The sequence below is a fragment of the Symphalangus syndactylus genome, chromosome 5, assembly GCF_028878055.3.
Source record: "Symphalangus syndactylus isolate Jambi chromosome 5, NHGRI_mSymSyn1-v2.1_pri, whole genome shotgun sequence".
Taxonomy (NCBI): domain Eukaryota; kingdom Metazoa; phylum Chordata; class Mammalia; order Primates; family Hylobatidae; genus Symphalangus; species Symphalangus syndactylus.
The window spans coordinates 57,000,758-57,125,826 of NC_072427.2; the positions used below are offsets into that span (position 1 = coordinate 57,000,758).

The 125,069-nt window shown below is 43.5% G+C and overlaps 1 protein-coding gene and 1 long non-coding RNA gene across 3 annotated transcripts; one reads left to right on the forward strand and one right to left on the reverse strand.

Annotated features, from left to right (window-relative positions):
* Positions 1-44,566: 44,566 nt before the first annotated feature.
* TRPM1 (transient receptor potential cation channel subfamily M member 1) lies at positions 44,567-121,616 on the forward strand. Its single transcript, XM_055278543.2, has 26 exons — positions 44,567-44,646; positions 51,349-51,544; positions 53,469-53,682; positions 54,377-54,501; positions 55,319-55,490; positions 58,594-58,768; positions 59,183-59,306; positions 60,369-60,441; positions 61,240-61,340; positions 71,079-71,252; positions 72,154-72,288; positions 73,707-73,757; positions 74,394-74,534; positions 75,384-75,413; positions 79,371-79,663; positions 81,269-81,497; positions 84,451-84,573; positions 84,775-84,906; positions 86,935-87,063; positions 89,658-89,909; positions 91,486-91,660; positions 93,256-93,276; positions 94,166-94,310; positions 95,525-95,727; positions 96,371-96,503; positions 119,617-121,616. The coding sequence occupies exons 2-26, from the start codon at positions 51,542-51,544 to the stop codon at positions 120,863-120,865; spliced, it is 4,602 nt and encodes a 1,533-aa protein (XP_055134518.2). The 5' UTR covers positions 44,567-44,646; positions 51,349-51,541; the 3' UTR covers positions 120,866-121,616.
* Positions 86,486-96,415, reverse strand: LOC129482555 (uncharacterized). 2 transcript variants are annotated; one of them, XR_008657771.2, is made up of 4 exons: positions 96,310-96,415; positions 95,531-95,677; positions 86,953-87,039; positions 86,486-86,857 (listed from the first exon to the last, which is right to left on the reverse strand). It is a non-coding gene; the product is annotated as an uncharacterized lncRNA (long non-coding RNA). The 2 variants fall into 2 exon arrangements; XR_010121074.1 differs by having other exon boundaries at positions 86,944-87,039.
* Positions 121,617-125,069: the final 3,453 nt, after the last annotated feature.

Here is a 125,069-nt window from a genome sequence, read left to right on the forward strand (position 1 = left end):
CTTTTCTAAGGTGAAAACTTAGATTACTGGTTTTAGATCTTTCTTTTTTTGGGGGATGGAGTCTCACTCTGTGCCCAGGCTGGAGTGTAGTGGCGCATCTTGGTTCACTGCAACCTCTGCCTCCTTGGTCGAAGCAATTCTCTGCCTCAGCATCCCAAGTAGCTGGGATTACAGGCATCCGCCACCACACCTGGCTAATTTTTGTGTTTTTAGTAGAGACGGGGTTTCACTATCTTGGCCAGGCTGGTCTTGAACTTCTGACCCCGTGATCTGCCCACCTTGGCCTCCCAAAGTGCTGGGATTACAGGCGTGAGCCCCTGCACCTAGCAGATCTTTCTTTTTTTCTAATACATACATCCAATACTACAAATTTTTCTCTAAGCACTGCTTTCACTGCATTCCCGCACATTTTGGTAAATTGTGTTTTCATTTTCATTTAGTTCAAAATGTTTTAAAATTTTTCTTTGACTCCTATTATTTAGAAGTGTATTGTTTAGTCTCCAACTGTTTGAGGATTTTCCAGGTATCTTTTGGTTAATTTTTTTTTTTTTGGTCTAATTAATTCCATTGGGGTCTGAGAGCATACTTCATGTGATTTTTATTCTTTTAATTTTGCTGGGGTGTGTTTTATGTCTCAGAACATTGTCTCTCTTGGTGAATGTTTCATGTGAGCTTAAGAAGAATGTGTATTCTGCTGTAGTTGGATGAATTATGCTGTAAATGTCAATTAGATTAAGTTAATAGGTAGTACTGTTAAATGCAATTATACCCTTACTAATTTTCTCTGTGTTGGATCCATAAATTACTGATAGATGTGTTTTGGAGTCTCCAACTACAACAGTGGATTTTTATATTTCTCCTTGCAGTTCTGTAAGTTTTTGCCTTTTGCAAGTTTACATCATTGTTAGACACACACATTAAAAATTCTTACATCTTCTTGGAGAACTGACCCCTTTATTATTATTATGTAATGTCCTATTTATCCCAATAAGTTCCCTTTTTCTGCTTTACCTGGAATTAATATAGCTACTCTAGCTTTCTTTTGACTAATTATAGCATGGTATATCTTTCCCTATATTTTTACTTTAAATTTGCTATGTCTTTATATTTAAAGTGGAGAACATTATAAATGGGAGATAAACAATGAGCAAAAGGCAAAGAAAAAAGGCAAAAAATATGTAAAATAAAGTGGACAACATATAGTTGGGTCTTATTTTTATTATCCACTCTGACAACCTCTGTTTTTTAGTTGGTGTATTTAGGCCATTCACATTTATAGTGATTATTAATATAGTCAGATTAATATCTACCATATTTGTAACCATTTTCTATGTATTACATTTGTCTTTTCTTCCCTTCTTTTTCTGCCTTCTCTAGTTTCAATTGAGCATTTTATATAATTCCACGTTCTCTCTTCTCTTACCATATTAATTATCTTTTTAGTGGTTGCTCTAGAGTTTGCAGTATACATTTAAAACTAACCTAAACCCACCTTCAATTAACACTATATCACTTCATGAGTAGTGCAAGTAGTTTATGGCAGAGTATTCCCAATTTTACACTCCTGCTCCTTATAACATCATCATTTATTTTCCTTATATATAAGTTATAATCACCAAATACATTGTTGTTATTATTTTTGTACAGTTATCTGTTAGATAAATTAAGAAAAAATAAAAGATTTTACTTTACCTTTATTAATTTCTTCTCTAACGCTCTTCATTTATGTAGATTTGAGTTTCTGACCCATATCTTTTCCTTCTCTTGAATAACTTCTTTTAGCATTTTTCACAAAGTAGATGTACTGGTGACGAATTTCCTCGATTCTGTTTGTCTGAAAATATCTTTATCTCTTTTTCACATCTGAAGGATAATTTCTCTGGGTACACAATCTAGGTTGTTGGTTTGTTTCTTTCAACACTTGAAATATTTCATCTCACTTTCTTCTTGCCTTCATGGTTTCTAACAATAATGCTGATATAGGTTTTACCCTTGTTCCTCTATAGATAAGTTTATTTATTTATTTATTTATTTTTGAGATGGATTGTCACTCTTGTTGCCCAGGCTGGAGTGCGATGGTGCAATCTCGGCTCACCGCAACCTCTGCCTCCTGGGTTCAAGCGATTCTCCTGCCTCAGCTTCCCGAGTAGCTGGGATTACAGGCATGGGCCACCATGCCAGGCTAATTTTTTGTATTTTTAGTAGAGACGGGTTTTCTCCATGTTGGTCAGGCTGGTCTCGAACTCCCGACCTCAGGTGATCCGCCCACCTCGGCCTCCCAAAGTGCTGGGATTACAGGCATGAGCCACCGCGCCCGGCAGGTAAGGTATTTTTTAATCTGTCATGCAATGGACTGAAAGCTTGTGTCCCTTCCCCATCAAATTCATGTGTTGAAACCCTAATCCCAATGTGATGGTATTTATTGGTGAGACCTTTGGGAGGTGATTGGGTCGTGAAGATAGAACTCTCGTGAATGGGATTCATGGCCTTATCAGAAAAGACCAGAGAGCCAGCTAGCTTGCTTTCCGCTATGTGAGGATACAATGAGAAGCTGGCAATCAGTCTTCTCAGCTTCTTGGCCTTTTGGGTAAGATCAAGTGAGAAGTTGGCAATCTTCAACCCAGAAGAGAGTCCTAACCCAACCATGGGGCCCCCTGATCTTGGACTTTCAGCCTGAGAACTGTGAGAAATAAATTTCTGTTGCCACTCGTTCTACAGTATTCTCTTATAGCAGCTCAAACTGACTAAGACATCTTGGTATTTTTTTTCGGAAGTTTTCACTTTGGTTTTCTGTAGTTTGAACACGATATGTCCACATATTTTGGTATTTATCATGCTTAATGTTTTTAAACATTTCTGGTTCAGTGGTTTGGTGTCTACCCTTAATTTTGGAAAATTCTCAGACATTGTTACTACAAATACTTCTCCTGCTCCTTTCCCTCTTTCTTCTCCCTCTGGTATTCATATTACATGTACGATACAGCTTTTTATTTATTTATTTTTATTATATAGTTTTTGAGACAGTGTCTGGCTCTGTCACCCAGGCTGGAGTGCAGTGGTGCAATCTCAGCTCATTGCAACCTCTGCCTCCTGGGTTCAAGGGATTCTCATGCCTCAGCTGCCTGAGTAGTGAGATTACAGGCGTGCACCATATCTAGCTATTTTTTTTGTATTTTTAGTAGAGATGGGTTTCACCATGTTGGCCAGGCTGGTCTCGAACTCCTGGCCTCAAGTGATCCTCCCACCTCGGCCTCCCAAAGTGCTGAGATTACAGGCGTGAGCCACTGCGCCCAGCTTGATACAGCTTTTTTAACTGTTCCACAGTCTTTGGATGCTATGTTCCTTCTCTTAATTCTTATTTTAATTTGCGTTCCAGTTTTGGAAGTTTCTATTGATGTCTTCAAACTCATTAATTATTTTCTTGGTAATGTGTAGCCTCTTGATCAATGGCATTTTTATTGCTGTAGGTGTTTTTGATCTTTATAGTTTTTCCTTTTGATTATTTCTTAGAGTTTCTCTTTGATAATATTACACATCTGTTCTTGCATGCTGTCCACTTTATTCATTAGAGCCCTTAGAGAGAGAGAGTGTGTGTGTGTGTGTGTGTGTGTATTTTTTTTTTCTTTGAGACAGAATCTCACTCTGCCATCCAGGCTAGAGTGCAGTGAAGTGATCTCGGCTCACTGCAACCTCTACCTACCAGGTTCAAGTAAGTCTCCTGCCTCAGCCTCCCAGATAGCTGGGACTACAGGCTTGCTCCTCCATGCTCAGCTATTTTTTTTTTTTCTCCTGAGACAGAGTTTCGCTCTTGTTGCCCAGGCTGGAGTACAGCGGCGTGATCTCGGCTCTCTGCAACCTCTGCCTCCTGGGTTCAAGCGATTCTCCTGCCTCAGCATCCTGAGTAGCTGGGATTACAGGCTGGTGCCACCACGCCCAGCTAATTTTTGTATTTTTAGTAGAGATGAGGTTTCTCCATGTTGGTCAGGCTGGTCTCGAACTCCTGACCTCAGGTGATCCACCCACCTTGGCCTCCCAAAGTGCTGGTATTACAGGCATGAGCCACCATGCCCGGCCTAATTTTTGTATTTTTAGTAGAGATGGGGTTTTGCCATGTTGGCCAGGCTGCTCTTGAACTCCTGACCTCAGATGATCCACCCACCTCGGCCTCCCAAAGTGTTGGGATTACAGGCATGAGCCACTGCACCCAGCCAGAGCCCTTAGTATATTAATCGTAGTTATTTAAAATTCCCAGCCTGGTGATTCCAAACTCTCTGCTATATCTGAGTCTAGTTCTCTTGCTTGCTTTCTCTCTTCACACTGCTTTTTCTTGCCTTTTGGCATACCTTGTAATTATTTTATTGAAAGCCAGACATGATGCATTGCATAAGAAGAACTGAGGTAAATAGGCCTTTAATGTGAGGGTTTATGTTTACCTGGCCAGGGATTACACTGTTTACCATAGGTGTGGGTGTTTCTGGCTTCACTTTCCTCCAGCATCTTTTTTTCTCTCTCTCTGTTATCTTTGGGTTCCCTAGGAAATTCTTAAATAGTCTAAGCCTTGCAGTTTTTCAGCTGTGACCCTCTGGAATTATACAGAAGCCTCTGGTGATGGTGGTAAGGTGTGGGAGTAGGGAAGCACTTTATTTATTTATTTATTTATTTATTTATTTATTTATTTCAGATGGAGTTTCGCTCTTGCTGCCCAGGCTGGAGTGCGGTGGCGTGATCTCGGTTCACTGCAGCCTCTGCCTCCTGGGTTCAAGTGATTCTCCTGCCTCCCAAATAGCTGGGATTACAGGCTCATGCCACCACACCCAGCTAATTCTTGTATTTTTAGTAGAGATGGGGTTTCGCCATGTTGGCCAGACCGCTCTCAAACTCGTAGCCTCAGGTGATCCACCTGCCTCAGCCTCCCAAAGTGCTGGGACTGCAGGCATGAGCCACCGTGCCGGGCACTTTAGAATGCTGTAATTAGACTCCAGCCTGTGTTCTTGGGCTGTGGCTTCTACAACTGCTTCTCAGCAGCTTTTCCCCAACTTATGTGAGACAGGAGGGCTGGAGAGAGCTGGAGTGTGGTATTTCCCTTCCAACACTGGGAAGAGTAGAGGGGGCTGGAGTTTGGTATTTTTCCTCCCCCACATTGGTTAGGCTCTGCTATGGTTTCAATGTTTGTGTCCCTGCCAAAATTATTGAAACGCAACCCCAAATGTGATGGTATTGAGAATTGGGGCATTAGGGAGATGATTAGATCAAGAGGCAGAGTCCTCAGGGATGAGATTAGTGCCCTCATAAAAGAGGCCCTGGAGAGCTATCTCGCTCCTTCCACCATGTGAGGACATAGCTAGAAGGTATGTCTATGAAGACACAAGCTCTTACCCGGCCCCAAATCTGCCTACACTTTGATTTTGGACTTCCCAGCCTCCAAACTGTGAGAAATAAATGTTTGTTGTTTATAAGCCAGGCAGCTTATGATATTTTTTGTTTTAGCAGCTTGAATGGACTAAGACAGGCTCTGATAATGTAGTTTCCCTTGATGGCAAGCAGAAGAGAGAGGGCTCTGGGTGTGTCTCAACAGGGTTACTTTTGTCCACTCCCTGCTGGAAACAGGAAGGGATTTTTCTGTGATATTCACTGTGAGAATCTGCTGGAGTGCTTGGAGGTAAAACTCACAAAAGTGTGAGGGGTACCCTAAGATTGGCCATCCCTGGAACCTTTACCATCTAAGCTAGTCCACAGTCAGCCTCCAGAAATTCATCAATTACAGCTTCAGTCCTACCCATTTCTGGCTCTAGCATTTTCTCCACTTCTAGAAGCTGTAATTCTATTTCCCTTTCTCTTCATTTTTCAGAGTGTCAGTTTGCCCCTGTGACCTCAACTGTCTGATTGATCTAAACAGCTTTTTCTTGCTGTGAGAATGAAAGTGATGACTTTTTACACATACAAGTTGAAACCAGAAGTTTTTTTCATTTAATTACAAATCTGTTTTATTTTACTTTTTATCTATTATTATTATTTTTTAGACGGAGTCTTGCTCTGTTGCCCAGGCTGGAATGCAGTGGCGTGATCTTGGCTCACTGACATGGTCGCCTCCTGCGTTCAAACGATTCTACTGCCTCAGCCTCCTGAGTAGCTGGGATGACAGGCACCCGCCACCATGCTCAACTAATTTTTTTTGTATTTTTAGTAGAGACAGGATGTCACCATTTTGGCCAGGCTGGTCTTGAACTCCTAACCTTAGATGATCTGCCTGCCTTGGCCTCCCAAAGTGCTGGGATTACAGGCATGAGCCACCATGCCCAGCCTCAGATCTGTTTTAGCTCCTGCAAGATATTATTGCTATTATGTTATACAACTGGTATCCATTTAGATGTACACGTTTACTATTTTCATTGTTCTTTATTCCTTTTTGTTCCATGCCTTTATTTGTGATATTTTTACTTCTGTCTGAAGAAAGCTCTTTGTAAGTCTATCACTAATTAACTCTCTGTTAGTTTGTCTAAAAATGTCTCCATTTTTCTTTTGTTGTGGAAGAATATTTTTTTCTGGACATAAAATTCTAGGTTGGCAATTAGTTCCTTTTAGCACTCTGAATATATAATTTTGTTGCCTTCTGCCCTTCATTGCTTCTGTTGAGAGGTCAGCTGCCTTTTTAGTAGCTGTCTGCTGTATAGAAGATAATCTTTTTCTTTTGCAATGTCTTGAAATTGTACCTTTGTCTTTGGTTTTCAGCAATTTCACTATTGTTTGACTAGATGTGTATTTCTTTGTGTTTATTATACTTGGAGTTCATTGGGATTCCTAAATTGTGGATTAACATCTTTCATCAAGATATGGAATCAACCTAAATGCCCATCAATAATAGACTGAATAAAACGTGGTACATATACACCATGGAATACTAGGCAGCCATAAAAAAGAACAAGATCATGTCCTTTGCAGGGACATGGATGAAGCTGGAGGACACTATACTTAGCAAATTAACACAAGAACAGAAAACAAAATACCACATGTTCTCACTTATAAAGGGGAGCTAAATGATGAGAACACTTGGACACATAGAGGGGAACAACACACACTGGGGCCTTTTGGAGGATGGACAGTGGGAGGAGAGAAAAGACCAGAAAAAAATAAGGGTACTAGTAAGAGATGAAGCCAGCTGGGCTTCTGTGTCCAGTGGGGACTTGGAGAACTTTTCTGTCTAGCTAGAGGATTGTAAATGCACCAATCAGCATTCTGTAAAAATGGACCAATCAGCACTCTGTGAAATGGACCAATCAGCACTCTGTAAAATGGACCAATCAGCACTCTGTAAAATGGACCAATCAGCAGGACATGGGCGGGGCCAAATAAGGGAATAAAAGCTGGCCACCCTAGTCAACAACGGTAACGCGGTCCGGTACTCTTCTGGCGTGTGGGAACGTAGTTGTTTTGCTCTTCACAATAAAGCTTGCTGCTGCTTGTTCTTTAAGTCTTTGCCAACTTTAAGAGCTGTAACACTCACCAGCATGTCTGAAACTTCACTGTTAAAAGTTTGTGGGACCAAAAACTCACCGGAGTGAAGTAACTCCGGACAGACTAGGCTTAAAACGTGGCGGGGAAGGCGAAGTTGTTGACGAAATAATTTGTAGAGCAAAGTGCTGTGACGCAGTTTACTTGTGTAACAAACGTGCAGTTGTAGGCTGCAACATAGGGGTAAAAAACATTTTAAAAGTACGAAGAGAAATGTGTTCTGGCAGTTTGGAAAATAGTATGTGGTTGAGCCTTGTTATCGCTATTTCTTATGGATTGCACTTATACACGGTCAGAGCTTGTTACTGAATTCGGTGTGCACGCGTGACATTTTAGAGAACTCTTTGCCCATGGGAGGGTCCCTTCTGGCCTTGGGTCTAAGTCTTGCCCACTGGGGGGCATGGAGGCAGCACCCTTCCTGGAGTGTTAGGGGAGAGCAGGTGGAATTGGGGGTCTTATCCTGTCTCTGCCTCCGTTTCGTGCTGATTTGACGGGGAGACTCACTGCTGTGAGATACCATTCCCCAGCTGGAGCAGAGGGGCTGTGGTGAGTTTTGACGGGGATGTTTCAGAGAGAGGACACGTTGGGAGATGATCTTATCTCCCCAAAGCCACGGGAGCAGCCCCGGACGGGTCCTACTGTCAGGAAGCTACTCCAGCCCTCTCAATGGGACTTCGGGAAGCAGATTGCTCTAACACGGAACACTCGCCAGCATTTCAGATGTTTAAACTTGTGTTGATCGAATTTTTCCCAAGTCCTCTGTTGTGATACTTTCATTAGGTGAAATATTAAGAGGTATTTCAGAAGAAAAAAGATCCTAGGGGCAAATGAGTTTGAGGAATGCTGGGTTACATGAAAGAAAAGGGGGTTCTTTGTGGCAGGAGTTCTCAGAGTTTTAATATCCTAATATGCATTGTGAAGCTCCAAAATGAGAATGTAGGAAGCAGAGTTGCCCAAATGTAGTTCACGTGGAATCTTTTTTGTTGAGAATGACTGAGCCATAAGAAGCACAGTTTAGAGAATATCACCCCTGGGCAGATGCAATACTCTAAGAACTATCTCTGAGTCAGGAACCCCTCAAAGTGGACACCACTCCTTTTCATCTCAGCCAATTAAAAAAAAAAAAGGTTTAACTTGCCCCTTGGGAGGAAAGAGCTGGGCGCAATGGGACGGAGAAACGTCTGCTAAGCAAAGCTTCCTAGGACTGGGGAGGGTTTGGGACTAATTGTTAGCAATCCTTAACCAGGGTGTGTGTTTGTTTGCTCAAGAGCCCAGACTGGAGTGCAGTGGTGCGATCTTGGCTCACCACAACCTCCACCTCCCAGGTTCAAGCGATTCTCCTGTTTCACCCTCCTGAGTAGCTGGAATTACAGGCATGCGCCACCATGCGTAGCTAATTTTGTATTTTTAGTAGTGATGGGGTTTCTCCATGTTGGTCAGATTGCTCTCGAACTCCCAACCTCAGGTGATCCACCCACCTCGGCCTCCTAAATGGATTACAGGCATGAGCCATAGCTCCCAGCCACTCGATTTCTGAATCAACCCGGGAAAAAGGAATGAGCTTTAAAAAGTAGAATGCCACATCCCTTCTTCTGTTGCCACACTTTGCAGCACTTGTCTTACTCCTCTAAGCTCTGTGTGCTCACACTCTCTACCTTTCTCTTAGCAGCCTTGCCTTGGCCTGTGTTTCAGACTTTTCCAAAGATTTTTTCAAAAGATTAAAATGCGAAGTCTTTCTGCTTATTTAAACAAAAGATTCGGGTAACAATACTCTATTCCCAGAACAAACGTTTCACTGCGATTTACTAGGTACAGCCGAATTTTTTTTTTGGGGTGGTGCCTTGTTTTGCTTTATGGGTTATTGTAACCAAATGGGGCAAAATTCAGATTTTAGAAGCGACAAAGCGTTACTTAAGGACATGACACTAACAGGAGATCAACTTGAAGACTATTATGGGCTCCCCCGTTCCAAGAGGGCATGAGGACACAGGAGATAGAAATAACGCCCTGGGCGCCAGGTGTTGAAGAGGGGTGCCATGCGTTGAGCTCTTCTACACACTGAGATGTCTTCCCGTGTGGACTGTGAGGAGCCACAGCTGCCTATATGGGGCTCAGGAGCATCATTTTGTCCCCTAAAGATCCTGTTTTTATGCAGTCTGCTGCTATCAACAAAAGAAGCTTGAAGTCAGATTGGGGCAAAATCATTTCTTGCCATTATTCCTGCCCAGATATCTTCTCAGGAACACAGACATCTTGAAGGAAGAAAAGGTCGAATCAACTTTCATATAATTGGACCCACATTTTGGGAGTTTTGCCATCACTCCAGAATGAAGACTTCAGAAGTGTTAGCCATGGTGTTGGGATTTGAAAGTCCTCCGTTAGGTCCCAGCAGAGGGCAGAACGTTACACTCAGACTCTCAGGAATGCCAGCGCAGTGACACACTGGGGCTTCTTACATGCAGTTGGTGGAGTTGCGGATTAATGAGATGTTAGGAGTCTGATGAGAAGGAAAGCCAGCTCAGATAATGCTCTCTCCTTGGAACTTCCGGAAGCTCCAGCTGCAACCTTTCCACATGGCAGGATCCAGGACCAACCAGGTTTACAGCTACAAAGCTGTAACACAATGGATTATCTCCACTACAGAGTCACTGGTTTTATTTTCATCGTTGAGAGTATTCTGAAGATTAAAACAAACAAAAAACCATTAAATGCTTGGCAGGTTTTTTTAACCGTGTGTTTGTTATTCTAGCACACATCATCTGCCAGCACTGCAACACAACCCACTGAGGAGCAGAAAAAGAAGAAGGGAGGGAGGGAAGTGGGGGGAGAGAGAGAGAGAGGAAAGAAAGAGAGAAAAGAAAGAAAAAGAAAGAAAGCGAGAGAGAAAAAAAAGAAAAACAGAAAGGAGAAAAAAATGAAAAGAAGGTTCTTACAGTCAGACAGGAAGTCACTGTCCAATTTCGATCTTCCCACTGATAACTCCATGGCGGGTCCTCATAGGCCTGTGTCCTCCAATGGAGGATGGGGAGCAATAGAGGGGCCTCAGGAGCTCTCACTTCCTGAACCCTGAGCCGTGGAGTGGAGAAGAGTGGTGCAAAAAGACCGCTGCCAACGTTCACCTGTTGACGAGGCTGGGCAGCCTATGGAGAACGGCCAGCATATTTTGGCCAACTTGGATCTTAAGGCTCACCAGGAAGACCCTCTGCCTTCCAGACAAAGAGAGGAGTTTCCAAGGCCCATGTTCCAAATATCTGACGACCTTATTTTCCTCCAAGTGGGGAAACCTACTTTATTTTTTTAGTCAGTCAGTGGTGAAATGGAAGCAGAGTTTACGGTAATCGAAAGTATTGATAGACTTCTACGTCTTTGCCTAATCTAGTTATCCATTTGTTTGTTTTTGTAATTATCTTTTACAACCACACCAAAGATTTTAAATTACTCTCTAGCCTTCTTAATTCATAGAGACATTGTTCAATGACATATAAATTTAATTTACAAATGAAGATTTTTTTAACCTACCACTTTTATTTCTTTATTTCAGAGATTCTGCCAACTGAGAATCAGTAGTACTAAATCAGTAGTAGTAGTACTAACTTATTTTAAATATATGTAAAGAATTCAACAGTATGCAAAGTGGAAGCCCACCTCTGCAGCCAATGCCAGGAGCAATATAATTTTTTGAACCAATATAAGGCTTACTTCAAATAAGACTTTGAAAAGGAAGGTTTTTGGAGCAGGGCTTTCAGATCAGGATTCACAAAACTTTTGCTTGGCCAGTGCTGGCCTGAGCCCTTGGACTCCCATCTTGCCCCACACCTGCCCTCTGTCCCCAGCATTATTGTCCTCTTTCTCTGCCCATCACCTGTCTCCAGCCTGGGAACCAAGCTCCAGCTCACACGATGTTTCCCTGATGCCCTGTCTGCCATCTCCAACTCTAAAGTGCCCCCTTTCCTCAAGTCTGCTGCCAGGACTCCCATCCAAACTATATGCTCAGTTTGAAGCCCCATTACTCCTCTTTTTTTTTTTTTTTTTTAGACAGAGTCTCACTCTGTTGCCCAGGCTGGAGTGCAGTGGCATGATCTTGAGTCACTGCAACATTTGTCTCCCAGGTTCAAGCGATTTTCCTACCTCAGCCTCCATAATAGCTGGGATTACAGGCACCCACCACCACGCCCAGCTAATTTTTTGTATTTTTAGTAGAAATGGGGTTTCATCATATTAGCCAGGCTGATCTCGAACTCCAGACCTCAGGTGATCCACCTGCCTCGGCCTCTCAAAGTACTGGGATTACAGGCGTAAGCCACTGCACCTGGCCTCCTCTTTCTTGTTTTTCCTTTTTTCTTTTCTCTTCCTTTCGTTTCTTTTTCTTTTTCTTTCTTTCTTTTTTTTTTTTTTTTTTTTTTTGAGACAGAGTCTCACTCTGTTGCCCAGGCTGGAGTGCAGTGGCGTGATCTTGGGTCACTGCAACCTCTGCTTCCCAGGTTCAAGTGATTCTCCTGCTTCAGACTCCATAATAGCTGGAATTACAGGCGTGAGCCACCTCACCTGGCCCATTACTCCCTTTTCTTTTGAAAGCTCCCTCTCCCTTTATGCTTTCCTCTTGGGTGTCAAAGCTGATTGCAATGCTTCCTATAGTCTGCCTTGTATTTCAAATGTGTTTATGTGAGCACTGGCTCCCCCATTCGCCTGCAAATCCTCAAAAGTCATCTCTGAGTCATTCCCATATCTCCACACAGCACCAGCAGTGTCTGGAGCATGGGAGAGGTGATCTCAATGATAAATTCAGTTAAATAGACTGTGGATATCAAGGAAGCAAGAAGCCAGGGCAAGTAGGTAAAGTCAAAAGACAAGTGACAAGCTGGAAAAAATATTTGCCACTTTATTACAGTCAAAATTTCACCAAATTTGGTATGTAGGAACAAGCTTTAAAAATAAAGAAAAAAGGCTGGGCATGGTGGCTCATGCCTGTAATATCAGTACTTTGGGAGGCCAAGGCAGATGGATCACCTGAGGTTGGGAGTTCGAGACCAGCCAGACTAACATGGAGAAACCCTGTCTCCACTAAAATATACAAAATTAGCTGAGCGTGGTGGCACATGCCGGTAATCCCAGCTACTCGGGAGGCTGAGGCCAGAGAATCACTTGAACCCGGGACGCAGAGGTTGCAGTGAGCTGAGATCGTGCCATTGCACTCCAGCCTGGGCAACAAGAGCAAAACTCCATCTCAAATAAAATAAAATAAAATAAAGAAAAAGACTCTATAGAAAAATGAGCAAGAGATGTGGAAAGTTCACAGAAACAGAAATACAGATGGCCCTTACACATGAAAAGATGCCAACCTTACTCACAGTAAGATAAATGCAAATTAAAACTACATTGATCTAACAGGCGTCTAAGAGTATACTACACCCAACAACAAAATACACAAAATACACATTCTTATCATGTGCACATGGACCATTCTCTAGGACAGACCATATGCTAGGCCATAAAACAAGCCTTAATAAGTGTAAAAGGATTTTTAAAGCCATGCAAAGTATGTTCTCCAACCACAGTGGAATTAAATTAGAAAACAATAATAGAAAAAAAATTGGACAGGCGTGGTGGCTAACGCCTGTAAACCCAACACTTTGGGAGGCCGAAGTGGGTGGATTACCTGAGGTCAGGAGTTCGAGACCAGCCTGGCCAACATGGTGAAACCCCGTCTCTACTAAAAATACAAAAATTAGCTAGGCATGGGGTCACACACCTATAATCCTAGCTACTTGAGAGGCTGAGGCAGGAGAATCACTTGAACCCGGGAGGCGGAGGTTGCAGTGAGCTGAGATCATGCCACTGCACTCCAGCCTGGGCAACAGAGCAAGACTCAGTCTCAAAAAAAAAAAAAAAAAGAAAAGAAAAGAAATTGACAAATTCAAAAGTAAGTGGACATTAAACTACATACTCCTAAGCAACCAGTGGGCTAAAAAAGTCACAAGAAAAGTTATAAAATATCTTAAGATGAACAAATATGAAAAACTATATTGGATGCAGCTAAAATAGTGCTCAGAGGGAAATTTATAGCTGTAAACACCCATATTAAGAATGAAAGATCTCAAATAAATAACTTGACCTTCAACTTTAGAAAATAGAAAAAGACAAGCAAACTAAACCCAAATCAAGCAGAAGGAAGAAAATAAGACTAGCATGGAAATAATAAAATAAAGCATGGAAAAGCAATAGAAGAAATTAATGAAACCAAAAGTTGATTCCCTGAAAAGGTCAACAAAATTGAAAAACCTTTAGCTAGACTGGCCATCTAAACAACAGAGAAGACTCAAATTGCTAAAATCAGGAATGAAAAAGGGGCATCACTAATGATTTTCTAGACATATTAATACAAAGGATCATAAGGGAATACCATGAATAAGTGGATGTCAACAGATTTTAAAACCTGGATGAAATGGATAAATTCCTGCAAAGACAAATTACTGAAACTGACTCAAGGAGAAACAGAAAAATCTGAACAGACCTATAAAAAGTAAAGACATTGGAGTAGTAATACTCCCATAAAGAAAAACCACAGGCCCAGATGGCTTCACTGGTAAATTCTACCAAACTTGTAAAGAAGAATGAAGACCAATCTTTCACAACCCTTACAGAAAATATGAGAGGCAGGGAGTCATTGCCCAACTCATTCTATGAGGCCGGTTTTACCCAGACATCAAACCAGACAACAACATCCAAAAAAATGAAGACAACTATAGGCCAAAACTATATTGAGAAACCATTTCTTAATAAGATTGGCAAAATTCTGAAAGTTTAACAATGTGTTTTGTTGGTGAGGCTGTGGGAAAACAAGGACTCATAAAATCCCACTGGAATGCAGTGCAAAATGCTACAATCTCTATGAAGCGAAGTTTTGCAATATAAGCAAATTTCATATTTATACCCTTAATCCCAGAAATCTCACTTCTCAGAATCTAGCCTAAAGATTACAGACAAATGCAAAAGGACATGTGGCAAGACTTTTTGTTGCTATTTGTAGAGACCAAGAGCCACTCACGGGCCCATTGACACTGGTCTAGTGGAATCAACTCTCATGCATCCACTCAGGGATTCGGGCCACACAGCTGTCAAAAGAAATGAGGGGCAGCCATGTCCTCTCCAAGAAAGGTGGAGAAGTGAAGTGCCAAAGGCAAAGCAGAGAAAAGTGTGCAAAGTCCTCTACCATCTTTGTGAGAAAGAGGCGGAGAGAAACAATACATATATATTTATACTTAAAAAGTGAAAGGATAAAACAATAATTTTTTTTTAGGTTTACTTGTGGCAGCCAGGCGTGGTGGCTCACACCTGTAATCCCAGCACTTTGGGTGGCCGAGGCGGGTGGATCACCTGAGGTCAGGAGTTCAAGACCAGCCTGACCAACATGGTGAAACTCCGTCTCTACTAAAAATACAAAATTAGCCAGGCATAGTGGCACGTGCCTGTAGTCCCAGCTACTTGGAAGGCTAAGAGAGGAGAATCCCTTGAACTCAGGAGACAGAGGTTGCAGTGAGCTGAGATTGCACCACTGCACTCCAGCCTGGGCAACAAGAGCAAAACTCCATCTCAAAAAAAAAAGAAAAAGAAAAAAGTTCACTTGTGGGGAAAGAAGAATGAGGGAGAAAGACAGATGCCATAGCCAGACTACTCTGAAAGAATCTTGTTTGCAGATTGGACTTTGCCAAAATGCAAATGTTTCACTTAATTATAAAACAGACTTACATTTAAACACCAATTCCTAAAACAATGCATGGAAATCCAATGGAAAATTCAATGAGTGAATCTTACTGGAAATCTGCCTTTAGTGTTAGTGCTATTGTTATTTGCTCAGACAGCTCACTGGACGCATAATTCTCAGACATTGCCAGCATCTCCCCACAGTTCTCGGGTACTGTGTTCCCCGAACTCGCTGTGTATCAAGTGTATAGAATAATCACACAGAGAATAATAACTTTAAGTTCTTGAAAAAATCTAATACGACATATGCAAGGTGAAAAAGAACAACAAAACAATGTTTCATACTGCTTCCAGTACTGTTAACAATACGGGTACGTTACTTGAAACTATATTCAGGATTAAGCAAAAGAGAAAGCTTTTAATGTCATTAAGAATAGGGCTTTTAGCATAAGCAAAAAGAGACACAAACATAAAATCAAGGAAGTTAAGTAAAATCCCTCTGTTTCTAAATTTGAATTGAAAATTATCAGCATACATTCATGATGCGTTTTCTTTACAAATGCGCGCGCACACACACACACACACACAGACACACAGCTTCATAGTTCCGCCTACTGAAAAGGCTCAGAAACAATTCAGTTCAGAAGCAGATCCTAGTTTCTGAATACTGTTTCTCACTCAAAGGAACCAGGGCTCCTTGGAGAAGTGCCTGAGCCTAGATCTGGGGCAAGAAATGTACAAGATGATCCCAAACATCTTTGCATTCCAGATAGCAAAGAAGCTCTCAGAGACTCCTGGGGTGGTGTCAGAAGGATTCAGGAGCCTTTGCGAAACTGGGACCATGCAAACGATAGTAAGAAAAATAACTGCTGTGGATTTAAATGCATCAAATATGTTCAAGTCCATGAATTCATACTGACACTCTGAAGAAAAGGAATGCATTAGTCACATTGGAATGAGGCCAGGGAAGCAACCAATTCCCCTGGAGACGGAAACCTTTTTTCCTGCCTTTCCTCTGCAAGCTGTGCCTCAGGGTGACCAAATCTGCCCAGGGAAAGTTCCTATTTATGGATGAATTCCAGCTAACAAATACAGAAGAGTCGACCTAATTAGAAGATCACCATTTTGCGGCCGGGCATGATGGCTCACGCCTGTAATCCCAGCACTTTGGGAGGCCAGGGTGGGCGGATCATGAGGTCAGGTGATTGAGACCATCCTGGCCAACACGGTGAAACCCAGTCTCTACTAAAAATACAAAAAAATTGGCCGGGTGTGGTGGCAGGTGCCTGTAGTCCCAGCTACTCAGGAGGGTGAGACAGGAGAATGGCGTGAACCCGGGAGGTGGAGCTTGCAGTGAGCCGAGATGGCGTCACTGCACTCCAGCCTGGGCGACAGAGCAAGACTCCGTCTCAAAAAAAAAGGAAGATCACCATTTTGCAAGTCCTAGGGATATCATGGCTCTAGACAGTCATCACCAAAGTCCACCAGCATTGCAAAAGAGATGTCTCCTAACGGAAGGACACACCACCACCAAAAAGTCTTGTCACAAAAGTCCACCTTGAATCTGAACAGGTTTCAAGACGTAACTATTGGTCAGGAAATGCAGGGAACAAAGGAGCATGAGAAACAATATTGCTGTCTCATCTCAGAGTCCAACCAGGACCCTTGGGCCTCCACCTGGGGTGTCCCCTGCCAGCCTGGGGACCTCCCACGACCTCATCAGGGCCCCACACAGGTGAGCATACAGGTCACTGTCCCCACACTCTCACCAACTGTGACCGCCAGCCGACCTCTTATTCCCTCTGAGGAACGTGTCCTCATGGCTCACCCATGACAAGAAGGACCCCACCTCTGCAGCTGGGTGAGGAGTGAGTGTTCAGTATCCACCCTCACGGTGGTGTTCTTGTGTCCTTAGATGGCTCCACAGACACATAATGATTCTTAGACCTTACAGCGTCTCTCCACAGTCCTCACACACTGTGTCCATGCACCAGGTCATCCAAGTGACTTCATGGGGGAGGATGCCTCCGGAGAGTGGACAGTCTGGTGAGAACCCCTTTTCCCCACAGCTGCAGCTCAACACCACCCAACAGAAATACAAGGTGAGCCATAGCTGTGAGCCACAGAGCAGAGGCAATTTTAAATTTTCTCTTTTTTTCTTTTTCTTTCTTTCTTTTTTTTTTTTTTTTTTTTTTTTTTTTGAGACAGAGTCTCACTCTATCACCCAGGCTGGAGTGCAGTGGCGTGATCTCAGCTCACTGCAACCTCCGCCTCCAGGGTTCAAGTGATTCTCCTGCCTCAGCCTCCAAAGTAGCTGGGATTACAGGCACCCACCACCACGCCCAGTTATGTTTTATATTTTTAGTAGAGACGAGGTTTCACCATGTTGGCCAGACTGGTCTCAAACTCCTGACCTCAGGTTATCCACCTGCCTCAGCCTCCCAAAGTGCTGGAATTACAGGCATGAGCTGGGCCAATTTTAAATTTTCTAGTAGTCGGTTTTGAAAAGTAAATAAAAGCAGGTGAAAAAAAATTAATAACATTCTATTCAACCCAATATGTTTTAAATATTTCAATGTGCAATCAATTATTATCACAAGTCTTGGCAATCCCGTGTATATTTTACATTCAGAGCACATCTCAATTCCGACTGGCTCTGTTTCCAGCACTCCATAGCCACGCATGGCTTGTGGCCAGTGTGTGAGACATCTCATCTCCCAGTTGCAGGCCACACTGCATGGACCCTGGGGAGGAGGGGTGTTCTCTTGGGGAAGGTTGGGGCTCCCATTGTTTCCATCTTATCTGAACCTGAAAAAGAGCCTATTTGTCTAGTGAAGGGCCCACTGCCTGGAGAGCCACTGACTGGCAGCCGGTCAGGCTGGCCATTGGCACTGACCACAGAGCCTCCACACCTCCCAGCTGTGGCAGTGCTGGCCATCGGCTCACTTCCCCGTGTGGCCTTTCCCCACCGCTCCCAGACTGATTTCAGATGCCCCAGATTGCCCTGACTGTGCCTTCAGAATTCTGGCCACGTAGCACCTTCCCTCAGCCCCCAGAAGGGCTCCTGCTGAAGCCGTGACTCTCTCAGGCCTCAGGAGCCAACACCAGTTCAAGAAAGAAGACCTAGGAGCCAGGCCAGGGAGGCTGCTGCGGGCACTGCGCGTCCAGGGGCTGTGCGTGCTCCAGCAAAGCACATGGGAGCGCTCACCTGACCCTTTGCACTCTGGGGGGACAGACCCTGAGAGAAACGAATGAAAGCAAAGATAGACCCAGAAAATGGCCTGGCACATGTGCTTCCGTCAGAAGTTCAGAGACTCCCTGAGCTCCAGGCTGTCTGCCAGGCATGGGGTGGGGGAGTGAGCCCAGCCTCCAGCTTCAGGACTCTACATATGGGCAGAACATGACAACCTGGGCACTCCTGCTCCACCCCACCTGCTCTCTGGGCAAGCCACCCTCTCACATGGCTCAGAGTCCTCATCCGTAAAATGGGAACACCCCTAATTGCCCTTACGTCCAACCTGTCTGCCCCTCTGTGAGAAGCGGGAGGCAGACAATGCCCAAGAGCCTCAGATGCTGGGGAAGACCCAGCCCCTCTGCAGAGAGGGATAGTTCAAGGTTTGGGTTTTTTCTTTTCTCCTGGGCTGAGAAAGCTCATGGAAAGCTGGAATAACCATGCATACTGTTACAGCAAATCCATCAGAGCTCCCACTGTGGTGGTTTTCAGGTGACTGTGGATGCCAGGCAGGCAAGCTCCTGGTGAAAGGGAGAGAGTAGGGATTAGAAGCACTCAGAAGGGGCTGAGAGTCATGTGGGGCTCACACTGCATTTGCAGCTGGGTTCACCCTGACCTCAGGCCCAACTTAGAGGAGGAAGGATTAGCAGTAATTAATGCCATGTGCCGCCTTCTCCCGGCTCCCCGGGGCACGAACACTGCCCAACTGATGAGAGGATTCTGAAAGAACCATTATGTCCAATTGTCTCGATTATGCAAACCCTGCTGACATTTCCAGCCAGGGAAGGGCTGGCTGGGTGGGAGGGGGACGTGGCGGGGCCACTTCAAAGGAAAAGCTCTAGCTCCCCTACCTCTCTCACATCCTAAGGCTGCCTTTGTGGGATTCCACATGGAACACCCTGGAAGCCTGGGGCCCTGGCTTCCTTTTCTGGCCTGGGAGCCAGGTCATGGGGCCATCGCTTCACAGGGATCATGAGGGCCCAGGCCCAAGTGCTCACATGCTCCTCATGGGGACTGCTCCTCTTAAAGGGTGGGCCCTCCTCACCCAGCTCCCTGCCCTGGCCAAGGAGGAGGCTGAAAGAGCCTGAGCCGTGCCCTCTCCATTCCACTGCTGTGGCAGGTAAGCTCAGATGCGGGTAAGCGCAGGTGAAGGGAGGTCAGGCGCAGGTATCCTCAGGTGTGGGTAAACTCAAGCGTGGACAAACTCAGGTGCAGATAACCACAGACGCAGTTAAGCCAGGTGCTGGTAACCTCAGGTGCAGGTAGGCTCAGGTGCAAGTAAGGTCAGGTGCAGGCAAGCTCAGGTGTGCTTTCTGGGGCCTGTTGCTCCCCTCCTCTTGAGGCTGGCTGGACAGGACCCTATGGAGCAGCTGGTGAACCTGTGTTCAGCCTGGGTTCCAAGAGGCTCTCTCAGCAGAAGGGACGCACCAGGTTGATTCACAGACGGGATAAGTACTCTGTCAGCTGGTCTCAAAGAGGCTGAAACCCACTGAGCCTCCCTCAGGGCCAGCTTCTAAATCCAGGTGCCAGGGATCTGCTCAGGAGCCCCAGCTCCAGGCCTCGACCTCTTGCCTGTCATTCCTTAGCATCTTACTGTGCTTCAGGGAAAAGGTATACCTTCCTTAGAACCCCAGAAAATGCTGAAGTTCTAGGAGAAACAGGGTTTATACTTGTAAGCCTTTATCAGCTGATATTTCACCTGTGAAAGCCTTGGGGAAGACATTGGTTACACCGAACAGGATCAGGAGGGGAGATTACTACTCCCTCTCACTGCTGGGAGGAGTGCAAACTGGTTTCTGGAAGGCAGTTCAACAACATGCAGCGAAGCCCTGCAAGTCCACACCTAGGAACCCATCCTGAGGAGGGATCCTGAAGGGATGCCAACATTGACACAGCTTCGTGTGCTACTGGGAAGCACAGCGAACAACCCAAATGCCCAGAAGCAGAGGGCTGGACACGTAAATCATGGTCTGTCCATAGGATGAAACATCATGCAGTCACTTTTTAAATGACAGAGAAAAAGGCGTAATAACTGTGCAGAATTATTGTGTTTTTCATTACACACACATGCACCTGTCTAATCTATTCACAGAAAAAGCCTAGAAATACAAGGAAATATCAGTTGTTTTAGGATGGAGGCCTTATGGGTGGTGTTTATTTATTCCTTTGTACATTTCTACATTTTTCGTCTTCTTTAATCATTTTCTATCACAAATTCATTTTCCTTTTTTTCCCAGAAAATATATCTTTTGTACTTTTTATTAGTACATCATAGTTGTGCATATTTTGGGGGTACATGTGATATTTTGGTGCATGTATACAATGTGTATGTTTTTTAAAACCTTAGCAAAAATTAGCAAAAGTAGTGGGGGAGGTAGGGAGGAACGAAAATATTTGCAGGGCCGGGCACGGTGGCTCATGCCTGTAATCCCAGCACTTCGGGAGGCTGAAGCAGACGGATCACAAGGTCAAGAGATAGAGACCATCCTGGCCAACATGGTGAAACCCTGTCTCTACTAAAAATACAAAAATTAGCTGGGCGTGGTAGTGCGCGCCTGTAGTCCCAGCTACTCGGGAGGCTGAGGCAGGAGAATCACCTGAACCCGGAAGGTGGAGGTTGCAGTGAGCTGAGGTTGCACCACTGCGTTCCAGCCTGGGCGACAGAGTGAGACTGCGTCAAAAAAAAAAAAAAGGGAAGGAAAGAAAGAAAGAAGAAAGAAACAAAGAAAGAATATTTGCATAAATTGTGTTTGCATTGACAAGGGATAGGAACTGAGAATGGGGAAGGAAGACAAGACACATTTTCTCTGTCTGAATCAGATATTTAGGGAGGAATTAAGAATGGAGCCCTGCCTCTCTATGAGTGCACTTGATGAATACGGGTTTGATTCTGGGAAAGACTGCCTTTGGTCAGGTTCTCAAAACACCATTGTTTTGAACTATCCAGCAGCAGTTTTAATTCATGGCATTTGCAATTATATTTATAGCATAAATTGGCTATTCTCTGCTGTGTATTTTTTTAGTCCCTCCTCCCCCAGAAAATGTAACTGGGAATATCAACTCATGTTGATTGTGTTTGCTGTACCTGTTTATGTTTTATTAATTATTTTCTGGGAGAAGTTTGGAGTTGTGTTTCGTTTGACTCTGTGCAACCTCATTTATTTGCTCTGTAAAGTTAATAAGCACAAGAAGTGAAATGACACTCAGGCATTTTAAGATGCGAGTCATCTTCATTCTGAACTAAGTGAAAACAAAACAGATTTTCTATCAACCTAAAATCCTCTTACTGGGGGCAGTAGATGTTTTTAGAAAATTGGCTTTGGCTTTGATTGAAAATGTCTGGAAGATGTCCTATAATTTGAGAGTGTATGTGTGTGTGTGTGTGTGTGTCTAGGTGTGTGTATAAATGCTGGACCTGGGAAAATGGAAGCCCTCAGCCAGGAGAATAAGAGGACCCAATGCCCCCAAGCCTTCCATGACCTAGAGATTAAGGGGATTCAACGTCTTAAAACCTCCATTAAGTAGACAGTAGCAAGAGACATGTTGCCCTCAGTGATATGCAAAGGCATAGCTGATGGGTCAGTATCTGCCATCCTCCTGTTTTGCAAGCTCTGAGGTTAGACTCAGCCATGGGTGAAGGAATTACAGCATCCATTGGGAGCAGGCAGAGTCCAGGAAAAAGATTTTTCTGTTACCTCAGATGCCCATCATGCCAGGAGAAATTTTCCCAGCCTCTTGTAGAAAGCACCTATTAGTATCTATCTCACTGCTTTTCAGAAACTGTATCTTCAATTGCTAAGTGGGGAAAAATGCATTTACAATACTAGAGCTGACTTTAAGAAAACAAGTTAACATCAGGCTACAGCACTCCCCTCCCCTGCTGCTGAGACTTTGTTGCTGTGCACCTTGTCCCCTCCCTCACGGCTTCTGGCTCCCACTCCCCCAACCCCTGGCCCCCTGTCTGCCCCCGCCATTAAAGTGGCAAGCACAGGTATCCTCCTCCCTCATCACAACTTATCCATCCTGTGTCTGCTCCCCCAGGGTGGGTAGTGTCTGAAATGCCTTAAGGTAGGGGTAATGCTCATGGCAGGTGGCCCTGGCTCTCCTGGAGACAGGGCACAGGAGTGGGCAAATTCTGCAGGCATGGTGAGGTGGAAAGCTTGCTCCTCAGGAATCATGGCCACAGTGCCCTTTTTTGTTTGTTAATCATTAAAAAGCATAAAACATGAATATATAAAGTTGTAAAACCCCACAGAAGAGTCAACTGAAGTCCTGCTTACACACTCCTCCTGATCCCCACTCTCCCATGCTGTGGACCATGCTTAGTGTTTGATGTGTATTATTCTTTTTTTTTTTTTTTTTGTGACGGAGTCTCGCTCTGTTGCTCAGGCTGGAGTGCAATGGCATGATCTCGGCTCACTGCAACCTCTGCCTCCCCGATTCAAGCGATTCTCCTGCCGAGTATCTGGGATTACAGGCGCCCGCCACCATGCCCAGCTAATTTTGTATTTTTAGTAGAGACAAGGCTTCACCATGTTGATTAGGCTGGTCTCAAACTCCTGACCTCAGGTGATCCGCCCACCTCAGCCTCCCAAAATGCTGGGATTACAGGTGTGAGCCACCACGCCTGGCCTGATGTGTATTATTCTAGACCTCTGCTGCTTAATAGAAATAGCACATACGCCACAGACATAATTTCAAACTGGTAGTAGCCACTTAAAAAGGAAAAGTAAAAACAAATAAGTGAAATTAACTTAATTCTATAATTCATTTAACACAATATATCTAAAATATGATTGTTTCAACATGTAGTCAATACCAAACATGTACTAATGAGGTATTTTATGTCTTTCTTTGTTGTTCTAAGTCTTTGAAATCCTGCCACACACCTTGTTTTCAGCTCTCATGTCACAGTAAACGCTAGCGTGCCATCTCACACTCACAGCATGTTTCCATTCACCCTGGCCACATCTCAGGTGTGCAATAGCCCCAGGTAGCCAGGGTTTACCATGTGGGACAGCTCTGCTCTTGGATATCAGAAAGTTTGTTCTTGTAGAGCTGGATCACACCAGAAATATTTTACTACACTTTTTTTTTCAATTCATAATGGAGACGTTTACACTTTAGAGTGCTATGTTAGTCTTGTTCATGGTTGCATAGTCCATGATTTGGTACATCGTTAATTGGTTTAATCAGTCCCCAAGATAGACTAACAAAAAAGTGGAGGTTTCTAATTTTTCACTTAGTTTAAAATACACTGCAACAAACATCCATACATTGCCTATTTACATGCAAAAGTATTTCCAGATGATCGATCCATGGAAGTGAAAGTGCTGGGTCAAAGACAGGTATGCACCCTTTGCTCTGAGAGGCAACCCAGTTCTCAGCCAAGCCGGCCACCAATTCGCCTTGGGGTTTGGACCTTGTTCCCTTAGAGGTAAAAGCAAAGAGTTGGGCTGGATACCCTCCATAGTTCCTAAATGCTCAGTTCCATGGCCCAAAGGGTGGTGATTCCTGCCAATGCCTTTGGTGGACGTAGTCTTGGGTGGGTGGGTGACAGCTACCTGCTCCCACTGGAGGACAGGCCTGGATTGGGCAGATAAGCAAATCAACCACACACGCCTTGTCTAGATCAGCAGAAAACACTCAGAAAGACCCCAATTCTTTTATTTGTAAAATTGCTCTTTGGCTAATTTTCATGAATGTCGATCATTCATTAAATGTTATCATAGAAAAAGAGCAGAGCAGCAAAGGGGCCCAGCAGTCTGATTCCCGTGCTGGCAGCCTCCACCGTCACGCTGAGCTGTGGTGAATGCCTAGGGTTTCACCCGCCTACTCCTCACTCCTGCTGATGTGCACCCTTTCCCCACCCTGGTGGCCCCAGCAAACATCACAGTCCCTGAGGGCCAGGAGGCTTGGGTCCCCGGATGCCCACACCTCACAGGCCTAGTGCCTGGGCACTCTGGTGAGACACTTCCCTGGACCGTGGGAGCACTGCAAGAGGAAGCTCGAGGGCAGGGACCTGGATAGGTAGCAAAGGACAGAGAACATCTGGAAAGGAGAGGGTACTTAACCTGTGGGAGCCAGGCAGGCACAGGAGGCTGGCCCTGAGCCTCTGCGCGTCTCTCCCGCGGACACTGGCTGCACCTGCCTAGCCTCTGAAACCCAGACCAGGAACTCAGTCAATGAGGGGAGCTCCTTAACACAACACCTTCCCAACTGCTGTGCTCTTTGGAGTGAGCTGGCCAGGTGACATTGGCCAAAGCAGAAAGGGGAGCTGTTGAGGTGCCCCAAGATCCTTGCTGGAATCCTCAGGTTCCCAGACAATCAGGGTAGACCTGGGGATGGAAGAAAGAGATGGGGACACACATGGATCCGAAGCTAAGAGATTCTGCTTCTCTCTCCTCTTTTTGTTTATTCTTTTAAGATATTTTATTGCTAAATAACGCATTTTAAAAAGTGTATAAGATGTCTGCACACAGTTTAGAGAATGATAAAGCAGATCCTTGTGTTTTACCGTGGGGCCCTTTCCCACTGCACTCCTTCCCTCCCAGAGGCAGCACTGCCTGACTTCTGAGGGGCTCATTCCTGCCTTTGCTCTTTCTTTCTTTCTCTCTTTTTCCCTCCCTTCCTTCCTCCCTCCCTTCCTTCCTACTTCCCTTCCCTTCCTTTCCTTCTTTTTCTTTCCTTCCTTCTTTTCTTTTCTTCTCTATTTTTATTTTTTTGAGACAGAGTTTTGCTCTTGTCGCCCAGGCTGAAGTGCAGTGGTGCTATCTCGGCTCACCGCAACCTCCACCTCCCAGGTTCAAGCAATTCTCCTGCCTCAGCCTCCCAAGTAGTTGGGATTACAGGCACCTGCCACCACGCCTGGCTAATTTTTTTGCATTTTTAGTAGCGATGGGGTTTCACCATGTTGGCCAGGCTGGTCTCAAACTCCTGACCTCCAGAGATCCACCCATCTCGGCCTCCTAAAGTGCTGGGATTACAGGTGTGAGCCACTGTGCCTGGCCCCTGGCTTTTCTTTATGTTTCATTTAGTTTAGTTTTGAGGTTTACATATTTTTTATATTTATTTATTTATTTTGAGATGGAGTCTCACTCTGTCGCCCAGGCTGGAGTGCAGTGGCGTGATCTCAGCTCACCGCAACCTCCGCCTCCCGGGTTCAAGCGATTATCCTGCCTCAGTGAGCCTCCCGAGTAGCTGGGATTACAGGCGCCCGTCACCATGCCTGGCTAATTTTTGTATTTTTAGTAGAGATGAGTTTTCACCATGTTGGCCAGGCTGGTCTCGAACTCCTGACCTCAGGTGATCCACCCGCCTCGGCCTCCCAAAGTGCTGGGTTACAGGCATGAGCCACCATGCCCAGCCATATTTTTAAATAATTTATTGAGATGAAACTTGTATCACATAAAATTGACCATTTTCAAGTGATCAATTCAGTGGCATTTAGTACAGTCACAAGGTCATGCAACTACCTTGTCTCTCTGTCCTTACTTCCAACACTATAAAGTAAAACCCCCTATGCATTAAGCAGTTCCTCCCCATTTCCCCTCCCTGTGGCCTTGCCCCTGGAAGCCACTAGTTTGTGCTTTGTCTGTATGGATTTATCTATTCTGGATGTTTCATCTAAATGGAATCATACATATGTCACCTTTTGTGCCTGGCTTCTATCAGTTAGCATCATGTTTCCAAGGTTCATCCATGTGGCATGCTTCAGAACTTCATTCATTTATGTGGCTAAATAATATTCTTTTGTTTGTATAACATATACCACAATTTGTTTATCCATCTATCCACTGATGGACATGTGAACTATTGCCACCATTTGTCTGTTACGAATAGTGCTGCAATGCTACATGTTTATTTGAGTCTCTGTTTTCATTTCTCTTGGGTATATACCTAGAAGTAAAATTGCTGGGTCATATGGTAATTCTACATTTAACTTTCTGAGGAACTGCCAAATCATTTTCCAAAGTGACTGTACCATTTTAGATTTCCACCAGCAATGTCTGAAGGTTCCAATTCCTCCACATCCTTGCAAACACTGGTTACTATTTTTTTATTTTGGGATGTTTTTAATTATAATCATCCTAGTAGGAGTAAAGTGGCACCTCATCATGGTTTTGATTTGCTTTTCCCTAATGTCTGAAGATGTTGAGTATCTTTGCATGTGTTTGTTGGCCATTTGTACATCTTCACTGGAAAATTGTCTATTCAAGTCCTTTGCCCAGTTTTTAATCAGGTTGTCTTTTTGTTGTTGAGTTGGAAGAGTTCTTTCATATATTCTGGATATTAGACCCTTGTCAGATTTTGATTTGCAAATATCGTATTCCATTCTATAGGTTGTGGTTTTTTTTCCTTTCTTAATAATGTTCTTTGATGAATTTGATGAACAGTTTTTTATTTTAATGAAGTTCAATTTACCTGCTTTTTCTTTTGCTGTCATGCTTATGGTATCATATCTATAAATCCATTGATCATGAAGATAATGACAATTCACACATATATTTTCTTTTAAGAGTTTTATGGTTTTAGCTCTTACGGTTTAGTCTGATCCATTTTGAGTTAATTTTTTAGTTTTTTTTTTTTTTTTTTTTTTGAGACGGAGTCTCGCTCTGTCGCCCAGGCTGGAGTGCAGTGGCAAGATCTCGGCTCACTGCAAGCTCCGCCTCCTGGGTTCACGCCATTCTCCTGCCTCAGCCTCCAAAGTAGCTGGGACTACAGGCGCCCGCCACCACACCCGGCTAATTTTTTTGTATTTTTAGTAGAGACGGGGTTTCACCGTGTTAGCCAGGATGGTCTCAATCTCCTGACCTCGTGATCTGCCCGTCTCGGCCTCCCAAAGTGCTGGGATTACAGGCTTGAGCCACCACGCCCAGCCTTGAGTCAATTTTTATAGCTAGTGTGAAGTAGGGGTCCAAATTCATTCTTTTGCATGTGGATATCCAATTTTCCAAGCACTTTTCCCCCATTGAATGGTCTTAGCACCTTTGCTAAAAATCACTTGGACATAGATACATGGACTTATTTCTGAAATCTCAATCTTATTCCATTGGCGTGAATGTCTGTCCTTATGTTAGTACCATACTTCTTTGATTACTGATGCTTTGAAATTCTGAAATCAGAAAATATGAGTCCTCTAACTTTGTTCTTTTTTTCAAGATTGTTTTGTCGGCCATGTGCAGGGATCATGGTTGTAACCCCAGCACTTTGGGAGGCTGAGGCGGGCATATCACTTGAGGTCAAGAGTTGGAGGCCAGCCTGGCCAACATGGTGAAACCCTATCTCTACTAAAAATAAAAAAATTAGCCAGGCATAGTGGCACATGTCTGTAGTCCCAGCTACTCCGGAGGCTGAGGCACAAGAATCACTTGAACCTGGGAGGCAGAGGCTGCAGTGATGCAGTGAGCCGAGATCATGCCACTGCACTCCAGCCTGGGCAACAGAGCAAGACTCCATCTCAAAAAAAAATAAAAAAATAAAAAAATAAAAATAAAAAACAGATTGCTCTGTCCATTTAGCCCATTGCAATTCATGAACACAGGATGTCTTTCCATTTATTTATTTATGCCTTCTTTAATTTCTTTCAGCAAGGTCTTGTCACTTTCAGTGTACAAGGCCTTCACCTCTTTGGTTAAATTTATTTCTAGATACTTTCCGATTTTTGATGTTATTATAAATTGAATTGTTTTTGCTGCATAAAAATACATCCAATTTTTGTATGGTGATCTTTCACCCTCCACTTTTGCTATATTAGTTTATTAGCTCTAGTAGCTTTTTTGTGGATTCTTTGGGAGCTTTTATGTTTTTTTTTTTTTTTTTTTTGGAGACAAAGTCTCACTCTGTCGCCCAGGCTGGAGTGCAGTGGCATAATCTCAGCTTGCTGCAACCTCTGCCTCCCAAGTTAAAGCAATTCTCCTGCCTCAGCCTCCTGAGTAGCTAGGACTACAGGTGTGTGCCACCACACCCAGCTAAATTTTATTTTTAGTAGAGACAGGGTTTCACCATGTTGACCAGGCTGGTCTTGAACTCCTGACCTCAGGTGATCCACCCGCCTCAGCCTCCCAAAGTTCTGGGATTACAGGCGTGAGCCACTGTGCCCAGCCCCTTGTTTTATTTTGAACTTCATCTGTACTTCTAAATAATGCATTGTTGAGCTTCACCTGCTTTTGAACTTTACACAAATGGAATCACACTGTGTGTATCTTTGATGACTCATTTCTTTTCTTCTGTGCCGTGTTTGGAGAGTCACCCATATGGTAGTTGGAGTTTGTCTATTCTCGCTGCTGTGTTATATTCCTGCTGGACTATACGGCAATGTACTTTTACATGCTACCGCGGCTGGGCATCTAGATGGCTCTCTGTGAGTGCTTATGAACAGTGCGGTCTCCTGGAAGATACATACATGCACAAGTATATTTGGAGTAAACCTCAGTGTGGAAGTGCTGGGCTGTGGAGGATATGCCTGCTCCACTTCCTGAGACAATGAGAAATCGTTTTCTGTCCTCCTGAAAGGGGGAGGCTCAAAAGCAAATGCCCATTTTGGAGAAAACATTTTGAATCTGCCAAAGGAGACCCTGAGTAATGAGGGACAGGGCTGGGGGTCCAGGCCCGGCTGCCTGGCTGCGTGGTCGGCCTGGGCTGGCGGCTCCACTCTGACCCTCCATCTCCTCTCTTGGTGCCACTCGCCTCCCAGAGCCCCTAGCAAAACCCTAACTCCTCCATAGCCCCAGTTTCTTCATTCGTAAAACCAGGAGAGCTGGTGGTTTCTGCAGACTTACAACGCACCGACACCACACCTTTATTCTGTGGGACAGTCACGGTGGTCACCACAGTTAAGAAATGAGACCCTGCACTCTGCCTTGCCCCTGCTGTTCCCACTCCCAAGAGCATTTTCCCCAGAGCTCCTGCCTGGACCAATCCTCTCATCCTTCAGGGCTAAGCCAATATCCCACCCCACCCCACCCCTCAAGATCCTCCTCAGTCTTCCAGAAAGGAAAAGTTTCTCCCTCATCCCTGCCCCTCCTAGCCCACTTTATGGGGGCCTGGGCCCACGTGGGAGCTCCGAGGGGCTGAGTCCCCTTGACATATCTGGAGCCAGCAGAGCCCCCCACGTAAAGGGCTTTGCAAGCTAACAGTTGAGCCACATGCATGCTGGGCTTTTTGTGTGACACTCAAAGTGGTCCAGGTTACAAAGGCCCCACTCAACTTTTGAAGGTGTTTTTTTTTGTTTTTGTTTTGTTTTGTTTCCCGTAACCCTCCCAAGTTTTACAAGCTGAGTTGTGAGATGTGTGGGAACGTTCATCTATAAATATATGAGCAGCCCAGACACTGACCATGAATCACTGGTCACCGCAGACCGCACTGGGTCAGGACAGCCCCAGAGGAACACAGAGCACATGTGAACCCCTTTGGGGGATCTCTCCCGCCCTCGCCACCACGTGCCGCTCCCCACCCTTCTCTGTAGGACCACCCCCACCCGGTCGGCCTCCCAGGAGCAACCCCTGCTGCTCCCAAGCCCAGCCCTTCAGGAGTGCCCATCCATGCCCTTCCCTGCCCTTCGGATCTGCCCCATCCTGGGTCTCCATCCCTCAGAGCCGACTGCAGCTAACTGGCCAACCTGCTATACAGGTGGTGCTGAGATCTGACAGGCGCTTACTGAGTTAACATGTGCACGCTGGTCCCCAGCAGCCCCAGAAGTCCATTTAACATGGATGGTGACATTGTCCACAAAGGGCAGAGTGGGCAAATACTTGCAAAAGCCTTGGAAAAACGCAAACCAAGATTTACATCCAACACTGTTAGGGCTGTGAGTTCTGGAGTGAAGGGTCTTTATCTCATTGTGTCCGATCTCCGGGACAGCAGGCGAGGCTCGGGTTTCACCCTCAGCTCTGCCATCCCACTGGCCTGCTGCTTCCTCAGCCATGGATGAGAGAATTGCAGACAATGTCATGAGTCCACCCAACCTACCCAACAGATCCCAGGCATTGAAACAGAAGCAGAACTATTACCCTCGTCGCACTTTTTTTTTTTAAATCAGGTAATGCTTAAGAAACTTGAAAACTGTTTACTGAATACAATCTCGGCTAGACATTGGGCTTGAAGTTTTACACACTTAATCACACTTAATCCTTACAGAAACCATGAAAAATCAGCCTCATTACTCCATGTCATAGACAAGCTAATCAAGACTCAGGAAAGTTAAGTAAGTTGGCCAAGGTCATAAAGATAAGAAATGGTGGATCTGGGAGCTGACTCAGGTACGTCTAAAGCCCAAGTTATCCTTCCACCACACTGTTTACTGTATTTTTTTTTAAAAAGCCACTTTCAAAGCTTAAACTCGAAGAAATGACCTTAATAGTAAAGCTTTCCAGCACCATTCAGACTTGTTGGGAAGATTTTTTTCCAGGGTGCAGTTTCCTTTTTTTTTCTTTTCTTTTTTTTTTGTTTTTGAGATGGACTCTCACTCTGTTGCCCAGGCTAGAGTGTGGTGGCACAATCTGAGGTCACTGCAACCTCTGCCTCCCAGGTTCAGGTGATTCTCCTGCCTCAGCCTCCTGAAAGCTGGGATTACAGACACCCACCACCACACCTGGCTAATTCTTGTATTTTTAGTAAAGATGGCATTTCACCATGTTGGCCAGGCTGGTCTTAAACCCCTGACCTCATGTGATCAGCCTGCCTCGGCTTCCCAAAGTGCTAGGAGTACAGACGTGAGCCACCGCGCCCAGCCCCAGGGTGCAGCTTCATATGGAAAATACCACATGGAATCACTCCTAGAAAGCAAGAATGCTGGGGACAGCCACACCGGAGAACACCATGCAGCTGAAGGGTGAGGAAGCTCTCTGTGTAATGGCTCAAAAAGACTCCCAAAAATGTTGCTAAAGTTTCCTTTTAAAAAGTCCTTTACGAGAGCATGTGTGTTGAGAAGCAGGAAGAAACAGCTGAAGGGAACGCACCAGAGTGTTCATGGGGGTTACTGCTAGGGGCTAAGGTTGCAGAGGGAAAAAAGAGAATCACTTTTTTGTTTCAATATTTCCGTATACTTCTAATTTGTTCCATTGAGCACATATTAGTTTAGGAGTTTTTCATTTGTTTGAAATTTTAAGCAAAGAAAAACCAAACACACACACACTATAGTCACTTCCACCCCAACACGGTGCTCCAGGCCAGCCCAAGATCCTCTGCCCCAGGTGACATCAGCTCCCCGTGCGCCACATGGCACAGTTGTCCCCTTACTCACAGGGGCAGGCATGAGGGCATTCCGCGGTGTTCTGGGGCCCAAAAGCTTATGCACTTTGGGGACACCATATTGAGGAAAATGATACTAATCTATTACAAGTCTAAAGCAAGTTCCAGGCCTTGGAAAGGTCATGCAAGTGTCGGCCCTGGAGCTGACGCTTCCTCAACCATAACGTGAACAGTCCCAGGGCAGCTGGGCCTGGACCCTTCTCATCAATTACACAACCTCCCGAGCCAGTGACCCTGGGCCTCCTCGAGTTACAGAGCACACGGTGCCTCTCATGCCTGTCTCCGCCCCCCATCCACCGGTGCCCGGGAATGTGCTATTACACACAGGCCTCCCCACTGTTCTGCAGCAGTGTTCTGGGTCAGCACAAAGATCAGCACACCATGGTCACCAGTGACCTGTTATACGCATCAAGCCAAATCCTACTGGACTCTGTGGGGGAAGGAACAATGTATACTTCATAGATACTTACCAAGATATCCTCCCCGATTTTGAACCAAGTGGGAAAAAATAACGAGAGTTCTACAACCAAAAAAACATGACTATATATAAAGACTCCCATTGCCCAACAAGTTGGCCCACCATTGTGAACCCTCAGAAACCCACCCAGTGGGGGACATGCTGGCCGCGTGGTCAGAGAATTACGAACTACCTAGAAATGACCACTCCTGTTGCACAGTAATGCAAGACAATAAGGCTAACAGCAGCAGCCTGTCTTCAGTTTCCACACTGTGTTCGTCACGAATTTTCTGTATTAATTTTTGTTTTTTAAAAATATGGCATTAATGTAACTTACCCTAATTACTGGGTTTCTGATACCCCCATTTCAGTGCCTCCACGCCTAACCCTAAATCTAGCCCTGCCCATCAGCCAAGAAAGCGCTGGGAACCCAGCTGCATGCAGAAAGCTCAGCACTTCCTGCGTTAATTCTGCCAACAAACTTCTGGTGGGCAAACGCTGATCTCACGCTGGGTGTGCAAGTGTCGATACTCCCATCGGGGCCCCTCCTCTGACGCACCCCCCCCACGCAAAGAACTTTCAGTTTTTGGAGGCCTTGGTTGGGAAGGCCCCCACAGATAACAGGAAACTGAGTGCCGCAAGTACGGTCCTCACACGACTGCCCCCCACTCCAAAGCAGGCTTAGCATGAAATGCCCCGCCTAGTCTGTGAGTCTGGCATGTCCAGTTTGTTCCTTCATATGTTCAGGTGTCTCCGACGTTTTTTCTTTCTGGTGGGTTCACGGTCTTGCTGACTTCAGCAGTGAAGCCGCAGAGTTTTGCAGCGAGTGTTACAGCTCTTAAAGGTGGCACGTCCGGAGTTGTTCGTGGTCTCGCTGACTTCAGGAGTTAAGCCACAGACCTTCGCAGTCAGTGTTACAGTTCTTAAAAGTGGTGCCGACCCAGGCACTTTCTGCTTGCAGCAGTAATATTTACTGCCAAGATGGAAAGAACAAAGCTCCTACAACGAGTAAGGAGACCCGAGCAGGTTGCCAGAGCTGGCGCTGGTGACCAGCTTTTATTCCCTTACTTGGCCCCACCCACATTCTGCTGATTGGTCCATTTTACAGAGAGCTGATTAGCCCATTTTACAGAGCACTGATAGGTGCGTTTTTACAGAGTGCTGATTGGTGCGTTTACAAACCTTTAGCTAGACACAGAGCGCAGATTGGTGCATTTACAATCCTTTAGCTAGACAGAAAAGTACGCCAAGTCCCCACTCGACCCAGAAGCCCAGTTGGCTTCACCTCTCACAAGGACTGGAGTGAAGCCCAGATAACTGCATTTCTTAAAAAGTTGTTTTAATTGTGGTAAAATACACATAACATAAAATTTACCATCTTACCAATTTTTAAATGTACAGGTTGTATTAAGTACATTCACATTGTTGTGCAACCAATCCCCAGAACTCTTTTCATCTTAGAAAATGGAAAAACTACCCATTCCTCCCTCCCACCAGCTCCTGGTGGCCACCATTCCATTTCCTGTCTCTAACAGTTTGACTGCTTTAGGTACCGCACATCACACAGCAATTGTCCTTTTGTGACTGACTTATTTCACTTAGCACCATGTCCTGAAAGTCCATCCCTGTTGTGGTATGTGTCTGAATGCCCTTCCTGCTGAATCATATTTCATTGTGTAGATAGATCACATTTTGTTTATCCACTCATCTGTCGATGAAAACCTGGCTTACTCCTACCTCTTGGCTATTGTGAATAATGCTGCTATGAACACAAGTGTAAAAGTCCCTATTGAGGCCGGGCACAGTGGCTCACGCCTGTAATCCCAGTACTTTGGGAGGCCGAAGCGGGCGGATCACGAGGTCAGGAGATCGAGACCATCCTGGCTAACACAGTGAAACCCCATCTCTACTAAAAATACACAAAAAAAATTAGCCTGGCATGGTGGCAGGCGCCTGTAGTCCTAGCTACTCTGGAGGCTGGGGCAGGAGAATGGCGTGAACCCGGGAGGCGGAGCTTGTAGTGAGCCGAGATTGCACCACTGCACTCCAGCCTGGGGGACACAGAGCAAGACTCCGTCTCAAAAAAAAGAAAAAAAAAATCCCTATTGAGACCTGCTTAACTGCTGGATCATAGGATAATCCTGTGTTTCATTTTCGAGGAACTGCCATACTGGTTTCCACAGTGGCTGTACTCTTTTACATTCCTGCCAGCAATGAACAAGTTTTCTGATTTCTCCACATCTTCACCAGCACTTGTTATTTCCCGTTTTTTCAGAGTATCCATCCTAATGGGCATGAGGTGGTATCTCATTGTGGTTTTAATTTTTATTTCCCTAGTTAAGATGAGTGATGTTGAGTATCTTTTCATGTTTGCTGGCCATTCATACATCTTCCTTGGAGAGATGTGTAAAGACCTTTACCCATTTTTTAATCAGTTTGTTCATTTGTTTGCTTTTATTGGGTTGTAGGGTATTCTAAATATTAATATATTTTAAATATTAATTGCTTATCAGATATATGATTTGCAAATATTTCCCCACATTGCATAGGTTGTCAGATATCTACATTTTTAACAACCTCCCTTGGACCAGGGAGGAATGCTTTGAAGAACCTGGCATAGCATCTGTGGACCCCTTTCTAGAAGCAAGTTTCTGGGCCAGGTTCCACCTAGGAGGAGGGCCCAAGGGGAGGAGACAGGGAGGAGTGCTGGCTCCACTCAGCCCCCAGGGCCCCTGCTGGGAGAGGTGGGGATGCTGACCTGGGTACCCACAGGCACCCAGAAACCAGGGCCTCCCCCATTTACAGGGCACATCATGTCCCTGGTCACCACCCCTCGAAAGAGCATGATGCCAAAAAGCCAGGGCTGTGCCTGGGTCCCCTCTGTGATGGGGCAGGGGGCTGCACACATCTGCAAGGCGCAGCTTGTGTTAGAAGCACCTGCCTGGCTTATCTGTACGTGACTCTGTAAATGGGGAGCAGTGGAGTCTGATATCAGCAGGTGTGTGCCTCGCAGGAGCTCCCTGCTCTGCTAGCTCCACCTGAGGGGCTAGAGGCCAACCTCGCCGCTCCCCCCTCCTCCCCTTCCTTCCTCCCAGCCTGGTCTGATGCCCCATGGTTCTCCCCACAGCCCCCAGGTGTTCCCCAGTGGTCCGACCCTTTTCTTCAGGTCCAGCAGATGCCTTAGCTGGAGTTATCTGCTTGTGACAGCCCTTGTTTGTGACCAATGTGAAGGTAGTTCCTGAAGGGTGAGAGAATTAGATAATCCAATACCCAGCCCATTTTCCTTTGCTTTTCTCCTCGGAATGGTCAGAGATCAGTGATCGCTCGAGTTAGTCCCACAGGTCTTCCTTCCAAGACATCCTACACCCATCAGTCTGGGCCTGGGGTCTTTCTCCAAGTGTGAGGCCTGTGGCTGCGGGTCCAGGGTATCTTTTCTGTCAGTGTAAAAAATGAGAAGCAAATATCGAAAGATTCAAAAGCCTAACCCTGGCTGCTGTCTGTGTGGCCAGCCTGGATAATTCAGGGTCTGCATTGCAGCTCTTCTGTTTTTGTTTGGTTTTGTTCTCCTAACTGACTATTTGCACTAACCAGGTCAGGGCTAACTAGTAACACCCTGCATTCCGCACAAAAAATCAGCAACCCCATGACCCGTGATGAGGGTGGCCTGGCAGGAGGCAAAAGCGACAAGCATTCCTGGTATCTGGCCAGCACCACCTTGAATTAGGACATCAACACACGTGATTGGACTGTAAATCATGTAATGACAACTGCAATGAAAACTCCAAAAACAAATGGGCATGTGCTCACATTTTCACAGTAAAACTCCGAAAATGTTGACAAAATCCACTGTTTGAATTCTGACACGACTTTCTTCCATTTTGTGATCTTTTTATTGTTCTTAATTACAATGATTAGCATTAGAGACATACCCTATGATTCCATTATTTGCAATCGCAGCTTAAATATGCGTATGTCCTAAATGATGGAATGATAACCAGCAGTGCCATTGGAAAATGAAAATATTAGTGATGCTGCAGAAATGCCAAGGATGTAACTATGAGGCTGGACTCTTGGAACTGGCCATAGTTGGGGAGATCTTGGACTGAGGCACCCTGGTATTGGCTGGGTGACCCTGGGCTCATTCTCCTTTTTCTCTTTTTTAAAATAGGCTATGTTGGTCTTTAGAAAATTAAAAACGCAACATGGACAATGAAGAAATTAAAGAAAAAGTCTGTATCGCCTCCCACAAACACAAAATGAATTTCCTTCCTTTTTTTCCTAGGCTCATTTTGTATTCACTTTAAAGAGAAAAAATGTTGGCCGGGCATGGCAGCTCATACCTGTAATCCCAGCACTTTGGGAGGCCGAGGCAGGTGGATCACCTGAGGTCATGAGTTTGAGACCAGCCTGGTCAACATGGTGAAACCCCACCTCTACTAAAAAATACAAAAAAAAAATTAGCCAGGCGTGGTGGCGGGTGCCTGTAGTTCCAGCTATGCAGGAGGCTGAGGTGGGGAATCACTTGAACCCAGGAGGTGGAGTTTGCAGTGAGCCAAGCTCGCGCCACTGCACTCCAGCCTAGGCGACAGAGTGAGACTCTGTCTCAAAAAAAAAAAAAAAAAGGAAGAAAGAAAGAAAATGGAAAATGTCTTACTGATAGCACTATTCACAAAAGCCAAAAGTGGAAACAATCCAAATTCATCAACAGATGAATTCATGTAATGGAATATTACAGAGGCATAGAAAAGAGTAAAGTCCTGATCTGCGCTACCTGGATGACCCTTGAAAACATGACGCTGAGCCAAAGGAGCCAGACACAAAAGGCCACACGTTGAATGATTCCATTCATATGAAGTGCCCAGGATAGGCAAATCCATAGAAACAGAAAGTGGATTTGTGGTTGCCAGGAGCTGGGCTGGGTCAGGGAGGAATGAGGAGTGACTGCTAATGGGTACCGGCTTTTTTTAGGGGTGATCAAAGTGCTCTGGAATTAGGTAGTGGTGATGGCTTCACAGTCTTGGAACTATATGTAAAACACTGAACTGCAGACTTTAAAAGGTGAATTTTAGGGTATGTGGATTATATCTCGATTTTTTAAAAAGAAAGTACAAAGAAAAATATCACTGTCTTCAAAGATCCAGCTCTGTTTCCTGGACTGTAGTCTAGAGGAGGGTCTCTCGGTGTCCCCAGAGGAGAGCCCCTGGGAGAGAAGAAGGCTAGAAACCCGGAGGGAAGGGAACCCCGGCCCAGGAGAGGGGTCGGCTGTGACGACCTCCAGCATTTCCTGCAAGCCAGCCCTGTCACCTTCCTGCGGACAGTGATGATGAAGCAGAGGACACTAGGTTTCAAAGCTCTTCCAAGCATGATGTCACTAGGCTCTCACACCAGCCTGTGGGGCAGATGCGAGGGGCATCATTGTCCTCATTTTGCAGGTGACGCTCCACAAGATGGGACCGAGGTGACCCTCAGCTGGGCCCTCCTACCTGTGCTCTCTGCAGCTAGGGGCAGGAGGCTGCATCTGACCTGAGAGTATCCCTGAGAAGCCAGAGCAGGACTCTCAGCTGAACCACCCAGAAGTGGCCAGTTGGACCCAGGCCAGGACCTCCGGTGGCAGTGGAGCGAGGGGGTGGGAGGGTGGAGCAGGAAGGAGTGATCGTGGCTTTTAATCCATTCTGCATATAAGGCTGGGCGGCTTGTGCTTTGGCTGGCAGGCTTGTTTGATTCTCCTGCATGGAGAGTTTCAGGCACACAGGTGCTGCCCCAGGTGGGGCCCACAGGTGCCCCTAGGAGCCAGGCAAAGGCAGGTTCCAGGGAGCTGTCAGGCACATGTGGGAACCCACCACCACCTGCAGCTGTGCCGGGACACCAGCCAGCGTTCCCACATCCTGAGGGCTTTCAAGAGAAGCCATAAGTATAATCTCCCTCTTGGTTAATAATGGCAGCTAAATGTAATTTTTACAAAAGGATCCACCCAAGCCCATATGTGGGCCACATGTAGCTGTGGGAATGAGAGTTTGAGTCGTCTGCTCTAAATATATACACAAAACAAGCAGTTCTGGATAAACTGGTCCACACATCATTCGTTTCATTGTGGGGTTTGCTTGTTAATTTTGGCCCAAGACACAGGGCTTTGAGTAAACAGAGCCTCGCCCGGCAGTACACAAGCTCTTACATTCAGCCACTTCCCCGAGCCATGTCTTCCCAGACCAAGGTCACACCGTCTTTGCAGCCTCCCTCCTTGTCTCCGTCCAGCCTTCTCAAGGTATACCCCTGCACCCTCCTGTACCCCTCCTTGTGGGTTGCCCCCACCTGTGTGTGTAAACACCTTCCAGAAGGTCAGATTGTTAAAGCCCCCCATGACCCTTCATTCCACTCCAGCTCCCACCATTTCTGGGCTCCCCTTCAGGGGAAGACTTCTCCTTGGGGTTGACACTTGCTGTCCACACTTCCTCGGCCCCCTCACTCTAAAACTATGTAAACGCCCAGAGAATAACATGACAACGTGCACCTGAGCAACCCCCACCCAGATGGTACAAAGGTTTCCTTGGCCATGTTTGTAGCAGATATTTCTTTCTTTAAAAAATAAATAAGTACAGAGCTGGCAGAACATTTCCCACTGCCCTTCAGCCCACTCCTCTCGGACTTTCTTCCTGGAGCCTCCCCGTGGCCCTTCATGGACACATGGTCCTGGCTACAGACGAAAAATTGCTGGGTCCTCAGCAGGGCAGTCACATTTGATAATGACCAGGATTGCATTTAAATCTAGTACCTCCCAGATACTGTACAAATATGATCCCAGCTAAGGCTCAAAACCACTCAAAGCCATTTCCGTTTCAGAGATGAGAAAATCACAGCTTAGAGGGGTTGGGGGCGTGGTGGCAGTGCCAGCAGTCCGCCTCCAGCATGACCTCCACTGTCCCTTCACTCAGCCAGGGTAGACAGACTTCCCAGCTGGGACGAGCACTCTTAAAATCTCAGTGGGATTTCAATCTCCAGCGCCAGTGCTCCTATCATCCAGCGCAGAGGCATTCACAATAACCATTTCTGATGGATTGGAATATTTTGCACAAGTGGGCAGTATCTCACCTAATGGGGGTGGGGAGGTTATTAAGGGTTTGTGAACAAACCACAGGAAGCCCTGCTCTCTCCTTTCACAAGGACAGGTGGTGGCACCTGCAGGGTCTCCCCTGCAGTGGGGTTATCGTTGCACTGAAACTTGAGTGACCGATCTGTAAGGAGTCAGGGCGGGTTCAGCCATTTGTTATGACCTTGGCATTGTTCAGCCCCAGAACCTGGCAGGAGGGGAAGGAGGAAAGTTTGACTGAGGGGCCTCCACCCATTGCCTTTCACCTGCACACTGCCTCTGAGCAGATTCAGGAGACCAAGCTCCTCCCCAGGTGAGCCATGCCTCTCCTGGGGTGACCTGGCTTACTTTGTGTGTGCCCTGCTGGCAAGTGCTCTGCTGCTGTAGGTGGCATTAGCAAGGGCTGAGCAGGTGGTGCTGCTCCATCGGGAGGTTGAGTAAATCACTGAGTCATTAGGAGATGAGCTCTCGCCAGGCCCTCCTGGAGGCACAGGGGATACAGCACAGAACTGAAGGGGGCTGCTGCCTCTGTGGCTTTGGTGCGAGGTTGAGGAGGGGACAGGGAGGAGGTGGGGGAGAAGGTTTATGAAGAACGGGCGCAGGGGTTGGGGTAGATTGGGAGTCAGGGAGCCCTGGTGAAGAGGCCACGTTAGAGCAGAGACTGGAACAAAGGGAGGGCAGGATTTGTTCATCTTGCTTCCCAAGACAGAGGCTGCAGGCAAAGTGACTCTTACTCCTCTTGTTTATCCTCGTAGGTTTAGAAGATTTCTGAAGACTCAGCAGTAACTTGCAGTGCTAGACTGAGGCTATTTCCTTATATCAACTTTTAAAAAACTAATGGTTAATACCTAAGTAAAGCACTTCCACCCTCCCCATCCTCCCCTCCCCCACCCCGAGAAAGTACGTTAGTCACATGCTAGCGTTTTTCTTAGGAAAAGACGGATTTCCAGTGAAGCAGAGGGAAGTGGATTGAGCCTGGCTCGGGCCATGGCGCCAGCTGCACTTGCCCTGGTGCAGAGCCACAGCAAGGGCTGGCGCTCGGCACCATGAAAAGCCCTCCATTTCGGAATTTGGGGGACAAAATGCAAGGCCAATGCCCCAGAGTCATCACAGATGCCCTTCACTGGCACGATAAGGGGGGGACCAGGGGCCTGCCTTGAAGGAGGCATCTAAACACCCCTTGTGATGGAATAGACTTAGCCACAAAAGCCAGCGAGGGGCACGTTGTTGCTCCCTCATCCGCCGGCGGCATTAAGTCCTGTGGGGCAGGCTGCGTTTCCCCCTTTCACGATGAGGGGCCTGAGTCCAAGCGCTCAGAGCCTGGGCTTTGGTTTCTGACTCCGCACGCTGTGCTGGCACAGGTTTCCTGGGCAGCGCCCCAGCGCGGGTTTCTCATCCTAGGGCGGTGAGAGGGGCTGCCAGGGAAAGTGTGGGAAAGGACGAGGGGCGGGGCCATGAGAGGGAGCAGGGCTGGGGGCGGGGCCTGGAGGGCTGCGCTGAGAGGGCGTGGCCGTGAGAGTGAGCAGGGAGGGGGCGAGGAGCGGGGCCGTGAGATGGAATGGGGGGGGGAGAGGGGCGGGGCTGTGAGAGGGAGCAGGGCTGGGGGCGGGGCCTGGAGCGGGGCCTGGAGGGCAGGGCTGAGAGGGCGGGGCCGTGAGACGGAACAGGGGGCGGGGTGAGGGGCGGGGTCGAGGACGATGGGGGCGGACTTGGGGGCGGGGCCTGTGGGCTAGGGAAGGACAGTGCCAGATCTTGTGTCCAGCCTCTGGAATCTTCCCTCAGTTCTTCCTTGTCTTTCGTGGCCTTGACGTTTTTGAGGAACGCAAGTGGGTTATTTCGTAGGATGGCCCTCAGCTCGGGCTGTCTGATGATCTTTCCTCCAGATCAGGTTCAGATGATGTACTTTGGGCACTTTTGTTCCTCTTGGTGCGTTTTATCCAGAGCCTTATGATAAATATTTGTTCCATGACAGGCGATGTGCACTTTGTTTTAGGTGGTTCTCCCCAGAATTCTCCACTGTCGAGTTACTAATTTCTCCTTTATAATTAATAAGTATCCATGGGAAATACTTTGAGATTATGTAAATACGTTGTTACTCTTCAGACTTTTACCCACTACTTTTAGCATTCGTCAAAGATTCTTGATGGTTGCCAAATGGTGATTTTCAGATTCTATCATTCCTTCCACATTTAATAGGGACTTTCCACTGGAAGAAAGAGCTTTCCCCTTCCCCTGTGCGTTTATTTACATATGTGTTTATATCAGTGTGGACTCATGGGTCTTTATTTAAGTCTAAAGGTTATAATTCTTCATTGTAGTCAAGAAAGCCACTGGGAGCCCCTTCAAGCAGCTACTGTGTTCTTTTGGCATGTTCCCACGTCAAAAGTAAAGTTTCTCACTTGCTGGTACAGTAAGATGTTCCAGGTTCTTCTTATACTTCCCCGCCCCAGCCCTGGATTCCTTTTAGTAGAGAATGGTATTTGGAAACCAGTATTGGAGCACAGGTATGCTCATTGTTATTGAGGTGTTATTGTGAAGCCCATTAAGGGAGCCAGGGAATGTAAGAGTGTGTAAGCATACAGACATGCATGCATATGTGCATATATATGTAGGCATATGGCCCCAAGGTCCCTGCCTGCTGATATGCATGCTTTGTGTAACCCCCTCCCTTGAGTGTGGGATGGACTGAGTGACTCTGTGCTAATGAATGGGCTACGGCAAAAGCCTTGGGCTGTCACTTTGGACAACAGGTTACAAAGAGACCCGGCTTCTGTTTTGCATGCCCTCTTTCGCTTGCGAACTCAGAGGGTGGTCAGCTGCCCCTTCGTGAGCTGCCCTGGAGAGTGGTTCCCCTGGCAAGGAGTTAAGGGAGGCCTGGGGCCAACAACTACGTGAGTGAGCCTGGAAACGGATCCTTCCGGGTTTCATTCCTTCCCTTAAGACCACAGCCCCCACCCATAGCTCAGTCAAATCCTTGTGAGAAACCAGAGTCAGAAGCAGCCAACTAAGCCACATTCAACTCCTGGTCCTTAGAAACTGGGAGATAATAATTGTTTGTTGTTCTAAGCCACTAAGTTTTGGGGCAATTTGTTTTGTTACTCCATAGTTAATTAATACAATATATCTCTATATATGTGTATATGTATAGAGAGGGACCACACATACATTTATATCTGTTTTTATACCTGTCTCTATATATTACAAACCATGAGTTCACACTGATAACTTTAATTTTAGCTACAGGGTTCATTGTGACCTTCCCCACTTTCCGTATTTGTAACTCCTTTCTCCAGCAGTGAGAAACTCAGCTCCAATCATCTGCAATATATTAATTTATTTGTTCAGTCCTAGAGGACACAAAAACAGCTTCAGAATTGCTATGTTATGTTCCAGAAAAAGTAACCTACTCATGGGAGTTCAATCTTTGTTTAGAGTTCTTGTCTTTAGTTGTCATATAGTCCAAATACTGCAACCCCTATGTTATAAAAAACAAGAGCTACCCAGCTTCTCTGGGAAGTAAGGCATGAGATGCAAAGGGGAAAAGCACAGTTTCTTTCCAGGCAGCACGTGCTGGGCTTTGCTGTCTTGCACTGGAGAAGTGCGAAACAGATGGGAAAAGTGCAAAACAGAAGGGCAGGGCGGGGCTTCAGAGGCTCCTGCTCCATGCTTTCTTTCTCTCCTGAGCCCACACTGCCTGCCTCCCTTGCCTTAGCACAAAAGCACCAACCTCTGAGGCTAGGGATGTTGTTTTTAAACAGTCATTAAATTATTTACAGAGAAAAGTGTACGGTGTTGCTTTTTGAAGGCTTCTGGGGAAGGTTTGAATTATCATCATTTCTATTATTCAAAAAGCCAAGTAACAAGCCAACTTGGATCTCCCCAGAAAGGCTGAGTTTGGGGGGTACTTGCAGGCCCTAGTCCGCACAGCTGGGACTAGCGCTGGGGCTCTCCTAGAGTAACAAATGAGGCATCGCATGACCTCTCTGCAGAGGGCCTCTCTGACATGCGGTTGTCACTGCAGACCTCTGCAGAGGTGACCTCCCCAGAGACAATGGACCTCCCAGAGCAGCACTGCTGCCTAGGTAAATGGGGACAGCCAGGAGGCCAGCTCCAAGCCTCACCCCGCAGATACCTCAGTCCCATCCTGGTCACAGGCACATGGGGCACTCCTCATGGTGGTTGTGGGAAAGTGGCCAAGACACGAGGCTCCCGCCAGCCATGGTTTCTCTAAGATCTGACTCAGGACTGTCACATGCTAAGCGTTCCACTTCCCCGTGCCTGTAAGCACCCCACAAGCTCCCCACAGACACACACACACACTACACAGGTCATAGTCATGCACACGCCACACTACACAGGTCATAGTCATGCACACAACACACTACACTGCACACATACCACACACATAACACCACACACACATCACAAACACACCACACATGCGTGCACACACACCCACTCACATACAGACTCATCACACACACACGCATGCATCATGACATACTCTGCACTCGTACAACACACATTCATCAGACACATACACAAACATAGAACACACACACAAACATAGCACACACACACATCATACATCCACAAATAGCACAAATACGCACTGAGCCAGGCCTCATGGAGATCCAGCGAAGGGTGCTGGCTTTCTCCCTGCCTCCCACCAGCCCTTCCAGGGAACCCCGAGGCCCCTGCCCCGCAGCCTGCCTGCACCTCCCTCCCGCCTGCAGGAAGGGCTCTCCCCAGCTCTCTCTGCCAACTGACTCCACAAACCCTGGGAGGCAGACCCAATGGAGCCCTTCAGATGCAGGCCGGTTCACTTCCCAGTGCCCAGCCTCTGTGTGAGATGTCCCTGGTGACTGAGAACAAGAGGCCATGTGGGATAAAGCCAGTAGGAATCGCAGAGCATGCAGCACCAGCAGGGCCTCCACAGGGGATTTCCCTCCCACCTCCCTCTGCTCCAGGTGGCCTCCCTGAGCTGCACCCCTAATGTGCCATTTCCAGATGGTGAACAACACTTGCACTGCAGTTTATCTCCTCGGAAATCCCCACAGCTCCCACCCCAGAACCATGCACAACAAATGTCTTCAACAGGTGGATACGGATGAATTAAGGTGCAAAATGAGAACCATTAAATACATACTTGCAAGCCATTTCTCTTAAAAGGTACTAGAGCTAAGATCCTTAAAGACTTGCATCCACCATTATTGCAGATGACTATTCAGATGTTGTGGGCAGACATATTGTTTTATAAAAGTATAAGAATGGACTCTGATGATGGCTTGGGAATATATTGGTCTAATATCCACTTATCTCTCTCTTCCAGGGTCAGAAGTCTTGGATAGAGAAAACCTTTTGCAAACGGGAATGTATCTTTGTAATTCCTAGCACGAAAGACTCTAACAGGTAAATTGAAAGCCACGATTAAGACATTATCCAAACCAGTGCTTGTCTACCACTATTCTCATGTTTGTAAGGGGCAGAAAGAGGAGTCCAGAAGGGTGGCCAGAATCCATTCCCCATAGGAGTCACTGACAAGGGAGTCACTTGGGCTCCTTTTTACTCCATTAACATGCAAATGGCTTCAGAAAAGAATTTCTATCCACCACTCACCCTAATGAGAACTCTCATAGCCAAATGGGCCCACATCATTCCTCTTAGTCTCAGCAAGATCAAGGAGCTGAGGGCTTTCGACGGGTTTCCAGGATATTTTCCAGGCATCTTCAATAGAGTTTCATAATGTATTTAGATGAAAAGGAATTTCCATCACAGGAAAGATCTGAGTGGTTGAATGAACTACCTATAACTTTATTAAAGGATTTGGCTTATACACAAAACATCAAACAATTTTATTCACCTACATGAAAATGCATCAGTTATAAGCTGAACAGAGGCCTTGTAAAGTCATGCAAGTAGAGATTAATTTAACTAAAATGTCTCATCTCTAAGGGCAAAAGCTATGAGGCTGAGTCTGGGGGAAGGGGAACAATTTATCCATACATTCATCCAATATGAAATTCATGCAGATAGAATAATGACACAGAAGTACCCACTCTTCGAGATCACCTGGTTCAAATTTGTTTCACACAGGCAATCATAGTCCCTCCACATCCCCAAGCTGCCCCTTGCCCCACACCACCCTGCAGATTCTCCTCCCTGCTTAAACCCCAGTGATTGCCCCCCGAGGTAAGAAATGCCTTTATGAAACAATGCCAACGGTCACAAAAGTCTCCCATTTGTTGCATCTACATGTCCCTTCTTATTTCAGTGGCACATAGGCCATCCTGGGAACTCTCTGTGCCAGCACTGCAGTCCTCCATGAAGCCAGACGCCCAGGCAATAGAGGGCATAAGGTTCTTCTGGGCTCACATACAAGCCTCCTTGATGCACTCCATGCAGTCCCCAGCATGGATTAAAAAAACAAAACAAAACAAAACAAACTAGAATGAAAAAACCAACCGTTTAAACCCTTGGAAATGATCCCAAAGACAAACAGCAAGTAAAGAAATATCTTTAGAGAAAGCCAGCAAAAATTCAGTAAGGAAAGCTAGAGTCTGTGGGATTTGAACCAAGAGTTTCCTCCTTCCTTCTGCCCAGCTCAGCAAGATGAAGACTCTACTCCAGACTGCTGCAGCCAAGAACACAGAGCTCCCTCTCCACCAGCTCCCAGTCAGGGGGCTTTCTTCCAGGGAGGAGCAGGATTTCAGCATTTCTCATCCTGTCCCCTACCACCTGTTGCTGAGGCTAAGTCCTGGATGAATGCAGTTGAGGGATAGAGGCTCCCTTCTTCCACCCGTGCCCCACTCATGTAAGCAGCAACCACAGAAAGTGAGAGTGGTTATACTGGATTCAGACAAAACATACTTTAAAGCAAGAAAATGTAACTAGAGATATTAAGGACATTCTGTAATGATAAATGGGACAATCCATCAGGAAGTTATAACAAATATAAACATATATGTACCTAAAACAGCATCAAAATGCATGAAGCAAAACTGACATAAACAAAGGAAGAAGTAGACAATTCAACATGACGGTTGGAGACTTCAATACCCCACTTTCAATAATGGATAGATCACCTAAACAGAAGACCAACAAGGGAATAGAAAGCTTGAACAACATCATAAACCAATTAGGCTTAACAGATAACTATAGAGCACGCCACCCAATAACAATAGAAAACACATTCTTCTCAAGTGTATATGGAACATTCTCCAGCATAGACCATGTGTTAGTCCATTAAAAAGCCTCAAAATATCTAAAGGGATAGAAATAATACAAACTGTCCTCCAACCACAATGAAATAAAATTAGAAATAAGAAACCAATAGGAGGAAAAAAATTGCAAACTCATAAATATGTGAAAATTAACACACTACCAAATAACCACTGGGCTAAAGAAAATGTCAAAAGGTAAATTAGAAAATACTTTTAGGTAAATGAAAATGAAGACATAACAAACCAAAACTTAGGGGATGCAGGTAAAGTAGTGTGGACAGGGAAATTTATAACTGTAAATACCTATATTAAGAAAGATCTTTAATAAATAACATAACTTTCTACCTTAAGACACTGGAAAAAGAAGAATAAACTAAACCTAAAGCAAGTAGAGGGAAGGAAATAATGATTAAAGTGGAAATCAATGGGAAAGAGAATAGAAAAGTAGAGAAATTCAATGAAATTAAAAGCTCTTCTGTAAAAAGCTCAACAAAATTCACATATCTTTAGCTAGAGTCATAAAAGAAGAGAAAGATAAGACTCAGATGACTAGAATCAGAAATGAAAGATGGGACATTACTACCAACCTTATAGAAATGAGTATAAAAGAATACTATGACTTACATGCAAACAAATTAGATAACTTAGATGAAATGGGAAAATTCCGAGAAATATATAAACTGCCAAAACTGACTCAAGAAAAAGTGTACAATCTGAGCAGATCTATAAGGAGTAAAGAGATAGGATTAGTAATAAAAAAACTGCCCAAAGAAAAGCCCAGGCCCAAATGGCTTTTTCAATGAATTCTAAAAAACATTTAAGGAAGAGTAATACCAATTCCTCACAGACTCTTCAAGAAAATAGCAGAGAGGGGAACATTTCCCAACTCATTTAATGAGGCCAGTACTACCCAGATACCAAACTAGACAAAGACATTACAAGATAGAAAACTATAGATCAATATCTATTATGAACATGGGTGCAGAAATTCTGAACAAAATACTATCAAACCAAATCCAGTAACATATAAAAATATTGATACACCATGACCAAGCAGGGTTTATCCCAGGAATGTAAAGTTGGTTTACATTAGAAAAATAATTAATGTAATATAGCATATCAATATAGTAGAAACAAAAATCACATGATCTTTTCAATAGGCACAGCAAAAGACTTGGATAAAACTCAACACTCTATAAAAAATCACTCAGAAAACCAAGAATAGAAGGGAACTTCCTCAACCCGATAAAGAACAGCTATAAGGAATCCACAGTTAACATAAGACTTAATGGTGAAAGATTGAATGCTTTCCTCCTAAGATTAGGAACAAGATAAGGATGTCCTATCTTACTACTTCTATTCAACATTTTAATGGAAGTACAAGCCAAAGCAATTAGGTAAGAGAAAGAAAGAAAGAAAAAGTATTGAGATTGGAAGGAGAGAAGTAAAACTCTCTATTTGCAGATGACATAATTTTATACATAGAAAAATCCTAAGGCATCCACCAAAAAATATTAGAACTAATAAATGAGTTCAGTAAGACTGTGGTATATAAGATCAATACACAAACATCAAGTGTATTTCTATACACTTGCAATGAACTATATGGAAATGAAACTGGTAACATAATTTATAATTGCATCAAAAAGAATAATAGGAGGACTCACATTTTCTGATTTCAAAACTTAATACAAAGCTACAGTAATAAAAGGACAACGATACTGGCATAGGATAGACATATAGAAAAATGGAACAGAATTGACAGTCCAGAAATAAACCCACACACCTATGGCAAATCGATTTTTGGCAAGGGTGAAAAGTACTTTCAATGGGGAAATAGTAGTCGTCTCTTCAGCAAATGGTACTGGAATAACTGGATAGCCACAAGCAAAACAATAGTCTTGGACCCTTACCTCATGCTATCTATAAAAGTTAACTCAAGATGGACCAAACACCTAAATGTCAGAGCTAAAACTATAAAACTCTTAGAAGAAAATGTAAGGGTAAATCATGACCTGGGATTTGGCAAATGATTCTGAGATATTACACCAAAAACATGGACAACAAAAACAACAAAAAAATTGGCTTTACCAAAATTAAACACTTTGTGCTTCAAGGGACGCTATTAAGAAAGTGGAAAGACAACCCACAGAATGGGAGAAAATATTTTCAAATTATGTCTCTCATAAGGGACTTGTATCCAGAATACAGAAAGAGATCCAATAATTAAAAAAAATAAATAACCCAAATTTTTTAAATGGGCAAAGGAAATGAATAGACATCTTTCCAAAGAAGATACACAAATAGTCAATAAGCACATGAAAGATGCTCAATGTCCTTATTCTTCAGGGAAATGCAAATCAAAACCATGATGATATACTGCTTCACACTCAGAAGGAACACTAGAATGAAAATGTAAGATAGTGCCTGGGAGAGGATATGGAGAAATCAGAACCCTCAGACACTACTGGTGGAAATGTACAATGATACAGCCACCTTGGAGAACAGTTTGGCAGTTCTTCAGAAGATTAAACATGGAGTAACCGTATGACCCAGCAATCCCATGCCTAGTGTATACCCAAGAAAAATGAAAACATTCATCCACTCAAAAACTTGTTACATAAATATTCATAGCAGCATTATTCATAATAGCCGAAGAGTGCAAATAACCCAAATGTCCATTAAATGATAAGTAGATAAACAAAGTGTTCATCCATTCATACATGAGAATATTATTCAGCCATGAAAGACAGTGAAGTACCGACACATGCTACAATATGGATGAACCTTGAAAACATGCTAAGAAGCTGGTCTCCAAAGACCAGATATTATAGGACTGCATTCATATGAAGTGTCCAGAACATGGAAATCCACAGAGATAAAAAGTAGACTTGTGATTGCTTATGGCTTGGGGAGGGGTGCACAGGTAGATAGATGGTGGTGAGAAGGAAGGTAACTTAAAGTATGCCATGCCAAGTTTCTTTTTGAGGTGATGAAAATGTTCGAAAATTAACTGTGATGATGATTGCACATATCTGTCAATACTAAAAAACATTTAATCTCTCTCTCTCTATACATATATATATAGTTTATATATATATATATATAATTATTATTATTATTATTTTGAGACAGAGTCTCACTCTGTCACCCAGGCTGGAGTGCAGTGCCACAATCCTGGCTCATTGCAACCTCTGCCTCCAGGGTTCAAATGATTCTCCTGCCTCAGCCTCCCAACTAGCTGGGATTACAGACGTGTGCCACCACACTCGGCTAATTTTTGTGTTTATGGTGGAGACGGGGTTTCACAATGTTGACCAGGCTGGTCTCGAACTCCTGATCTCAAGTGATCCACGTGCCACGGCCTCTCAAAGTGTTGGGATTACAAGCGTGAGCCACTGCGCCTGGCCTGAATCATATACTTGAAATGGGTTGATTATGTATTACATGAATTATATCTCAATAAAAGGAAAAAAGAGAGAGAGAAAGAAAGAGGGAGGGAGTGAGGGAGGGAAGATGGAAGGCCATCAGAAGGAGGGTGGGAGGGAGAGAATGGGGAAGGGGGGAGGGAAAAGAAAAAGGAAAACAAAAAGGAAAGACAAGGCAGGGAGGAAGCCCCAAGGCTGGCCCCATGGGAGCACAGAAGGCCTCCTGGCAAGGGCCCTGCAAGTGTGCATTACACACATGCACACACTCACACATCTAGCCCAGTAAAGATATCCTTTCCAGTCCTCAAGCCGACTCCATCCCCAGCTCTTCCACCCCCAGCTCTCCCACCCCATTTGCTAGGGTGCACAGCTGCCCACGCAGGCTCTTGGTGGGTCCAGGAACAGACCTGCCCTCCATGTCTTCCCTGGATTCCATCTCCACCAAGACATCACTCCAGGCTACTGCAGTTCTTCCTAACAAACTGTTCAAGTTTTTGGTGGGTCCAGTCCACTCAAAACAGCAGCAGCCAAAAATGATGGAGTAACAGATGAAATCCTAGGCACACTAGGAAAAGAAACTGGCACAAAGCCAGGGAACATGTTCAGAGAAGACTAGAAAGCCAGAGTTCAGGGAGGGCATGAGAAGTTGGCTGGGTTTTGGGAGAGACGCTGTAGAGCTAGAAGATCCCTGGTGCTGGGGCAGGTTATGGCCCAATGGGCCATCTGTCCAAGGCAGAAAAAGACATATATTGGTCACTTTTGAAATAGCCTTTTAGCATTACTTGGGTGGAGAAATGTTTTACTAAGGAACAGAACAATTCAACAATACGGAAAAACTTGGCTAACACCTAAGTAAGTAAGTTTAGAACTTTGGGAGGCCAAAGCAGGCAGATTGCTTGAGCCCAGGAGTTCGAGACCAGCCTGGGCAACATGGCAAAATGCTGTCTCTACTAAAAATACAAAAACTAGCTAAGCATGGTGGTGCATGCCTGTGGTCCCAGCTACTAGGGAGGCTGAGGTGAGAGGATCACCTGAGCTTGGGGAGGTCCAGGCTGCAGTGAGCTATGATAGCGCCACTACACTCCAACCTGAACAACAAGAGAAAGAAAAATCTGGAAGGTCAACTCTATGTTCAGAGGGCATGTCTACACTTTGTCACAGAATGTTCCGTACTTGATGTTTATACTGATGTTATCAAGACATCAAAAAGTTAAAATATTTTCAGAAAGAAAGAGCAACCATCCAATGTGTCTAAAATCGACTGGCATATAAAGAGATATGCACTGATTATCTGGAAAAGGCCGTCAGATGGGGCATTTCTGTCCCTAATAAAGCTCGCTTACTAAAGTGTTACTAGGCTCCTGTTTGGGCCCAACTCACCTGCTGAGGTTAATTCGTCTTTGCTAAAGAAGGGGAAAGGGAGAGATTGTTGTAGAAAGACCCTGCTTTGCCTTTGTTTTCAGGTGTTGCTGTGGCCAGTTCACCAACCAGCATATCCCCCCTCTGCCAAGTGCAACACCTAGCAAAAATGAAGAGGAAAACAAACAGGTGGAGACTCAGCCAGAGAAATGGTCTGTTGCCAAGCACACCCAGAGCTATCCAACAGATTCCTATGGAGTTCTTGAATTCCAGGGTGGCGGATACTCCAATAAAGCCATGGTGAGAAAGGCCTTCAGACATGGTGCCACTAGGATCACAGCTTCCATTGGCGGCCAGTCCCCCAGCCCCAAACTGCAGATACCTGGTCTCCTTCATGGCTGTAGCTCAATCTTCATAGATATTTCATTGAAAAACCAAGAGATATATCTGTGCACATGGCTTTTAGCCATGAGGCTTGGAAACTGGACACCACTGTAAAGAACATCTAGTGTCCCGTAAATCCATACCAAAGCTCTGAATCCACAAACCAGGCTCTGGCCCAACCCTGCAAACACACTCCATTGCTCCATCTTCAGTAACGAAAGACAAACTCCTTTTTCTAATAACTGTGGACCTGCAGCCCCCTTAGATGTGTTGAGAGTCTTTGGAAATATTTTCCTTTGTGGTCTGTCCACAGCTTCCCTGGGCCTACACTAAGCTGGCCCGAGAAGGACCAAGGTCCCTCACATTTGCATGTAAACAAGGAGTGCCCTCTGCCCTTCCAGTGAGCCCTGCCAGAGTGGGGGAGACTTCAGCTCTGTGATCCGTTCCAGCTCACTCTGAATTACACTCCTACATGCCCAGTCACAGCCTTTTTGCAATTTCATTTTATTTCACTGGCCCAACGTCATTGTTAAAATAAAATTTAGTTGTGTTCCAAATGCTGCAATATACAGTCTTCTGAAATGGCACCCTACATATTAGCCCAGACACAAAGAAGCAGTTCATAGGAGACAAAGCATCTGAGCATTATTAACCTCCTCCTCACTTTGAAGAGAAGGTCAAGTTCATGTGTGGGCCCATGATCCCCTGACCCATTTACTCAACAATATCCTCATCCAACTTCTTGGGCCACTGTTCTAGCTAAGCCAGCTTTGGAACCTATTCCTCCAAGGTTAGGATTGCCAGATAAAATACAGGACACCCAGTTATATTTGAATTTCAGACATATAATGGATAAATTTTCAGTACAAGTATGTCCCAAATATTTCATGATTTATTGCATTTAATAAAAATGTTGTACTGAAACATTTTTCATTGTTCCTCTAAAATTCAAATTTAACTGGGTGTCTTGGTCTGTTTGGCTGCTATAACAAATTGCCTTAGGCTGGGTAATTTATAAACAACAGAAATTTATTGCTCACATTTCTAGAGTCTAGGAGGCCCAAGATCAAGGTGCTAGCAGATTTGGTGTCTGGTGAGGGCCCATCCTCTGCTTCATAGATGGCACCTTCTTGCTGTGTCGTCACATGGCAGAAGCAGAGAACAAGCTCTCTGAGTCCTCTTTTTTTTTGAGATGGAGTTTCTGTCTTGTTGTCCAGGCTGGAATGCAATGGCGCAATCTTGGCTCACCACAACCTCCGCCTCCCAGGTTCAAGTGATCCTCCTGCCTCAGCTTCTGAAGTAGCTGGGATTACAGGTGTGCACCACCACACCTGGCTAATTTCATATTTTTTTAGTAGAGACGGGGTTTCAACATGTTGGTCAGGCTGGTCTTGAACTCCGGACCTCAAGTGATCCACCTGCCTCGGCTTCTCAAAGTGCCGAGATTACAGGTGTGAGCCACCATGCCCAGCCCTGAGTCCTCTTTTATAAGGACACTAGTCCCACTCATGAGGGATCCATGCTCATGACGTAATCACCTCCTAACATCCCACTTCTTAACACTATTGCATTGGGAATTAGGTTTCCACGTGAATTTTAGGGGAATACAAACATTCAGACCATGGTACCAGGCATCTTTTATTTGTATTTGCTAAACCTGACAATCCTCTCCAAAGTTCCCTTCAGTCACTTGGCTACAGACTCACACAGAGGGCTCCAGGGCCCTGAGGGAGAGACAAGCCAGGCAGTTCTTGCTTGGACATGAGCAATAGCCTCACTCCCCTTTGACACGAGAAGCAAAACCAAGAACAGAGGCTGAGTGCCACACACTCTTTCACAGTATATCCGTGTATCCTATGACACCAAGCCAGACTCACTGCTCCATCTCATGGTGAAAGACTGGCAGCTGGAACTCCCCAAGCTCTTAATATCTGTGCATGGAGGCCTCCAGAACTTTGAGATGCAGCCCAAGCTGAAACAAGTCTTTGGGAAAGGCCTGATCAAAGCTGCCATGACCACCGGGGCCTGGATCTTCACCGGGGGTGTCAGCACAGGTAAGAGCAGGCCCTTTCCCTCCCGCTAATAAGTGTACCACCCAGAACTCGTTGTGCTCCCCAAAGAGCTTCTAATAACTAAGGACAACAAAACACATTGCATCCTGATCCTATTTATGACAAAAGTGAAGTCTTTATTCCCTAGCTTGTGTTTTTTACTTTGATATGACTCTTAAAAAAAAAAAAACAGCAAATACAATAATGATTGTCATAATGGTCAACATCTCTGGGTCACCCATGACATGCAATATTCCTTGAACTGAGCCCTGTACAAGCATCATCTTCATTAGACCTCTCGACAATCCTTTTCCTGTTATAGGAAAGGAAATTGAGGCACAAAGACATTAAGGAACATACCAGGCAGTCTGGCTCTCAGTTTTCACTGAAGGCAGCCAAGAAATGCCAAAAAGACTCCAGTTCTTTCCAACTTTAGGCCTTAGACATCTGTAAAGGAAATCCCTGCACAGTTGCTTTGGTTTCTGTTTTTGTTTTCCCGTTTCTAGAGTTAATGCAAGATTGCTAGTTATCATGATCTCAGACTTTCAATGTACTTTGTTTTAATGATAAAGATGAGTATGTCTCACCCCTGATCTGTAGGGAACGTAGGGACTCAGGGCAAGTGTCCCTAAATTTCATGAATGATGGTATGCTGGGAAGTAGAAGAGCCTAAAATATGACCGATGGCTGCTCACAGGTGTCATCAGCCACGTAGGGGATGCCTTGAAAGACCACTCCTCCAAGTCCAGAGGCCGGGTTTGTGCTATAGGAATTGCTCCATGGGGCATCGTGGAGAATAAGGAAGATCTGGTTGGAAAGGATGTAAGTGTTTTCTCTGCAAATGTTGGCAATTTTTTAAAATTAATGATTGATTTTGAGGTAACTGTAGATTCAGATGCAGTTGTAAGAATAATAAGAGAGCTCCCTTGCAGCCTTTCCCGTTCCTCCAATGGTAACATCTTGCAAAACCATAATGCAAGATCACAACCCGGATACTGTCATTGATAAGGCCAAGGTGCAGAATGTTTCTATCAACACGAGGATCCCTCCTGTTGCCCTTTCATATATATATATACCTCATTCCTTCCTAGCCCCACCTCCTCCTTAACCCCTGGAAACCACTAATCTGCGCCACCCCCCATTTCAAGAAGGTTCTGTAAATGGAATCATACAGTAATGTAACCTTTGGGGACTGGCTGTTTTTTCACTCCACATAGTTCTCTGAACAAGCGTCCAGGTTGCCATATGTATCGGTCTTCACTCCTTTTTACTGCTGGATGACATCCCATGGTATGGAGGCACCAGTTTCTTTAACCATTTTTCTGTTGAGGAACAGTTTGGCTGTTACAAGTAAAGTAGCCATAAACATTCCAGTGCAGGATTTGAGGTTAACAAAGGTTTTCATTTCTCTATGATAAATGCCAGAAGTGCAATTGCTAGGTTGTCATTATCTAAAACAATTAACTTTCTTTCTATTTTAATGTAACAATTGGCAAAAATGAAACCTTTAAAAGGCAGGGTAGAGAGGTGAGAATAGGATTTAGTGCAGTCACTCCACACATATGTATTGTGCTTGCTTCCCCTGTTGGTCTTAACATCCAAGTCCTGCAGGTCTGATTTGCGCTGTGCACTTTGTTAGGTAACAAGAGTGTACCAGACCATGTCCAACCCTCTAAGTAAGCTCTCTGTGCTCAACAACTCCCACACCCATTTCATCCTGGCTGACAATGGCACCCTGGGCAAGTATGGCGCCGAGGTGAAGCTGCGACGGCTGCTGGAAAAGCACATCTCCCTGCAGAAGATCAACACAAGTAAGTGCTGGCAAAGGCACGCACTCCTCCTGGGCTGATGCCATCACAGTGGTAACAAGGCTGAGAAGGAGATTGCCCAAGGGGATTAGAAGATTAACTTTGCTTCTTGTTAGGTCAACAGAAAATGACTCACCTAGATGTCTTACCTTAGCCACCTACCAAATCACATTCACTGGGCTACATGGGGATGCTTTGCCCCAGGTTCACAAGTTAGCATGAAACAACCCTCAGTGCTCGCCATGGTGATGGCCTTGCCCGCCCTGTTGCCCAGTGGTTCTTGTTCCCTGTAATTAGTTGTTATTTTTTAAATGTTTTAACAGGAAAACAATTTCTCAAAGATTTAGTATGATTCCTTCTATTTGCTGATAAGTGTTATGTGATCATTAAATATCTCTGTAACGCTGGGCCTTTCATGTAGACTAAGATGGCCAGGTGGGGACATATCTGGAGAGGGCTGCAGCAGCCATCTGCTCCTGAAGGGGCACCATCCTTGCTGATCCTGAGGGGGAGCTGTCACTGTCAGACGAAAGCTGAGGTCGAACTAGAGAGAAAGACGCAAACCTCAACCAGATGAAACAATGATAACAACTGGTTAGAATTACAATAACTGGTATAATGTCTTGGAGCATGTTTATACTCCAGTAATTCTTAACATCAAACAATTGTTAAATGATCTGAGAGTAGTTTGTCCCATTACTGGCAAGATTTTTGTGGGAAGACCATCTAGTCCTGGCGAATGGTTATTGGGAAGCATCATGTATGGGACTGTGATGCTGCAGAGTGGGTAGAATGGGGATGGCCTACTAGGAAAATTTGTAGATTTCCAAGAATCAGATCTTGATGAATACGTTGGTCGATGACTGAATGTTTTTTGTTCTCACATCTCTAACTTTTCTGGACTTGTAAGTTTTTACAACACCCCACTTCACCTGGCCATGTGACTTGTGGGCTTCCCTTTGTCATCCTTCGCCTAGGGCTCTGAGCAGGGCAGGGATAGCAAAGGGGTGCTCAGTTGTCACTTCCCACAGCACGGAGCTTCGAGGACTCCAGCCTAAGCCAAGACGAACCTGTTCTACTCTGTTGCTCGAAAAGAAGGTGATTTGGCCACCATATTCCTAAAGATTGAAAATACCAATCCTTGCTTGGGTTGGAAATCTCAAAGGCAGAGTCCAGGATATCTTAGTTCATTTTTTCAATATCTCCTGGTCAGGGCTTGACACAAAGCAGACCCTCAATGCATGTCTGCTGAAATGAACTTAGCTGTAATTACTCTGGTGGACACAGCAGAGTTATTCAACATATGTAAGAGTCCCTGACTGTAGAAACGCCTCATGGAAGCAAATTAGAAACTCTGAAATGGCTCATTTGAAATTCTCCAATCTTCTCATAACCAATGCTGGCAGAGTTGTTTTTCTGGTTTTGTTTTGTTTTGTTTTTTCTTGAGACGAGTCTCGCTCTGTCGCCCAGGCTGGAGTGCAGTGGCGCAATCTCGGCTCACTGCAAGCTCCGCCTCCCGGGTTCACGCCATTCTCGTGCCTCAGCCTCTCCGAGTAGCTGGGACTACAGGCGCCCGCCACCACGCCCGGCTAATTTTTTTGTATTTTTTAGTAGAGACGAGGTTTCACTGCGGTCTCGATCTCCTGACCTCGTGATCCGCCCGCCTCGGCCTCCCAAAGTGCTGGGATTACAAGCGTGAGCCACCGCGCCCAGCCTGCTGGCAGAGTTTTATCTGAAGCCCTTCAGAGCTGAGACCAGCGATACTTCCACTTGCCTTTAGTTAATGTCGATCAACTAATTCCCATCACAACTAATGGACAGCTGGTGAAATAGGCTCAGAGTGTGATCTGTCATGGCCAGTGTGGCATAAAATTGGGAAGTAGGCAAATGTGCCTCCACTCCCATTTCCTTCCCATTCCAGAATCCCAACTTCCTGGAATCTTCCTGCCACCTCTTGCTTCCCAGAGCCATCCCTGCAGGTTCTGCCACCAAAAGTTAGTTGGTGCCCACTGTGTTCTTGAAGAGTCCTATTAACTGATAGAGACAGAGGGAGGACTCTGGGAACAGGTCATTAACTGATGGGCCACTAGTGGTCCATGTGGCTGCATCCAAGATCAGCGCTTTATTCCAGCCACTGAAAACAGAAACATCAACAAGAACAGTGTACCTCATTTGTATGCTACTTAACGTTTACAACATTATTTGATAGCCAAACACATATTCTGATATTTTTACAACTGCAGGAGTTAGAGGAAGCACTGTGATTGTTCATCTTTTACAAATGGCTGTCTAAGGCTCTTGGTGATTTGGTGATTGGCCCAATGTCATAAGGGAGAAGCCAGGAATTGAACTGCAATTTCCCTGGCTGGTCCAGATCCCCTTTCATCGTCTCATTCTTCAGGGACAGCCATCAGGGTGGGAATTTCAGACCATGGGCTAGGACAGCCAGGGAGATATTTTTCCAGCCAGGAATGTCTTCCAGTATTTCTCAGTGGTCACCATGAAGTAGCCCCAACATCAGGTGGGTGGGTTATTCTGGAGTTTAACCATATGTGAGTCAAAAAGTTTCAGATTTTGAGGTCCTGGTTTTCCCAATGAGGCCATAATATGTGACAGAATGCAAGAATGATAATTGGGCTGGGCACAGTGGCTTACACCTATAATCCTAGCACTTTGGGAGGCCGAGGCAGGTGGATCACTTGAGCCCAGGTGTTTGAGACCAGCCTGGGCAACATGGCAAGACTTCATCTCTACCAAAAATTAGCTGGGTGTGGTGGCATGTGCCTGTAGTCCCAGCTACTCAGGAGGCTGAGGTGGGAGGATTGCCTGAGCTGAGAGGGAGGTTGAGGCTGCAGTGAGCTGTGATCATGCCACTGCACTCCAGCTTGGGGGACAGAGTGTGATTCTGTCTCAAAAAAAAAAAAAAGAAAAGAAAAGAAAAGAAAAGAAAAAGAAAATTGCTATTATGTGCCTGAATTCCTTCCAGCCAGATAGAGCATCCCCCAAGTCGTAACGTTTTTACTCTTCCCCACACTTCAGGAGTTAAAACGACTGGGCAGACAGTGCAGGGCACAGGTGGTACGGGCAAATGTGGTTTGTGTTGCAGGACTGGGGCAGGGCGTGCCCCTCGTGGGCCTCGTGGTGGAGGGGGGCCCTAACGTGGTGTCCATCGTCTTGGAATACCTGCGAGAAGAGCCTCCCGTCCCCGTGGTGATTTGTGATGGCAGCGGACGTGCCTCGGACATCCTGTCCTTTGCGCACAAGTACTGTGAAGAAGGCGGGTAGGATTTCTGGCGCGCGAGGAAGGGCGGGTTCGTAACTCCGTCTTTGTTGGGCCAAGGAGAAAATCTAAAGTGGTCTGCTTAGACATTCCAAACGTGTTTAAATCAGGAAGATTTGCTAGATCTCCTCTCCCATTTCCTGAGGTCAGTATCCAGGGGAACCGTCAGAGGCAGGGTGTTCCTGATGGAATTCTCTCTCCCTCATTTCCAACTTCATTTGCCCTTAGAAAGTCTGCAACAAAGCTGGAATTTAGGACAAGTGAGAATACAGTGTTTACTATGGTCACTTTTTGTCTCCTGTGTCAGGATATCCTCCCACAGCAAAGTCTCAAATCAAAGACAGAGAGATGTCTGACTCATTCATACATAGATTTAACTTGCCTTGTTTTGTTCTCTTGCATTTTCTTTGAACAGAATAATAAATGAGTCCCTCAGGGAGCAACTTCTAGTTACCATTCAGAAAACATTTAATTACAATAAGGCACAATCACATCAGCTGTTTGCAATTATAATGGAGTGCATGAAGAAGAAAGAACTCGTAAGTGTCTTGAATTTATTTCCAAACAAGCTCTGTGGAGAGAATTATGTTTCCTTTTCTAATTCTGCCCATGTGTGCATGACAGGGTTATTCATATTTTAGTCCGGCCTTTTCTGAGAGACAGTACAAATGCATACCAAATTGGCGGCTGTGTCCACATGACAGAAGCTGAACAAGCCCACGCAGGAGAGGGCCCCTGGTGCTTTTGAACCTTAGCAAGTGGGGCGTGACACCACACAACACCCTCTGAGACTCATAATATTACTCAGATTGATAGTCTTGGGGAAAAGGGCCACATACCACCCTGTCAGGCATGTTTACAAAGTTCTGTTATTTTATTTCCCACTCCTTCCCTCTTCCATTGCATTTACAAGGAATAGGCACTCTTGTCGTGCACATAAGACGGCCTCTTCAAAATTCTAATTCCTACAAATATCTCCTGTCTGATTAGATACGACTTTGCATCTCCGATGGCGACTGAGATTTTGGAGTGTAGCTCCCTCCTCTCGAGGGTGCCAGAACGGATGAGGAAAATAATAAAGTCAGTATGCAGGCAGGCACCCCATGGCAATGCTGTAACTTCTGGAAATCAGCCTGGCACAGTGGCTCACACCTGTAATCCCAGCACTTTGGGAGGCTGAGACAGGCAGATCACCTGAGGTCAGGAGTTTGAGACCAGCCTGGCCAACATGGTGAAACCCCATCTCTACTAAAAATGCCAAAACAATTAGCCAGACATGGTGGCGTGCACCTGTAATCCCAGCTACTTGGGAGGCTGAGGTAGGAGAATTGCTTGAACCTGGGAGGTGGAGTTTGCAGTGACCCAAGATAGCGCCATTGCACTCCAGCCTGGGCGACAAGAGCAAAACTCCATCTCAAAAAAAAGAAAAGAAAAGAAAAAGAAAAAGTAAAGAAAAAAAAATCAACAGCACTTGCTTTGAAACTGTTTAGTGCTCAGGATCATTTTATTACGTGTCAGTCTCTGTGGTCATTTTGTAACAACACCCCATGTCTCCTTCTTGTTTTCAACTTGGCTTTAACTCGGTCTTTTCACATTCTCAGGTCACTGTGTTCAGAATGGGTTCTGAGGGCCAGCAGGACATCGAGATGGCAATTTTAACAGCCCTGCTGAAAGGTGAGCTCTCGGGAAATGGTGACTCCTATCCCTTTGATGTTGGCCTGGCCGGCAATCCTTCCCTCCCGGCCTCCCATGGACTATGTCTGCTGGTGCTAGACCCTGAGCCAGCCAGGCCGCTTGAGCAATCTCAGCATGAAGCCACGGCAGAATGACAAGGCTCGCTACAGGTGTCTGTGGGGCGGAGGTCTGTGGGTGCTCCTGGACCATCATGGGCTGAGGTCAGAACCATTTCTATTTGTAACTGGTTCGTTGAGGGCTTCAGCTCCTAGAGTGTAAACATCAGATGGGTTCCTTTGCAATCACTGCATTCCACAGTATTCTGTCCAATTTCCCTGTCTTGGCTGTAATGACAGGCTTCAGGCTGGCACTCATGGCCTGGGTGGGGTCTGCTCTGGGATGCACACTTCCTCCCTGCCTCTCGGTTAGCCTGGTGCCATGAGGGGGCAGGGAGGACAGAGAGAGGGGAGGGGTCGCTGTCAGGCTGGCTGCCTAGCAGTCCCAGGGTTCCAGCCTTCCTGGAGATCATCTCCAGGGTCCCCGAGTCACTGGGTTCCTCTTCTGTCCCTCCCGAGGAGACCATGTACAGCTGGCATGGGAAGAGGCTGCCTCCACTTTCCTCCAGGGAAGCTCTTTCAGTTTGGGGCCTTTGTGGTCATTCAGGGCGAGAGCAAAGCCAGCAATGCTTAGTTCTAGGCCAGCAGCCCACAGGAAGCCTGTGCTCACCACCCGGCACCTGCCAAACCCTGGCGGTCCAGGCGTGGAGTGAAAAATCATTCCGGTTTCTTGCTTTTCTAGGAACAAATGTATCTGCTCCAGATCAGCTGAGCTTGGCACTGGCTTGGAACCGCGTGGACATAGCACGAAGCCAGATCTTTGTCTTTGGGCCCCACTGGCCGGTGATACTGTTTTTTTCAATTCATATCATTGATCATGACTTTGTACAAGTGACATATTAGTATGTTCTCCTTTGTGACATGGAACTCAGGAAATTATGTGGGGTTTCTGATGATACGATATGTAATCTATTAGGATCATTAGAAGATGTTGCTGTTTAATTTCAAAGAACCAACAAGAAGTAATTCCACATTCAAACCAGTACTCCTGAAGAAATTAATCACCAAATATTTTATCGTTGCTGATGAAAGTGGGTTTTTACCTTTTTAAAGAAAAAGAAGAAGAAATAAAATAGCTTACTAAAATTAAATGCAATGCTTCCATCCAGGGCAATGATTTTTCAAACTATGTTCCATGAAACTCTGGAGGCCTAGAGAACTCTGTGTGTGTGTGTATGTGTGTGTGTGTATATGTGTGTGTGTATGTGTGTGTGTATGTGTGTATAGGGTGTCTGTGTGCATGTGATACGTGGTGTGCCTGTATGTGGTATGATTATGTGTAGGTGAGTAATGTTTGTAGCCATGGGTGGTATAGTGTGTATGTGGGTGTCATTGGGAGGGTATTGTATGTGTGTGATATGGGATGAGCAGTGTGTGTGGGGTGTTGAGGAGTACTAATGTGTGTGTGTGACATGGGGATGAACGTGTGTGTGTGTGTGTACACACATAAGTCTGCATGATAAAGGACTCCTGGCCTCCTACTTCTTCTTCAGTCAAAGCAGCTTCTTTGATCCATTTTATAGGTTAGGAGTCAGGATAAATTTGTGTTTGCAAAAAGGGCTCTGCTGCTTATGAAAGGTAGTAGGAATATCTAGAGGGTTTACGTTGGTTTTAAAAACCACATTTCTTGGCCAGATGCGGTGGCTCACACCTGTAATTCCAGCATTTTGGGAGGCTGATTCAGGAGGACTGCTTGAGGCCAGGAGTTCAAGACCAACCTGATCAACATAGTGAGACACCATCTCTACAAAAAATAAAAAAAATTAGCCAGGCATGGGAGTGCATGCCTATAGTCCCAGCTACTTTGGAGGCTGAGGCAGGATGATTGCTTGAGCCTAGGAATTTGAGGTTACAGTGAGCTGTGACTGCACCACTACACTACAGCCTGGGTGAGAAAGTGAGATCCCATCTCTAAAACATAAAACAAAAAACAATGCAAAACCATTTCTCAAAACATCCCTGGCATATTGCTGCACAAATGCATTTTACTTAACTGCCTCTGTGTTTAGGTCTCCCAAAGCATTTAATTGCCTCCCAAAGCATTTAACTGCCTCTGTGTTTAGGTCTCCTGGAAGTTGCTTCCACACATTGCCATAACACTTTTTATCACTCTTTATTGATTGATCACGTGTAGACGGATCCATCAATTCTCCACTTGGTAATAGAAGGAAGTGAATTGCTCACTCTGCTTCCACTGCCCCTGTTGCCCCCCTGGATTTGATAGTTGCTTGTTTAATTCTATTTTTTCTTTTTTTGAAATGGAGTCTCACTCTGTTGCCCAGGCTAGAGTGCAGTGGTGTGATCTCAGCTCACTACAGCCTCTGCATCCTGGATTTGAGCGATTCTCCTGCCTCAGCCTCCCAAGTAGCTGGGACTACAGGCACCCACCACACCCAGCTAAATTTTTTTTGCATTTTTAGTGGAGACAGGGTTTCACCATGTTGGCCAGGCTGGTCTCAAACTCCTGACCTCAAGTGACCCGCCCGCCTTGGCCTCCCAAAGTGCTGGGATTACAGGCATGAGTCACTGCACCCAGCCCTGTTTAATTCTTATATTGGTCACCTTTATGATGGTAAAGAGTATGTGGAACCATCTACTTGTTTTGTCCACTTCAGACTCCCATTTTGTTAAATGAGGAAATTCACTCTATACTCCTCCTTCCTCTCCTGACAAGTTCCATCTTCCTAATTCAATCAGCCCCACATTTTACAAGGTGCTTGACATGGTGAACATGTACATATCATTCTTTAATTATTATTGAGGTCCTGCTTACATCTTACTCTTTAATCATCATTCAGTTTTTGTACTTAGTCTCTATGTTGGTTCTAAAAAAATGGAGAAACCAGCAGCTTTGACATTGTTGTGATTACATGGAGATTGTTCACTGCTGAACTGCATAGTAGGATTGAAGTCAAAGAGAAGGAAAGGTAGTCCTGGGTCATTTATCTGGCTCACACAAAGGAAAATATGACAGGCATCAAGGTTTCCATCATTCACCAACTATTTAAAATTAGGTGACATTTTAATTTCCTTCATATTTGGACCACAGTTTATTTGAATAGATATTTGCTTTTCTCCACATTTCTAATTGATTCTCTTTCTTCTTCCAAACATTTGCCTTGATGTCATTGCTGTATCTATTCTTTTTTTTTTCTTTTAGGTATTTTTATTTTATCTTTAGTTTGGTTCCAAACAAATAGATGTAAAGTTCGGTACATGCCTATGTACACTTGCCACTGCTAATGTTGAGGCTTATACTAGTCCGTTTTCACACTGCTATAAAGAGTAGCAGTCTTCTGAGACTGGGTAATTTGTAAAGAAAGGAGTTTAATTGACTCACAGCTCCAAATGGCTGGGGAGACCCCAGGACACTTACAATCATGGCAGAGGGCGAAGGAGAAGCAAAGGCACGTCTTACATGGCAGCCCCTGAGAGAGAGAAAAGAGCACAAGGGGCTGCCAAACATTTTTAAAACCATCAATTCTCATAAGAACTCTTCCATTATCATGAGAACAGCATGGGGGAAACCGCCCTCATGATCCAATCACTTCACATCAGGCCCCACCCTTGACACCTGGGGATTACAATTGGAGATGAGATTTGGGTGGGACACAGAGCCAAACCATATCAAGGCTCTTGTCAGCAACGTGGATATATCAAGCATGGCTGCAGCAAAGGCTACCTTGTGGGGAGCTAGGGCAAAATTATTGCACTCTTTCCAAGATGAAGCCATACAGATATTACCTTAAAATGTCATTTTGTACTTTTATTTGCATATACATAGTTTATATTTAATATATACTTTGTACTTTAAGTTCAGGGGTACAAGTGCAGGTTTGTTATGTAGGTAAACTTGTGCCATGGGGGTTTGTTGTACAGATTATTTCATCACCCAGTTATTAAGCCTAGTACCCACTAGTTGTTTTTCCTGACCCTCTCCCTCCTCCCACTCTCCTCCCTCCAAAAGGCCCCAGTGTCTGTTATTCCCCTCTATGTGTCCATGTGTTCTTATCATTTAGCTCCCACTTATGAGAATATGCAGCATTTGGTTTTCTGTTCCTGCCTTAGTTTGCTAAGGATAATGGCCTCCATCTCCATCCATGTCCCTGCAAAGGACATAATCTTGTTCTTTTTTATGGTTGCAGCCATATCTATTCTCTTAATTGTTACTGTCCCATTTCTTCTTGAAGAATCTTTCAAAGCCCCATGAGTTCCTACCCCCATCTTCCCTGGATGCTCTCAATGCCTGCTGTACAGTTGTCTACATCAGACATCCCTTGCTTGCACTCTGAGACTGGCCATTGCCTCCTAGACCCCACGTCTTCCTCCCTTTGAGATTCCTTTTTCATTTTGCTGGAGTATATCTTCAAGTAACTTTTACATAAAAGCATGTGGGAGGATTACTGTCTGAGTCTGTGTTGTGTTTCTGTAACAGAATACCACAGAGAGGGTAATTGATAAAGAACAGAGATTTATTTCTTACAGTTCTAGGAACTGGAAAGTCCAAGGTCAAGGGGCTGGTATCTTGTCAGGGCCTTCTTGCTACATCATCCCATGGTGGGGGGTGAAAGGGTAAGAGCAAGAAACAGCGAAAGAGGGCTGAACTCTTAAAACAAATCTCCTGTCAAGATCATGAACCCTCTCCCTCTATAAAAGCATTAACCCATTCATTAGAGCAGAATTTCATAACCTAAACAATTTTAAAGGACCCATCTCTCAGCACTGTTGCACTGGGGATTCAGATTCCAACACAAGAACTTTGGGGGACACTTTCAAACCACAGCAGTTATCATTCTGTGTCTTTACATGTCTGAAAAGTCTGCCTCACATGAGGCTCAAGATTGTCCTATGATTTTCATTCAATTATAGATGAACCATTGTTTTCTCTCTGCTCTTTGCTTTTTCAGTGCTTGAAAATTTCACAAGGATGTATCTTCTATTTCAAGCAAATGAAAATAGAAGTGTATAGAGAATACAAACTCAAGCAGCCATATCTTCACACGTGTAGACATTTAATTCTTCTGGCTTTCAAAGGTCCCTTTATGCTGAAGACCTGAATCAGCTCTGTGAAATTTTCTTCTGTCTCTTCTTTGAGTATTTCTTTCTTTATTATCTCTTTCCTTTCATCTGGACTTTCTATTAGTCAAGCAACTACTGGTCCCCTTCTCCCAGATTGACCCACCATTTTCACTTTTTTATTTCTCTATCATTTTGCTGTATGTTTTTGGAAATCCCAGCTTTTTCTTTAGCTTTTATACAATTTTTAAAGGTTTAGGCACTCGTACTTTTTATATTTGAGAAAGTGTTTTTGTTCCTTAACAATTTAATTTTCTTATTCGCCTATTTTCATCTCACAGATGCAATATCTAAGGATATGAATTAGATTTTTTGAAGTTATCTTCTGTTCCCTAGATTATCTCTATTTTCTCCCTGGTCAGCTGTTCTCTTTGTTCATTTTGGTTTTTCTGTTACCCTGTTGATTTTCTCAAATGCTCTAGAGCCTTGGCTGTCCATCACACTACAGAATGAGGGATAGAACTGCTTAATTAGTATGGAAACCCATTTTGCCAACAGGTTTTTCTCCTCCCTGGGAGGACTGCCCAGGAATTCCCTGCTTAGGAAGGAGAGTGTCGCCTGAACCTCCCTGCTTTGCTGAGTGCCAACTGGAGAGGGCTGATGGGCTCTGGGCCTCCCTGTTCTTTAGCAGACATCCTCCCAGTTTTTGCTGGGAGTGAAGCCCAGGAATGCATTTGCTTGCTCTGCACCCACCACAGTGGCAGCCTGGAGACCGGGAGGGGATGAGTGGCCTGCTCTGTAGACCATCTTCCAGTCACCATGCCTTCTGCCCACCACATGCCCTCTTCTTTGTAGCTTGGAAAATCTGGTCTCACCTCAACAGCAACCTCCACATTACACATTTCGGGTTTTGGCTTTCTCTCCATAGTTTTAACTGGTCCTTCAATGCTTCCAGAAATTTGTTAAAAACTCTCTGCCCTGCCTCTTCTCCCTGAAATAGATTTTTCTTTTTCATACTCCTCTGCTGTCATTTAAATAGTATTTGGGGAGGGAGGGAAGACAGGAAACACATGCTCAGGCTGCAACCTGGAGCCAAAAGTCCTTCTCTGTCTCCCTACAGTGGGATATAAGGCCTCCAAAATCTTCTTTTAATAGTTGAAGCACTCAAGAAACAATGTGCCTGTGAATCTATAGTCTATCTAGAATTCTTCATATAGTAGAAAACTTGTGGTAGGGAGGACACAAGAATTCCAACACAGTAAATCAATCTTAGGTCTGATTTGCTATATATTACTAGTCAAAATTCTTCTATCTATATTTTCTGTTATTGAATGCAAAAAATAAAAGCTGCATGAGAGTATGATGCGGTTATCAGAAGCTAGGATGTGAGGGATTGGGAGATTTTGGTTTAAAAGTACAAAGTCTCAGTTAAGAAGAATAAATTCTGGAGACCTACTGTACAGCACAGTGACTATAATTAATAATAATGTATAGTGCACTTGAAAATTGCTGAAAGAGTAGATTTTAAATGTTCTCATCACAAAAATGATAAGTATGTGAGGTGATGGATATGTTAATTACCTTCATTTCATCATTCCACAATGTATACATATATTTAAGCATCACGTATACCATAAATATATACAATTTGTCATTTGCTAATTAAAATAATTAATTAAAGTAAAAGCTTTGCAAAAAAATTTCTTCTTAAAACATGCTTTTAAATATAACGAAGAGGCCGGGCACAGTGGCTCACTCCTGTAATTCCAGCACTTTGGAAGGCTGAGGCGGGTGGATCACCTGAGGTCAGGAGTTTGAGACAAGCCTGGCCAACATGGTGAAACCCCGTCTCTACTAAAAATACAAAAATTACCTGGGTGTGATGTTGCACGCCTGTAATCCCAGCTACTCAGGAGGCTGAGGCAGGAGAATTGCTTGAACCTGGGAGCCGGAGGTTGCAGTGAGCTGAGATCATGCCACTGCACTCCAGCCTGGGTGACAGAACAAAACTCCATCTCAAAAAACAAACAAATAAACAAACAAAGAAAAAACATAATGAAGAGAGAGAAAAGGAGAGATGTTTGATGTATACAAGTAACAAAAGGCAATTTATTTATTTATATTGAATCATAAAAACTTTGGACTAACAATTTTTGAAGGAAAATCATCACCAACATTCATCTCAAGAGCTTTTTTATCTTGCAAAATTGAACTCTATGCCCATCAAACAATAATTCCCCATCCTGCCCTCCCCTGTGACTGGCAACCACCATTCTACTTTCTGTTGTCATGAATATGTCTACTGTCAGTACCTCCTATAAGTGGAATCATGTAGTATTTGTCCTTTTGTGACTGGCTTATTTCACTCAGAACAATGTCTCAAGGTTCATCCGTGTTGTAGCATGTGTCAGAATTTCCTTCCTTTCAAGGCTGAATAATATTCCATTATATGGATAGACCACATTTTGCTTATCCAAGCATCCATCAGTGGACACTTGGGTTGCTCCCATGTTTTAGAATAATGCTGCTATGAATGTGGGTGTACAAATACTTCTTTGAGACTTGCTTTCAGTTCTTTTGGGTATGCCAAGAAGTGAAATCACTGGATCACACGGTAATCCCATTTTTAATTTTTTGAAGAATCACCAAACTCCTCCCATAGCAGTTGCACCATTTTACATTTCCACCCACAGTGCACAGGGTTCCAGTTTGTCCTCATTTCACAAACATTTGTCATTTTCTGTTGTTTAGATAATGGCCATCTTGGCCAGGCACAGTGGCTTATACCTGTAATCCCAGCACTTTGGGAGGCTGAGGCAGGTGGATCACCTGAGGTCAGGAATTGGAGACCAGCCTGGCCAACATGGTGAAACTCCATCTCTACTAAAAATATGAAAAAAAAAAAAAAAATGAGCCGGGAGTGGTGGCACACACCTGTAGTCCCAGCTACTGAGGAGGCTGAGGTAGGAGAATCGCTTGAACCTGGGAGGCGGAGGTTGCAGTGAGCCAAGATCATGCCACTGCACTCCAGCCTGGGCAGCAAGAGCAAAACTCCGTCTCAAATAAAAGGAAAAAAAAAAGATAATAGCCATCTTAATGGGTGTGAGGTAATATCTCAGATGGTTTTGATTTGTATTTCCCTAATGATTAGTGATATTGAGCGTTTTTGTGTGTGTCTATTGGCCATTTGTGTATCTTCTTTGCGGAAATGTCTATTCAAGTCTCTTGCCCATTTTTGAATCAGGTTAGGTTTTCTTGTTGTTGAATTTTAGGAGTTCTCTATTTATTCTGGCTATGAACCCCTTATCATATATATGATGTACAAATATATTATCTCATTCTGTGGCTGTCTTTACTCTGTTAATGGTATCTTTTGCTGCATAAAACTTTTAAATTTTCATGAAGTCCATCAGATTTGTTATTAATAATTTTTCCCTTTGTGCCTGTGCCTTTGGTGTCATATTCAAGAACTGAATTCCCAAATCCAATATAGTGATACTTTTGCCCTTAGAAGAAAATTCCTGGCCTCAGGTGATCCACCTGCCTCGGCCTCCCAAAGTGCTGGGATTACAGACGTGAACTACTGTGCCCAGCCTCATTTTATATTAGTAGTTTTCGATTTTATGTTCAGGACTTTGATCCACTTTGAGTTAATATTTGTATATGGTGTAAGGTAAGGGTCCAACTCCAGTCTTTTGCACGTGGATATCCAGTTTTCCCAGCACCATTTGTTGGATGCAGTGTCACTCTGTCACTCAGGACCATAATGGTTTTATCTGCATGAGGAGTCAGCCAAGACACTTTTTCATCCATATTTGTATGTTGACCAGGAAGTATATAAATGCACACCTCCCCTGACATAATCTCTGCCTCAGCCCTACTTAAGGGTTTTAAGCAGGACAGTTACTTGGTTCCATTTTTATATGTAAAGGTCACTCTGGACTTACTGTGGAAAATGCACTGGGTGGGTGCCATGGCAGGTGTGCAGAGTCCTGTTAATAGGCCTTCGAAATAATTCAGGCCTTGGACTAGAGCAGAGGCAGAGAAGAAGGCAAGAATCAGAATGAAACAAAATTTAGCATTAAACATGACTGCACATAGGGGTGGATGAATCATTGAGGGCACTGGAGGGACTGAGATGTCACAATGCTCCCCAGTTCTCTGGTTTGCACAACTTGCAAAGTGTGGTGCCATTTCCCTGAGATAAGGGACTCTGGAAGAGGACTGGGTTGGAGGGGAGGTCCTGAGAGTGGTTTGGGACATAAGGAGCTGCATGTCTTTGAGACATGCAAGCAGGATGCTGAGCAGGCAACAGGAGCTCTGGGGAGAGAGGTGGGCCGCAGCCAGAAAGGAGAAGTTGTGTGCCAATCAGTGGTGACTGGTGGTGTGGGGGTCAGTGAGGTCGCCAAGGAAGAGAGTAGAGTGGAAAGGAAGAAGGCTGAGGACAGAGCCCAGAGGAACCTTGACATTTAAAGCTGCACTGAGATGCAGTGGCCAGACAAGGAAGAGGAAAGCTGGGAGCTTGTGATGCCCAAGAAGCCAAGGGAAGAGACTCTAGGAGGAAGCAGGCAGTGGAGTCAGATGTGCTGAGAACCCAACATGAAATGCCCATGAGGCAGGCACCAGCACAGTTCTCAGCAACCAAACCCACAGCCCAGGACAGACAGAAGAAGCAGCAGGGTGCGTGCAGGACAGATGGGAAGAGAGGAATTGGAGGCTCCTCAGGTAGGCAACCCATCAGGAGCATTTGGTAGGAGGAGCGCGTGGGTCTGGCAAATGAGGACGCCAGCTGGAGGGTCCGGTTGTTTAGGTGCTGGCTCTGTGTCTGCATCAGGACACATTCCCACATTCTCCACCAGACCAGGAGACAAGGCCACGGGGCCAGGCCTACTTCTGCTCTCCCTCGTGTTCTCTGGAGTAGAGCACACACTCCCCTTGATGAATGAGTCTGTCACCGCATTGCATGCATTTCAGTGATATGCAGAGAGCTTCTTTACCCCCCGATAAGCTCCGGTTTACGTTTATATCCAGGCAGGCATACTCAGTTCTATCCATTGTCTCGTACCCCCTTCACCATCACTTTTTCCCATCATTAAACAACTATGGGCACATGTCTTTGGTGCCTTTGAACTCTCCTTTCAGCATCCTTTCTTCCGTGCAAAAGCAAACATCGATCAAAATGTCAGCCACTTTAAGTATGCAAAGCCGCTGCATCAAGTCAAGTGTGTGTTTGTGCACATGAGTAACAGTGGTTCCCAGTATCAGAGCCTTCTTCAGGCAGCCAGGCTTGTGACGACTGAGTGTGTAGGTGTATGGGATGGAGTCCGTGTGCACGTGTACATGTGTGTGGGCATATGTGTGCACTGTGTGGGTGTGTACATGTACATTGTGTGCATGTGTGGTGTGCATGTGTGCACGTACAGAGGTGGGAGGGTCAATTAGCTGGTTTGGGGACAAGAGAGAGCCTTAATACCATTTCCCAACTCTGATTGCTGTGGACTGCAGCCCCTGGGAAGCCTGGCACCCCCAACGGACAGCAAAGCCATGGAGAAGGAGAAGAAGCCACCCACAGCCACCACCAAGGGAGGAAGAGGAAAAGGGAAAGGCAAGAAGAAAGGGAAAGTGAAAGAGGAAGTGGAGGAAGAAACTGATCCCCGGAAGATAGAGCTGCTGAACTGGGTATGTGGAAGGTCACAGAGATCAAGAGCTTGGCACCACCCTTCCCCAGGGGAAGGGATGGTTCTTGTCCTTGCTTCAGCCCCACCCAGGGCCCTGATCCCAGGAGGGACAGGTAAAGGCTTGACTAGGTAGTGTCAGCATTTCAAACTACAACAGCACATTCGCTGCGATGAGCCTGTCGGTTGTCCAAAACACCAAATGTTCCTGCTTTGGGGGGAATGATGCCACCCAGAGAGGGGCCCTGAGTCAACCTGCTCAGCAATCGTTCTGTGCCTGGCAGACCTGCCAATGCTTGGGTACATGAATATACAGCAGACAAATCAGTTGTCACCAAATAAATGCAATTCATGCAAAAAGCCCTTTTTTGACAGACTGAGCCCATGATTGGGTGTGTGGGGTAACAGCAGTTTAGGTGGGGAGGCTGGAGCCACACATTGCACGGCAGTTCTTGGTCTTGCTGCCACCAGGACACAGGCAAGACAGGGGACCAGGCCTCTGTGGTGACGTGTGCGTGCCCTCATCACAGTCACTCACCCACACGGCACCCTAGTCATGCTGCCTGCCCATGCAGCTCCGCCTGGCAGAACATCTCAGTCAAGGAAACAAATGGTGGAGACTGGGCAGGCCAATGCCAGGAGGGCTGAGATTTTGAATCCTCTTCAATCTATTTTTAAAAGGAAAAAATAATTTACAAACATGGATGGAACATGTAGAGGCCAAACTGAGAAGAAAGGAGAGGGGAGATGGGGAGTGTTTACCCAAGATAAAGGGCAAAGAGTACCATGCTGGAGTGCTCTGGAATCTGGCGTTCGGAATACCCTTTCCTCTGTGTTTCCAGTCGTCCCCCTCCCCGGTGTCTCTGAGAGGCCACTCATGGGCTCCCGGCCCTTGGTCCCTGCAGGTGAATGCTTTGGAGCAAGCCATGCTGGATGCTTTAGTCTTAGATCGCGTTGACTTTGTGAAGCTCCTGATTGAAAACGGAGTGAACATGCAACACTTTCTGACCATTCCGAGGCTGGAGGAGCTTTATAACACAGTGAGTGCTCTAGAAAAAGGGGAGGAAGGGGGAGGCAGCCAACTAAATGTGTTTGTCACTGGTGCATATTGTGCATAAATGTGCTCATCTGACCTCCTTCAGCTGGGAGGTCCGTATTTAATGGCAGGCAGTACTTCTTTCCTGCTGCGGGCCACAGCCTGTGTTCACATTCTCACCACTTCCTGCCATGCCTCGCCAGTCACTCCTTTCTCGGGCAGTATTAACTCTTGTCCCGAATTTAAGGGTGGTGTCTGAGTACTTGTTGCTACAAAGAGGGAATCTAGCTCCCCAAGCCATTAGCAGAGTGAAATGTCACCAAAGGTGAGAAGTCAATTGTTCCTTGGGACCCTCACATTTGATGAGGCTTTGGGGGAAAACATAGAGCTAAGTTTCACACCCAGGAGCTCTGCTGGAAGAGTTTGAATGAAATTCCCTTGGCTTATATTATTACAATATAAGTTTTGAGAATTTACATTTCCTTCCCTATTGTAAGATTTTAAGTAGCAGAAATGATCCTCAGCAGCTGCTTGCTAAAACTTAGTGAATTTTTTTTGTTGTTATTCTGAGACAGAGTCTCTCTTGTTGACCAGGCTGGGGTGCAGTGACATGATCTCAGCTCACTGCACCTCAACCTCCTCAACCTCCTAGGCTCAAGCCATCCTCCCATCCCAGCCTCCTGAGTATCTGGGACTACAGGTGCACACCACCACACCCAGCTAATTTTTCTAATTTTTGTAGAGACAGGGTTTCGACATGTTGCCCAGGTTGGTCTCGAACTCCTAGCCTCAAGTGATCCACCTCCCTCGGCCTCCCAAAGTGCTGGGATAATAGGTGTGAGCCACTGATTCTGGCCAACTTGATGAATTATTAACACTATATTGTGCACCTTAAGATACTCTTTAAAAAAATGCAACAGAAAGTGTTTCACAACTTTTGAGATGTGTTGGATACTTTCTAAACTTGACCAGCTCTGTTTCGTAAAAGAAAAGGCTGGTGTGGGTTACACTCCAGCTCTCACAATTCATTAATTATATGGAGTAGGGCAGGATTTTGCTGGAAGAGTTCAAGAAGAAAACTTATTTATTTATTTATTCTTAGATGAGGTCTCACTCTATCACCTAGTCTGGAGTATAGTGGTGCAATCTTAGCTCACTGCAGCCTCTGCCTCCCCGGTTCAAGTGATCCTCCAACCTCAGCCTCCCTAGTAGCTGGGATTACAGGTGCCCACCACCACGCCCAGCTAATTTTTGTATTTTTAGTAGAGATGGGGTTTCACCATGTTGGCCAGGCTGGCCTCAAACTACTGACCTCAAGTGATCTGCCCGCCTTGGCCTCCCAAAGTGCTGGGACTACAGGCATGAGCCACCACGCCTAGCCAAGAAAAACATATTTAACACACATGAATGCTTCTCTTTCAGAGACTGGGTCCACCAAACACACTTCATCTGCTGGTGAGGGATGTGAAAAAGGTCAGTCTACTGTTTTATAATTCTTACCTATTGGCATCTTTCACAAAAACATTTCTTAAGAGCAAGTTTTAAATTTTCAAAATGTATTATTATTGCAGGCACAGGAGATATGGAATTCCTTCTTTCATAAAGAGTCTACTTAAAACTAAGAAAGCAAAGGATAATCTTTTTTAAGTTGCATGTTCATCTGAATCCATGATAGGGACACTCTCAGTGACAGCTGGATTACACGTTGACGCCAGCGCAAGGCCACCCTGGCCACTGGGTGGGGTTGGGGAAGGGGGTGGCCCGGCTGCTGACCTGAGCCCCGCTGTCTGTCCATGCAGCCTCTCGTTCTGTCCCTTCTTTGAGATCTCTCACCCACTGCCTGTGGCTCTTTCCAGAAGCACCGGCAGGAGGTTCCTCAAGTCACTCTGTGTCCTGTTGATTGCAGCGCTGTTCTTGGCCCTTTCTGCCGCCTTGTTATCAAGGGATAGATGCTTTCCCCAGCCTGAATATTGCTTAATCCCCCACCCACCCACCTGTTACATGAACTCCCAAGTGGGAGCCAGGACGGCCACTTACCCCCGAGGCGTGTGATGAAGTCCACCCTGCGAACGCATTCTCACAGGGCCTGAGACCAGACTTCTTTTACAGAGCAACCTTCCGCCTGATTACCACATCAGCCTCATAGACATCGGGCTCGTGCTGGAGTACCTCATGGGAGGAGCCTACCGCTGCAACTACACTCGGAAAAACTTTCGGACTCTTTACAACAACTTGTTTGGACCGAAGAGGGTAGAACTCAGCGCCTGTGTAGCGTTCTGTGGTTCGCGAGTGCCATGTGGTTCCTCGCTTGCTTTTCAGCAACTTGGCCGGTTCAGAGCCAGGCCCTTCGCCCTGTCCCCAGCACAGCTGTCCTGCCTCCTACAGTGCTCTCAGGCCAGAGCCACAGCATTCTCCAGTTGCCCTGAGCTCGGGCCGCCCCGCCCACCCATTGCATTTGCTTCCTCCTGGGCTTCAGGGCTACTGTCTGCCCGCTCCAGCCTATTCTACCATCCCACCACTGTAACTGCCATCATCTTCCAAAGCAAGGGACATGCCTGCATTCCCTGCTTCAAACCTCCCAGAGCTCCTCACTGCCTGGAGAATCATATCGAAACTCATTATCACAGCAGCCAAGGCCCTCCACCGGCTGGCCCTCACCCACATGGGAGACCACGTACCTGCACCAAAATCAAATCCTGTGATCAAATCAAAGACGTGTATCTGCCACGTCTTTCCCCACTATCAGTGCCTTTCCCACCCTTATCAAAAGTCCAACTCAAATGTCTGATCTTTCATGATGCCCTCCCCTCACACCCACCTTACAGCCCCACAGCTCTCTGCAAATCTGTTAGGGAACTTCTCAGTTTCTATCTAGAATAAGGGCCATGTGTCTGCCGAGCTTTCTTCTCAATTAGCTTCTGCTGACAGAAGAGTTTCCATATTAAAGCACTTCTTTTCCTCGGATATTATCATTAATTGTTAATGATACAAAGTGCTTTTTAATCAATTCGTATGTCCACTATCAACAATACTGCTAATGTACTACTAACATTAGTTGTCTAAGTAAATTGATTTTTTTCTTCCTCTTTCACCATACAGCCTAAAGCTCTTAAACTTCTGGGAATGGAAGTAAGTAGAACTTGTTTTCAACAGTTTTATAATATCTTGGTCAAATATACATAGTCCTTTTAAGTTCTGTATTTGCGAATATACGATACTACTCACCAAAATTTACCTAGATGTCTTAGTCAAATTATATAAAAGGACCATATATACATTTTCTTTAATGGGGGTAAAAGCTGCACAATTCATTTCTAGAACTAACAAAACCACAGTTTCAAAAGCAAAGATTAAGCAAACAAAAAAACTAGAGAGTAACACCACTTATGTATGCAAAAACCATAAATAAAAAACCAAAAATAACACAAAAGGAATTCAATAGACTATTTTCACAGTCCTAAATCAAAGTAGAGTCCTCCAAGAATGCAAATATAATGCAATGTTAGTCTTTAATATATTGCATCATATCAATGACCATCTCTCAGCAGGTGCTAAAGAAGAATTTGAAACACATGTAAAACATGTTGAACTTTGTTACTTTGTCAAAAAATATAGTTTTCTCAAAATAGAATGATAAAATACTTCCTTGAAATGATTAAAATACATGTATATCTTAGAGCAAGGGAAACATATGATGAGCAGTGCATCCCTGAAGTCATGTCCGTGAAAATCAAGAACAAGACAAGCATGCCCAATATTGTTGGCATCATCTACTGTTTTATAATTCTTACTTATTGGCATCTTTCACTAGTCTCCAAAAGTGTTCTGGAAATTGAACCACAAGCAAAAATAAATACTAAAAAAGAATACCCAAGAAAGGGAGAAATTATTATCAGCAAAAAAATTTGGGGGGAGTTAGAAAATCCAGGAAAATCAACTCAAGTTCCCTCACAATAGGACAAAAGTACCAGAAATTACCTTTACTAGCAACTGTAAGAACAATGTCCCAGACCTAAAAATATTTAAATGAATGGAAGAAATGCCATATTGTGGAATATTAGGATTGACTCTTGGAAACGTTGTTTTCAGATAAATTTATTAGCTAAACAGCATCCCGATTCTTCATGGATTCAGTGTAGACGGCTTTCATTCTGTGTTGACAATTAAGACTGACCTTTAACATGGTGATCCTGGAAGGGTTATGAGATTTCCACGATCTCCTGTTCTCTCAAACTGTCCATGTCGGGGTTTATTTATTCCATGAAGCTTTGGTGGACTCACTTGCAAAATTTCCGGGTCCAGTCCTATTTCTTAGAAGTGTGTATTTCATAATACTACCTCATAATAGCCATTATAAATATAAGTACACTTCAGGCTTTTTATTTTCTAGAGTCAACTTTGGTCATTTATAGTTTCCTAAAATGATTTATTTTATCTAGAATTTTAAGTTCCCTGGAATAAACTTTTACATAGTATTCTAGTTTTTGTCAGTCTCCTCAGTATCTTCAGTTGTGTGTCATTTCTTGTGCCAATTTTTTTTTTTTTTTTTTTTTTTGAGTAGGAGTCTCATTCTGTCACCCAGGCTGGAGTGCAATGGTGCAATCTCGGCTCACTGCAACCTTAACCTCCCAGGTTGAAGCAATTCTCCTGTCTCAGCCTCCCGAGTAGCTGGGACTGCAGGTGCATGCCACCACACCAGGCTAATTTTTGTATTTTTAGTAGAGATGGGGCTTCACCATATTGGTCAGGCTGGTCTCAAACTCCTGATCTCAGATTCTCAGGTGATCCCCCCATCTTGGCCTCCCAAGCTGGAATTACAGGCACAAGCCACCACGCCCAGCCTCTTGTGCCATTTTTTAACAAAATTTATATCTCCTCTCTTATTTTCTTCAGCTTTCTTTCCTACATATTTTATTGGTATTTTTGCTTTATCAAGCAACTTTCTTTTTCTGTTTCTATTTTATTAATGTCTGCTTTTATTTGTATTCGTTTCGTCCATATACTTTCCCTACTGTTATTGTATTGTTTGTGCTAACTCAGTTTGAAAGGAAAATTCACTCATTTTCCATCTTGACTGTATTCCTATAAATGCATTGAAGGTATAAATTGTTCTGAGCATTGTTTCATGGTATTCTACAGGTTTGGATAAGTAGAACCTTCATTGTTGTTTTTTCTAAGGCATTTATTATTTCCTCAATCCAAGAGTTATTTAGAAGTGTATTTCAAATTTCCCAGATACAGACTTTTGTTGTTGTCATACTACTGTTACTGATTTCAGATTTTATTCCTTGTATAGAAATATCCTGTAATTTTTTTTCAAATTCATTGCTAAGTAAGGTGTGTTACTTACTTAACTATAGTAATATGTCAATTTCTCCTTATACTCCCAGTTCAGATCCTTTGTTATTTTATTGGTTTCTTTCCCTTTTCCTCATTGATTCTTGGCAGGCCTTTGCATTTTAGGAAAATTAACTCTTTGTTTCTCATATTCTCTCTCTGGCAGTTTTTAAAGATAATTTACATGCAATTAATATTTTAATAATATTATATGTTATTGAAAGGTAGGCTTAAAAGGACTTCTGTTTTATAACATTTTATTAGTCATTAGTTAATTTCTATTTTATCTTATATATTCTTGAAAATCTATGTTTATCTTAACATTTCTACAATGTTCATTTTTAACCTGTGTAGACGAACCTTTCCTACATCACTGCGACTGTAGCTTCACTGTGACAAAATTAGAAAATTAGACCAAAGATATTTAAATTGGAGTCAAGATACTATATTTTCCATTAAAATGTTATCACAGCTCATTATGATATTATAAAAATTGGGTCAGTTGTGGCCGGGCGTGGCAGCTCACGCCGATAATCCCAGCACTTTGGGAGGCCAAGGCGGGAGGATCACAAGGTCAGGAGATCGAGACCATCCTGGCTAACACGGTGAAACCCCGTCTCCACTAAAAATACAAAAAATTAGCCGGGCATGGTGGCGGGCACCTGTAGTCCCAGGTACTCCGGAGGTGAGGCAGGAGAATGGCGTGAACCCGGGAGGCGGAGCTTGCAGTAAGCTGAGATCGTGCCACTGCACTCCAGCCTGGGCGACAGGGTGAGATTTCATCTCAAAAAAAAAATAAAAAAATGGGGTCAGTAGTGAACAACTTGAGATAGGAATTGGAGAGCCAGGGTGCTCCCCATAACCCCCCATGCTCCAGACCACTCCAACTGTGTGAATGTGGCTGAGTTATTCAGATTGAGCCACAACTTCCTAATCTGAGGGAATGGAAGGAATTCACAACCTCTCAGAGTCCTTGTAAGAATAAAAGAAGATAATTGATGTGAACGCTGTTTGCAAAAGAACAAACATCTGTTTCTGTTATTCCATTGAATACTAAAGTATTAGCCTGGAATAGTCTGAGACCCACATATTTCATGCCAGTTTTCCCAATCACGATCTGCCTTTGTTATGAATCCTGATCCATTCGCAGAACAGTTCTCATAACCCCTTTAGGAAATGGGAAATGTTGGCCTTCCCTTTTGCACCATATGGGGAAAAGGACAGTGCTCACTCAAAGAGGAATGTTTGCTTTCTTAAAACACTGGAGGGAAACCTAAAACATTTTTCTCTAGCCCCTTTTGCATGTTTCCTGTTAATTTCTGGTCCAGCTTCGTCTGGCAAACGAGTGTTATTTTTGCTACATTGGAAGACTTCCCTGAGGAAATAAACTGTAGACTTTCCCTCTTCCGTGATGTTATTTGTGTTTAGTTTGGGGGAGGTTTTGCTTTTTTTTTTAGTTTTGCAGCATCTCCTCAGTTAAAGGCTTCTAAGTAAAACTGCTGACCCAGGGGTGCAAGTTATCCAAACAGTAGTATGCCTTCTCAGTTCATTTGGTTTTATATAGTTTACTTATCTAATAAACTTGTGCATCTTCTCAAAAGAATTCATATATGGAGTGGAAATGTAAGATGTACTTCAAAAGTCTCTTTATTACCTCAGACAGAAAGGGTTCCCTTTCTCCAGGAGTTCTGGAACTCTTAGTTGCATACTTTTATGGCAAAACCATGAAATCCATGTTTCTCCCCTCAGGATGATGAGCCTCCAGCTAAAGGGAAGAAAAAGAAAAAGAAGAAAAAGGAGGAAGAGATCGACATTGATGTGGACGACCCTGCCGTGAGTCGGTTCCAGTACCCCTTCCACGAGCTGATGGTGTGGGCCGTGCTGATGAAACGCCAGAAAATGGCGGTGTTCCTCTGGCAGCGAGGGGAAGAGAGCATGGCGAAGGCCCTGGTGGCCTGCAAGCTCTACAAGGCCATGGCCCACGAGTCCTCCGAGAGTGATCTGGTGGACGACATCTCCCAGGACTTGGACAACAATTCCAAGTTAGTGTCTAGCGGGGATTTAAAGGCCAGGAGAGACGACCATCCTGAGTACTTGTCTCTGCAGGGAGGGGTGGCCAATGTACTTCTCACTTAAGGACAATGGTGGTTAAAGCTTGTTCACAAATGACTTTGTCCGTCATGTCAGCATTTTTCTTTCTGTCTCTCAGAGATGTTTTTGGACTGTCGTTGTTTTCGTGTACTGCCTTCTCTTTGCATCAAGATTGAAACACAATTTTTTTCCTTTCCTTGAAACACAATTTTAATGCAAAGATGGTGAAATTAATTTCCATAGGGAAACACACACTAACAAGGAATACGTTAACGAGCCTGTGCCCTGGACTGTGACCTTCACAGGTGTTTCTGATTTTCCTCCATGCTTAGGTGGGACAGGATGGCTAGAGGGGGCTGGAGTTGGGTGTGCTTCCCCTAGGTTAGTCAGGCTCTGATCAAACCAGCAGGTGAGGCTCTGGCAAAATTGGTTCTCCTGTCTGGGCGCGGTGGCTCACGCCTGTAATCCCAGCACTTTGGGAGGCCGAGGTGGGTGGATCACAAGATCAGGAGATCGAGACCTTCCTGGCTAATACGGTGAAACCCCATCTCTACTAAAAATATAAAAATTTAGCCGGGCGTGGTGGCGGGCACCTGTAGTCCCAGCTACTCAGGAGGCTGAGGCAGGAGAATGGCGTGAACCCAGGAGGTGGAGCTTGCAGTGAGCCGAGATCGCTCCACTGCACTCTAGCCTGGGTGATAGAGTGAGACTCCATCTCAAAAAAAAAAAAAAAAAAAAAAAAAGTTGAAGGAACTTGGAACGTTTACGGTTATTGCCAAATATTTGAATCTGGGTCATGTGGGGAAGGCAGTAAGCTTTATGCTCAAAATTCAGCTTGTGCCACCTTCTCCATGCCCCCCAACTTCTATCACTGCTCCCATCAGTCATTAGGCGCCCTCTGGCCTGGGCCCTATGACAACTATGCCTCATCCCTGTCATAGCACTGAGAATATTGGCTTCTCTGTAATCACTGTGATGGTGAAGTGTTACATGCGCAGAGAAAGGCATGCATCTGAAATGTCCAGCTGGTGACAGTCCACAGGTGGGACATGCCGGCACCACCAGCACCCAGATCAACTAAGAACCTCGCCGGCACCCACCAGCCCTTCTGTGACCCCTTTCAGTGTCCACCTCCCCCCCACTACCACCACCAGCAGCCCAGCTACTGTGGCCTCCAACTCCACAGGTGTTGCATTTGAAGTCACTTTTGCTGTCTTTTCTATCTGCCTCCCTGATCTGTGCACAACTTGAGGGAAGGGACTTTGTCTTCTCGTCTCTATGTCCCCGGGGCCTGAGGGGCAGATGTGGTCTCAACCTACAGCTCCATTTGCAGCAGTAGCAGTCAGCCCCACTCCTGACTGAGCTCCCAGCCACTGTCCCTGGCCGTCCCCCTTTGGGGACACATCCCTGGAGCTTCTTGCTTGCAGAGAACCTCAGAGCCCCTCCAGTGAAGGATTCTGTGTCCCGTGGTTCCCTAAGTGCTTGTGGATACGCCTGTCTAAGAAAGAGCTTGCGGCCACTGTGGCTTCACCCTGGTCCCTTCTCTTTCCCCCCAGAGACTTCGGCCAGCTTGCTTTGGAGTTATTAGATCAGTCCTATAAGCACGACGAGCAGATCGCCATGAAACTCCTGACCTACGAGCTGAAAAACTGGAGCAACTCGACCTGCCTCAAACTGGCTGTGGCAGCCAAACACCGGGACTTCATTGCTCACACCTGCAGCCAGATGCTGCTGACCGACATGTGGATGGGAAGGCTGCGGATGCGGAAGAACCCCGGCCTGAAGGTGCGTGCAACGCGCTGCGAGGCAGGCCAGGGTGACAGTGACAAGTGACTCTCTGCCAGGCTGAGCTGAGCACTTTCTGTGGCTTATTTCATTTATTCCTTCGAGCAACCCCCTGAGGGAGACGCCATGACAATCATTGTCTTATAGATGAGGAACCTGAAGCTTTGAGACGAAGTGACATGCCTAGGATCTTAGCTGGTCAGCATGGGATCAGAACCTACACCCAGGTGCTCTAACTCCAGAGCTCCACCTGACCAGCCCCCCAGGCCGCACAAACCCCTGCCACAGTCAGAGTCTCCTAATGGAGCCCCCCGTAACTCAGTATGCACACGCACCCTGGTTGGGTCGTCTACCCACCATTAAAGGAGGGGCTGGAACTCTATTTCTAGATTCCCTTATAACTCTGAAATTGTATATTGTTTTAACTAGTGATGTTTTCACGACATGGGAGAAAATTACAAGAAAATAGGAAGCTACGAAAGGGTTTGAAAAAGATATAGTGGGGGAAAAATGATATTGCAATCAAACCCTAGCTCTGGGGTTTACTGCCGTTAACTACTAGGTTATCTTGAGAAGAGATTCTAATCTGCAGATAACCTAGCAATCTAATGGCAGTATTATATCTATTTTAGAGATCTCCACGAGGATAAAGAAAAGACTATACAAGTTATACTGTGTAGTATATGGTTCTGGCAAATAGAGGGCACTTTGTTTCTTAGAAATAGGAATGTTATGCTTAACTGTCTAATTCTACGTAATATGCTAAGCTGATGTTATACATAACTTAGGATGTTAATAAAAAGTTTTCAGAATTCCAAGAATAAAGAGCTCTTCAAGGTTTTAAGGAAACTAAAGTAGACCGCCTACATTTGGATGAACATCAAATTGGCATCAGAATTTTCATCAACAACACTGAAACCCAGAAGGCAGCAGTGGAGTAAGGCCTTCACGGTTCTGAAGGAAAAGCATTTGGAGCCTGGAATATTTTCTACCCAGGCCAACTATTCAAAAGCATGAGAAAAGAATATCTGTTTAAGACAGGCAAAGACTCAAACTATACACCTTCAACCTCCCATGCAGAAGAATTAGCTTGGCGGGTAGTCCAAGCAAAAAAAAAAAAAAAAAAAGGTAAAAATTACAATGAAAAAACGTGGTGTGGAGTGCAAGAAACAGGCCCCAAGTTTTATAAATTGCCATACAAAAGCTGTGCAGCCAAGAGAAAGGCAGTTAGATTAAATGAGGCCAAGGAGTTGTGGGATCCAAAAAGAAAGTACTCAAGGAGAATAGAAATAACTCTGATAAATAGACGGAAGGACTAAGAAGCCACAAAGCATCAGGAATACAGGTTAGGGAAACAAAACAGTTTATAATCCTTACAAGAAAACAGAAGGTGAGTCCATACATTTCAGGAAAAACAATGAAGTGCACACAAAAGTTAAAGTTCAGTTATGATTCAAACTAAAGTTTAAAACGATCTTCAGCCATTGGTAGAGTGTGGAAAAGCACTGACAAAAAGGCAAGTGCAGCCGGGTGTGGGGGCTCACACCTGTAATCCAAACACTTTGGGAAGCCAAGGCAGGAGGATCACTGGAGCCCAGGAGTACAGGGCCAGCCTGGGCAACATAGTGAGACCCCATCTCTACCAAAAAAATTTTTAAAAATTAGCCAGGTAGGCTGGGCACAGTGGCTTACGCCTGTAATCCCAGCATTTCTTGAGGCCGAGGCGGGCGGATCACGAGGTCGGGAGATTGAGACCATCCTGGCTAACACGGTGAAGCCCCATCTCTACTAAAAATACAAAAAATTAGCTGGGCGTGGTGACATGCACCTGTAGTCCCAGCTACTCAGGAGTCTGAGGCAGGAGAATGGCGTGAACCCGGGAGGTGGAGCTTGCAGTGAGCTGAGATCGTGCCACTGCACTCCAGCCTGGGCGACAGAATGAGACTCCATCTCAAAAAAAAAAAAAAATTAGCCAGGTATGGTGGTGCACACCTGTAGTCCCAGCTACTCAGGGGACTGAGGTGGGAAAATCACTTGAGCCCAGAAGATCAAGAATGCAGCTAGCCATGATTGTGCCACTGCACTCCAACCCAGACAACTGAGCAAGACCTTGTCTCAAAAAAAAAAAAAAAAAAAAAAAGGGAAGCACGTTTTCTATCTATGAGCCTGGGCATCCGGGCATCCTTTTGCTGTCTAGGCTGAGCCCATGATAGTCCTTCTTTTGTGAGTTACATTAGCCTTTCAACTCTTAGTTGACATAATCTCATTTCTATCAAAGTTATTTCTATATAAAATACTTTTGGCCTACTTCACTAGAGGTATTATATTTTATTTATATTATTCTAATGTAATTTAAAGATTTGCCTTCCTTGAAATTTCATGTAAGGACTTCTTTTTTTTTTTTTTTTGAGACAGGGTCTTGCTCTGTCACCCAGGCTGGAGTGCAGTGGCGCGATCTCGCCTCACTGCAAGCTTCGCCTCCTGGGTTCAAGTGATTCTTGTGCCTCAGCCTCCCAAGTAGCTGGTATTACAGATGTGCACCACCATGCCCAGTTAATTTTTGTAGTTTAGTAGAGATGGGGTTTCACCATGTTGGCCAGGCTGGTCTCAAACTCCTGGCTTCATATGAGCCACCAACCTTGGCCACCCAAAAGTGCTGGGATTATAGGTGTGAGCTACCATGCCAGCCAGGACTTTTCTTTTTAAAGTTAGGATCACCAACAGTGCTGTTTGCCATTCATCTAAAAAATTTAGTATATGTTCTTTAATTGTTTTACTGCCTGCAAGTCTACTAATTTACCAAGCACATGTCACAGAACATCAGACCAGGTCTAACATTCCAGGGCTCCTAGGTTATTGAATAATGTTGAAGGTCATAGTTTAAAAATTTTAAATATGCTGGGACATTTTTCTAGAATTGCCACAGCTTAAAAAATCAATTTATGTCCCGTAGGTTATCATGGGGATTCTTCTACCCCCCACCATCTTGTTTTTGGAATTTCGCACATATGATGATTTCTCATATCAAACATCCAAGGAAAACGAGGATGGCAAAGAAAAAGAAGAGGAGAATACGGTCAGTGACACACTTGACCGTAAGAGTATCAGTGTAATCTTGTTTTCAAAATTGTTGAGATTTCTCGCACCACGGATTGAGAAATCTCACTGGTTAAAGGTATTTTTGGAATTGTGTTTTTCTAATGGTGCCTGTGTGCTGGAATGCCTTGCATTTCCCATTTAGCCACCTGCCTGTCATGTGCCGTGCTCTGTTTTCCAGGATGCAAATGCAGATGCTGGCTCAAGAAAGGGGGATGAGGAGAACGAGCACAAAAAACAGAGAAGTATTCCCATCGGAACAAAGATCTGTGAATTCTATAACGCGCCCATTGTCAAGTTCTGGTTTTACACAGTAAGGCTTCCTCCTGAACATTTGACATTCAGCATATTTTGAATGCTTTGATATGTTGGAATCCAGAAAAATTTCAAGGGCTTAAAAAAGTATCTAAAAATTCACTGAATTAAAACGAATTATGAAAACAAAACTGGGACTAATTGAGATCTCTGGCTAACATTGGATCTCGATATCCTGTCATATATTGATATATGGCCATCCTAGTCCCAAATACACCATCTCATAAGGCAAAATAGTCACATGCTATTTGCTTAAGATGAACTCTTTTGATTCCTTTAGCAATACAAACTTAGGGAACTATAATTTTATTTTTAAATGAACAGAGATGACTAGTGATTTAAAGAGCAAATTCACAGATTCCATTTTTCATGAAATTGGTGGAGTCATTACAAGGGTATGGCTAAATCCAGATGGTAAACTCTTGGAATAGGGAAACAAATCAAGGCGTCTCATTCTGAAGTGCTCACCAAACTGACCCGCTTGGCTGGCAAGCCATCCTCCAGCCCTCTCTGAGGCTCGGGTCTACACAGCCCCCAGAGTGTGGCTCTCTGCTAACAAGAGTAGGAGAGGAGGCAGGAGGGCAGATCAGAGCGCCTCTGGGGGAAATGGCCAAGCTGCAGGTGGTCCCAGCAGGGGTGGCCAGGCACACTGTGGCTTGTGCAACCAGGTCAGTCGGGAGGAGAGAGACTTCTCATGAAATCCCAAGCATCAAGCCACAGCCCGCGCCAGGCAGGCCTCGGTGCTGTGGTTGCACTGGTGATGAGGTGGGAGCAGGGTATGGGACATGAGGAGCTGGATCCCTGGCTGTGGTCTGGGCGATGAATGAGGGTGGGCTGGGGGCAGAGCAAAGTTCTGTGTGGGGGCCCACCTCAAGGGTCAGCTGTGGGCCTGGACACCCAACCTTGTGGCAGCCAAGATTGATGATACAGTCAAAGTCACTGCTGCCCATCGATTCTGGTTAGAACCATCTGAGGGCCTGGGGTGCACCTAGCCTGCAGGAGAGCCCAGCCATAGAAGCTGCTGCCGGAGATGGGGCCAGGAAGCCATCGAGGCCTCTCAGCCTTGGGCCTTGCCCCAGACCCTCTGGATTGGGTGGAGGGTGGAGTCATTACACATTGTACAGCTTTCCAGGGATTAGGATGCAGTCTAAAGTCTGAGAACATGGCTCTAATCTTTCTTCAAAGAGTGGATAGTGGATCTGGGGGGCCTGCCTCTCTCCTGGTAAAGCTTATAGGATTGGGAGGCAGGATCTTGAAAAAAAAAAAAAAAAAAAAACTACCCAGTTATAAATACTCAACTTTTAGCACCCCTCCGTCAAGCCTTCCAAAGGGGCCTGTGCCAGTGAGGGACCCAGAAGCTTAAGTTTCCTCGGCGTCATGGTGAATCACCGGGGACAGGTGATCCACTTCAGACGTCCTCCCCCAACCTCTTAACTCCCCGCTTTTGCCTCACCCACTGCCACCTCCAGCTCTGCCTCTTTCCCTGCCACAGAGATAGGGGCCCTGCTGTGGCCACAGCAAATCCCGGACATGCCACCACTAACTGAGGGGACTCTAGGGTCAGCTCGCGTGTCTGAGTGGGCAACTCATCCACATGTCCTCTCGTCTAACTTCCCAGTTGTGGAAAGAATCAGGAAGGAAATTTGTGAGGCAGGGAGGAGTAAGTAACATTTTCCAGTTTCCAGGAATGTAGAAGACACTCCAGCAAACTATTAAAAGTTTGCCATTATCATAATGTTTGCAACTTCATAGTTTCCCCATGAGGATGACAGCACCAACAAATATGTCTCTATGTAGAAAATGAAAAGTCAGGGCCCATATCGTGCTGAAGTATAAAATGCCTCCCGTCCTGCCTCCAGGTCTTCTGTCTGCACTGGTGAGGTGCAGTGAAGGTTCCCTCTCAATGAGTTAGTCCAGTTGGAAACAAAGATTCTTTTAGATGTGTCAACCTGAAAGAAAACAGGTTTCAAAATTTGATTGCAATGTGATTCCCCCAAACATGGCTAACAGCTTGTCTTTCTTTCAGATATCATACTTGGGCTACCTGCTGCTGTTTAACTACGTCATCCTGGTGCGGATGGATGGATGGCCGTCCCTCCAGGAGTGGATCGTCATCTCCTACATCGTGAGCCTGGCGTTAGAGAAGATACGAGAGGTGGCTACTCCAAAGGCCTGCCCCAGCCCACTAACCGCTGACTGCAAATGCAGATATGGCTCCTTACTGAAAAAACGTTTCATGCAAATTATGCATGTTGGGCCAGGCGCGGTGGCTCATGCCTGTAATCCCAGCACTCTGGGAGGCCGAGGCAGGTGGATCACTTGAGGTCAGGAATTCGAAACCAGCCTGGCCAACATGGTGAAACACTGCCTCTGCTAAAAATAAAAAAAAATTAGCCAGCTGTGGTGGTGCACGCCTGTAATCCCAGCTACTAGGGAGGCTGAGGTGTGAGGATCACTTGAGATCCGTAATTTGAAACCAGCCTGGCCAACATGGTGAAACCCCGTCTCAACTAAAAATACAAAAAGTAGCCGGTCGTGTGGCAGGTGCCTGTAATTTCAGCTACTCAGGAGGCTGAGGTGGAAGGATCACTTGAACCTGGGAGGCAGAGGTTGCAATGAGCCGAGATTGCGCCACTGCACTCCAGCCTGAGCGACAGAGTGAGAGTCCATCTCGAAAACAAAAACAAAAAAACAAATTATACAAGCCATGGGACTTTTTTTGGAGGTATCACAATCTCAGGTTTATTCCATTTATTTATTTAAGATGTATACATCTTGAATGAACTTGAACTTGCAAATCAAAATACGAGGCAAAATAAAGATTTAATAATGAAAACAGGTTTGAATGCATAGGAAAGCATCAGCAAATGCTGCCAGCGACCTGAGATAAACCAATTACTGCAACTGGGTACACATTTTGGCTTAGTTATTTGGGATCAGAAGCGAGAAAGAGAGATACAAGGGACACTTGCACAGTGTGGTCCAAAGCCCAAAGTTACAGGAAAAAGGTCATCTCTTTTATCTCTGGACTCTTGTGCAAGAGATTTATGAAGGTAGGGCTCCCAGTCAGGAGGAAAAGGAGCTAAGTGAGGTGTGGCTTCAGGTGGACCCTGTCCTTGGCCTAATCCTGTAGGGGGCTCTGAGTGGACTGGACACTGTGGAGTCTGTCTCACCTTTGGGCCCCACCTCAATTAGTCATTGGTACCCACCAGAGACATGGCTCCAAGCGTCCAAGAGCAAGCCTCCCAGAAGGGGGCAGGTGTGGGCCTAACAGCAGCACCTGCAGCAGGTAGGGTGGGCAAGCCCACCTGGGGAAAAGCTCCAGGGGATATGGGAAGGGCCTAGAGCATCTGCCGCAAACAGAGGGAACAGGATTTTCAACTCAGTGTTGCAAAAGAACAGATACCATCTCACACATGACTCTTGTTATCCCGGAGGGCTTGAGTGAAAATGTAACTGCTAGTAAGCAATCTCTGCAGACAGCAGAGGAAAGATGGGCCGGATACTTTCCTTTCCAATATCATTCAGAAGTTTTAATTCACTAAATTTGCTTACAAAGACAAAGCCTGTATCCAAGCAAAAAAGCAACTTGAGCTGAAAAAGCCCACAGCATCATTTCATATCCTTTCTCCAACTGATATACAACCAATACTATTATTTTGCAGTAACTGTTGACCCTTTCACTGAACTGAAAAACATTAGTAACCTAGTCCAGGTAGAGGGAATCTGATGGCATCAGTCTAACCAGAGCCTGAAAAACCAAAAGAGCACTGAATCCAAAATTATACATGCCACCTTCTACTACTGTTCCTTTTCTAGCAGGGCTTCATTCAAATTCTGCAGGTGCTGCAACTGGTATTTCCTGAGCGGCCTGCTTTACCATCGCTGTGCCGTCATGACCTTGTTGAGGGTCCACCATACACCGAGACACTGTTCTTTATTCCAGAAACCTGCTTCCAGTTATAGGAGAGAGAGGGTGGCCATTAGCTAGTGTGCATGGGTTGTTAAACTAGTGAATCCCTTCTGTGTGGGCTGATAGCCACTGCCCCATCCTACCACAGAGATCCCCAAGACCCCTGCAACTGAAGGAGTACCACCTGGCACGGCAACCCTCCACCCCAGTGTGGCACCACAGACAGCTGTGCCATTGGGAAGGCTCTGCGCACGCCTGTGCATGCTGCTTGCTAAATATCTTCCATTTTACTCTGTGGAAGTCTCCCTTTAAGCAGCAGTGATTTTGAAAGGATAATATCTCAAGCAGGGGAAAACCTGGTCTAACTTTCCCCTAATTTCTCATGTCTAAGTTGCAAAGGAATTTTGCCAAATCAAAACATTTCCTAGTGCCATTCTGCCATCTCCACTGGGTGGACTGCCCCTTTGTGGGGCCACGTGGGGCTCATCTATGCTCTAGAGTTTTCATCCTGTGTGACTCTGGAATGTGGAGTAACAGGCACGTGTCCAGATAATTAAAAAAGAAATCAAAATGCAGCTGCTTTAATTACAGCCAGAAGGACATAATTTAGAAGGCATTTCCTGAGTTTGTAAAACCCTGAATCTAAGAATAGGGAGGATTCCGTGGAATTTCCCTTTCTAGATATCTCTCCCTGCCTGAGAGGAGTGTTTAAACGTTTTGAGTAGGAAAGGGGCCAGATGCCCTGGAATGTTCCACCAGTCTTATTGTTCCAAGATTCTAAGACAAGACTTCTAATATGGCATCTCAGTTTATTGTTCTTTGGGGTTTGTTTTCAGATCCTCATGTCAGAACCAGGCAAACTCAGCCAGAAAATCAAAGTTTGGCTTCAGGAGTACTGGAACATCACAGATCTCGTGGCCATTTCCACATTCATGATTGGAGCAATTCTTCGCCTACAGAACCAGCCCTACATGGGCTATGGCCGGGTGATCTACTGTGTGGATATCATCTTCTGGTACATCCGTGTCCTGGACATCTTTGGTGTCAACAAGTATCTGGGGCCATACGTGATGATGATTGGAAAGATGGTTAGTAATGGCATCCTGTGGGTATCCAGAGAGACTTTGGCTGTGGTTAGGACATAAGAACAGGCCTTGGGCATGGCTTCCTTCAATTTCATTTGGTTTTTCTTTTACAGTTGGCTTTTTAAAGGAAATATTCTTTGCTTTAAGATACACAGTTCTCCTACATGTTGATAGCTTAATAAAATCCAATAGAAAAACATGAGTTGAGGGCCTACTGTGTATATATACATAACATATATACATATATAGTGTATATACATACACTGTATATGTGTGTGTGTGTATACACACATACACATATATATATATCTCAGTATATATCAGGTACTCAATATATACTGTCTTCCTTCTTCCATACCATATTTCAACTGTAGGGTGACTAATTACTTTTGTTTTTTATTCCTTCTGATTTAAAATAGACAATGAGTCTATTTTGACAGCAATATAAAAGAAAATAGCCTCGTTTTTTATAAGAGCTTACTTCACTTTCCCAGGACATAAGAGAACATCAATTTTTGATGCAATAGGAATTCAGTAGCAAAATAGATGTCTCAAAATATTTACTTCTTGATGGCTGGAAACATATTTTCAGCATTCTTTAGTACAGGGACATGAATTTGATGTTCTATGAGACTACATCCACTTCAGAATGTATATATGGCCAAAAAAAAAAAAAAAAAAAAAGCCCACCTGATTTATAACCTCCTAACGTGGTAGAAACCGGAGACAAAAGAGAACCCAGGGCCAATCCCCAACCTGTACTCCAGATGATCTTCAGCTCATTTACTCTGGCCTGGAGTGAACACAGGAAGTCCATGTGATTAGACCATGATGACTTATACTCCAGAACAGGCCAGAGAATATGAAACTGATATGAAACTGAAAATGAACCAGCAGGTCATCCTTACATTACCCAAAAGAGTTTCAGTGTTAGGACTGGTGCAAGAAGAAAGCAAACCTCCTACATTTGGGAAGGACTCTTTATAGGGTAAGTGGTTTTGAGCTAAGAGATGTATGCTTTAGTAAATTCCAGCAAGGGCCTCCATCTTCAGGGATGTTCAAAATTAGGAATTATACCAGTTTAGTATCTACAGTAACCAGCGCATTGCTCACTGTAACCACTCAGCAGTGTAGTGAATGAATAAATGTTGGTAGTGTAGTGAATGAATAAATGTTGGTCTATACTCTCAATTCATTATCGTTTTATTTCCTTAGGTATCTGCTCCTCTTACTCCTTAGTATCCCTTACAAACTCCCATCTTTTCTCATAATTCTTCCCTTTCTCCATTTGCAGTTGTAGTTACTAAGGGACATGTGTTTATGGGCAACAACAGAGGAGAAGCAAGAAGGATGAAGAGCAGATGAGGATAGCAATGTTCTAGAAGACATTCTAGGCATAAAGCATTGCATGGAGTAGGAAAAAGCCTTCCCAGGGATGGGAAGGAAGGAAGGGAAAGAGGCTTTCTTCATCCTAATTAAGCACTCGTGAAATGCTTAATCGGAGAGAGCAATATAATGAGCCAGGGTGAACTTGGCCCACGAGCCAAGACAGTGAGAGACAAATGTTCTCCTTACTCAGATGATCGACATGCTGTACTTTGTGGTCATCATGCTGGTCGTGCTCATGAGTTTTGGAGTAGCCCGTCAAGCCATTCTGCATCCAGAGGAGAAGCCTTCTTGGAAACTGGCCCGAAACATCTTCTACATGCCCTACTGGATGATCTACGGAGAGGTGTTTGCAGACCAGATAGACCGTAAGAGTAGAATTCATAGTAAGATTCTCTTCCCTGCTTCTGAGGCAGATGATCAGTTCCAAATTAATGGAAGAACATGTATTAATTTGGAAGTAAAAAATATTTGTCACTCCACCATAGGCATCAAATTATTTTACAAAGAAATAAGGACAAATTATGGAACATGGATTTTCAGACATCAGTCATTTCTTTTATTCTAAAAATAATTCACTAGAATTCCAAGAGTCTCACTTCCCTTGAGCTGGACCTGATGGACATCTTGTCACATGAATGCAGTTCTAATGCCAATAGCCTAGTTTTTCTTCAACCCAGTATCTCCCCACCCCAGGAAAGGCTGGTAGTGTTTTCCAGTGGAATGAACTAGTGAACAGGGCAGAGTAACTGGTACGTCCAACCATCCTCTTCTTCAAGCCATCAGAGCCCATTTTCCACATAGCTACCCATTTCATCTTCACTACTAGAGTGCTATTTTGTATTATCAAAAATAATCTGGATGTTAGTAGAGGAAATGGGCTATGATCCTACACAGATTTCTGGGGAATGTAGGTCCAGCTCCTCTGCAGGCTGAGTTGGTGTCTTCTGGATTGAAGGAATGTAAAGCTCAAATGTTCTTGTACACTATTTCACCAGGACAGTTGAATAAATGTTCCACCAGTGAAGGAGGCACTTTTAGTCCCATTTCCATTTCAGGACCAACATTTTCATTTGCATGTTGTGATTTATCATAAAGCATCAACTATAATAGCATGTCTGCTGCTTCCAGAGCTCTGCTATTAGGGAATAGAAAGTTTTTATCATCTTCCTCTCATATAGAATGTAGGGCTGTCAGTGTATATCTACTGCCTCTAGGTTAGAAAATAACCAGCTCATGCAGTAGCTTCTTTCTAACTTTTATAATGTCATTCTGACCATGTCATTATTGCAAGTATCACAAAGTCAACTACTGAAGTGTATTAGTAGCTTGGTAAGCCAGAACATAAAAATCTAATTTGATTTCAAAAGAATATTAGTTTAGGTAGACACACATACACGTTAAAAGTTCCTGGATTCCAGGCATAAACTGTAGTATTTTTATTGCTGAGCTTTTTTTTTTTTTTAAATTAAATTGGGTTATGAGAGAAGGTAAAGAGGTAAACTTCAGGCTGTGCTATTCTCAGTAACATAATTAAATGTAGGTTTTTGATTCTTGATCTGACTATTAACTAATAATTTTGTAGTTATTTGTGCTTACGAGGTGTTTGTGTTGGAATACAGGGAGCGCGTGATTGGTTAACCTGATCATCTGCCAGTAACATCATGTCTTTTTCACAGTATTTTTAACTAGTGAGCGTTTGCTCTTGCTTATGACATATGGTAAAATAAATATCCATGATATATATTTTCTAGAATGATTAATGTATGTAATTCTTCTAAATAGATCACTGTTTCTAAGTGTGAATCAATATTTCCCAAGCTTAAAATATTCGCATTTCTTCACAGCAAAACAGTTATGTGTTAAACCACTTGTTTTACTTTTCTCTCAACCATCGTCTTATTTTCTTTCCTCCCCTCCTGTCAAAACAAAACAAAAATCCTGCTTTCCAATCGTTATGTAGTCTACGCCATGGAAATTAATCGTAAGTTTACATGGAATTGATTATTCTAGTCTATGGAATGTGTTTCTTAATTACCTTTTCCCTAGCTGATTACTAGTAGTCTTAAACTGTTTTCAAATACTTCTCTTGTTTTTTGGTGCCAGTACTTTTTAAGCTGTCAGTAAAAAGTAAAGAGAGCCATAAATTCACTGTTGGGATCACCCTATTTTTTTAGGGGAGAAATAGACCCCCTGTGATAAAAAGTTGCATTTCAAATGAGCAGAGGGAGAAAAGATTATTTGTCAAACATGGCACCAAAACAGTTGATTAAACAATGTGGGAAGTAGAGGAAATCCCTAACCCATACAACATAACAAAAATATTTTCAAATTTAATGTATCAGTGAAACCAAGAAAACAACCAGAAGACAACATAAGCTAATGTTAAAGAATTAGAAGCCACAATGACTTTCAAATGGATAACAATAAAGGGAAAAAACATAAAGATATGTTTGTCTGCTTAAAAATGAAGACTTTTATATTTGAAAGCCACAATAAAGAAATGGGAAAATGTTTAGAAATATGACAAAGAATGACTATCTCTGAGCGCAGATATGAGTTTCTGAACTTTTTCTTTGTGTGAGTTGTTTTTTTTTTGAGATGGAGTCTTGCTCTGTTGCCCAGGCTGGAGTGCAGTGGCTCGATCTCGGCTCACTGCAAGCTCCGCCTCCCGCGTTCACGCCATTCTCCTGCCTCAGCCTCCTAAGTAGCTGGCACTACAGAGTTTATTTTTTCCCATGGAAAAAATATTGCTTATGAAATGAGAAAGAATCATATTAAAAAAGAAATAGGTATTGAAAAACATATGTAAGAGATATTTATCCTTTTCATTACATGTAAAAAGCAAAGACAAAACTATTTTTTTCTTTCAGCTCCTTGTGGTGAGAACCTATATGATGAGGAGGGCAAGCGGCTTCCTCCCTGTATCCCCGGCGCCTGGCTCACGCCAGCACTCATGGCGTGCTATCTACTGGTCGCCAACATCCTGCTGGTGAACCTGCTGATTGCTGTGTTCAAGTACGTGTCACAGCCGATGACCACATGCTTATTATTTATTATTGTACGGATTTTCCATTTAATCTCAGAACTCTCCCAAGATACTAATATATTTGCAGATAATTTCATTAGGGTTTTTAAGTAGATCCAATTTTTGCAGTCTCTTTGTTGAAACTTAATCAGTCTTAATGTATTCATAAATCAAGAGTTGACACTTAAATACATTTAAATTTAATCTTGGTTAGTATTTTAACACTTTAGCGTGTATTTTATTTAATCTAATGAAAATATTTTCTTAGATGAAAGTCTCCTGGGGTACAGAATATTTGATTAAGTCATGCTTTTTATTCATCAGCAGAGGTGGAAAAGGCAATATTAGTTTCATAAGCTGTTACAATTACTGTAATACTAGTAAAACATTTTTTTCTGATCATTTATAGAAGATAAACTGGCCTAAGAAAAAAATAGCTTAAAGGATTAAATCAAGTTTCTTATAAAACCTGCCTATTTGGCATGTTGTGTTGAGTGTGTTGACCATGCTCAATAAATATTGAAAAAATTGATTTTAGCTTCTAAGATGAAAAATATAGAGGGGAAAATCCTTCACAGAAATATGCAATCTTAGACTTGAACAGGGCATTGGAGAAAACCTGGTCCAAACTTCTGGCTTGAGAGATGAGAAAACTAAGGTCAGGGAAGGTAACTGGTTTTCCTAAGGTCCCAGTATTGGCAGACAATGAAATCACGCACTTACTGCTTCCTGTTGGAAGCTAAAATAAGACAAAGATTGTACCTACCCCATGTCCAAAACAACGAACCTTCAATCAAATAAGTTCAACAACTAATTAATTCAGTTGAAAAAAAAAGTAGTCATCTACTTGTTAGACTGAATTGAAAGTTTAAACATGTGAAAACATTTAGTTAAATGGCTTATACCTCTACACATAGGAAATTAAATTTCCTGAGTATATGAGTAGATTGTGGTGTGGTTTTCCAAGAAAACAGTACACAGCAATTTATTACACTTAGCTATTTATGAATACAATGTCCTTAAGCACAGATAATCCACACTGATGGATAAATCAAAAGATTGGATAATCAAGGAATCAGTACTATAGGGCACTAAAAGGCCATCTCATTGAGTATTTTCATTTAAATGTGAGTAACTCTGACTGCTCTGGGAAATCACTATAAAAAGTAATATAACTAACTGTAAAAATGTCTTCTTTTTAAAGCAATACCTTCTTTGAAGTAAAATCAATATCCAACCAGGTGTGGAAGTTCCAGCGATATCAGCTGATTATGACATTTCATGACAGGCCAGTCCTGCCCCCACCGATGATCATTTTAAGCCACATCTACATCATCATTATGCGTCTCAGCGGCCGCTGCAGGAAAAAGAGAGAAGGGGACCAAGAGGAACGGGATCGTGGATTGAGTATGTGCAGGGCTCTTCATTTCTAAGTTGGGCTGATCTCAGAATAGTGTTCCAATTGGACATCCTCACAGAAATCTCACTCAACTACTTGCTCGTGTGAAAAGCACCACGCTCAGTCCAACTGCTGTTCTTTTCAAAAGGCGTCTCATTTTGTACCCATTTTATTCTAGTTTCGTTAATTTGTTAGTAAGTAATATTAGGAAAGCCAGCTCATAGAGATCAGAAGTTGAGCTAATTCTCTAAAATAACTCTACTTTATAAATTTCTATATAAATTCAATGCTCCTTTCAAAACGTCTTAATTTGTTGCATCTAAAGAAAATGAGAAAGTAATGCTATACGTTTGACTCTACTCATAAAAATAAGTGCAAAAAGTTTTCCAGGAAATATTACTTGGCTTTACTTTCCCAGTAAATGTAATTTTGTTTTTTATGTTTAAAAGCGGGTTGTTTGGCTCCAACTGATCGAGGGTTGGGGCGTATGACAACCCCTTTTTAGATAAAAATCAATTGGAGTAGTGGCGAAGTGCCTTAGGAGTGGCGGAGAAGAGAGCTTAATTAAAGTGGGGCTGTGAAATTCTCACTGATGCCACGAATCTGATTCTTCTTGTTTTTCACGTGGCCGACACTTCTCCCTTCACACAGAGCTCTTCCTTAGCGACGAGGAGCTAAAGAGGCTGCATGAGTTCGAGGAGCAGTGCGTGCAGGAGCACTTCCGGGAGAAGGAGGACGAGCAGCAGTCGTCCAGCGACGAGCGCATCCGGGTCACTTCTGAGAGGTATGTGTAGCGTCACCACCGCGGGCCCATGGGCCAAGGGTTTGCTGACTCGGGCACCCCACTCTATGGGGGATGCCAGAGTTCATTTAAACATGCACTCCGAGTTCTCCTGTTTTATTTAAACTTTACGTTTTAACGGGATTCCCACGAAATAATGAGAAAGTTACTAGGTATAACTGTGCATTGGATATAGAAGGGAATGACATTTATTTATTTATCCTGGGCCGAAAGAAAATCTAACAGTTCTTGACTGCCTCCACCCCCTACCCCAAAGTGGGGGTGTTTCCGCAAGGTTAATGGAAGCTACAGAAAGCCATCTTTCTCCCAGCTCTTGCTCCTAACTTCCTTTTGGGAGCATGGTCCTCCCCAGGGGACTGCCCTCCTCATCCGGCCTAGCTGCTTGCTGCACCTTGGCAACACCTTTCCCAGCCTCGCAGGGCAGACGAAAAGGCTCCCTCCTGGGGCTCCCCTGAGAGTGGGAACTGGGAGGGGTGGGGTGCAGGGTGGAGGGTGAGGTGTCTGGCCCCATGAGGGTGGGATCCGCTAAACTAGGGCAGGGTGTGTCTTTCAGACACATTAACATCCTCAGTACCCAGCAAGGTCAGCCTAATCTCCACGGTAATGCTTAATAAGTGCAGAGTGAATGAATGCAGGATGTGTGAACCAGTGAATGAGTAAATGAAGTCAGGTCGCTAGGGACAGAAATGGTGGCATTTTCCAAACTTCGTAGTATTGCTCTACCCTAAGCTGGGAAAGAGCAACTGGCAAAGGGTAGACAGGAGCAATCGACCTTCACTGTCTGCACTTTTTATCATGTAAGTTTTGAGAGGCTTTATCATGTACTAAAAGCATTTTCAGCTTGCTAAAGATCTTGGTGACTGATAACACACTGTTCCAAAGGGTTTCACTAACAATGTGGCAAGAAGGATGAGCTCAGAGGAGCCGTGCCTAGCTCTGCTTTCTATCTTGGAGTACACAGAATTAAAGTTTCCTAATAGACGCATTGAGAGCCATAAAAACAGGGTGGGACTTCAAAAAGATATCGCAGCTGACAGTTCCCAAACAATTACAACAGAATTCACAGATGCACCTTAGGTCTCCCTGGTGCATGTTGAGGCCAGTGAACTCTGCCCCAGCCCACAGGAGGGGAGATGGCAACTGTGGGTCCCTGGCCCCAGTTCCCTCCTAGACCCAGTCACCTTGTGACCCAACCAAATCCAACCAGCTAAACTCTAGGGTTACCTGCACCACCTTTCTTCCTTACCAAGGTGAATTTTTAATAAAACTTTGAAATGTTTCTTTGATGCTTTAACAGTAATTGCTAAACTTTCAGGGTATAAAAATTATTTCTTCATGAGAAAGTCAAGGTACCTCAGGTAATCAAATTTCCACTTTTTAGTTAGACATTAACTTGAATGTAATTTTAACCAGTCATTTACAATGGAGATTGTGTTTTGTTTTTCTCTGCGTCCCCCTCTCCCGTCCCCGGCATTCCTTGGATTTTTACCATTCTTGGACCAAAGCTGCAAGAATGTGGTTATCAGGTCACTACCAAATTGCATTTTTCTCTGGGGGCTCTGTGCACACGTAATAGGGATGAAAGTGTGTAGGGCAGAGAAAACATGCTGCTTCCTGTTTCCCTCGGCTGAGATCCCAGGAGTGATCGGAGCACATTCTTGCCCCTCCGTTTCCCTTGGCCTTGTCAGGCTGACTCACAGGTGAATGCCCAAGACAGAAAGAAGAGAAGGCTTGAGGAGAAGGGAGTTTTCCTTCCCTCTTAGCCAGGCCAGCTGAGAAGCAAGGGATAAGATGGGAGGATGGAAATAAAAGTAGTTATTTGGGCACCTGTGACTACTTTAAAAATCAAACTTGAAGCACTCAAGCATTTCTGCCATTTCTTTAATATTCTTTCTATATAAAATTAGTTTTATTTTCTGCATCACCATTTCCCATTTGATGATTTTCCAGCTCTTCTCTTGGTTGTGTCTTCGCCACCACTATTCAGTCTGTAGGGTCTGGTTAGGAGCATGTCAGCCCCTGCCTTGTCTCCCTGTTGTCTTGGTAGCTTTCAGAGCTGAGCTACTGATTCTCATGACTCAGTTTTACAAGCGTGTTCACACAGGATGGGTACCCATTAATCATTCTCCTCCACGCAGGGTGCTTTTAGTGCTTCTGTGCAGAAACCAAATTCATGGTTCTCTCCTAATGTTTGGAAATTTACCTATAAAATGCTAACAATTTAACCATTTATTTTTTCTCATAAAGTTCCAACATCTTGTAAGATCCAACATTCAGTCCTGCAATGAGATTTGCAATACGATTCAGCATTGATTGACACAACACTGGGTGGCAGCAGGATATTTAACCCCCAGTCCTACCAACCATGCCCACTTAGATGTCATAGGGGCCCTGCTCTCAGGGTTCTCCTCCCAAACTTGTTCTCCCCTCTTTGTGAATGGCATCGCCATTAAGCTCAATTAGCAAACTGGCAAATCATTGTGGCACCTCCCTCTTCTTCACTAACAATCATCAAGTTCTGTTTACTTCTCCTCGTGAATACATCCTGATCCACTTATTTTTTTCATCCCTACCCCAATGCACCTAGTACAGGCTTCCATCATTTTCCACTTCCATTCCTGTAGCTGCCCCTACCTGAGCTCTCCATATTTGTTTCTGCTCTTTCAATCCATGTTGCACTGTCAGCTCTCATGGGGTCCTGTTCCCTCCTGCACTGGCTCTCCTGAAAAGCCCTCTGTGGCCCCCACTGTCCTCAGGCCTGCAAGGCCCTGCCCTCTCTCCGGCTTTGCCGTGCACTATCTTCTCCTTCATGCTGTGTATTCCATTTCTCGGCCTTCTTTCATTTCCTCAAAGCACTGCTTCCTTCCTGCCACAGGGGCTCTGCATGGGCTGTGCCCTCTGTCTGATGCACCTCGCCCTCCTTCCCTGCTCCTCTTCCTTGGATCTCTGCCCAAATGCCAATTCCTTATGGAAAACTTCACCACCTCACACCTTAGACTAGGTCAGGACCCTCAGGCCTTAAGCTGCATGAAGGCAGGGCCATGTCTGGGTTTTGTCCACCACGATATACCTAGAGCCTGCACATCTCCACATAGGAGGAGCCAGACTTTTTTTGTTTTTGTTTTTGTTTTTTTGAGACAAGGTCTCGCTCTGTGCCCAGTGCAGTGGCACAATCAGGTCTCACCACAGCCTCAACCTCCTGGGCTCAAGCGAGCCTTCCGCATCAGCCTCCGAAGTAGCTGGGAATACATGTATGTGCCACCACACCCAGCTAATTTTTTTTTTTTTTTTTTTTAATTTTAGTAGAGAGGATGTCTCACTGTGTTGCCCAGGCAGGTCTCGAACTCCTGGCCTCAGCAATCCTGCCTCAGCCTCGAGACTTTTTTGAATGAATGAATGACTTAAAAGCTTTTCTCCTGATTCGAATATAAATTTCTATCCCATCCTCAATGAGTTCCCTCGTGGAATATCAAAAAGGAAACCAGCTATGTTCTCTCCAGGTTCAAGACACTGGTTTTACTATAAGGAAGTAGGAGCAGACTCAAGAGCCAAAAGACTGTGCCACAGGAAGGATAACGAGTGTTGGTGTTGGCACCATCTTTTTGCTCAAAGGGATAACATCAAAGAGCCATGAGGGCTGGTGGGATAAGAATATTTTATAAACAACTCCTTTTTTATTATTATTTGTAGAGACAGGGTCTCACTATGTTGCCCAGGCTGGTCTCAAACTCCTGGGCTCAAGCTATCCTCCTGCCTCTGCCTTCCAAAATGCTGGGATTACAGGCATGGGCCACCATGTCTAGTCAACTTCTGGCAGCATGGCCAAAGTAGACCTCGTCAACCCATGTATTCTGTCCTCATTGCTCCAGGAGAATATTTGGCAACATGAGTCCTTATCGTTGGGAGATTTGAGGCTATCTGTGTCTTCTGCAAATCCACTATGGAGCACACTGTTCCCTTTGTGGTTCAGCATCCCTTATCACAGGTTCACAGGTTCAAGAGCAATTGGGCTAGAAAGAATCTTTCCTGACAAAATTTTGTCAGAGACCCAACTTCCTTTTCTCAATGAGAATTATGTTATCCAGTGTGTTTTCCTTTTTTCCATGGCTTCAAGGAAGCTTAACACCAAACTTAATATTAAATTATCAAATATATTACTAAGGATTTTGAAATATATGGGGTACGTTGCCTCTTCTTTGCTTTTTTTATATCATCTACCTCCATTTACATACATTTTATTAATGTCTGACATTTCACAATATGCAGGATATAACTCATAAATTATACATTTTAAATGTAGTTGGCCTTGTACTTAAGAAGCTATGGGTCTTAGATGAGCTAAACCATAATAGCATTTTCTGATTCCCCCAAAACTTTCTGGGTTAAGTGGTTTCTTGTCAGATTTGTGGATATGGATTAAAGTGTTCTGTCTTTTTTTTTTTTTTTTTTAATTCTAGAGACAGGGTACTGCTTTGTTGCCCAGGCTGGAGTACAGTGGGATGATCACAGCTCACTACAGCCTCAAATTCCTGGGGTCAAGTGAGTCTCCTGCCTCAGCCTCCTGAGTAGCTGAGGCTACAGGCGTGTACCACCACACCTAGCTAATTTTGTAGATACAGGATCTCACTATGTTGCCCAGGCTGGTCTGGAACTCCTGGCCTCAAGCAGTCCTCCTGCCTTAGCCTCCCAAAGTGCTGGGATTACAGGCATGAGACATCATGCCCCATCCTGGATTGCCTGCAGGCTTGATGGGAAATCAGCAATTTGTGGCTTTGAAATCTTTTTATTTGGCATCCTCTTCCCATGTGACCAGAAAGAGAAGTAGCTGGTAATGGAGACCTACCTAGAAGAAGACACGCTAGTAACTAGAGGAACTGAAAGAGAGATCAGTCTTAGGAAGGAGGTGGAGGATTCCTCGAATGTAGAGAAGGTTGTAGAATGGCAGATGCACAGTGATGGGGAAGACGTTTGGGGATGATCCTGTCTGAATACCTTAATCTTCTAAATTCATAGGGTTCAAGGTTGCTTGGATAATAGGAAGGGGATGGCATTAAATGTTGGAGTTTTGATGTGCCAGTGGATGACACCTTTGTTCCTGATCTGACTTTGAAAGCCAATTCAGAGACAGATGCAGACTTCAGGAGGATAGAGAAAAGGAATATCAGTTTTATTAGTAATAAAATTGTACTGGAGGGTGTGGCTTCATTCTTGCCTACTACTCACCCAGAATTAGGAATACCCACTTAACCAGAGGCAGCACCAGCCACCGCAGGCCTCGCTTCCTACAGGCAGAGTTAGCTTGCGTGCTAAGCCTACCAGAAGACCAAGACAGAGAGACAAGCATGCAGTGTCCTGGTCCCCAATCTCCAACCAAATGAGCAGTCCTCCTCCAAAATAAATAAAGACCTGGAATGAGGTCAGAGCATTACTAATGAAAAGTCCACACACATAGAAAGAAAAACGGGGCAGGGGCAAAGTGTACCTCCCCGACAATCAACATCACTGACTTAAAGCCAGTAGGAAGGATTCAAGTGAGTTCACTTTTAGGGGAAATATGGCAGGAAGGGAGATAACCAGGATTGCTTGGCAGGAATAATGAAGATGCAAGTTAAATTAGATAACATGGCTTTGTACTGGGCCAGGTCAGTGTGGTTCCTATGACCTTCATTGGTGACACCGTACAGCCGAAAGGCAGGGATACAGAAGACAACTGTACATAGGGCATGGATGCTGAAGGAGGCCATGAACCCAAGAACCAGTCTGTGGAGAGACCTCAAAGATGCTAGTGTTTGCAAATGGCAGCATAAACATATGACATTGCCTCCAGGCACCAAATATCCTTGCTTAGCCCTGGAGTCCTGGTAGCAATAGGTGGGGGGTTAGGGATTGGCACTAACATGTTGCAAGTAGGGGAGAAAGAATGTAGGTTGTTAATGAGGGTTTCACTTCGTGGCCAACCACAGAATCTGGCCTGAATAGAAAACAGAACATAAACAGAAAAGGCTAATGATTAGATGACTTGAATTCTATAAACCCAGGAAGTCTGGGGTATATTTAAATGAGGCAGCATAGAGCTAGAATCCCAGAAAGCTTAATATTCTTTTAGTAACTATTCAGTATACTGTTTATTACAAAGAATGAAAAAGCCAGAAGAAAGACATGAGTCTTGGCTGGGAGCAGTGGCTCATGCCTGTAATCCTAGCACTTTGGGAGGCCAAGGTGGGCGGATCACTTGAGGTCAGGAGTTCAAGACCAACCTGGTCAACATGGTGCAACCCTGTTTCTACTAAAAATGCAAAAATTAGCCAGGCGTGGTGGCAAAAGCCTGTAATCCCAGCACTTTGGGAGGCCAAGGTGGGCGGAACACTTGAGGTCAGGAGTTCAAGACCAACCTGGTCAACATGGTGAAACCCCGTTTCTACTAAAAATACAAAAATTAGCCAGGCATCGTGGTGAAAGCCTGTAATCCCAGCACTTTGGGAGGCCGAGGTGGGCGGATCACTTGAGGTCAGGAGTTCAAGACCAACCTGACCAACATGGTGAAATCCCGTCTCTACTAAAAATACAAAAATTAGCTGGGAATGGTGGTAAGCATCTGTAATCCCAGCCACTTGGGAGGCTGAGGCAGGAGAATTGCTTGAACCCGAGAGGCGAAGGTTGCAGTGAGCCGAGATAGTGTCATTGATTGCACTCCAGCCTGGGTGACAGAGACTCCCTCTCAAAAAAAAAAAAAAAAAAGACATGAGTCTTGTTCTTTTATGATTAGTCTTCATTTAGTCTTTCACACATAAAAACTCTGTAAGTAAGCACAACAAGGTTCTATCCTGGTGTTCTTCCTATAACTACTACATGTAAAAGGCAGCCCTGCATGAAGAAGTGGATGGAAATTAAAATAGCTGGATGTAAAATTTAGAGTGGATAAGACAACTTTATGATCAGTAGTTCTGGAATTAAATTATAGGGTAGGAATACTTTTAGAACGCAAGTATTGAATACCATGGGATCTTGAAACAGGGGTTTCTTCAAGTATGAACTGGACCTAGCTCCACTAACATCATGTCTTTATGTTAACATTTAACTCTATCATTAAGGAAATGTTCCCATATAATTTATGAGATTCCTTGCAGGTGAAGGGTGATTGTTTCCCATGAAAAGATAACTGCATATAAAACAAGTTTTAGGCTGGGCACAGTGGCTCATGCCTGTAATCTCAGCACTTTGGGAGGCCAAGGTGGGCTGATCGCTTGGGGCCAGGAGTTCGAGACCAGCTTGGCCAAGATGGCAAAACTCCATCTCTACTAAAATTACAAAAATTAGCCGGGTGTAGTGGCACATGCCAGTAATCCCAGCTACTGAGGCACGAGAATCACTTGAACCAGAGAAGCGGAGTTTGCAGTGAGCCAAGATTGCACCCCTGCACTCCAGCCTGGGCAACAGAGTGAGACTGTCTCAAAAATTTAAAAAGGCCAGGTGTGGTGGTTCATCCCTGTAATCCAGCACTTTGGGTGCTGAGGCAGGTGGATCACCTGAGGTCAGGAGTTAGAGAGCAGCCTGACCAACATGGTGAAACCCCATCTCTACTAAATACAAAAAATTAGCTGGGCATGGTGGCGCATGCCTGTAATCCCAGCTACTTGGGAGGCTGAGGCAGGAGAATTGTTTGAACCCAGGAGGCATAGGTTGCAGTGAGCCGAGATTGTGCCATTGCACTCCAGCCTGGGCAACAGAAGTGAGAGTCCGTCTCAAAAATAAAATGAAAAATAAAATAAATTTAAGATTTAAAAGGCCAAGTGTGGTGGCTCACGCCTGTAATCCCAGCACTTTGGGAGGCCGAGGTGGGCAGATCACCTGAGGTCAGGAGTTCGAGACCAGCCTGACCAACATGGTGAAACCCCATCTCTACTAAAAATACAAAAATAGCCAGGCGTGGTGGCACATGCCTGTAATCCCAGCTACTTGGGAGGCTGAGGCAGGAGAGTTGCTTGAACTTGGGAGGCAGAGGTTGCAGTGAGCTGAGATCACGCCACTGCACTCCAGCCCGGGCGACAGAGCGACACTCCATCTCAAAAGTAAAATAAAATAATAAATAAATAAAATTAAATAAAACAGGTTTTAACAACTGGCTTACTACAGAACTCCAGATGTTTCAGTCTTTCCTAGGAAAGACACACACGGACTCTTACCACAAGGACATGAGTTTGGACCTTACGTTTAATAGACAAGAGTCTATATGCAAAGTCCAGTAAAGTTATGCCATACATAGGAATTCTCTTGGAAGTTAATGCAGAAGTTCCACAGATTCATATATTGTCATACCTATTATTTGAATGAAACAGAACACATTATGTACAACCCCTTAACAAAAAGTATGTTTTCATTTAACCACCTTCAGGCTTAGTGGCATCCTGTTCAAAATCAAATATCCTTAATAATAGATATACCCCGATATAGAGAAGATTTGCAATGATATTCAACAGCCATGTCCTCTGACACTTGTGTAGCATTTACAGTTCACAGAGCACACAGTTTCATTTAATTCTTTTAATTTAGTTGCTATCATGCTGCAACTGTTGTTAATGTTTGACAAATCACTCCCCAGAGACAGAAGTACAATAAAGAGAGGCTGGTGGAGTAGCTTCATCCCGAATGCAAATGTGGATGATGGGCACATCTCAAAGGGAATGCTGACACTGGCCACATGTTAATCAGAAACAGCTTTTGTTTTTTCTCAAAACCAAATTAAACAAAAAGAGTCATGATATGTAATGTCAGTTGTTAATCTGGTACAATCTTTTACTTTATTTTAGTTATTTATTTATTTTGAGACAGAGTCTTGCTCTGTCGCCCAGGCTGGAGTGCAGTGGCGTGATCTCGGCTCACTGCAACCTCTGCCTCCCGGGTTCAAGCAACCTTTGTCCTGCCTCAGCCTCCCGAGTAGTTGGGACTACAGACGCATGCCACCATGTCCGACTAATTTTTGTAGTTTTAGTAGAGACGGGGGTTGCACCATGTTGGTCAGGCTGGTCTCGAACTCCTGACCTCAGGTGATCTGCCCGCCTCGGCCTCCCAAAGTGCTAGGATTACAGGCGTGAACCACTGTGACCAGCTGACTTTCTTAACTTAAAAAACAAGTTTTGTGTGTGTGTGTGTGTGTGTGTGTGTGTGTGTGTGTGTGTGTACGCCAGGTTTTGAGACTGATTAGGGCATTCAGGTGTATCCTTTTAACAGAAAAGCCTGAAGATTTAATCTGTGAGTCAAAAGATAAATATGGGCATGGAGAGACACAGCTACTATTAATCAAGACTGATTAAGCAATGTGGTTCTGGGCTCCTTGTGACTTTAGTAGCAGTACACATGATGCAGTTAAGGACAAAGCAAATATTGTAATAAATCAAATGCAGCTTAAATTTCTATTCAAAGTCAGGAGAATGATTAATTGGGGCCCAGACAGTTTATAGATTTCATTTGTTTATAGTTTCCTTTGGTACAAAAGGATAGAGGGTGGCCCTCAGGAATTGCTCTTAGGCCTGCCAGTTAAGAAATCATGTATTTGGTGGTTAGAAAAATGGCCTCATTAATGCCCTTTTCAAAACTATTCGTAAGTGGAATTTTTTCTGTGAAGTCAGTGCTACCATAATGTGAAAAATAAAAACCTAGTGGAGCTACTTACAGCATCTACAAGTAAATCCAAACCCAGAAATAGTTACAGAAGCCACAAACTTCAATTGGAGGGAAACGAAGATAATCAACCTGATCAGAAATCAGTGTCACCGTGTGTAAGAAAGCACACTTTGCATCACAAAAGTGCCACTATTCAAAGAAATCATTTATTAATACTGAATACTTGTTATACTAAAAACATAGTTATAAGTTATTTCACTATGTGATTTGAAATATTTGAGGGTATTGGCATATTTTGTAAAATGAATATTATTTTGAAAATTTTGCAAACCCCATAACAAATAACACAGCCATGATAATCTAATTAAATCATGCCTAAAACCAGGATAGTAACATATGTTTACATGCAATGGCTGAGGTCCCTGACATCACCAAGACAGCTTTCATTCACCTAGTTCTTCCACAAACATCAGAGGTAGCTGAAAGCTCTAGGACAGGTTTTCTCACAGCTGGGGTCATCAAATGCCTTGGCATTTGGGGTTCTCAAGTTCTAAGATTATTTTATTTTTTAATTTTGATGATGACGGCATGTTTGCAAAGGGTCCTTGAGGAAATGTGGGGATGAAGAACAAGATGAGATAGGATGGGAAGATGAGGGCAGATTCTCAAGAGCTTTGAATGTATATGAGGAATAGAAATCTCTATAGCTCCATAGGATGTTAAGATTAAGGGCTGCCATGCATGGAAGGAAAGAGTTAAAGCTACATTTTCATAGCACTTTACATAGTATGAGAAAGTGTCAATGTCCATATCATAGAATTGCCAATGGAGATTATAAGGTTTTCCTTTAATACACTCTCTGGTGTGTTCATTGCATTCAACACTGCAATGAAATTGTGCTTTTATCTTAAGTATGATGGGAAGCTGCTACTGTTTTAAAGTAAAGATTGACGTGGTTGTGTTTCTGTGTTATCTTTTTGGATTGGAGTGAGAAGACATTGGAGGCAAAGAGGCTGTTCCTTATAACTAACATTTTTTGCTTTATCAGCTTGGGGTACAAAATGAGGTCATATATCTTTTTTCTTTTTCCTTTTCTTTTTTTTTTTTTTTTTTTTAAGACGGAGTCTTGCACTGTCACCCAGGCTGGAGTGCAATGGCACGATCTCGGCTCACTGCAACCTCCGCCTCCTGGGTTCAAGCAATTCTCCTGCCTCAGCCCCCAAGTGGCTGGGATTACAGGCGCATGCCACCATGACCAGCTAATTTTTTATTTTTATTTTTTAGTAGAGATGGGGTTTTGCCATGTTGTTCAGACTGGTCTGGAACTCCTGACCTCAGGTGATCCACCTGCCTCTGCCTCCCAAAGTGCTGGGATTACAGGCGTGAGCCACCGTGCCCAGCCAAGGTTATATATCTTTTAATATTAAATGAAATTATTCTTTGACCTCATCTCATCTGCTTATAATCTCATCTATTTATTCCAAGAGTACCTTTTTCCTCTTTCTATTGTCCCATAGCCCCACCTCCACCCCCTGCCTCAAGTCAGGTGCAGGAAATCCAGTGGTCTGGTGAAGGCCCTACCCACTGCATCAAAATTCAAGAGGGTGAAGTCAATCGTTGCTCTTTGCTCTCTGTGTCCTCCTGTCACTTGGCCCTGGCAGTAAGTGCAATCGTGGAAGTTCAGGGCACAGAGGATTGATTTGAGCCCCAGCTTTCTGGCTGGAGGATAGCAAATGGGAGCTCTGAGGAACTGGAGATATCAGGGAGATAGTGAGAGGAGGGAACTTGGAAAAGTAATGCCATAAAGTTATGAACTCCAGAGCTCACCTGCAGACTGTGTCTGTCAGGGGTAGAGGAGTCTGCTCCTTATTCACATACCAAAGGCATTGAATGGGGTGACATGAACAAAAGCAGATAGAGTAAGGAACTCTGGAATTCTGCCCCACCATAAAAGCAGCAACAAAGTTGGCAAAAACTGTCAGAGTCTATATTTTGTGGCACTCTGGAAATTAAGCAATGGCTTATTAAGCAACCTAGGGCATTCTTATTTAAACAAAATGGCTGGATCTTGATAAGAAAAGTGAGCTTTGTGACATTTTAACTTAGCCCTGTCCTATCCTCTGCTCTCCAGTTTAGTAGTCACCTTGAAAACAACAACCTGCATTCCTAGTACCAGTAGGAGCAGAAATAATCTCATATGCAAAGAATTATAATTACTTGTTTTGTAATTACAGGGCAGCTCCTTAAAAGTCTGGCTGAAAGGTTCGTCTTTATTTCACCTGAGTTGGAACAGGCCCAGTACTAAAGCTTCTAGTTAGAAGGGGTGGAGGAAGGGTTGTCAAAAACATTTACAGGCAAAGGGTTTAGTGCTTGCTCCCTGAGGTGACGGATGACAACTGGGCAAACAATAGACTAGCCAAAAAACTAGGGAGAAAAACTGATGTCCGTAAGAGCTTTGAAAAGCTCTAACACATTCCTGGGAATTTAGAAAGCTATGTGCATGCATAGGGTTGTGTGTATACTCAGAAAGACCTGAGAAGGCTATAAGCTCATTTCTGGCTGACCTGATCTTGAGGCTCTGTGCAAGCAGGAAGTGAAGGCTAAGGCAAAGATGTAAACTGCCTGAGTGTTGAAGATGTGCCCCTATATACACATACAGCTTCTCAGAAAAGACTAGAAGATTTTGTTGTTTTTGTTCCACACATTTAAGGAGATCTTTAAGTATTAACTGACCACTAAGCTAATAAAATACAAACTTTAGTGGCCACACAACATAAAGAATATAGACTTTACAAAATTATGTCAGAAAAATCACTAAACAAACAACAACTACGCTAAGAAGCAATAACAACAAGCCTGAGAGGGGAGAGAATCTGATTTCTAGAATTGCCACATTATAATACTCAACATGTCCACTTTTAAATAAAAATGATAAAACATGCAAAGAAATAAGAAACTATGGTCCACACACAGGAAAAATGACAATCTTAGAAACCATCCCTTAGGAATGCTGGATATTAGATGTTTTAACAAAGAGTTTAACTCAACTATTTTAGCTATTTTAAATAGATTTAAAGACCTAAAGGAAATCATCTCTAAAGAACTAAACGAAAATATGAGAAGGATTTTTCACCAAATAAGAGACTATCAATAAAGAGGTGGAAATTATATCAAGTAGTAGATGAGGTCTCAAAAAAAAAGAGGTAGAAATTATGTATTTTAAAAAAAAAAAAAATAGGTCAGGCACAGTGACTCATTCCTGTAATCCCAGAGCTTTGGGAGACCAAGGAGGGAGGATTGCTTGAAGCCAGGAGTTCAAGACCAGCCTGGGCAACATAGCAAGACACCATCTACATAAAATCATTTTTAAAACTGGACAGGCATGGTGGTGCATATCATGGCAACTGGCAGAGCATGGTGGTGCCGGTAGTCCTAGCTACTTGGGAGGCTGAGGTGGGAGGATTGCTTGAGCCCAGTAATTCAAGGCTGCAGTGAGCTGTGATCTTGCCACTGCATTCCAGCCTGGACAATAGAGCAAGACAGTGTCAAAAAAAAAAAAAAAAAGAAAGGAAGGAAGGAAGGAAGGAAGGAAGGGAAGGAAATTCTGACATTGTAAAGTACAATAACTGAAATGAAAAATTCACTCTCGAGACCCAATAGCACATTTGAGCAGGCAGATTAAAGAATCAGCAAACTGGAAGATAAATCGTTTAAAATTACCCAGTCTAAGGAACAGGGGGAAGAAATGAAGAGAAATTGAACAGTCTGAAACCTGTAGAACACCATCCAGCAGAACAACATAGGCATTACGAGAGTTATAGAAGGAGAGAAGGGAAAGTGGCAGAAACAATATTTAAAGAAATAATGGCCAAAATTTTACAAATTTAATGAAAGATATAAATCTACATATCCAAGAAGCTCAATGAACTCCAAGTAGGATAAACTCAAGGAGATCCATACTAATTAACATTATAGTCAAACTGTTAAAAGCCAAAGGAAAAGAATCTTGAAAGCAGCAAGAGAGAAGCAACTCATCACATGCAAAGGATGCTCAATTAGATAAAAAGGCTGACCTCTCATCAGAAGCCAGGAAGACCAGAAGACCTTGGGATGACATAGTCAATGTGCTGAAAGAAAAACAGTGTCCACTAAAAATTATATATGCAGCAAAACTATCCTTTAAAAATGAAGGATAAATTAAGATATTCCCAGATAACCAAGAACTGAGAGAATTCATTACTGGCAAACCTACTACAAGGGATACTAAAGATAGTTTTTCAGGCAGAAATGAAAAGACATAAGACAATCACCTAAAATCCACATGAAGAAATAAAGAGGACCAGTAAATGTAACTACATAGGTAAATATAAAAGGCATTATAAATGTATTTTTTGTTTGTAACTACTTTTTATTTTCTACATGATTTACAAGACAACCACATAAAGCAATCATTACAAATCTATGTTGATGGGTACACAATGTACAAAGTTGTAATTTGTGGTAATAACAGAATAACATGGGGGGAGGATGGAACTTTATAAGAGTAAAGTTTGTGTATATTATTGAAAATAATTGGTGTTAGGCCAGATGCAAGGGCTCACACCTCTAATCCCAGCACTTTGGGAGGCGAAGGCAGGTGGATCACCTGAGGTCGAGAGTTTGAGGCCAGCCTGGCCAGCATAGTGAAACCCCATCTCTACTGAAAATACAAAAATTAGCCTGTGAGGTGGCACATGCATGTAATCCCAGCTACTCAGGAGGCTGAGGCACGAGAATCACTTGAACCTAGGAGGCAGAGGTTGCAGTGAGCCAAGATCTTGCCACTGCTCTTCAGCCTGGGCAACAGAGTGACACTCCATCTCAAAAAAACAAAAAGTAGTTGGCATTAAATTAAAGTAGACTGTTATAAATTAAGATATTAGTGATAATTCCCAGGGCAAGCACTAAGAAAATAACTCAAAAATATATGATAAAAGAAAGAACAAGAGCCAGGTGTGGTAGTGCATGCCTGTAGTCCCAGCCACTCAAGAGGTTAAGGAAGGAAGATCACTTCAGCCCAGGAGTTCAAGGCCAGCCTAGGAAACACAGCAGGGCCCCATATCTCAAAAAAGAAAAGAAATATTAAGTGAATTAAAATGATACATTAGAAAAGACCTACTTAACACAGAAGAAAGCAGTAATGATGGAGTTGAGGGACAAAAAAAAAACATAACATATAGAAAATAAATAGCAGTATGGCAGAGGTAAGTTCTTCCTTACCAGTAATTATATTAAATGTAAATAGATAAAGCTCTCTAAGACAGAGGCTAGCACAATGAATATTTAAAATATGGTGTAATTACATGATGGCTACAGAGACTCACTTCAGATTCAAAGATTTTTAAAGTTTTAAAGTAAAAGGATGGAAAAAGATATTTCATGCAAACAGTAATCAAAAAATAGTTGGAGTGGCTACACCTATCAGGTAAAATAGACTCTAAGACAAATATTGTTACTAGAGACAAAGAAGGACATGATAGACATGATATAATGATTAAAAGGTAACTATATCAAAAAGATATAACAATTATAAACATATATGCACCCAATAGCAAAGCCTCATAAGATATGAAGCAAAAACTGACCGAATTGAAGGGAGAAGCAGATAGTTCTCAAACAATAGTTGTAGGCTCTAATATTCCACTTTCACTAATACTAGAACTAGACAGAAGTTCATTAAGAAAATAGAAGCCTTGGCCAATACTATATGCCAACTCAAGGTAACAGACATCAACAGAACACTCAACAACAGCAAAATATATATTCATTTTATAAGCATATGGAACATTTTCCAAGATACATCATCTGTTAGGCCATAAAACAAGTCTCAATAAGTTTTAAAAAGATTAAGGTTAAACAAAGTGTACTCTCAGGCCACAACAAAATAAAATGATAAATTAATAACAAATGAAAATTTGGAAAATTTACAAATATGTGACAAATAAACAACACACTCTTAAATAATCAATAGATCAAAGAAGAAATCACAAGAGAAATTAGAAAATACTTCAAGGTGAACAAAATGAAAATACAACATACCAAAACTTATGGGATACAGTAAAAGCAGTATTCAGAAGGACATTTATAACTGTAAAGACCCACATGTAAAAAGAAGAAAGATCTCAAAAACAATAAGAACTGAAGTAATGACCAGAATGCTACCAAGGTCCGAGACTGACTACTGGGCTGCATGCATATAGGTCAGATCTCAATAGCACTGCAAAGACTTTGAAAACTGAACTGGCATTGGAATCACAGTCCACAGAAAGCATGTTGGAACTTGCAGCCTGAAACTAACCAGGTTGATCACCTGCTAAAACAAAACAAATCAACATTCTCCATGAAAATTAAACAAGATTCAGAGTCATGTGGTATAATATTCAAAATGTCAGGCTACTACAATCCAAAATCATTTGGAGTAGGAAGAATCTAGAAAATCTCAACTTATCTGGGAACAAAAGACAATCAGTACATGTCAATGTCAAGATAACACAGATGTTGAAATTATCTGACAAAGGCTTTAAAGCAGCTATTATGAAAATGCTTTAACAAAATTGCAAAGGCTCTGGAAACTAATAGAAAACTAGAAAGTCTCAGAGAAAGAATAGAAGATATTAAGAAAACCCAAAGAAATTTTTACCAAAAAATACAGTAGGTGAAATGAAAAATTCATTGGATAGGCTCAATAGCAAAACAGGGATTACAGAGGAGAGAGTAAACTTGAAGATATTTCAAGAGAAAATTACTCAATTTGAACAAGAGAGTAAATGGGCTAAAGAAAAAGCCCAAAGCCTCAGAGAAGTGTGGGGCAATAACAAAAGGTATAACATTTGTATTATAAGAGTCCCAGAAGAAGAGAAAGAGCATGATGCAGAAAAGCTACTTGAAGAAATCACTGAAAACCTCCCAAGTTTGATGAAAGACATAAACCCACAGATTAAATAAAGGTAGAGAATGCTAAACAGGACTAACTCAAATGAATCCATATCAAATGAAGGGCCACAAACTAAAGACAGAGGGAAAAAAATTGACAGCAAAGAAAAAAATTGACCAGAGAAAAATGACACATTACTTACTGGAGAACAGTGATCTGAATGATGGCAGATTTCTCATCAGAAACCTTGGAGGTCAGAAGGAAGTAGCACTATGTTCTTAATTTTAAATTTTATTTATTTTTTGAGCCGAGGTCTCCTATGTTGCCCAGACTGAACTCAAATACCTGGGCTCAAGCAACCCTCCCACCACAACCTCCCGAGTAGCTGGGATTACAGGCACAGGTCACCATGGCCTGCATTATGTTTTTAAAGTGCTGAAAGAAAAGAATAATCAACCCAGAATTACATACTCAACAAAAATATTCTTCAAAAATGAAAGTGAAAAAAAAAAATCAGACAAAGAATTCATTGCTAGCAGACCAATCTAAAAGAATAACTACAGGAAATTCTTCAGACAGAAGGAAATGATACCAGAATTGAACTTGGAACATCAAAAATGAAAGAAGAGCATCAGAAATAATAAATATGATGATAAACATAAAGATGAATCTTCTCTTTCTGAGTTCTTTAAAGTATATTTGACAGTCAAAAGCAAAAATTGCCATACTATCTGATGGCATTTTCAATATATCTGGATACAATATATAACAACTGCAGCACAAAGGGCTATGGGAAAGGGACCTGTATGGTAGTAATGTTCCTACATTCAAATTGAAGTGGTGAAATACTGATACTAAGTATACTGTGAAATGTTGCTATCTATTTGTAATCCCTAAAACAACCACTGTACAATCTATAGTAAATGCTGTAGTCACTTCCCACCTCATTTCCTGAGGCCATCATCACCATGATACCAAAACCAGACAAAGACAATTGAAAAAAGAAAACTACAGACCAGTATTTCTCATGAATGTAGACATAAAAATTCACAACAAAATACTAGCAAATTGAGTCTATCCACGATCAGGTAATTTATCCCCAGAATAAAAGGCTAGGTCAATATTTGAAAACAATCAATGTAATCCACCATATTAATGATTTAAAGAAAAAAAACCCTATATGTTTCTAGCAATTGGTGCAGAAAAAGCATTTGATGAAATTCAACATTCATGATGATAAAAATACGTTTTCTAAAAGCCTCTCAGCAAACTAGGAACAGAAGAGAACCTCCTTAATCTGACAAATGGCATTTACATAAAATCTATAGCTAACATGGTGAAAGACAGAATGCTTTCTCCCTAAAACTGGGAACAAGAAGGATGGCCACTCTCACTACTTCAACAATGTACTGGAAGTCTTAGGCAATGCAATAAGGCAAGGAAAAAAAGTCTTATGTCTTGGAAAGAAATACATAAATACATAAAACCATTCCTATTTATAGATGATTATCTATGTAGAAAATCACATAAAATCTTTAAAAAACAAAATGAAACAAATGAAAAGTCCTAGAATTAATAAGTGAATTTAACAAGGCTACAGAGTACAAAGTCAACAAAAATTAATCTTATTTCTATATACCATCAGCGTGTAATTGAACATTGGAATTTTTAAAATAATACCATTCTCACAGAGCTCCAACAAAAATGAAATACTTAGGTATAAATCTCGTAAAATATGTATGGGATCTATATGCAGAAAACTACAAAGTGCTGATGAAAGAAATCAAAGATCACTTAAATAAATGGGAAGATATACCATATTCATGTATTGGAAGACTCAGTGTGGCACAGATGTCAATTCTCCCCAAATTTATCTATAGATTTAACACAATACCAATCAAAATCCAAGCAGGATATTTTGTAGATATAGGTCAACTGTTGTTGTTGTTGCTGTTGTTATAGACGAGGTCTCCCTATGTTTCCCAGGCTGGTCTCAAACTCCTGAGCTCAAGCAATCCTCCTACCTCAGTCTCCCGAAACACTGGGATTATAGGCATGAGCCACTGTGCCCACCTATGTCAACTTATTTTGAAAATTAAATGGAAAGGCCAAGGAACTAGACTATGTAAAACAATTTTGAAAAAGAAGAATCACATTAGAGGAATCACACTATCCAGTTTTAAGGCTTACTGTGAAGCTATAGTAATGAAGACACTGTGGTCTTGGTGAAGGGTCCAACACACACATAAATGGAACAGAATAAAGAGTCCAGAAGTAGATCTACCCAAATAGAGACAATTGATTTCTTTCCCCAAAGCTGCAAAACTAATTCAACGACGAGTGGATCATCTTTTCAACTAACAATGTTAGGACAGTTGGACAGTCTTATGCAAAAAATGATCTCAACACATACAAAGATTAACTAAAAATGGATCATAGATCTAAACATAAAACGAAACTATAAAATGTTTGGAAGAAAACATAAGAGAAAATCTTCAAAACTTGGGAATAGACAAAGGATTCTTCAATGCAACACCAAAAGCATAATCATGTCAATCATATATCTGACAAAAGACTTTTATGCAAAATATCTAAAGAACTCTAAAACCCATAAAAACCCATAATATGGAAAAAATTGACCAATAAAAAAATGAGCTAAGGATTAGACTAGACACACTAGAGAGGACATAAAGTTGTTAAATATGTACATAAAAAGATGCTCAACATCATTAGCTATCAGTGAAATGAAAATTAAAACTGAATGAGATATATCTACACACCGAATACAAGAGCTAAAAATAAAAAAAATTAAAAATAACAATAGCCAAGAAGGATGCTGAGCAACTGGAATTTGCATACACTGCTGGTAGGAATAAAAAATTGTACAGCCATTCTGAAAAATGGTTGGGCAGTTGCTTATAAAGTTAAACATACATTTACCCTATGAATCAGCAATCTCAGGTATTTAACTCCTAGGTATTTATCCTACAGAAATGAAAACATGTTCACATAAAACCTGTACATGAATGTTTATAGCAGCTCTTTTCATACTTGCCAAAGAATGGAAACAACCCAAATGTCCTTCAACAGGTACTGTGGCACATCCATATTAGAAATATATCTTTGCCAGGCTTGGTGGCTCATGCCTGTAATCCCAGCACTTTGGGAGGCTGAGGCATGTTGATCACCTGAGGTCAGGAGTTCGAGGCCAGCCTGGCCAACATGGTGAAACCCCGTCTCTACTAAAAATACAAAAATTAGCCAGGCATGGTGGTGGGCGCCTGTAGTCTCAGCTACTTGGGAGGCTAAGGCAGGAGAATCGCTTGAACCTGGGAGACAGAGGTTGCAGTGAGCAGAAATTGCGCCACTGTACTCTAGTCTGGGCAACAGAGCGAGACTCCACCTCAAAAAAAAAAAAAAGAAAAGAGAAGAAATAAATCTTTAAGAGAGTATCAACTTTAATCAAAGGTAAAGCCAAGTGAATTACTTGGATCTGGAATGCTTTTGTATTCTGTGATGTGCTGAAAAATATTTTTCACTCTGTGCTGAAAGGAAAGCTGGATTAAGACTTAGAAAGCTACACAAATAACTTCTTTGCTGATTAATCATATCTCACTATGAGCTCTATCATGAATGATGGATTCTCTTGTGTTTTTCTGCCATTCAATGTGTAAATAGATGTGGGGCTCTTGTCAAATTGATTCCTAGATAGCCTTTCTCTGTCTGAAATGGAAACCACTCTTTGTGTGGGTGTCAAGGTTTGTGAAACATGTTTTAAATAATTATGGGAAGTCACCAACCATGGTTAACAAAGGAGATAGATCCTCATTTATTTGTCCTTTATGTTAATCATTTCAGATGTAAGTGAACTTAAACTCATTTTTATCTTTCTTCTTTCATACGTACTATAAAACTCAATGCAACTTCCCTTCATTTGGCATAGCTGTTTAAAATTTGCTGTATCCATGTTGTAGCTGTTCACAAGCTCCAAACAAGCAACTGACAATTTATCTGAACCCAGGGCACATCATTAAGCATTGTTTCTTCCACAGCTTCAATGAAGGGGGCAGCAGTAGGGATGGGAGATTTGAGACACCAAAAAAGGAGCTTGGTAACTGATTCAATGCAGAGGGGAGGGGAGAGGAGAGAAGTGAGGGGAGAGAGTTAGTATAAGGGAGACCAAAGAATCCAATGACTTTGAGGTTTGTTTCTCATATATGAGTGGCTGAGAGTGCTGTTATCTGAATTAGGTAATAAAGGGGAAAATAGGCAAAACTATAAAAGATTTGAAAGGAAAGATATTCATCTTCATTTCACCAGTGTATTTATTAGAAAAGTTTGCACAGCTGCAATATCTCTTACTGTATGTTTGTAAAGGAACTCAAGTTTGACTAGGGCAATGTGGGGGTTTTTTTTTTTTGATACAAAAGGAATCATCAGGGTAATAGATCTGAAGGGAGTAGGGAGCCTTTATTTATTTATTTATTTATTTATTTATTTATTTATTTTTATTTTTATTTTTTTTTTGAGATGGAGTCTCGCTGTGTCATCCAGGCTAGAGTGCAGTGGTGCAATCTCGGCTCATTGCAACCTCCGCCTCCAAGGTGCAAGCAATTCTCGTGCCTCAGCCTCCCAAGTAGCTGGGATTACAGGCATGTGCCACTGCGCCCAGTTAAGTTTTGTGTTTTTAGTAGAGACAGGGTTTTACCATATCGGCCAGGCTGATCTTGAACTCCTGGCCTCAGGTGATCCACCCGCCTTGGCCTCCCAAAGTGCTGAGATTACAGGTGTGAGCCACTGCACGCAGCCAGGAGCCATTATTTTTAATGAAGAACACGAAGTCTTACTCAGAAGTAACGGAAAGTTAATAGTGAAAAATTCTTCTGTTGGTCTCTGAAGTGCAAGAGGAGAGAGAACCCTTAGAACCTACAGTGCCTGTGATACAGAGACTTTAAAAAAAGGAAGCCACAACTTCTCATACATGGTGAATTTGGTCCTCCCTGGTGGCAAACTTCCAGGAAGCCAGACCCTTCCTGCTCAAATGATGTGGTTTCCTACAGTACATATAAATAGTTCTCACCCCAAGAAAAGAGTTAAGAATAGAAGCCAAGGAACCACACATACAAACACAGACACATCAGAGCACAGCTGTCAATGTGGCCAACAGAAGAGTGGCATTAGCAAAAAAAACTCTGGGAGAAGGTGGGGCAAGGTAGCCACAGAAGCAGCAGGGTGGGGTGGAGTTCAGGAGATGCAGTCAAGCACAGAGCTGACTTAGCGGTGCAAAGAGCGGCAGGCAATCTGCTCAGAAGACAAAAGAGCGGGGTGGCTGACCACCATGAAATGGATGGATAAGAGGAGAGCCAGCAGAACGAGTGAGGACATGTATAAGGATGTGCAGAGAAGGTAGGAAAGACCTTCGTAGGTGATACAGACTGCAATGCAAGCCAAGTCTCCCTATGTTTTTAAGAAAGCTGGGAGAAAATAAAAGAATAATGGAATCAGACCTAAGTGTTTGCCATCATACAGGGATGAACCAGCCAGAACAGAGTAGCCAGGACTCCCAGCTCCATCCTGGGGACAAATTCAACTTGTAGAAAGCAATCCTCAATCCTGGGCATACTTCACCTCTTAGAGTTAAATTCCTATTGAAATAAGTCATACTGTATGTAGTAAAATATAAAACAAAGTCTGTCCCAGTGGATTTTAGGCCAGGCAACATTATGGTTTCATAGGCTGTTGCCTGATCTTCTAAGAACTAAAAAAAAAAAAAAAAATTAACAGCAGGCATTTATAATCTCCCATACTCTTTTTTGTGTGTAACCTTAAGGCAATACTAATTATTAAATATAAAGAATAATTTAAAGTTATTGGTATTCTTCAGACAATTAAATCACCTACTGTCCTTTAAGCAAACTATCTGATAATCTGAACTTAATTATTAACAGTTTATTTTCTGAATCCCTTGAACCTTAATAAGGATTTTAATTTTATTTATTTTGTTAAAACCATTCACTGCTGACAGCCATAGTCAAAGCTCTAAAAACTAAGTGCTAGTAGCTTCCGTTATTACTACAGGCAGTGTGATGTACCAGCTAAGAGACAGGCACTGGAGTGAGTGCTGGAGCTAGGCTGCGTGTGCTCAAATTCCTGCTCCACTGCTTCCTACCTTTGGAGAAGTTACTTATACGCTCCATGACTTAATTTCCTCACCTGTAAAATGGAGATGATAATAATAGACCTACTTCCAAGGACTGCTCTGAAGATTAAATAAGCCTAGGATTGAACCTCAGTAAGCACCTGTTAGTGAGAACATTATGCCCTTAGAACAATGACTGAGCAGTAAGTACTATATGCATTAACTATTATTTCCATTATTTTCTGGTGGCTCCTCATGGTAATTTGAGTAGTCCTGTTAGGGGATTGTGAAGCTTGTAAATATGCTCAAACAGTTCCATATGTATTAAAATTCTGAAAAATCACATAGCAATGACATTATCTTTTGATTTTTAATATCCACTTAATCTCAGTTGAATAAATCTATCCCTTTATATTCACCAGAGTTGAAAATATGTCAATGAGGTTGGAAGAAATCAATGAAAGAGAAACTTTTATGAAAACGTCCCTGCAGACTGTTGACCTTCGACTTGCTCAGCTAGAAGAATTATCTAACAGAATGGTGAATGCTCTTGAAAATCTTGTGGGAATCGACAGGTCTGACCTGATCCAGGCACGGTCCCGGGCTTCTTCGGAATGTGAGGCAACGTATCTTCTCCGGCAAAGCAGCATCAATAGCGCTGATGGCTACAGCTTGTATCGATATCATTTTAATGGAGAAGAGTTATTGTTTGAGGATACATCTCTCTCCATGTCACCAGGGACAGGAGTCAGGAAAAAAACCTGTTCCTTCCGTATAAAGGAAGAGAAGGACGCGAAAACGCACCTAGTCCCAGAATGTCAGAACAGCCTTCACCTTTCACTGGGCACAAGCATATCAGCAACCCCAGAGGGCAGTCACCTTGCAGTAGATGACTTAAAGAACGCTGAAGAGTCAAAATTAGGTCCAGATATTGGGATTTCAAAGAAAGATGATGAAAGACAGACAGACTCTAAAAAAGAAGAAACTATTTCCCCAAGTTTAAATAAAACAGATGTGATACATGGACAGGACAAATCAGATGTTCAAAACACTCAGCTAACAGTGGAAACGACAAATATAGAAGGCACTATTTCCTATCCCCTGGAAGAAACCAAAATTACACGCTATTTCCCCGATGAAACGATCAATGCTTGTAAAACAATGAAGTCCAGAAGCTTCGTCTATTCCCGGGGAAGAAAGCTGGTCAGTGGGGTTAACCAGGATGTAGAGTACAGTTCAATCATGGACCAGCAATGGACGACGGAATGGCAATGCCAAGTTCAAAAGATCACGCGCTCTCATAGCACAGATATTCCTTACATCATGTCAGAAGCTGCAGTGCAAGCTGAGCATAAAGAGCAGTTTGCAGATATGGAAGATGAACACCATGTTGCTGAAGCAATTCCTCGAATCCCTCGCTTGTCCCTAACCATTAGTGACAGAAATGGGATGGAAAACTTACTGTCTGTGAAGCCAGATCAAACTTTGGGATTCCCATCTCTCAGGTCAAAAAGTTTACACGGACATCCTAGGAATGTGAAATCCATTCAGGGAAAGTTAGACAGATCTGGACATGCCAGTAGTGTAAGCAGCTTAGTAATTGTGTCTGGAATGACAGCAGAAGAAAAAAAGGTTAAGAAAGAGAAAGCTTCCGCAGAAACTGAATGCTAGTCTGTTTTGTTTCTTTGATTTTTTTTAACAGTCAGAACCACTAATGGGTGTCATCTTGGCCATCTAAACATTATCAATTTCTAAAAACATTTTCCTTAAAAAATTTTGGAAATTCAGACTTGATTTACAATTTAACGCATTAAAAGTAATATTTTGTTAGCATACGTTAGTAGGCTTAGTTTTTTCAGTTGTAGTAGTATCAAATGAAAGTGACGACACTATAATGAAGACAAATTGGCTAATCAGTATACAAGATTATACAATCTCTTTATTACTGAGGGCCACCAAATAGCCTAGGAAGTGCCCTTGAGCACTGAAGTCACCATTAGGTCACTTAAGAAGTAAGCAACTAGCTGGGCACAGTGGCTCATGCCTGTAATCCTAGCACTTTGGGAGGCCAAGGCAGAAAGATAGCTTGAGTCCAGGAGTTTGAGACCAGCCTGGGCAACATAGTGATACCCCATCTCTTAAAAAAAAAAAAAAAAGTAAGCTACTGTGTAAGAAAGAGAAACTAAAGAGAAAGCAAACATGAAAAAAGGGAGGGGTGGAAAGAAGAAAAAACTATGAGGCACAATAAGCGGGAAGGAGCCACAAATATGTTTTTATGGGGTCTTTGTTTTCTGTTTTAATGTTTTATTTTAAACTACACAATGGGAAAAAAAAGTACACAATTATATCAAACATCATACTCTAATAATTTAGGGTGACCTGGAGTTTTGTTAATGTGCAAAAATAAAGTATCCGATATGCATTTTCTTGTTGTCATAGAGTCCTTAATAGCAAATACAAATTAGTTGTACCTGTCTATGCAATGCTTTGTACAAAGCTGTAGCTCAAACCTAAAGGATATATGTTCACAAGCCACAGGGACTGCTCTTAGCTGAGAATACCAGGTGTTGTGCTTCACCTCAAAGTTCAAACAAATACCCATAAGAGTAATAGGACCCTCATTCGAGGCTTCCAAGAGGGGCCACTGTCTAGGAACCCTGAAGGCCACCCCACCATCACCACTCTTAACTATACAAAAAGAAACAGAGGTGGCAGAAAGGGGTCTTCTCTGGCTAGAGCAGAGGTTAGAGTTAGACCCTAGCCTCTCACCATCCCCCAAGAGAACCTCAGGGTACTCAGATCTCAGGAGGTCTCTGATGCACAGAGAGAGGGCCAGCCTCGAGTTACTGGCAGCTAATACTTCACGAAGCAAAGTGCCTCATACCCAGAAAGGACCACTGGGTAGATTAACCAGGAATTGGTGGTGGTAGGGTTGGGAGATGTGTCAGACAGAAACGGGTGATGATCACAAAAAATGAGACCACCATCCCCATTTTCATCTGAGGTGTAGACTGTAGCACTGCCAGAAACTGGCAAAGGAGTAGAGAAAGAGACAGAAAGACAGAAACACACAGAGGGAGACCCAGAAACAGATAGAGGAAGATTGTAGCCTGTTCTACAACAGAGGCTCATTGCAGTTATGCCAAAGGTAGTGATCAGAGGTGACAATACCAAAATGTGATTTTGCATCTTTTTCCTCAAAATACGACTGAGATTATAATAGTCAGATTAGGCTGGGCACGGTGGCTCACGCTTGTAATCCCAGCACTTTGGGAGGCCGAGGCGGGCGGATCACGAGGTCAGGAGATCAAGACCACGATGAAACCCTGTCTCTACTAAAAATACAAAAAATTAGCCGGGCATGGTGGCGGGCGCCTGTAGTCCCAGCTACTCAGGAGGCTGAGGCGGGAGAATGGCGTGAACCCGGGAGGCGGAGCTTGCAGTGAGCCGAGATTGCGCCACTGCACTCCAGCCTGGGCGACAGAGCGAGACTCTGTCTCAAAAAAAAAAAAAAAAAAAAAAAAAAAAAAAAAAAAAAATAATAATAATAATAATAATAGTCAGATTAGAACTCTTGAACTGGGCTGAATTTATCAAAAAAGACTGATATACCATTGCCTGGGTTGTGGGGGAGGGCTTTAATATTTCAAAAGTGATAACATTTATTTAACATAAACTATTACTTATTTGCATATTGCTACATTAAGACTATTTAATCTATCCTGCCACATGTGTTTATTTGACTCAGTACTTAACCTATTACATTTTATCTCACTCCTAAGTCTTTCCTTTGAGTGTCAAAAAACTTTTGGCCTTTTGCCATATCCTAGAAAAGAGATTTCTCAGAATAAGCTGGGGAATCTATAACACCTCAGCAGAGCTGGTCTGCAGAAGATAAAACGTATCTTTGGAATTCTCCCCATATCTCTGTTCATTACACAGTCTCCCTTTACCAAGGTCCCTCCTACCGTGCTTCAAGTGTGGGACTCAAGTTCCATTTTCTTAAGTCTCACTAAGATCTGTGATTCCTGTCTTATGCCAAGGTGTCAGCTGATGTAGGATTTTCTAAGGATGTTTGTCTTATGGATCCAAATGGATGAATTCTAACAGTGTGATTTCAGAACCTGTGACTGGGCCGACTATTCTTGAGACCTTTCTTGTACACCTTAAATCATACCATATAGTTGATTAGTACTTTACCAACCCAGCACAACTCAAATATTGACAGTCTTCTATGTAGGACACCATGCCAGACCACTTGGTATTACATTATTAATGATTACATTATTATTCCCAATGTCATTACAATTTTGTCTAAATATGGACAACAAAATATTGAGAATATCCAATCTAATCAAATCTAGCAGTATTTAATACATTAAAATAAGAATACTGCATATGGTCAAATCACTTAAGATAGAACTATCTTAGTAAATGAATAAGAATTTTATTTCTGTGCTATGTGAAACATAGTAACATAGGAAGGCTTTTATTATTTTATCCCCCAAACTCTGGCACACTCACAAGTGAGTTCTAATATAATATTTGGTATAAATTAAGCTTGTTTTCGACTTTGATCAATGCCAATTAAGACTTGAACTATCAAAGGACCTCATGATATGTGGCTCTCTCCTTTGAGGCTGTTTGCTTACATTCTGAATACATATATATGCTTCATCATCATGAGGTTCCTATAGTCTTCCATAGTTTAGGTTTTGAAATCTAAAAATCAAACTGTCAATGTTGTCATATAGTTATTCTATACCAAAAATGCATTTTTGCTAAATATATATTAGAAATAAAGTGAAATGAAATCATCTTACTACCTCCTACACACAAAAAAGACTTTTAAAGAAGGTTTTATCTTAAGATAAAAATGCAGAAAATCACACAAAATAAATAACTGACTTAATTAATTATTGTAAGCTGAATATCCATGTAACCACCACTCAGATTAATAGAGTTTGCCAGCTACCCCAAAAGTCTCAGAAGTCCCTATCTCAACCACCTCTGTTCCCTGAAAAGTAACTATATTTTTATAGTAATCCTTTCCTTGCTGTTCCAGTTACTATCACTGTATTATTAATACAAGTGACTCCAAAACTGGGTGGCTTAAAATACCCATTTGATTATGCTCACGGATTCCATGGGTCAGGAATTCAGACAGGCACAGCAGGAATGCCCTTGATTTGCAGTGTTTGCCGATTTCCACGGTTTAAGTACTCCTGCCATGGCCAACTTCAAGCTACGGCATCACTGAATATGGAGCTAGGAAGACATACTAACGTTTGGTTCTTGCAAGCCAGTATAGGCTGGCTATAGCACACTACTGTCTATTCCATGATATTTGGGGCCTCAGCTGGGAAGACTCACTGTCTAGAGGTAATTCAACAGCTGGAGGCTGGGATTATCTAGACATGTCTTTATTCACATGTCTGAAAATGGATAATGGCTCTCAACTGGGATCTCAATCTCAGTATAGGGCACATACACATGCCTCTCCAAGCAGCCTGGGCTTCCTCACCACATGGCAGCCTCGGAGAAACTGGATTTCCCACATGATGGTTCAGGGCTCCAAAAGTGAGTGTCCCATTGAGCAAGGAGGAAACACCGCTTTTTATGGCCAATCCTCAGAAGTCTTGCAGAGTCACTAAGGCCAGCTTGGATTCAAGGGTAGGGGTCATATAGAGGGGAATGTTTAAAAAATTTGCAGATATGTTTTAAAATCACTATACTTGTATTTCATTATAGTTGTATCACTTGAATGTTCCTTAGCACTATAGTTTAGCCTTACTCTTTTTTATTTGAAGGTCTTTTAAATCTCTTTTAATCTGGTATTACCTTTCTCTCTCTTTCTCTTCCTTAACAATTTCTT

Excerpts from the sequence above, each read along its gene's own strand:
- TRPM1 (XM_055278543.2), top strand. Across the intron at positions 84,907-86,934 it reads TCAAGTTCTGGTTTTACACA|ATATCATACTTGGGCTACCT; the intron begins GTAAGGCTTCCT and ends TCTTTCTTTCAG. Across the intron at positions 89,910-91,485 it reads TGATGATGATTGGAAAGATG|ATGATCGACATGCTGTACTT; the intron begins GTTAGTAATGGC and ends CTCCTTACTCAG.